The following is a 118,106-nucleotide window of genomic DNA, read 5'->3' on the forward strand; positions in this document are numbered from 1 at the left end:
ATGAACAAAAAAAAAAGGCTAATTACAGAAAATCTGTCATCATAAAATAAAAATCATAAAACACTTTTTTTCCTTTAAAATGTTTGGAAATGCTTAATATTGTTATGAAAAGGATAAAATCATTGAACTTTTACATTAAAAATTTTTTTTGAAACTTTTATCTATTGGCTTGATTCAGCAATTGCAAGAAATTTAATGACTTACTGAAAATAAATTTTCTAACAAAGGACTCAAAAATAAAAATAAAATTTTGATATAATTTTCATGGTTAAAAAACTTACAGGACACACACACACACACACACACACACACACACACACACACACACACACATATAGTCTTATTTATAGTATTCCGAATTTTATTGGGTTTAAATAATTGAACATTCGGTAATCATTCATATACCAATAAATTTTAAGCCAAAAAGAGATGACTTAAACTGTAAGCTACAAAATTATCATATTTCATAATTGAGCATTCATATATTGTTTTAACAAAATCAAGACATCAAGGAATAGATTGATAGAAACAAATAGTGTATTTCATTGTTAGTTATAATTGGTTCAAGACTATTCAGAGAAATTCAAACATTGTCGTTTGAAAATTTTCACACGGACAGCCTTTCGTCAGACGTATAGAATAAAAACACTTCAACAATGAACAGAATGGAGTTCATTTTCTTAATGTGGAAAAAACATGGGAAAATATTTTAGCTGCATCTTATCCTTCCCAATATCGCTCCAGACAAGGGGTGAAGCCACTTCATGTAAGGAGCTCACAAAAATGGAAGATGATTATCGCAAAGACAGGAGATACCTATGATTTTAGTCTTGAAAAGACCAAGGTTATAGGTAGGGAGAAAACAGTCAGCAGGAAGAGAGTTCCACAAGCCTGGAAATAGGAAGCTGTATTACAATGAGGTATAAAACAGCGAATTGATGACTACTAGACCAACGAGTAAAACGAGATGGAACAAAAGAAGCAGATCAGACAATTCTAAAGAAAAACATGCCATAATAGTATTTATAGAAAAGACTGAGACTAGCAACATTACATGTGTGAGAGAGAGGTTGCAGAGAAGAAGATAGGATGGAGCCAATCAAATTATATATGTTTCTGCACTTTATCAAGCACCCTCAAATGAGACAGAGATTCACCGGCCCAACTATGTCAACTGTACTCCATATATCGTCTCATAGTGAATTTGTAGAGATAAAGAATAGCCTCAGTTGTGAGAAAGTATTTAGAGCAATAAAGAGAACTTACTTTATGAGAATCAGAAAGAGCAATGGATTAAATGTATGAACTCCAAGAAAGATTTGATGAGAAAGAAAGACTAAGAAGTTTCAGAGTTGATTTTTCCTCACAAGAATCTCAGGGAGAGAGATTGAACGATACAAGCTGAGTCTTAACAGGCTTAAACAAAACAGACTATTTTACAATTTACAACCCAAGTCAACTTCTAGATTAGCTGCATATTTCAATTGATCCAGGGGAGATGGGTGAGAAGCAATATCAGAACAGACAGTGCTATCATCGGTATAGATGTTGATTTTTTTTTTACAATATTCTCTGGAAGATCATTCATTCATTCACTCATTTATTTCATTCATTCATACATTTCATTCATTCATACATTTCATTCATTCATATATTTCATTCATTCATTTAATTGGCAAAGAATAAACTCACAAGCGATTGCCATTTACAAAGGGAAAAAGTCAGTGAGAATTTAGGAGGCTATGTACAAAGAGAAACTATACAGGGAGAAAAACTGTGGAGGTCCAACCAGCATCTGTCCAAGGCCGCCTTGAAGCCTTGTAGTTGTGACCTCATCAGGTAGCTAATTCCATGAAGATGGCACTTGAACTGAGAACACCGCTTGGCATCGAAGCCCCCAGAATCGTTGAGGTAGACCTTTTTCGCATGGCCACAGAGCCCGTGATCCAGGGTAGCTGTGAAGAACAAATCCCAATCCAGGCCACACTGTCTATGAAAGATGATGCATGCAAGGATGAGGCCGCCTTAAAGCCTCCTGCGCTGGAGGGACAAAAAATTTAGAGCCCTTAAACTCATAGGGCAGACCTCTGAGGCCAGCCACCATTCTTGTCGCTAGGCACTAAACCTGTTTGAGATGCTGGACATCCTTCACATAATAGGAGGATGTGGCCTGAATACTTTCTTCCAGAATTAGGTGCACCAAGGAGGTGTAGAGGGGAAAGAAGATGGAGGGAGTGAGATATAGAGAAGAAACATAGTTGGGCCTAGAATAGAGCTCTGAGGAACACCAGCATTGATAGGAAAAGAGAATGAAGAGACACCATCCAGAGTCATTTGCAATCTTTGATCAAAAAGAAAAGACCTAATGATATCAAAAACCTCAACGTTTAGACCATAACCCTGAAGTTTACATAGAGGATCAGAATACCACACTATGTTAAATGCTTTCGAAATCAAGTGCAATGGCCCTACTTATCCAAAAGGTCTGTTCAATTACAACAGTTGAAAGTTGAACGGAAACCATGGAAGCCATATTGACCATCACTAAAGAATCACAGATTTTCCAGAAAATCGACAAGCTTGCCGTTAACCCACCTTTCAATACTTTGCTACTAACTGAGAGGGGACTAACAGGACGATACTTAATTGGGTCAAACCGATCACCAGTATTTTTATAGATAGGGACAACAGAAGGGAAACATGATTTTGATAAACAAAGATTGAATAATTTTTAATGGATAGAAGAAAGTTCAGGAGTACAATGTTTGAGAACGACAACAGGAAATGAATCATGACCAGAAATCTTAGACTAGTCAAGACCAGAAAGAACCCTAACAACCACCTTAAGAATGAAACTTATAGAATCAAAAGGTTTTTCAAAGAAAAATAAGGAAGCACAGCACCAAAATCATCAATAGAAGAATTGTCAGCAAAAAGACGAAGAAAGAAGTCAGCCTTATCCTTAGAAGATGAAATAACCCAAAAATCATTAAATAGAGGAAGAATAGCAGACTTTCCACAATAACAACACTCTCCAAAAATCACGAGAGGGAACCTTTATAGATGAGATAGAGTTAGGAATCCTTAGAGAGTAGCTAGATTTAGCCTAAGAAATTGCTCTCTTGCAGGCATTTCTAGCTCTTCTCTAGGATCGTGTTATATTATGAAATACAAGATGTCCATCAAGCTTATAATAACAACATAAACAAAGCACAAGGGGCGGTTCATCAAGAATTTGTTTATGTTGGACTTGAAGACAACCAAGTTGTAGTCAGCTGGGAAGCAGGCAAATGGAAGAGAGTTTCACAGGCGTGCAGTTCTAAGAAAGAAACTTTGTTCATGGAATCTACGTTTTGATTTAGGCACAGATAAAGAGTGAGGAAAATTATTAGTTGGAGGGGGGGGGGTCTAGACAGAATGATGAGCATTAAAATCACCAAAAACAAAGATGGAGCTTGATGGATGAAGTTGTAATGCATTATCAATACTGCTGGATATAGCATCAACAACTGAACTGTTATTATTAGAAGATGAACGATACAAAAAGAATAAATAGGAAGTAGAAAAAACAAAAAAACAATCTAAAACAGATAAAAGGGCACTCATGAGATTCAAGAGTGGGAACACATAAAAAAATCGTTGAGAAGAAAAAGAGCAAGGCGATGTAAATGTGTAGAAGATTCTAAGCAGACAATAGGCAAATAAACATCAGATCAGTTAAAGTTTCTTGTGGGTCATACTTTGCATATGTGACGTAGTGCTTTGGTCTATTGCAGGATTTCTTAACCTATGACTCTAAGCCATTTTTATCGGATTGCCAATTTATGAAATATAATAAAATATTCAAATATAAAAATATAAAATGACCTACATTTTATCTTTTGTTCAAACTTGTTGATGTCTGAGTCGTGAGTCCCATGTCCAACGGCTAGACTAATATATCTGCACTCGTCATCTGTCACTGTAAGTACAACTACAATTGAGTTGTTGATAAGTTGTTGTCAATTGAGGCTTCTAGATAAATTTAATTAAGTGTAGGTTGTTCCAAAATAAATGAAGGGAGATAAGCCGAAAATCAATAAAGGGAGATAAACTGAAAACAAATTATATTTTAAAACAATTTTTCTTTATTGTTATGTGTGTTCTCAACTAGCTACCCTGATCTGGTGTTGTCCGGGAGTATTTATACTTTTATTTTTGTCTTGCATGTATTGTCATGATGTTTCCCTTGTGTATGATTTCACTCAAAATGTTTGCAAACCCACTTGTATTCCAGATGATAGCAGACATTTGTCTTAATCTTTTTCTGACAACTTACTCTGAAAAGTGTATATTTTTTGTTTCGTCTTCTCTGGGATCTTTCATCTACTCAGTTGTTTCAATTAAGATCAAAGCAAACTTCACTAACACCTCTGATGTCCCTTTCATCACAGAGTACATCGATACTCGAGAACTGATTGGGATAGCCTGCAAGACCAATAACTAACTGAATATATCAAAGGCCTCTGATAAGTTTTGCCATTAGTGCTCAAAATATTACTTTGTCTCAATTGTTTTCTGGGTCAGGATCTATTCCATCTAAAACTTATCGTTGGTAAGTTTTTTACCTTAAAGAAGTATTTTTTTTAGCTCCTTACATCAAGTGGCTCCATGTTTTGTCTGGAGCGATTTCAATAAAATAATTGACTAGCTCTCTCCTGGAGGAAGCTCCTTGTTGTGATAAACTTGGAAAAATATTTTAATATGGCCAATATAAACAATTGAACCATGATACTTGACTTTTGCATTTTAAACTTTAAGTGTAGCCTTTATGTATAGATAATTTTATAAAATCAACAGTAGATTCTCTACAGTGCAATGTAGACTACAATGTATTGTGGACTAAGACACTATGAGGGGGGCATTGAAGCTTCTTCCTGGTAAAATTCCGGGGGGGGGGCTAACTAGAACAGGCAATCAATCAATTTGATTAAAAACTGGGCAATTTCACCGATTCCAATGATAATAAAAATATGGGAGGGTGGAACATTTATTAATCCTCATTCAATTCCAGACAACGTCGGATCTCACTGCTGTAATATATATATATATATATATATATATGATTGCAACGTCTTGTCAGACGAGTGCCACTCCCTCAGACACTTAAAGTCCATTAGCCCCAAAATGATTTCCATCACCACAGGACCATTTTAATAGACAAATGCCTGAGGGAGTATCTATACACAGATGATGTTACAGAGTCTTAGCTTTGTACGACAGCTAAGTTTCTCTCTCGGTTCAAAATGTTGAGATCCAGCAACAAGCAAGAGCAAGATAGCCAGCAACAAGTTAAACTGCAGATCAGCTTAATGCAGGTACTGGTCTCCCACTTTATGGTTTTTTAAATCAGAGATTTGCTTCTCCTAGAAAAGTTGCCTTCACCACGGCTTACAGGAGCCCTCTCCACCCCAACACACACATACACACAAACACACACGGTGCTAGTTGGCCGTTGACCCCGAAAAAGGGTTCATTTGCCCTTTGGAAGGTCTTGTTTTTAATTCTTCAAGGAGACTAGCCACCCTCCTCACCAAACAAGTTTGGTGGGGGAACCAGTTTAGTCACCAGTGACCCGACTGGGTTACATGGTACCAGTAGCATATGACATGACATGACCTGACATACATATATACTTATACACATACATATATATATATATACACACACACATAAATATATATATACACACACACTTACATACACACAAATATAGTCATTATTTCTAAACACAATCGACAATTCCTAAATTCCTGTGATTGCGAAATTTATTCACTTTAACTTTTGAATACTCGGTTCAATCTAACATTTTCCTTTTAACAAATATTCAACTTATCTATGTTGTTCCTTTGATTACTGGGCTCTGTCCCCTTTCATGTAACACAGTCATATATTCACGGTAGCATTTTACAATGCCGTGGCAATGTGCATTGTTTGGGGTAAAGTTACAGAAAGAGGAACACTCAAAAAAGCACAGATTTTCTCGTATAATTCCTATATGCCCACAATAGATTGCATTTATACTTGATATTCTGCAAAGTTATTGGTTATACCAATCATGCATCACACCTACATTGTTCAAAGACAGTTTTCATTTTCAAGGATTTTAATACAATTAGTTTAAGGAAATAATAAAAATTAAAAGAAAGGGAATAACATTCTCTTACATATATATATATATATATATTTGATGAACCGTCTACACTTGAGCTGTTTATTATACTACTAAAACTTTGTAAATCTTATTATGTTATTTGTCTCTTTGTATAACTGACGATGTCACAAAGTGATGATGTTACAAAGATGACCTTATTCACTTAAACAGAACCTTTATAACATCATCCATTTGTAAAGTATAAGATATTATCAAAAGTAAGGAAAAATTCTTTCTACAAATAATATATCAACTTTATTTATGTCTAAGAATAAAGAAATATTCAAAGGGTCTAGAAAAAGAAAGTATTGTTTTGTCCATATCTGTATGAACTTGTGTTTGAGTTCGTGAGACTGTGTCTAAACTAAAACTTTTGTCCATTGTAATAATCTTCTTTGTTAGAATAATTTGTGGAAAGAAACTGAAGCGAATTAGACTTTTATAGTGTAAACAACTTGCTGCAAGAATAAAATGGACGATATGGCTAGTCAGAATTAAATATCGATTAATTGCTATTTAAGTCTAATATGGAAAAGCTGACACGATAATGTTATATATTAGATGTTGATGTTGAAAAACAAAAGTGATATTGATCAAAGCAGAAGCAAAAACCATCACAATCACAACACCATGTATACTTAGAGAAACTTAAACAACTGGTTTTGAATAAATAATAAGTCACAGATTCACTATGAACTGTCATATTAATAAAACTATCAGACAACATCACACGTGTGTTTCTTGTGTCAATTTTAATAATTACACATGGAATTATAAGATCTTTATTTACTATTAATGTAACAGAGCCGCTAAGCATATTTAGCAACAGTGGCCATATGACATGTACGCAAATGACCTTGCCAGTGTGCAAGCTGACGTTACAGTGGAGGAAGAGAAAAAAAAGAAAAATGGAGAGAAAAAAGGACACAGGTAGGTAGCAAGCGATGGAAATGCACATGTGTGGCGACAACAAAGAACCACATGGCAGGACCGGCAGGACATGCCAGCGTGTAATCACATAGTGGCATGAGAGACTTTTAAAGCACGTGTTCAACATAGCAGAGTTTTATCAACTACATGGTGAACTAAGAGACTTTTTAAATAAGTTGCAATGCGTTGTTTGGAAAGTACCGTTAATAAACGCCTTTTATTTTAACCAGAAAAAAGTGAGTCAAATACTTTCCTTTTTTTGTTCCTTTGCAACTAACTGCATGTACAGTGTGGGTTTATGTTAACATGTAACGAGAATGTTACATTAATTGAATATATTTTGAAATTAAAAATGAAATAGTGTATAATAAAAAGAAAATTTTTTAAAATTTATTTATAAAGATAAATGAATTATAAAATTAAATTTACCAAAATGCGATTTGGTTTATTCATAAACAAGTCAGCCATTTTAATCTTCTGTTAATGGTAAAAAAAAACAATGAATTAGTTTGTGATCCATCGAATTTGCAAGCATTTACATAGCAGAATAGAAAGCCATTTAAACTAGATTAAATTCTTAGCAATGTAGCACTATCCCCAAACATAGTGTTGATGTAACACCACTGAACCTGACCGTTGTTTGTCTCAGGGTGTCGTAATGTAGAGTAGAATATCGCTTCTCTGATGATGAAAACTGATAGTGTTAAATCATCTTCGTTGGCCAGTTCCAAACTTCTCCAATATTTTTATTAAGATGAAAAGCCCAGAGACTGATTACAGTCAGCAGGATTGGCATCAACTAAGAAAAGGGAAGCATACGTCACATGGGTATAAAATTATGATAACAATCAAGACAAACACAATGGTATAGTTAACAACATGTGTATTAGCAAAAGTATGTTACAGAAGTAAACGTCATAATTCTGAGGCCATAACTGATATGAATATCAATTAGTATTTATTTCCTTTCCACTGCAAGAAGATGTGACAGAAGGTTGAAAAGTGAGAAAAGTAAACCAGTGCTCCTAAAGGAGGAGCAATCTAGCCTATTAAAATTTGCCTGGGCAGCCTCGTTGGCATTCACTGGTAGAGGTACCTCAGACAGCAAACAATGAACTTGCTCCATCCTGAAGATGAGAGACAAGGCCTGGGAGGGTAGATAAAAAGCCACTGAAATAATCCAGTTTTTGCTGTACTGATTGTTGAGGTCAGAATCTTGATTGGCAAGCAATTGTAAGCACATCCTGACAGTCAATGAATAGCACAAATCGCTACCCAATAATGTGTTTGATGTAATTATATTTTTAGACTCTTAGGGTAAGTCCATTATTCCTCAAATAGGTATATCAGCTTATTCCATAATAAAAATCAAATAAACTCGATTACTGCTTTAGTAGAAAAAAGAAATATATATATGAAAAGGCACTTTGCTGTACTGTAACAGAGCCATTAGTACTGTTAGCAGCAGCAGCAGTGTATGACAGTTAATATATGCAAATGACCACTCCAACTGCGTGATGCGACATCACAGCAGAGACAAAAGTGGTATTCGAGACGTATTCAGAGAAGCAAAGGTGTTCAAGACGTGTTCAGAGAAAGAGAGGTGTTCAAGGCATGTTCAGAGAAAGAGAGGTGTTCAAGACGTGTTCAGAGAAAGAGAGGTGTTCAAGACGTGTTTAGAGAAAGAGAGGTGTTCAAGACGTGTTCGGAGAAACAGAGGGGTTTGGAAAAGCATGTGTTTGAAACATGTGGTGATGTAACAGCAGAGAAAAGAAGTTGCACATGGCTGGAGAAGCAGGAATAAAGATCTTTTGTTTAAAAGTGAAACAGTGAGTTGAATTTCTTTCCTCTTCCTTTCTTTTGTTTCCTTGCGACCGAGTCTACATGTTAACATGTAATGTTACAGTACGTTGAATACATCAACTTTGTATTTTGGATCACTGTGTTTTTGTAGATGGGCGCTCCAAGTTAGCCTGGAATTCTTCATTAACACTATGTGAAACTTTGAGTGAGTTATTATGCGTCAGATAGTTTATTTGGCAAGTCAGGGATTTTATCTCATATCTCTGTCACTTTCTAAACTTATGTGAATTCCTTGGGAATGCAGAACAGAATCTCTTAGTGACAAAATGCAGTTGATTATATTGAGACGAGAATCCAGCAAGACAATTCAGCATTGCTTGTCCTCCTTGCTCTTCCTCTATTCCTCATTCTACCTGCTTCTCCTAGCAGATGGCATTACGCTTCCACCCCAAAGACTCATATATCTACTATTACTTATCTGTCCATTCCACCATCTGCCACGCACACGACTGGCCTTATCTCTTTTGTGACAAGGTTGGACATATCTTTAGGAATTTGTTTGTTTTCTTTACTCTGAAAATCAGAATTTCGTCTGTCATCATTTTCTGATTCACCTCTGTAACTTTTTTCTCCACAAAGATAGCAGTCATAAATAAGGATGCATTTTCTCTCGTGAATAAATGCCCCAGCTAGGTGATTTGGCTGCATACTGACTGACGACTTGCATATTAATAGGGACTAGTATTTAATGCAAAAATGAGAATAAATCTAACTTTATTCAACTATCAAATTGGCATAAAGAATTGATTCTAAGTTAACGGGTTATAACTTTTGCCTGTTTTTAATGGATAAAAAATCTATTTTTATATAATCACTAGCATTTCAGCCCGGCGTTGCCCGGGTGTTTAGATGTGTATGGTGAGCAAAAAAAAAAAAAAAAGTGGTAGTAGGAAGGCAGGCTCGAACCCGTACCGCGAAGGAGGAAAAGAACGGGAAAAAAACCTGATGTCTTTGCTGTTACGACCAACGCCAAACCGGAAGTGACTTATGTTTAAATTAAGGCTAGACAATCGAAAGGAGAGTATGACTTTCGAAAATATCGGCGAAAAAAGCGACCCCCTCCCTGTAGAAAAGTGTCCAGTTGAAGGTGAGATATTAATGTTTTTAGCTAATTTTTCAATATTTGTCGTCTGAAAGGATGAACTTCAAAACGATACTGATCTTGTGAAAATCCGTCGCCTCTGTCGAAAGTTTTAGGCATTCATGAAAACATACATACATGCATTTATATATTGGTAAATTAAATTATTCGACCCAAACCGATTTAAAAGCTTGCCCTATCTCTGAATACCCTTTATGTAAAATTTCAAATGTTTAAACCAGAAATTGTTTGAGTAATTTGTTAGAGACCCCAGAGGTCAAAAAACGGTTAATATTTTTAAATTTGACCCCTATTATGACCCCTTAACATTTATTATTTTGGGTTCAAATCAAGTTAAGTTAGATCCATGTCCAAGGAACCTATACCTAAAATTTCAAGTGTCCAAAATTGTCGGAGGAGTTTGGTAGAGTTCTTACAGGTCAAATCGTTGAACTTTGACCCCTTAATGGCCAAATTTCTGGCCGAAAACCGATCACCAAGATTTTCCCAAATCTCAGCACAATGTATGTTAAATTTCGAGTCTGTAGACTGAAAATTGACAGATTTATTGCATAGGGAAATGTACACACACACACACACATACAGACACATGCAGACACGTTCACTTTTATACATATACTAGCATTTCAACCCGGCGTTGCCCGGGTGTTTGGAGGTGTATGCTGAGAAAAAAAAAAAAAAGCGATCGATTTTTTTAAACTTTGACCCCTATTATGACACCTTAAAATTTATTGTTTTGGGTTCAAATCGACTTATTAAGTTAGATCCATGTCCAAGGAACCTATATCTAAAATTTCAAATGTTTTGACCAAAAATTGTCGGAGGAGTTTAATAGAGTTCTCAAAGGTCAAATCATTGACCTTTGACACCTTAACCGCAAACCAATCACATAGATTTCCAATCTCAGTCCCTGTATATCAAATTTCGAGTCTGTAGACTAAAAATTGACAGAGTTATTGCATAGGGAAATGTATACACACACACTCACACACACACAGATACACAGACACGTTCACTTTTATAGATATACTAGTATGGGTGCCCGGCGTTACCCGGGTGTTTGGAGGTGTATGCTGAGCAAAAAAAAGAAATTAAAAAAAAACAGTCAATTTTTTAAAATTTGATCCCTATTATGACCCCTTAAAATTTATTGTTTTGGGTTCAAATCAAGTTATTAAGTTAGATCCATGTCCAAGAAACCTTTATCTAAAATTTCAAGTGTTTAGACCCCAAATTGTTAGAGGAGTTTGGTAGTGTTCTAAAAGGTCAAATCTTTGACATTTGACCGCTTAATAGCGAAATGTCTGGCCGAAAATCGATATTATACATTTTCCCAAATCTCAGTCAACTGTATATCAAATTTCGAACCTATAGACTAAAAATTAACAGAGTTATTGCATAGGGAAATGTACATAGACACACAGACAGACAGACATACAGATACACAGACACGTTCACTTTTATAGATATACTAGCATTTCAGCCCAGTGTTGCCCGGGTATTTGGATGTGTATGTTGAGCAAAAAAAAAAAAGTAGTCAATTTTTTTAAATTTGACCCCTATTATGACAGCTTAAAATTTATTATTTTGGGCTCAACTCAAGTTATTAAGTTAGATCCATGTCCAAGGAACCTATATCTAAAATTTCAAGTGTTTTGACCCAAAATTGTTAGAGGAGTTTGGTAGAGTTTTCAAAGGTGAAATCGTTGACCTTTGACTGCTTAACAGCGAAATTTCTGGCCGAAAACTGATCACATAGATTTTTCCAAATCTCAGTACCCTGTATATCAAATTTCGAGAGAGACTGACAGACACACAGACACGTTCACGTTTATAGATATCCTAGCATGGGTACCAGCGTTGCTTGGGTCTTTGAAGGTGTATGCTGAGCTAAAAAAAAAAAAAAAGAAAAGTCAATTTTTTAAATTTGACCCCTAAATTGACCGCTTAAAATATCAAGTCTTTAGACCCAAAATTGTCGGAGAAGTTTGGTAGAGTTCTCAAAAGTCAAATCATTGAACTTTGACCCCTTAACAGCCAAATTTCTGGCCGAAAATCGACCACAAAGATTTTTCCAAATCTCAATACCCTGTATATCAAATTTCGAGTCTGTAGACTTAAAATTGACAAAGTTATTACATAAGCAAATGTACACAGTCACACAGACAGGCAGACAGACAGACACACACACACACAGAGACACAGACACGTTCAGTTTTATAGATATATTAGATGGGTGCCCGGCGTTGCCCAGTTGTTTGGAGGTGTATGCACAGCAAAAAAAACAAAAAAAAACGGTTAATTTTTTCAGCTTTGACCCCTATTATGACTCCTTAACATTTATTGTTTTGAGCTCAAATCGAGTTATTAAGTTAGATCCATGTCCAAGGTACCTATATCTATAATTTCCAGTGTTTAAACCGAAAATTGTCGGAGGAGTTTGGTAGAGTTCTCAAAAGTAAAATTGTTGAACTTTGACCCCTTAATAGCGAAATTTCTGGCCGAAAACGGATCACATAGATTTTCCCAAATCTCAGTACTCTGTATATCAAATTTCGAATCTGTAGACTAAAAATTAACAGAGTTATTGCGAAGAAAAATGTACACAGACACACAGACAGACAGACATACAGACACGTTCACTTTTATATATATACTAGTAGTTCCGGCCGGCTTCGCTCAGGTCCTATGTAATGTTCATAAGGTTATGTGCATATGTATATATTAAAACATGTGAATATGTAAAGTAATGCCTTTCTGTATAATAGTCTTCTTTAACTACCATAGAGAAAAGAGAGACAGACAGACAGACATTTTCACTTTTATAGTTATATAGATTGATAGATAGATAGATAGATTGGATGCAATATATAGTAATGATTTAAAAAGTATTAAAAAAAAAAAGACTCATGCGCCACCACCGAGAATCGAAACTAAAACGTTCAATTTACAATTTATTTTGCCTCTGCCACCAATAGCTGGGCCATGAAGATATATTTACTGCAAGGCCAAAAATTAAAACATGAACCAATAGCTACTACGTTATGCATTCGTAATCCCGGTGTTCGACCTTCACCTGGCAAATTTCATTTTTTTTTAATTTTCACACTTTTGCACCGATTTTTCTGGGCTAAAACCCAAATATAAAGTTTTGCATGGATTCAAATACCTTATATATGAAGTTTCATGTCTGTAGACCAAAAACTCTATGAGGAGTTTGGTAGGCAAAATTTGTTAAACAAATATATATACATATACATAAATATATATGGAAACAATTTTGCGTTTACTATAAACTTTTACGCAAATATTATGAAAGTATGAATCATGTAGAATATCTGCATGAATATAATTACACGTAATAGTTAACTTAATTTGATAATCTCATGAGAACACCGAAGCAACTAATAGGGAATTAATTAACATGAATGTTTAAAAGAATATGCAATTAGCTAGATCTTTTGTTAGTGAATGCAATTCCATGCTCCATATATAAGAAAGTTGTATTTTCCTTTTTAAATAAATAGAAAAGGGTCTTTAATATGAATATCAATACACACAAAAGAAAAACGAATTTTTAGGAATATATCTAGATAGATAGACTAGCATGGGTGTCTGGCGTTGCCTGTGTGTTTGGAGGTGTATGCTGAGCAAAAAAAAAACAAAAAAAACGGTCAATATTTTTAAATTTGACCCCTATTATGTCCCCTTAAAATTTATTGTTTTGGACTCAAATCAAGTTATTAAGTTAGATCCATGTCCAAGGAACCTATATCTAAAATATCAAGTCTTTAAACCCAAAAATTGTTGGAGGGGTTTGGTAGAGTTCTCAAAAGTCAAATCGTTGAACTTTGACCCCTTAACAGCCAAATTTCTGGCCGAAAACCGATCACAAAGATTTTTCCAAATCTCAATACCCTGTATATCAAATTTCGAGTCTGTAGACTTAAAATTGACAAAGTTATTGCGTAGGAAAATGTACACAGACACACAGACAGACACACAGAGACACAGACACGTTCACTTTTATAGATATATTAGCATGGGTGCCTGGCGTTGCCCAGTTGTTTGGAGGTGTATGCTGAGCAAAAAAAAAAAAAAAAAAAGGTTAATTTTTTCAGCTTTGACCCCTATTATGACTCCTTAACATTTATTGTTTTGGGCTCAACTCAAGTTATTAAGTTAGATCCATGTCCAAGGAACCTATATCTAAAATTTTAAGTGTTTAAACCGAAAATTGTCGGAGGAGTTTGGTAGAGTTCTCAAAAGTCAAATTGTTGAACTTTGACCCCTTAATAGCGAAATTTCTGGCCGAAAACGGATCACAGATTTTCCCAAATCTCAGTACTCTGTATATTAAATTTCGAGTCTGTAGACTGAAAATTAACAGAGTTATTGCGAAGGAAAAGGTACACAAACACACAGACACGTTCACTATTATAAATATATAAACTAGCATGGGTGCCCGGCGTTGCCCGGGTGTTTGGCGGTGTATGCTGAGCAAAAAAAAAAAGTCAATTTTTTTTAACTTTGACCCCTTTTATGACCCCTTAAAATTTATTGTTTTGAGCTCAAATCGAGTTATTAAGTTGGATTCATGTCCAAGGAACCTATATCTAAAATTTCAAGTGTTTAGACCTAAAATTGTCGGAGGAGTTTGGTAGAGTTCTCAAAGGTCAAATCGTTGAACTTTGACCCCTTAACAGCGAAATGTCTGGCCGAAAACCGATCACATAGATTTTTCCAAATCTCAGTACTCTGTATATCAAATTTCGTGTCTGTAGACTAAAAATTGACAGAGTTATTGCCAAGGAAATTGTACACAGACACACAGACACACAGACACACAGACAGACACGCAGACACACAGACACGCTCACTTTTATAGATAGATAGATAGATAGATAGATAGATAGATTTGAAATAGAAATACAAACCAATATACTTTTTTGCTCTTCCACACTTTTATATAGATTATTCTGATCTTTTAGGTCAGTAATAGTTTGCATGTTGCTGAAGCAATCATGCATAGACATGTTATTGTGCGGAACTGACAGTTGCTAATAGCGATTTGAAATAATGTTATCACAAGTTGATTGCTATCTAATTGGCAAGAGGAAGGTCTTAACAATAAACAAAATGATGTGTAGATTAAGCAAAAGATATTTTACGGTGAAAATGAATAATGGCCGAATAACATAATGGTTTCTTTGTATTCAATCAAGTTTAAAGAAATGAAACATGGGTTAATCGTTTTGTTGGGTTTAATGATATATCAACCCTTTTTGAGTGGTTTAATGCCGAAACACAATCCCTATTGTAAAACATATCTCTACCTCTTTCTTCTCCTGTTTCTCTTTCTCTCCCCTCTTTCTCCTTGTCTGTCTGTCTGCTTGTCAGTTTCTCTCTCTCTCTCTCTCTCTCTCTCTCTCTCTCTCTCTCTCTCTCTCTCTCTCTCTCTCTTTCTCTCTCTCTCTCTCTGTCACATACATACAAACTATCACTTAAGTTTTTGCTGGGGTTTGTTTTATGGCATATCAACCAATTCTGGATTATTTAATGCCGAAATTCAATCACTATTTTAAACCATATCTCTTCTTTCTTTCTTTCTTTCTTCCTCTCTCTCTCTCTCTCTCTCTCTCTCTCTCTCTCTTTGTTTCTGTTTTTTATTCTTCTCTCTTTGTCTCTGTCACTGTCCGTTTCTGTCTATCTGTGTCCGTCTGTCTATTTGTCTGTTTCTCTATCCCTCCATCTCTGCATATTTCTTGTAGTATATGTTTTACGGTAGGTATGACATTAATTTTCGACACCTATAACAAAAAATACAAGTAAAAACTAGTAAAATGAAATTAATTCATTGTAATTTTTACTTTATATTGAAGAAGAATCAGGGTAAAAATCGCAAAAAAAAAAACATTATTTATTTTACATTATTTTACATTCCATAAAACTGGAAAATTTGATTTGAACATTGCAAAATCACAAAATCTTAAAACATGACAAAAAATAACAATGAAAAACAGTAAAAAATATAGAAAAAAAAAACTTAGCACAAATAAACAATATACCTTGTTAAAGTTTTGTTTCAATCATTAGTCAAGTGAAAAGTCTTACTTTGGCTTGAATTATTATGAAAAAGACATCTATAGATGTGTATATCAAGAAAAAATATCACATTTAAGCAGACAACACCTAAAACAATTAACTTCCGGTTCCCATGGACGGCCCGAAGTGACAAAATTTCCTTGTTGATAACAATTTATTAATTTTCAATATCATAATTTGTAGTCCAATAAAACAAAAGTAATATTTAAGAATAAATTATTTATTTTAAATTCTTTTTTTATTCTAGGAAATGTTTATTTTTAATTCCTAAAACCAAGCATTATCAAAATTGTAACTAGATACTTAAGTTAACTTTAGCGGAAACTTATTTTCAATTCGACATTTTTGTATGAAATTATAAAATAAAGGTCACTTTTTTATTTAGTGTTAACAGATTGTAAAGAAATTTAATTAACTCTCAACTCATAATTGTTTCAGTTACTTTGTTTAGAAGTTATATTTTTGTTCTAACAATGAAGAAACAAGTAATATAGATTATGCGACGATTTTTAAGAAGATGAACAAATTGTTCTGCCATAGAAAAATTTTTTCACGTTTGATTTCTACATATAGTTTTAACTTGGTCATTGACGAAAAATGGCATTGATTTACAAAAATTTTTAATAATTAAGAGTAAGATTTTCTGTTTATTCATAATAAGTTTTAAGAGGCAATCTTCCGCAGTTTTTTTTTTTTTTTCACAAAATCTGAAAAATTCAATTATTAAAATATAAGAAATTATTTCGGAAATCTTTTGAAATTTCACAAGCAAAAATTTTAACATGTCACTAATAAATAATAAAAAATTCTTTTCGTAAAATTTAAATAATTTTAATATATTTTCCAACTTCTTTTTTGTAACAAATAAGAAAAATTGTATAAATCGACAACAATTATAACTCAAAATTTATATTTTATTTTATCATTCCAGGATATTTTAACATTTTATAATTATTATTACTAAATTAACGAGACCGAGTTTTCGGTAAGTACAAAAAAGAAGAAAACTTTGTCATTCTAAAAAGCATGTCTTACTAATACGTCTTATGGTTAAAAGGCATTAGCGTTGAAAAAAGGGGGGGAAAAACTCCTGCAAAAGTAAATGATATATTTTATTTTATTGGCTAAAGCGAGTAGTTGCACAAATTAAAATAGACATCGGATTTTAATCCAATTAAAATAAACTTTTCACTGGTCGACGGGACTGCACGTCGAAGAAGAAAAAAAAACACGACAAGCACGACAAAATAAGTGTTAACGAAAAAAGGACATTCTTTTTCGCGCAGAAATCGAAAAGAGTAGCCAATATTGAATAAATGCTATAAACTCCCTTTCACAAATAAGTAACTTTTTCTTTTTTAAGATTGATTGCAGTGCATGGACTGATCAAAAGAAGGTTTGTTTATTGCTACGGAAGTTAGGTACATCCAAACATAATAAATTTGTGGACTATATTTTACCAAGAAAAACCAACGAATTATCATTTGCCGAGGCAGTCAAACTATTAATGGGGTTATACTGTCCAAAAAGAAGCCTTTTTCATAAAAGATGGAAATGCATGAATCTTACACATAAGGAAAGTCAAGACTATACAACATTTGCGTCTATAGTTAATACATTAAAAAAATACATTTAAAAAATAAAGGACACCTGCCCGCCAGCAATTACCAATGAAGAGGCAAAAAGAATCCTTCACAAAATTATCAGGATAGACAAAATCCTAGAACCCCTTGTAGAAAATGTGGAGGACCTCATGGGTACAATGCATGTTAGTACCAAAGGAAAATAACATGTGACCTATGCAAGCGAGCAGGACACAAGGCCTCATATTGCAGAGCAAAAGTAGCAATAAAGAGCTATGTAAAAACAGCCAAAATGGACTCTTCACGAACAGAGAACATAACAAAATATGTTACGGTGAGAATCAGAAATAAAGAAATAAAACTGCAACTCGATTCAGGGTCAGATTTATCAATTATAAATTTTCACATGTGGAAGCGAATAGGAAAACCCATGATGACAAAGACAAATAAAGTCACAAGATCGGTAACTGGTGAAAAAATAAATTTTGAGAGTGAGCTAGTTATTAATGTGTCACTAAAAAGAACAACAAAAAAGCTAAAAGTTTTCGTTCTAAGGAACGCAACAAACTTATTTGGGACCGATTGGATTCAGGAATTTGAATTATGGGACTCACTAATGAGTGATTTCACAAAGATAAAAACCTAACGGCTGAAGCCGACAAACTAAAAAAAAAAATCTTTCTCTGAAAAGCTTGAATGCTGCACAAAAATAAAGGTGAGATTTAAATTGCTGGATGAAGCAAAACCAATATTCAAAAAGCCACGAAGCATACTGTTCGCTTTGAGGGAAAAAATTGAAAAAGAATTGGAAAGACTAGTTAACACTGGGATGTAAACCCCTATTAACTATAGTGAGTGGGCAGCCCCCACCATATACGTGAAAAAAAAATCTAAAGAGATTAGGGTATGCACTGATTTTTTGACCAGATTGACTGCAGCGCTCAAGGACCATCACTACCCGCTACCAAACCCAGACGATATATTCGCTAAGTTAAATGGTGGAAAATATTTTTCCAAAATAGACTTAAGCGAGGCGTACCTACAAATACAAGTAGAGGAAGATAGCTCAAAACTTTTGTGTATCTCAACGTGCAAAGAACTTTATGAATTCAATAGATTAGCATTTGGTATAAAAGTAGCACCTGCAATTTTCCAACAGGTAATTGATACTTTGCTAAGCGGTTTGGATTTCGCAATAGGCTATCTGGATAATATTCTTATATGTAGTCAAAATGTTGAACAATATAGAGATCATGTATTTCAAGTGATTGACAGAATAAAGGAATACACTTTCACATTGAAGGAAGCAAAATGCGAATTTTTTTTTGGAATAATAATAGATAAGAAAAAGAGGAAAGGTCGCGCTCCGAAATGGTCCGTCGACCACTCAGCTCGGAAGGCAAGTTGAAAAAGGGCTGGAAACAGCTTATCTCTTGCTTTTATAGTTGTTTCTGGTGGTCTTTTGCGCATGTGTGGATTTCCTTTGAAGGGAAAGTGACGTTGTCCATGTGTGCATCCGTGTACGAGTATGTGTGCGTACATGTGTGTACGTTAGCGTGTGTGTGTATGCACATGAATGTGAGTGTATATACTCGAACATGAATATATCTATGTGTGTGTACGTGCACGCATATGTTTGTGTGCACGTATGTGTATGACAAGAAAAATGGCTTGAGATGTGAACGCATGTTTTTGTGTGAGACTAGAAAGGGCTCGCACAATACTCCCCTTCCCAGGAAAAAAAAATGCAGTGTATATATATATATATATATATATATATATATATATATATATATATATATACACTGCATTTTTTTTTGTATATATATATATTTTTTTAAGCAATGTTTTGGGCAGTTGACTGTTCGTCCTGTTTTTTTTGCTGTTGGTGTGGTTGTTTAAAAAAACGTCAAAAATGGAGTGTGTTCATAAAAAAAAGTATTCACTTACGCATGGAAAAGGCGTCTACTCTTTTTTTTGGGGGGGTGACAATGAAGTGAATTGTTTATTTGGAAGGAAAATTTTTGTTCGTGTTGACGTCGTGTATCAAGTTGACAAGTGAGTCTGCGATAGTGTGTGTACATTGTCAGTACGGGCGTTTGTTGTGCATTCATTCATGTTGAACAATGAGTACGGTTGCCGGCTGTCAATGCAACTTCCAGTTGTGAGTTTATCAGTGTGCGTGGTGCATCTCAACTCATATTGTTGATTCAACTTCTTCCTATGTGTTGATAGGGATGTCCTGTAATTGTTTCTTTGTTGTTGCATATGCTGTGCAGGAGAGAATGTGCATAGGCCTATGTGATTTTGCTACTCGCGTTTGTTGCAGGGTAATGTCAAGAAACCGTGAAAATGTTTGTCGAGCTCAAATTTTTCTTTATATTCGGTATGAAGTCGACAGCTCCATGTTTATTTTTCTGCCGAGTCTGATGAGGGGTTTTGTCATTGTAGTTCGTTGAGTTCTTGTCGGTAGAAGTTAACTTGTTTTTCTTTGTTGAAATGTTTGTTTTTTTTTTTATCAAATAAAACGCGCGTCTCACTCAAAACAATTAATTTCAAAAAGGTAGGGTCATCATGCTTGTTTGTATTACGTCAGTCGGTCGCCAGTTTGTTGCGGGACTTGTGGGATAGAAGGGAAGTGCGTGTTCATCTCACGTTCAGGTCACCAATTTGTAACAGTGCAAAATAGGAAAAATTAATTGTTTTGAGGAAGAAATGAACAACGCGTCTATTGAATTAAACGAACTAGAATTTATTTCATGAAGAAACAAATGAAAGAAAAGGGTACAGCATGTGTTTAGTTTGGTGTGCGTCTCTTGCTGTTAACTGTTGAGAAGGAAAGTCCATTGTTGTAGAGAGAGAAAGAGAGAAAGTCAATCTAGTTTCGCGTGTGCCTCTCACTGTTAGCTGGTGAGAGGGAAAGTCTATTGTTGTAGAGAGAGAGAGATAAAGAGAAAAAGTCAGTCCAGGCCATGAAGATAGAAAACGTGTAAGGTGTACGTACTGTCTGTTGACTTTTGCCCCATGCAGTAGCAGGTGGCGTGAAGCACACGGGCACGCACGTCCCGAGAGGGGGGTCGTTGGTCCGTCGACCACTCAGCTTGGAAGGCGAGTTGAGAAAGGGCTGGAAACAGCTTGTCTCTTGCTTTTATAGTTGTTTCCGGTGGTCTTTTGCAAATGTGTGGATTTCCTTTGAAGGAGAAGTGTGTGCGTACATGTGTGCATATGTGTGCGTACATGTGTGTACATTAGCGTGTGTGTGGATGCACGTGAATGTGAGTGTATGTACTCGAACATGAATATATCTATGTGTGTGTACGTGCGCGCATATGTTTGTGTGCGCGTATGTGTATGACAAGAAAAATGGCTTGAGATGTGAACGTGTGGTTTTGTGTGAGACTAGAAAGGGCTCACACATCAGTCACTTTGGAAGATATAATTAGGAAGGCTGAAGAAGATAGTTTCTTCAAAGAAATGAAACAAAAAATTAAATGGGATGAATCAATGGCGGAAGCTTATTCTATGTGCAAGGGGGTACTGTTGTTACCGAGAAAGAGTAGAAATCCCAACTACACTACAATAGGAAATTCTAAAGGATTTTCATACGGGGCACCCTGGGGCTACGCAAATGAAAAGCCTCATGAGGTCCTACGTTTGCTGAAAGAATATGGACACTGATACAGAAGGCATGGTAAAGTCATGTAAGGGATGCGCATTGGCTGCAAAAGCGCCCCCAGTACAATTTAATCCGTGGCCTAAAATGGACCACCCATGCCAAATATAATAGATTTATTTGTTGTTCGCTTTAATTCTTTCAATTATTTCAGCAACAAAAAATAAAAAAGAAACTATCAACATCTTCACAATTGCTAGTGTCAAAATTGCTGAAAAACATCACTATTTAGTGAGCCAACTACTTACAAAGTGTCAATAAGAGACTCAGCTCTTCTGTGTCAGCTAAAACAAATATTAGCAATTTGGTGGGAACTTACACTATTAAAAACCCTTGAAACATGATAGTATCCAGAGAGCATTTTAGGCCCATAATACTTTGAATTTATTTAGAAAGCCAGAACGATATATTTTTTTTTTTACTTTAAATAGATATTTAAAGATATTAAGTAAGTTTTTGGCTCGAATGAACCCCTTTCATGTGATTTCTTTTTGTTTATCATTTTTATTTTCTTGGAAATTCCTAATCTTGTAAAATCTGTGTCTTATAGAGATCTGTCAATCTGAACTCATAAATTATGGTTAGTTTCAGAAAATTCATGATGTCCCAAATTTTCGAAATGCTGAAGTTGAAGACAAACAGTTGTATGGTTCGAGGAAAGCTTTATTGTCAATTCTTCAACTGTGAGATTTTCTTTGGGTGATGCCACAAGGAGCTCAACTGGATACCCTGATCATTATTACCTTTGTCCCCCTGCCCTTTTATCCCTTTCAATAGAATGACATAGGTTATCCCCTTTGGCCAGAAGAAGCCCTTCCGCCATTACACTGTATGTGAATCACAGCACGGGTATTTTTTGTTAGTTAATAAAACCTATATCAATGGTTTACCAGCCTCTTCTCCCTTTTCAGATATTCTTTTCAGTTCATCACAATTTTATTAACTAACAAAGAAAAACAAAACAAAAAATTGACAGACTACTGCACCCTGAAAGATTCGACATTGAACCTACAGTTTCAAACTTGGAGAAATTATATAAGCACTGGAAACTGACTTTCGAAAACTACTTAACGGTTATCAACAATGGCGAAATTGAAAATAATCGCCAGAACTTCTTTACCTTAATTAACATTTCAGCTGCTGTCTATAAGATAATGAATGATGGCATGGACTACAATGGTGCGATAGAGGTCCTCGATGCTGCTTATATTAAACCAGCAAACTTTGTGTACAACAGACACCAATTACTCATAAACAAACAGCAACCGGCTCAAACTACTAACACGTTCATGCAACAGTTGGAAGGTACTTGCAAAGTGGTGCAATTTTCAAGCTGTAACTTCTAAAGAAAACAAAAAACAGTACATTCGAGACACCTTTATCAGTGTCATCTCTTCCTTCTCAATTTGACAACAATTGTTCGAGAAACTCTTCCTCACACTACAAGAAACCGATATGATGGTCAGATCACTAGAACAAGCAAGAAAACATTTGGAGAGCCATGAAAACAACCACAACATAGCTGCTGCAATAATTCCTTTGGAAGACGCCCACTTATCCTCTATGAAGGAGAATGTCCAACCTAAAAGAGTTTGCTTCTTCTGTGGGAACTCAGGGCATCTGCAACTACTATGTCTGGTGCATAGTGCCGAGTGCAGGAAATGTAAAAAACAATGGGCATTGGGCTTAGGTATGTAAATCTTCCTCTTCTACTGCTGCTGTATTATACGACCTTGACTCACCCCCATCTAGTCTTGTCTGACTAGGAACAGAAGCAAAAGACATTAAGTTCACTAAATGTAAAATAAATGGACATATTGTGAATGCAATAGTAGATTCTGGTAGTGTAGGAATACTTATCAGCAAAAATACTGCAAAAAAATTGAAACTCTTCACGATTCCTAAAAACAAAACTATGCAGACCCTAACCAACACGCCAAAATTATTGGCAAAACCATTGTAGACATCCCGACCCATCCCGATGACAGTGGAAGTGATTAAGGATCTCTTTATCGACATAATTACCGGGAAAAACATCCTAAAAAAGGTTTGATGTTGAGAGAGGGTATAATAGAGCCCTTGTTGTCTCCTTGGCGACCTCAGGTTCTGGTGACCTCCAACAAAAATCACAAAAAAAAAAAGAAAAGAATGGTCGTTGACTACAGTGATACCATAAATAGATTTACGGAACTGGATGTTTATTGTGGGATATATGCGAAAGGAAAAAAAAAAAGACGTACTGGGCGTATCTGCATCGCTCTTTGGGAAAGAAGAAGGAAAGGATGGCTAGCTCATTTATATATACGAAGGGCATCTTGGGAAGGCAGGGCATGATGGGAGAAGCTATTTTTTTCCTGTCTCTTCTTTTTTTTCTAAATAGGAGGATATAAAAGCTGGGAAAAATTCCCTGGAAGGGACAAAAAGAAAAGAGTCGTGAACATCTTCTCTTAAAGTAGTTCGTGTTGCTGACGTTCAGATTGTGTGGTGTGACATTGGTGGCGGGAGGCCAGGTGTGATCGACTGGAAAAGAAGAGAGCAGAAACGTGCTGTTGTTGAGCGAGTGACCAACTCCTTCCCGAACCCCAGAACCGAATCCTGATTGTAACCTTTAGATTGTAATCTTTTAAAAAAGAATGGTCGTTGACTACAGTGATACCATAAATAGATTTACGGAACTGGATGCTTATCCTATGCCTAACATCAATAAAATGATTGATGACATAACGCGGTATAGTATCTTTATTACACTCGACCTGAATTCTACCTTAAGTCACATGATCGGAAATACACAGCTTTTGAAGTAAGTGATAAACTTTAACAATTCACTTGCCTCCCTTTTGGCATTACTAATCGAGTAAGTACATTCTAAAGATGTGTCAATGACATCATAGATAAGGAAAACCTAATGGATACTTTTGCGTACATAGACGTCACAATATGTGGAAGAAATCAAAAATCAAAAAGAGCATGACCACAATCTTCAAAGATTCTATGATGTAGCAAAAAGATATAACATTACTCTGAATGTAAGCAAGAACATTATTTCGGTTACTAAAATCACTCTACTTGGATACACTATACAAAACAACCAAATTGCCCCCGACTACCAAAGACTGAATCACTTCTCGAAATGCTACCACCTCTAAATCTCAAAAACGAGTAGTCAGAATGATTTTATACTATTGCAAGTTTATTCAAAACTTCTCTAACAAGATACTATTGCTCAATCATAACAAGGGATTTCTAATGCCTTCATCTGTTTTAAACTCTTTTCAGATTTTGCAAAATGACTTAACAAACGCTACTCTAATAACAGTTGACCCAGATAAAGAATTTGAAGTAGAGACGGATGCAAGTAATTACTGCATAGCTGCTACATTAAAGCAACAAGGTTGACCCACTGCATTCTTTTGATGGATGCTGAAGCCGAACAAAATCAAGCATCATGAAAAGAAAGCTGCTGCAATCGTTGAAGCTGTTTGAAAGTGGCACCACTTCTTATTTGGCAGACACTTCAAAGTCATTACAGATCAAAAGAGCATTAGTTTCATGTTCAACAATAGTAGAAAATCGAAAATTAAAAATATCAAAATATGTTGATGGTGCGTTGAACTGTCATAATTCACATTCAGTATTGTCTGCCATTCGGAAACAGAAAATGCAGCTGCTGAAACATTTTCTTGCATCTCAATTCTCACTCACACTTTGCAAGACCAACGTGATTTGCATATTTGATTTGTAACTGCTGTTACACGGCTCTGCCATTTTATCAAAATGAGGAATCTCCTGTTCTCTTTAGACCAGATAAAAAGCATAACCAACTCCTGCTCCTCCTGCCAGTGTGCATATGTATGTCTGGATTTGTTGAATGTTCATCATGTATGCATATGTGAGTATATACGAGAGTTCATCCTTACCATGAAAGGATTACATGACTGTTGAGACGTGAGTTAAAGCATGTCTCTCACATTAACAAGAAAGGATGTGTTGTCACGTCAATGGTTCGAAAAAAAAAAAGGAAGAAAAGGGAAAGAAAACGAAACAAGAAGTAGTGCAAACACCATTCGTTGGCTGAAACAGAAATCATGACAAGGGCAGGTAACCTGTGCATAATTAGGAGTATGCGCGTGTGTACAATCTGAGCGAACGCATATTAGATCAGAAGGCTATACTCTGTAGCTGGCTACACTCGATCTGAAGAAAACGGGGAAAGACTCCCCTCCCCATCCCCTCACTTCTGTCAGACCAAGGAAGGTGACAGTGATGATGATGATGATGATGATGATGATGATGATGATGATGATTCACACTGAACAGGAAGGGGCACACAAGGCAAGAAGTGTAGGTTTCCCACCTCACAAAGGCAAAAAGGACCGACTCCACCACCCTGGCAGTCTGGCACCGCTTGATAGCTGAGAGGGTTAAAAAAATAAATAAAATTCCGAAAATTTATGGAACAAACTGGAAATAGCCAAAGAAGTTTACTAATTGAAAATTGTGAAAAAAATGTAAGAAGGCAGATCATATAAGATTTGGGGTTACGGTTTAAAAATTCCTCAAAAATACATGATGTGGGAAAAACAAAAACTTCCTAAAAACAAAAAGAAATAAGGAAAATACAAGAAATACATGAAACTAAATGATTTGAAAATAATTTTTAAACCCATTCTTAACACCCATGCTTCACCAGGGAAATAATAAAAAAGTTGTTTCATTTTATGCCGGTATTAATTAGCTTGTAGGTGACAGATCGGCTATTTCCGTAAATTGCAATCTGAAAAATGACGGCGAATATGAGTTCCTCCTTTAAAAGTTTCAAAAATACACACGATTGTTTTTTTTTGTCTGGCGAATTATTTAAGCGGGACCTGCAAATAATTGACACCGGTTTAAAAAAAAATGTAAACTAGAGTTACCTTTCCTTGTCAGGTGGGTGTGTCATGTTTAGGTCAATTCTATTGGTCAATTCTAAACACGGAATTGCAACCCGGTGATTCGGTGAAGTTTACAGGAAACTTTCGAAAGATGCCTTCGTTGAAACGAGACTCACGATGACCTCGGACATTTGAATTATAGAGGACAAGCCTTCCCCGAGCAACGATCGGACCTGTTATAATGCCAACAGGATTATTATTTCGCCAGTTCTGCCTGGCTTCGTATTGCTCAAAGAATGTTTACTTTCCATCGAATGTCATTCGAAATGCCTTACGACATCAAGGTAATCTTTGTTATGTAATCAAATCATTGATGAAGTAAATAATTTCTTTGTAGTATTCAAACTACCAGTCTCAGCTTCGTTGTTATATTCACGATGTTTTGGTTGATGTAACCTCCGACCATCTTCAGGTGCGCATCTTTTTGAACTTGGGAACTTTCCGAGGTTATATTAGCCGAAACGTTAACAACCAATATGAAAAGAGTAGTTCGAATAGTTTTAAATTATTAATATCAATCTCCAACAATTCTGGAAACGAATGTTTTATTTTGTTATATCATTAGTTTGTGTATCCACAGAAAATCTTATAAAGATCCATGACATTTTATGTATCGATTTTCAATCCAACAAGCTCAATACGTGAGAACTAAAAGAGATGATGAATATCTGCAAAATAATAATAATAATAATAATAATAATAATAATAATAATAATAATAATAATAATGAATCGCTAAAAACCATAAAAATCGATTTTCTTAAATATAAAAAAAAAACTACTTTATCAGTTTACGTGATTTTTTTTTAATATAACATATTCGTTCCGTGAACCCCCCCCCCTCTCTAAAGCTGCTGTTTTCTATGATAGCACGTGGTCCATAATATTCTTTGACTTCTTAACTTTAAGGTACTGTAGCGTCGTAGCGAATGATTTCATTCAGTCGTTCTCAGAAATGGCCGAATCAGTTTACGACTTCACAATATAAAAAGGCAGACGACATTAACTGTACGAAGAGTTAGGTCAGGGTTTAAAATAATAATAATAATGATAATAATAATAATAATAATAATAATAATAATAATAATAATAATAATAAGCCCTTATTTTTATTTGCAACGTAATGTCAGCTTTGAACGGCCATGTTTTCTATTCCACCTACGATTGTCAAGATTCCCCAAATAAATAATTAAAAATAAAGGGTGACTTTGAAATCGTAAATTTGACCATTTTCAGAACTGTCAATACTTGGGACTGACTACGTAGAAATCTTCTGGATTCAAATTCATTACAAGTACCATAAAATTACGAAAAATGATCCAAGTAGACATGCTAGCTCTTGTACAAAAAATAAAAAAAGCTGTATTTACTCGGCCTTGTCCGGGTGGTTAGAGAAAAATAATTTTCAATGTACTTACTTAGGTTTAAAAATTTTTTTCATTAAAATCTGATTTAAAAAAATCTTATTTTTTTTATTATTTTAATAAGTATGCAATTAATAGTAATTATGTAATTCAGTTCGCACAATATTTTATGTTAAAGTATAATCTGTTATAAACCAAGTTGTAAGAGTTACTTCCCCTTACTTTTTAGATTTTACACAGTTCATTCCTTTCAAATAGTTTGAGTATTAATATTTACATGCTTCAACCTTCTTCAGGTGCGTATAGTATTCAATAAGGTTCTTGGAATTTGCAAGATCAATACTTAGTCTGGTCACGCCTCATTATTTCTTTTTGTAAAAAAAAAAAAATAAAGCGCTAGTGATTTCCTAAGTAGTCAGGGCCTAGAGCCAATGTGGTATTATAGTGAAAGTAACTAGTTTAAGAGAAAATTATAGAACAGCATAATTCCCCCATCCCGAAATTTATTGGGGTTGTACCTCATTTGTCATGCAAATTTTATAGTGAATATATATTTAGTACTTAGGAATAGATATCCAAGAAATTTTCAGTACTTATTTAGAATATCACGATTTTAGGGAGTAATCAATTTTGGTGGAATCCCTTATTAAGAAGGATTACTAGTTTTGAAGGGATTCTTTAGGGATTTCAATTTTGGATGAAGTATTTTTGGGATGAAACAGTTCCATAGAAATATTTTCAGTGAAAAAGTTTTTTTTAGATTATAATTAAATATGAGAAAATGAAAGAAATGTTATAGGATAAACACAAGCAAATAATGAATTCTGAAGCATACATTCACAAAAGAAATATTTTATATATGAGGTGCTTTCAATAAGTTTCCAGACTTTTTTGTACAGGCATTGAAGATTGTTGTAGATTCTTGAAAATTTAGTATGTTATTATTATACATCTTATGAGATGACTGGCCAATTTTTATGATTTCAGGTTCAAATGAACAGCTACAGCAGGAATTGGAATACACTCTACTAAAGCCTGATTATCACAGCTGGTGAATTTCAAAATTGCAGTCTGGCCATGAACACACTTAAGAAGAACGATATGCAATAAAACTCCATTTTAAACTTTGAAAAAAATGCCACAGAAACATAGGGAATGCTTCAGACTGCTTTTGGACCATCTTGCATGAATTGAGCATCAGTTTTTGAATGGCATAACAGATTCAAGGAAGGCAGGGAATCTGTGAGGTATGATGAGAAGTGTGGGAGGTGTAAGGAAGTCAGAACACCAAAGTTGATTGGTCAAATAAAGAATTTCATGTATAAGGACCGTTGTGTGTATATAGACAATAACTGCACAGTTTGATGTCAGTGTAGCAACTGTACGCACAAATAATTGCAGCAACTGAAGATGTGGAAGATTTGTGCAAAGTTTGTCCCAAGGATGCTCAGAGAAGATCAGAAAGATGTTGTCATGTCCAAGATGGACATCAAGACAGTTCCTCACCCTCCCTATAGTCCAGACTTTGCTTCCTGTGACTTTTGGTTATTCTCTAAGCTCAAAGAAAACCTTAGAAGCTGTCGTTATGAAACAATTTAAAAGATGAAAGCGGCTGTGATGAGGGTCATTGACACGCTCACACAAGAGGATTTCTATGGTGCCTTCCAGAAGTTGTTGGAATGGTACGACAAGTGCATTGCAGGGGACTAGAGTTTCATGCGTGCACTATCAATAAAAGTGCCCATACGGAAAAAGTCTGGAAACTTATTTAAGGCACTTCATATGTTTAAGACTGGAAGATTACAGCAATAGGAAAAGCATAGAATGTTTATGAATATTTTGTAAAACAAGGGGGATTCATTAGCTGAGATATCGAAGAAGTCAGTTAATAATTAAGGGTCGTGAGTTACACAGACCTGAAAATCATAATTTAAACTTCTCCACTCAATGATACAAATTATATTTTATTAAAAGTTATCATTAAGAGTCAATGTCCATTTGTTCTTATATTAGAAAGTAAGTTCAATGAGAAATGTTGGAACTATTTCAATGAATAAGTTGGTTTTAAGTGAGCAAATGACAAAGGGATTCAAGCAGTCTGTGTGTGTGTGTGTGTGTGTGTCACACTTTGTAAGTGTGAACTAAGACATGGCAGCAGGCTCAAGACTCAATGGAGGTGCGCCGAGGGATGCTAGCCCAGAGACTCTGGCTCAACTGGTTATTAAAGAAAAATCTGGCTTTTTATAGCATTCAGGGTGGGTTGAAGATGAAAATTGGGAGAAATGCATTTGATTGGTGTTGAATGTTTTTATTTGTATTTATTAATTTAGGCAAGTGTATGTGCAAACGGTGTGCACAGAAACAAGTTTAAGCATTTTAATTTTGGACACTAAACGGTAAACTCCAGTGCTACACTTACATCCTCAATTCTGAGTTTCATCAAACTCTTCTGAGAGTGATGAACGTTAACAAACTTAACCGAACAATTTGCATGATACAAATTGAACTGTTTTTTTTACTGTAATCGAACCCTGAACTAACCATAGCCTAACCCTTAACTAATTTTTAGTTTGATTCATATTGTGCAGAAGTTTTAAAAATTAATTTGATTTCTCTGTTCAGTCAGACCTGCTTATATCATGACTGCAAATTTCTGGATACCTATTCCTGAAAAGCACCAAATATTTAACTATTTCATATGCAAGTGTTTCATGCCAAATCAATGATATGTCCTCAACAGTATGTTCGAGTCTGCACTATTTCAGCTAGGTGGCCATTTTTGCGTTGATTGTTCAGTACTAGGAGGTCCATTCTCCCAGATCTTACCTTCTCTTTCAGAATGCGTTAGTTTATTGTTAATCACCTATCAGGGGATGCCGATAGGGATGCGCAGGCATATTTTGTAAGCCAGGGTGCTCTTCTTTTTAAGCACTGGCTTTTTAAATTCTCATCTTCTGACCAGGGTTGCGAGTCAGAGGTTTTAGCTGGAGTCGGAGTCAGATTTCTAAGAGTACAAGGAGTCGAAGTCAGAATTTTTTATCTGACTCCGACTCCTTAAGTCCAATAAATTTATCTTTTTACATGGTTTTCCTGTTTTCCAATTGCACAACTTAGTTTTTGTATAGTTTTGCTTGTATTTTTGGAAATATATCATATTTTGTACCGTACTGTAATGCAATGCAATCAAGATATGCAGTCCATCAGATCACTGTAAATCCTGTTTGGACAGCTGTTTTCGTTTTGGTTGTAACGTCACACAGGATCAATGAAAATTCTAACTTTTAGTAAGATCACTGTGGATTACATCGGATAACAATCGAATTGTAAATCCAAAAGTTATCCAGTTCTTGACACAAATGGAATTTGGCAATTGGATTAGTCCAGGATCGATCCGGAATTACAATCTTATCCAATAAAACAGGCATAAATCAATAAGAAGCAACCCATGCCACTATAGCCTTTTATAGCTTTTTATTTTTTTTATTTATTTATTTTTTTTACATAGGAGTCACCACTTGTCAAGGCCTGGAGACCACTCGAGGATAAGGGTTAATGAGTGTACAGAAGTCAATGGGACAATATCGTAGTAATTGTTAGTGGAAATTTGGTAAATTGGATTACTTAAAGGGAACGGCTCATCAAGAATTTGTTTACGTTGGACTTAAATATAACCAAATTGTAGTCAGCTGGAAACTAGGCAAATGGAAGACAGTTCCACAGGCATGCAGTTTTCAGAAAGAAGCTTTGTTCATGGAATCTACGTTCAGGTTTAGGCACAGAAAGAGTGGAGGAAATTATTGATAGAGGTTTCAGCTAGACGAGTGTTTTACGTAAAAGTTTGGTGAGAACTGACCATAGATTGGAGCTCAGATAATGATAAAGCAGAGATAAGCTCACAATGTCTCTTCTGTGGGGAAAAAGGAAAGTGCATCCCTCACTGGGCTACGAAGTCTATTTTGAACTTTGTCGAGGCAGGATAAGGTTTTTCTAGCAGCTCCTGCCTAGATATGGCAACAGTACTCCATCCTTGGATGTACCTGGCTCTTATATAGATAGAGAATTGCATCAATAGTGAAATATCTACTGGAGCGGTAGAAGAATCCCACCATTTTTCCAGCGACCTTGGCAATGGATATGATGTACGTATTCCATTTCAAATCAGGAGTAAAGGTCAGACCTAGAAGTTTGTCAAAACATGGAACTTCCCCAAGATGAGAACCATTCATTTCAGTTGCTGCCAGATGCGGATCAGAGCGTTGATGATGAAAAAATAGAAGCTTGATTTTAGATGCATTAAAATTAACCAGTCACGTCTTTCCCCATTGCACCATGTGCTCAAGATTAAAGGAGAGAGAATCAGAGAGAACTTGGTCATTTACTTTGATATGTTGCCATAGATGGTAATGTCATCAGCATAAATGTCTAGAAATGATCTTAGTATGTGATTTGGAAGATCATTAATGTAGATCAGGAAGAGAGTTGGCCCCAGGATGGACCCCTGAGGGACTTCAGCATTAATACCATGAGCTTCTGATTTCTACCCATCAACCACTATTATAAACCTATCAGAGAGAAATGATTTAATAATTGAGAAAACATTTCCAGCTATACCATAGCTGGAAATCTTGTGAAGTAGGCCTTTATGCTATACCTATCAAAGGCCTTTGATATGTCAAGAGCAATTGCCCTAGAAAGGAAGCCTCTGTCAAGAGATTCACTAATCCGATGAGATATAACCATTAGCACATCTGCTGTAGATCTGGCAGAATGGAAACCATATTGCATGTGATTAAGAAGGTTATTTTTGTTGAGATGGTTGACTACTTCTCTATTTAACACAGATTCCAGCAACTTACTCATGATGCTCAGAAGATTTATTGATCTGTACTGAGAGGGAGATGGCCGATCACTTGGATTCTTAAATACAGGGCATACTGATGAGGTTTTCTAGGGTGTTGGGAAGCAATTTTTCTCAAGACAACACTTAAACAGCTTTGTAAGTATGGGAGCATGTTTTCTGATACAGGAGGAAATACAGGGGAGGTGGAGGGGGTGACGGTCTTGGTTGCATAGGGTAGAATTAGTTGCAAAGTTCTTAGCAAAGAGTTTGGCTTTGTCTGATGCTGACGAGTTTACCTCAGATCCATTGAGGGTGGTTGGGCTTGAGCAACCACCCTCAATGGATCTGTTCAGGATCTTGTTTGCTATTTGCCAAAACTGGTGGTAACCAAGCCGCTGCTCAGCTACTTTGGATTTAACGGATTGAACATACAACTCTCTCACATTCTTTATTACTCTTTTACAGTGATTGCTGACAGTCCTGAAAGCAGCTTTAGTCTCGGTACAGTTCTGTTTTTCCTTTGATCCTCTTTCCATAAAGGCAATACTATCTTTTAAAAAATTTCTTCTCTGTATAATATGTGTCTTTACTCCTCTCCTCTGATGAGAAGCGTTTGGCTTCGAAATACCATGGCCTAAAGAGGTTTCCCTATCCCTAAATATTGTATTCCCTTTTTGAACTGATAGCATAATAAAATTTAATTGTAAATTTTTTATCCCTTTGTTATCTTAACTTATTCTATAAAGCTGGTTGAGTGTATATGTGAGCATATTTATAATACAAGTGAATGTTAAACGTAAAAAATAATATATATGAAAAGTAATTATAAAATGCTTGCTGAATAGGTGTGGGAGGCTGGTATACTGATCTGCAGAATAGATTTTCACATAGGGGTCAAGGAGTCGGGAGTCGAAGATATCAAAGGAGTTGGAGTGAGAGTAGTAATTCTAGGAGTCGGAGTCGGACTGTCACCATTCAACTCTGCAACCCTGCTCCTGATCTTGTGTCACCTCTTCCTGTGGTGAGTAGAAGGGAGGTAAATACTAGTTCTAGACAAGGTGAGTATTTACTTCCCTCCTCATCACAGGATGTGACACAAAGTCAGAAGGTGGGTGATTGAAAAGCCTGTGCACAAGAAGTCAACATCACCGATTAGCAATAAACTAACCCCTTCTCAAAGAAAGAAGGTAAAGCCTGGGTAGATAGAACTAGAACTGAATATAACCTTACCAACAGATGCAAGATCATTACCTACTCAAAAATGACCTGGACTGATTGTTAAGGATGTATCTTCGACTGGTATCGGCAAAACCTACTTATGGCCTGCCAGGTAGAGTGTATACACTATTTTCATTATTTATCTTGTTTTAGTACTTGTAAGAAAATTGAGTTTGTCCCAGAAATGGCTGAAGCAGTTTACGATTTAAAAAGCAACCAAAAATGATGTAAAAAAAGGGCAGATAACACTTCATATTGTAAAGACAAGTTTCTAAACTATATTAATTTTTCAATAACTTTAACTCTTGAAGGAAATCCGGTGATTCTATAGGAGGGGATACAGTATTTGTTTATGTAAACCTTGTTGTAAAATATGTTAGTCAAAAAAAAATAATACAACTTTATGAAATTCTTGTTATTGCAAAATATTAGTGTACACCAAAAGATGGAAAATGATTAGCTAGAATTTTAAGAAAAAAATAATATGAATGTATGTGTGTATATATATATATATATATATATATATATATATATATATATATATATATATATATATATATAATGTTATGAAGTAATGCTGGATGTCTTCTTTATCGTAAAATCCTCCACAAAACTGATTTACCTCCCTTAAATGGTTTCCAATGTTATCATTTAAGAATTACATATATTAGTTTAATTTCTTGAATAAAAATACTTGATAATTTTGCATAATTTTCACTATTATTTTTCAATAACAAGTATATCATAAAGTTTTCCTAATATTTTATTTTTAACTGCCATATTTCACAACTAGATTTACATACACTAAGGACCTCCAAAACACGCTGTCAAATTGGTAATGTCAACATTTTTATGCATGCATTAAAAAAATGTTTCTCCCTTTATCTCTCTCTCTCTCTCTCTCTCTCTCTCTCTCTCTATATATATATATATATATATATATATATATAAAACACAAAATATCTATCTATATATAGTCATAGACGACGAACGAAACACGTGTCAGTGGATAATTATATTTTAAAAATAATATATATATACCGCTCCTATTGGTTAAAGGGAAAATTATTCCCAACTCACATTTAGGTAAAAATGCACTTTCGTAAATAATTGAATTAATTCAAAACATATCGCAAAAACAAAAACAAATAATATCTATATATATATATATATATATATATATATATATATATAAGACGAAACGAACGTGTGCGTTTTTGTATGTCCAGCTTTTTTCACAGGGGTTCTTGGGGTGAGATGGTACTATATTCTAAAACTTTTTATATACTCCCTAGATTATAATATCTACAATTTGTGAAGGGATGTCATCTCTAGATTTATTTTGATCGACTTTTATAAAATGCACGCTCTTCCATCCTCTCGCGTGTTTGTGTTTTTCATATAAAAGCAAAAGCAACTTCCCGGCCTTTTGTGCCGGGACGTCCAGAAAGCAATTAGCTTTGATCAATGTAGGGGGGGGATCCCCCTCATATCAGACAATTGCTATTCATTTGGACACTCCCTTTTTGTGGGGAGCTGGTTTTCCCCAATATCGTGGGGAACAAATAAATGAAACGGTAGAAAGTTTAACTAGCCTTCAGCCAACGTTCATTTCTGTATTCACTTAGCAAGTCAACTTTTTGATTAACATCGCTAAATTTGAACGCTTTTCACTTCCTATGACTTTGTAGCGGAGCGGTAAAAGTTCACATTTTCTTTCACCTTGTTTTCCTCCCTACTAACATTTTTTTTTCTGTTACACCTCCAAACACTAGGGCAACACTGAGTACTCCCGCTAGCAATTTAATAAAGTTATATTTATAGGAAGTTGTTTCAAAATAAAATAATGAAATAGTATATTTAAAGATTAAATTATCAAACTATGAAAAAATACTGTTCTTTACCTTGAAGTAATAAGTAAATAAAATTTGTTTTGTTCAGGGGAGGGATTTATATATGCAAATAAAGATTTTCTGTGACGTTTTTAATATCTATGGATGGATCAAAAGTGTAAAATATGAATAATGGAAGTAACATCTTTTTGGTATTTTGTTAAATTTTCTAAGTAGTTATACCTTTCGGGTTTCTATATTTTTGGGGTTGAAAAACTGCTAAAGAAAAATGATAGGCACCGATGATAAATAAAAAATATATTTACTGTAATAAATTTTGAAACTTTTGTTAATTTTACAGTTGGTATTTATCATTTTTATATTATACTAGCGGGGGTACCCGGCAGTGCACGGGTGTTTTGAGGTGTGTGTGGTTTTGGGTAAATCCAAACGGGGTGGGGGGATAAATAAAAAAAATTTTGGTAGGTGAGTATGAGGATCGAACCCGAACCCTTGAGGCAAAGTTGGAAATTAAAGTGTGAAATAAAAAAAACGTGCGACGTTAACCATTGGGCCACCGTGACATACAACGGAGACACATTTGAATTTATTTATTTAACTATTAAAAACAGGTGTCCGCAATAAAAGTTAACTCTGCTGCTTCGATTTGACCTAATTAAGAAGGTTGAATAGAAGTCACGCAGTTAACTTTTGCTGCATTTGTTTACCCATTTTGACTGTTTTTTTTCCCAACAGATGTTGAGGAGGGGGAAACCAGCTCCCAATTGTCCAGATTGAATAGCAATTGTCTAATATACAACATTGATCAAAGCTGATTGCTTCTGGACGTTTCCCGGCGCGATGCCGAGAAGGTTGTTAACTTTGAATTAGTTTCGCTTTTTATACGAAAAAGCCTAATCAACACGCGAGAAGCCAAAATAGCAATAATTTTGTAAAAGTCGACGTAAATAAATCTATACGCTACACACGTTCTAAAATCCTAGATATTATTATCTATGACCTATATAAATATTTGTAAGCGATCGTAACCCCCCGGGAGCGTGTGCGAGAAAAGCCTTTGCGAGACATACATGAAATGGTCACACACATCTTGCCTTTTATATATATAGATTAAAATTAAAATCTATAAATATAAAAGCGAAAATGTGTGTGTATGTATGTATGTGTGTTCGCTTTTTGTGTATGTCTGTAAAAGGCTTTTTTCCGAGAAGCGATCGGTCAGCTCACAACTTCTTAAAACTTTTTATATCACGCCTAAATTATAATATCTATGAGTTAACAATGGAGGTCGCATGTCTATTCAATTTGCTCGACTTTGAAAAATATTCAACATTTTTCGCTCGCCGCATGTGGATTAGGCTTTTTTGTATAATAAAAGCAACACTAATTCTGGCGGTATTTTTCCGGTCGCGATCACCAGAAATGTCCGAAAGCAATCAAATTTGATCAATGTGGAGTTTTTCCTTATATCAGACAATTGTTATTCAATTTGGACAATCCCCTTTTTATGGGGAGCTGGTTTCCTCCAACATCTTGGGGAAACAAAAAAAACAATTAAAAGAGTGTTCCCGCAGTAAATAAAATACTACCCCGCAGTCAAAGTTGACCTCATTAAGTAATTAAAAACGGGCACCTGCCAATTCTAAATAGTTAAATAAATTCAAACGTGTTTCTGTTAGTGCTTCGTGGTGGCCCAGTGGTTAACGTTGCCCTTTTTTTTTTACACTTTAATTACCAACTTTGCCTCAATTATTCGGGTTAGATCCTTCATACTTACCTATTTTTAATTTATTTTAACCTCCACCCCCCTGACATAAACACCCGGGTGTTGAAGAATAATCAAAAGAACTGTAGTAGTCAATAACACACAACAACAACAATAATAATAATAATAATAGCAGCAACACTTACCAAGGGTCCAGCTTATGCACAAGACAGACACCAGATTGAGCTGGACTGAGGGCTTGTATTTATGTACAAGCATATCTAATCAGGTGATTCAGCCAATCACAATCCAAAGAATAGACTAGCCCATGTGTGCACAATGGAATCTCCCATTGTGCCATAAATAGTTCTCCTCTTTCATGAGAGGTAACTTTAGCCTTTGTCTGACTACGTCTTTATCGCTCAAAATTTGTTGGTTCGTATATTGTTATTCTGCACGTTATATTGTTAATATTTTGTTATCACCTTGTTAAATTTGTTATTGCTTATCTTCTTCTTCCCCCGGCACCACTTTTTCAATTACCGGATTCTTTTTTTTTTTTCTTTTTTTTTATTATTTTTTTTTTTTTGGACTGTTATCTTTCTCTCCTCTTGTTATACGCCGGCCATGGCAACTGCCAGCTGTGTGCCGACGGTTGAGGTGAAGGAAGATGAGGCATTAGGTGGATGGACAAAACCACCAAAAGTAAAAATCGACGTCGTTAAATTTGTCGAAGACGCAAAGAAATGTGTGGAATTTACGACTGAAACGGGTATAAAGTTGGAACAACCGCGGTTACAAGAATTTGCTAAGAGGACTATTTCTCTATTTGTAATAGACCGTAAAACAAAAAAACTAATTAGATCAACGAAAGATGTTGTCACCAAATTAATTTCATCAGCAGGTTTAAGAGCTGAGCGGATCACAAAATGCAAAGGATATAACACATGGGCAGCTCTTTTTAAGACGGAAGAAGAATGCATAGCAATGACAAAAAAAGAAATTATTACCACCGAGTACGTTCTGAGAATGGAATACCTAGGAAGGCGAAGAACTACAGTGTCCATTTTTGAAGTTCCTGGTGCTGTCCCCGGGGAATACCTAGCCGCTTTCTTACTTAAGTTTGGGGACATAACCGGAATAGAAGAAGACCATTATAATGGAGTATGGACTTTCGACATTCTGCTTAATGCAGAAGCATTTCTACGCATACCTTACTACCTGGAGGCTGGAGTAGAGAAGCTGCCAATCGTGGTCGCAGGCAGAAGACCAGCATGTTGGATATGTGGGGAAGTCGGCCATCTCACTTACACATGCCCCAAAAGGAAGCCAGCCGTAAAAGTTATTCCTACAAATGAACGGAAAATAGGTTATGTAGAACCTAAGGACAATTCCCAGACACCAGCAGAAGAGAAAAATGAAATAACACCTGAGGAATTTGAAAAGACTTTTAATTCAGAAAAACAATCCCCCAAAAAGAAGGACAATTGGACACTCATCCCTCTTTCAAAAAAATCCCCACCCAAGACTTATGCTAAGTCCCTCTCTAAAGAAGAGAAAATTGAAATTAGAACAAGTAAAGACCCAGGGGGCAATAAATACAAAACCCTACTGAAACTAAAAGAAACTCTTGATGAGAAAAGGAGAAAATCGGAGGAGAAAGAGTTCCCTGAATCCCTTTTCCCTGAAAAACCGACCTCAAAAGAAAAGCAAATCCCTCGCAAAGCCCCCCCTCTTACTAAAGCTCCTCTGCCCCATAGAGACACCAAAATGACATCTCTAGGTTCTCCCTCCAAAAAGACCCCCAAACCGTCACCATTCTGCTCGCCAAACAACACGCCCAAGAACACCCCTCCCCCTTCTCCAATGAAAACAGACATGCCCCCTCCTCCCCCCTCAGATAAGAAAAGACATAGAAGCCCCTCTGTAGAGGCTGAATCAAGAAAAAAAAAACAACAACCCTTCTTTAATGGGAAAGATGTGTGCAAAATAACGGCAGAAGTAGAGACCATAATGAAGTCCCATAGCAGGAAAGATTACAGAAACCTCCTCGCTTTCAAATCATACCAAAAAAAAGACATTACTAACCCTGAAAATTTTAAAACAAACCACATACTAACAGTTGTCAGGAAACGCGAGGAGGCCAAAGGACTATGGACTATGCTGGAGGAAGCAAACTCTGCTTTCAACCTTTATCCTCCAGCAGCCTATTTCAACGACACCGAATTAATTGAAATTAGAAAACGATGTGTTGGACGGGTCCCCATCAAACTCCATCCTTCACTTTATAGGGCAGTTAAACTAACCTTCCCCCTAGACATCGGCGGTCTGTCCCCTGACGGGTCTATCACCACTGAGATGACCACTGGATCATTGGGGACAGCTGTCGGTGTCTTGACACCGTCTATGTTTGATTAGGTTTCTCAACCCTAAGTAACTCAAGATGGCTTCCTTAAGATTAGCTAGTTTAAATGTCCGAGGGTTGAGGGACGCCTCTCGTAAACTTCGAGTTGCACGCGACCTTCAACGCCTTGGTGTGGATATTTGTTGTATACAGGAAACTCACTTCATTCCTAGTGATTATCAGGGTGTGCTCCTTAGAGACTTTCAGCTCTATTCAGCACATTATGATACCCATGCAAGGGGGGTTACTTGGCTAGTTAAGCGCACTCTTGATGCGTCGTGTGACCCTATTTATGCAGATCCAGAGGGAAGATTACTCGTTCTAGATGTTACCGTAAAGGATGTGGCATTTCGTTTTATTGGGGTTTATGCGCCCAATAACCATGCTGAGCTAGTTTCCTTTTTTCGGCGAATCGAGCCTTTCATGAATTCGTCTCGACGGTTAGTTTTAGCGGGAGACTGGAACGCGGTCCTGGATCCCGAATTAGATCGCGGGGTTAATACCAGAAGGGATACTAATCAGAACCGGGATGCTAAAGCGTTTCGAGACTTTGTCGACAAGTTTGATCTTGTCGATAAATTTCGGAACGAAAAACCCGGGGATTTAGCATGGACTTGGACAGGTAGACGCGGCTCCGATTCGGTGCAACTTTCGAGTTACATCGATCGGTTCTTAGTTAGGAGAGTCGACTTAGGGCTTTTAGACTGTCCAAGTTTTCATAGTATAGTTTATTCGGACCACAGGCTTGTCCGGGTTCGAGTAAACTTAGATAGTGTTAAACCTAGGATGGCTAGTTACTGGAAGTTCAACACGTCGTTGTTCGATGTGAAGGACTTCCGGGAACAGCTTCTACTAACAATACAGAGGGAATTGACGGGGGCTATCATCGGGAATAAGTGGTGGGGCAACCTTAAAAAAGTCATTAGGTCCTTCGCTGCTGATTTTAGTCGCCGGCTCAAACGTAGTTCTAGAGCAGCGAAAGCGGCGCTAGAAGATAGATTAGAAAGGGCGGTGGAGGAGGGGGATAGTGCTAGCTATACTGTAGTTAAGGCTGAACTGGACTCCTTGGATAACAGGGAGGACCAGGGAGTATTAGTCAGGGCTAGATTAAAAAGAGCGCCAAACGAGGCAACAAACATGGCCGCGTCATTGCGTGCGGAGGAGTTTCGACGTTCTGCAGATCGACACATCGCCAGTGTCACATTGCCGGACGGACGAACCGTAACTTCAAACGACGGAATCTTGGAGGGTTTTCGGACTCATTTTCAGGAACTTTTTACCAAGGAGCCCGGTCTGACTATTGAACAGTTTGACACCTATTTAGCCGACTTTTCTCGCCTGGAGGCGACCGAAGCAGCTAGGTGTGAAGGTAGCATAAAAGAGGAAGAAGTCATTGAGGCCTTGAAACAGGTCGGGCTAGACAGGACCCCTGGGATAGATGGTCTGCCCTACGAGGTGTATTTGAGGCTGTCGCCCATTTTTATCCCTTTGCTGACCGTACTTTTTAACTCCTGGTTTAGGAACGGGTGCATACCTCAGTACTTTACCAGGGGGATCATTAAATTGTTACGCAAAGATAAAAATGGAGGGGATGGGATAGGTAATTTCCGGCCCTTAACGATGTTAAACACAGAGTTAAAGATTTTGGCCAAGATCTTAGCAAATCGTCTGCAGATTGTCTTACACCGTCTAATAAGTCCCGAACAGACTTGTTCTGTTAAGGGTCGGACGATTCAAGACAATTTGCACACGATGCGCTTGATCGTAGAAAAAGTCGACACAGAAGCCGCGCTGATCAACTTAGATCAGTCCAAAGCATTCGACAGAGTAGACCATCGTTACCTAGAGGCTGTTCTTCGCTCGGCTGGGTTTGGTCCCCAGTTTCGCTCTTGGATTTGCCTCTTGTATGCCAACCCTGGTGCTATGGTAGAAGTGAATGGGGTGAGGTCGAAACCCTTCATGTTAACAAGATCGATCCGTCAAGGTTGTCCGTTATCCCCAATGTTATATGTGCTGGCGCTTGAGCCATATTTGCGCCAGCTTCGGGTGAATCCGGTCCTTCGCGGGATTACTTTGCCAGGTGGCTCTACCCCGGTAAAGTATACCGCCTATGCTGACGACGTGACTGTGCTTGTAACGAGCAGTGCCGAGATTAGAGTCGTTGACATAGAAACAAGTCGGTATGCCAAGGTCACAGGGGCCATAATTAACTACGTTAAGTCTATTGGCTTACGTATCGGTGCCTGGAGGGGTATGCCCCTTCAGGGACCCTTTGGTTGGACTGATGGGCCATGCAAGCTACTCGGCGTCTGGTTTGGCCCCGGTCTCCAGCTGGAGAAAAATTGGTCGGAGGTATTGGAAGCGGTCAAGGTCGCATCTCATTTGTGGGCCTTGAGAAATCTGTCTTTGAAGGGTCGGGCGGAGGTATGCAATTCTCATATCTACCCCCTGATCCTTTACCGTCTATCAGTACTTCCACTCCCGGAAACCACACTAGTTGATCTGGTGCGTGCTCTTTTTGCATTCTTATGGCGCGGAAAGCAAGCCATGGTTACTCGGGAGGTCTGTTACCTGCATCCGTCTGAAGGCGGTCTGGGTATGCCTAGTGTGCTAATACGTAGACACACTCTTAGGCTGATATACCTGGATCGAATGTGTACACCAAGTGAGGGAAACGGTGTCTTCTGGATAGAAGACACTAAGAAAGCCTTTCCGGCTTTGGAGAGTGTGCATTCGGCTAGAGGAGAGGCACACAAGTTGTTCCGAAACGAGTGCCCTTTCTATCGCGAGTGTCGGCAGGCCTTGAGATTTCTTCTACGGGTCCAAGAAAGCCTCTCTGACACCCAGCTGTTGTCTCGCAAGGCGCTATATCGGGCCTTAGTGAGGGGATCCGTTCGAGACGAAAAGATTGAGGAGTTCGGTTTTACGAAGGAGGAGCGCCGCTTAATATGGCCTTGGGCGCCTGGGTCGAGCTGCTTCGATAATTACGAGGCATCACTCACCTGGCTGGTAATACGAAATGCCCTCTGGGTCGGCAAAAGACTTTACGCAGCGGGTTTTACGGAGACACCCAATTGTGTCCGATGCGGAGAATGGGAGGAAGACCTTGATCATGCTTTCTTCCACTGCGCCATTGTTCGACCGTTGTGTGAGTTAGTTGAAGGCTTCACGGTTCGCATGCTGAGCGAGCGGTTTTTTGTGCTGGAGTCGGTTTCCCCGTGCTGCAACTGGGCACCGACCATGAAGAAAGAAGAACGCTATGTTTTTCTGTGTTTACTAGCAGTTATGAGAGGCGTGATTTGGACGACGCGACAGAAGGAGGTTTACGGAGGTGAGACCTTCACTGCTCCCCAGCTTGTCCTCATTTTCAAATATCGATTGAAAATGCGAATTAAGCTGGAGAAGGTGAAACTCACTTCTGTGAATTTCAACGACAGGTGGGTGAAAGTTTCGCGACTGTGTAAAGTGAATGGAGCTAATCTTGAATTTCTTTTTTGAGTGGCTTAGGTTTTTTTAAGGATTTTGGGTGACTTGATCAAACATAGACATGCATCGGACCTCCTAGAGTAGGCTAGTTAGGCATTTTTGTTCGAATTTTAACTTAGCTAGAGTATGCATGCTATCATCGCCCCAATCCCCTTTTTTTGGTTTTCCCTGTCCCAGCGTCCCCCCCTTTTTTTTTTTTTTTTTTTTTTTTTTTTTTTTTTTTTTTTCCCCACTTTTGGTTCGATAACCCCCAATCCCGGCCCCTTAGGTGATGGATAAACTGTTTTGCCAGAGATGTGGGCCATTTTTGTTGTGTTCGAATAAAGTCAGTTTTCGTGGGACCCACATCTTTTCGACTGGCAAAACTTTTTATCCGCCACAATTAGTAGTGAGGGGGTTCTTTTTACTAACCACCTTTTACCATTGTATATTTTTCATCCAATTTTGTAAATAAGATTTTTATCCCCAACCCCCCCCACATCATGTATATATATTTGTAACTTTCGGGTTTTAAGTAGGATGTCCACAGAGTGATTCTGGTATTTTGGTGAAAGAGTCTAGTTAAGTTAACGTTATGTTAGTTAGGTCAACATTAACCCCCACCCCCCTTTTTCGGCCTTGTGCCACATTTTTATTTGTGTAATTTTATTTTATCAAATAAAATAAATATTAACTTTAGTCTTTGTCTGACTACGTCTTTATCGCTCAAAATTTGTTGGTTCGTATATTGTTATTCTGCACGTTATATTGTTACTATTTTGTTATCACCTTGTTAAATTTGTTATTGCTTATCTTCTTCTTCCCCCGGCACCACTTTTTCAATTACCGGATTCTTTTTTTTTTTTTTTATTTTTTTAAATTTTTTTTTCTGGACTGTTATCTTTCTCTCCTCTTGTTATACGCCGGCCATGGCAGCTGCCAGCTGTGTGCCGACGGTTGAGGTGAAGGAAGATGAGGCATTAGGTGGATGGACAAAACCACCAAAAGTAAAAATCGACGTCGTTAAATTTGTCGAAGACGCAAAGAAATGTGTGGAATTTACGACAGAAACTGGGATAAAGTTGGAACAACCGCGGTTACAAGAATTTGCTAAGAGGACTATTTCTCTATTTGTAATAGACCGTAAAACAAAAAAACTAATTAGATCAACGAAAGATGTTGTCACCAAATTAATTTCATCAGCAGGTTTAAGAGCTGAGCGGATTACAAAATGCAAAGGATATAACACATGGGCAGCTCTTTTTAAGACGGAAGAAGAATGCATAGCAATGACAAAAAAAGAAATTATTACCAACGAGTACGTTCTGAGAATGGAATACCTAGGAAGGCGAAGAACTACAGTGTCCATTTTTGAAGTTCCTGGTGCTGTCCCCGGAGAATACCTAGCCGCTTTCTTACTTAAGTTTGGGGACATAACCGGAATAGAAGAAGACCATTATAACGGAGTATGGACTTTCGACATTCTGCTTAATGCAGAAGCATTTCTACGCATACCTTACTACCTGGAGGCTGGAGTAGAGAAGCTGCCAATCGTGGTCGCAGGTAGAAGACCAGCATGTTGGATATGTGGGGAAGTCGGCCATCTCACTTACACATGCCCCAAAAGGAAGCCAGCCGTAAAAGTTATTCCTACAAATGAACGGAAAATAGGTTATGTAGAACCTAAGGACAATTCCCAGACACCAGCAGAAGAGAAAAATGAAATAACACCTGAGGAGTTTGAAAAGACTTTTAATTCAGAAAAACAATCCCCCAAAAAGAAGGACAATTGGACACTCATCCCTCTTTCAAAAAAATCCCCACCCAAGACTTATGCTAAGTCCCTCTCTAAAGAAGAGAAAATTGAAATTAGAACAAGTAAAGACCCAGGGGGCAATAAATACAAAACCCTACTGAAACTAAAAGAAACTCTTGATGAGAAAAGGAGAAAATCGGAGGAGAAAGAGTTCCCTGAATCCCTTTTCCCTGAAAAACCGACCTCAAAAGAAAAGCAAATCCCTCGCAAAGCCCCCCCTCTTACTAAAGCTCCTCTGCCCCATAGAGACACCAAAATGACATCTCTAGGTTCTCCCTCCAAAAAGACCCCCAAACCGTCACCATTCTGCTCGCCAAACAACACGCCCAAGAACACCCCTCCCCCTTCTCCAATGAAAACAGACATGCCCCCTCCTCCCCCCTCAGATAAGAAAAGACATAGAAGCCCCTCTGTAGAGGCTGAATCAAGAAAAAAAAAACAACAACCCTTCTTTAATGGGAAAGATGTGTGCAAAATAACGGCAGAAGTAGAGACCATAATGAAGTCCCATAGCAGGAAAGATTACAGAAACCTCCTCGCTTTCAAATCATACAAAAAAAAAGACATTACTAACCCTGAAAATTTTAAAACAAACCACATACTAACAGTTGTCAGGAAACGCGAGGAGGCCAAAGGACTATGGACTATGCTGGAGGAAGCAAACTCTGCTTTCAACCTTTATCCTCCAGCAGCCTATTTCAACGACACCGAATTAATTGAAATTAGAAAACGATGTGTTGGACGGGTCCCCATCAAACTCCATCCTTCACTTTATAGGGCAGTTAAACTAACCTTCCCCCTAGACATCGGCGGTCTGTCCCCTGACGGGTCTATCACCACTGAGATGACCACTGGATCATTGGGGACAGCTGTCGGTGTCTTGACACCGTCTATGTTTGATTAGGTTTCTCAACCCTAAGTAACTCAAGATGGCTTCCTTAAGATTAGCTAGTTTAAATGTCCGAGGGTTGAGGGACGCCTCTCGTAAACTTCGAGTTGCACGCGACCTTCAACGCCTTGGTGTGGATATTTGTTGTATACAGGAAACTCACTTCATTCCTAGTGATTATCAGGGTGTGCTCCTTAGAGACTTTCAGCTCTATTCAGCACATTATGATACCCATGCAAGGGGGGTTACTTGGCTAGTTAAGCGCACTCTTGATGCGTCGTGTGACCCTATTTATGCAGATCCAGAGGGAAGATTACTCGTTCTAGATGTTACCGTAAAGGATGTGGCATTTCGTTTTATTGGGGTTTATGCGCCCAATAACCATGCTGAGCTAGTTTCCTTTTTTCGGCGAATCGAGCCTTTCATGAATTCGTCTCGACGGTTAGTTTTAGCGGGAGACTGGAACGCGGTCCTGGATCCCGAATTAGATCGCGGGGTTAATACCAGAAGGGATACTAATCAGAACCGGGATGCTAAAGCGTTTCGAGACTTTGTCGACAAGTTTGATCTTGTCGATAAATTTCGGAACGAAAAACCCGGGGATTTAGCATGGACTTGGACAGGTAGACGCGGCTCCGATTCGGTGCAACTTTCGAGTTACATCGATCGGTTCTTAGTTAGGAGAGTCGACTTAGGGCTTTTAGACTGTCCAAGTTTTCATAGTATAGTTTATTCGGACCACAGGCTTGTCCGGGTTCGAGTAAACTTAGATAGTGTTAAACCTAGGATGGCTAGTTACTGGAAGTTCAACACGTCGTTGTTCGATGTGAAGGACTTCCGGGAACAGCTTCTACTAACAATACAGAGGGAATTGACGGGGGCTATCATCGGGAATAAGTGGTGGGGCAACCTTAAAAAAGTCATTAGGTCCTTCGCTGCTGATTTTAGTCGCCGGCTCAAACGTAGTTCTAGAGCAGCGAAAGCGGCGCTAGAAGATAGATTAGAAAGGGCGGTGGAGGAGGGGGATAGTGCTAGCTATACTGTAGTTAAGGCTGAACTGGACTCCTTGGATAACAGGGAGGACCAGGGAGTATTAGTTAGGGCTAGATTAAAAAGAGCGCCAAACGAGGCAACAAACATGGCCGCGTCATTGCGTGCGGAGGAGTTTCGACGTTCTGCAGATCGACACATCGCCAGTGTCACATTGCCGGACGGACGAACCGTAACTTCAAACGACGGAATCTTGGAGGGTTTTCGGACTCATTTTCAGGAACTTTTTACCAAGGAGCCCGGTCTGACTATTGAACAGTTTGACACCTATTTAGCCGACTTTTCTCGCCTGGAGGCGACCGAAGCAGCTAGGTGTGAAGGTAGCATAAAAGAGGAAGAAGTCATTGAGGCCTTGAAACAGGTCGGGCTAGACAGGACCCCTGGGATAGATGGTCTGCCCTACGAGGTGTATTTGAGGCTGTCGCCCATTTTTATCCCTTTGCTGACCGTACTTTTTAACTCCTGGTTTAGGAACGGGTGCATACCTCAGTACTTTACCAGGGGGATCATTAAATTGTTACGCAAAGATAAAAATGGAGGGGATGGGATAGGTAATTTCCGGCCCTTAACGATGTTAAACACAGAGTTAAAGATTTTGGCCAAGATCTTAGCAAATCGTCTGCAGATTGTCTTACACCGTCTAATAAGTCCCGAACAGACTTGTTCTGTTAAGGGTCGGACGATTCAAGACAATTTGCACACGATGCGCTTGATCGTAGAAAAAGTCGACACAGAAGCCGCGCTGATCAACTTAGATCAGTCCAAAGCATTCGACAGAGTAGACCATCGTTACCTAGAGGCTGTTCTTCGCTCGGCTGGGTTTGGTCCCCAGTTTCGCTCTTGGATTTGCCTCTTGTATGCCAACCCTGGTGCTATGGTAGAAGTGAATGGGGTGAGGTCGAAACCCTTCATGTTAACAAGATCGATCCGTCAAGGTTGTCCGTTATCCCCAATGTTATATGTGCTGGCGCTTGAGCCATATTTGCGCCAGCTTCGGGTGAATCCGGTCCTTCGCGGGATTACTTTGCCAGGTGGCTCTACCCCGGTAAAGTATACCGCCTATGCTGACGACGTGACTGTGCTTGTAACGAGCAGTGCCGAGATTAGAGTCGTTGACATAGAAACAAGTCGGTATGCCAAGGTCACAGGGGCCATAATTAACTACGTTAAGTCTATTGGCTTACGTATCGGTGCCTGGAGGGGTATGCCCCTTCAGGGACCCTTTGGTTGGACTGATGGGCCATGCAAGCTACTCGGCGTCTGGTTTGGCCCCGGTCTCCAGCTGGAGAAAAATTGGTCGGAGGTATTGGAAGCGGTCAAGGTCGCATCTCATTTGTGGGCCTTGAGAAATCTGTCTTTGAAGGGTCGGGCGGAGGTATGCAATTCTCATATCTACCCCCTGATCCTTTACCGTCTATCAGTACTTCCACTCCCGGAAACCACACTAGTTGATCTGGTGCGTGCTCTTTTTGCATTCTTATGGCGCGGAAAGCAAGCCATGGTTACTCGGGAGGTCTGTTACCTGCATCCGTCTGAAGGCGGTCTGGGTATGCCTAGTGTGCTAATACGTAGACACACTCTTAGGCTGATATACCTGGATCGAATGTGTACACCAAGTGAGGGAAACGGTGTCTTCTGGATAGAAGACACTAAGAAAGCCTTTCCGGCTTTGGAGAGTGTGCATTCGGCTAGAGGAGAGGCACACAAGTTGTTCCGAAACGAGTGCCCTTTCTATCGCGAGTGTCGGCAGGCCTTGAGATTTCTTCTTCGGGTCCAAGAAAGCCTCTCTGACACCCAGCTGTTGTCTCGCAAGGCGCTATATCGGGCCTTAGTGAGGGGATCCGTTCGAGACGAAAAGATTGAGGAGTTCGGTTTTACGAAGGAGGAGCGCCGCTTAATATGGCCTTGGGCGCCTGGGTCGAGCTGCTTCGATAATTACGAGGCATCACTCACCTGGCTGGTAATACGAAATGCCCTCTGGGTCGGCAAAAGACTTTACGCAGCGGGTTTTACGGAGACACCCAATTGTGTCCGATGCGGAGAATGGGAGGAAGACCTTGATCATGCTTTCTTCCACTGCGCCATTGTTCGACCGTTGTGTGAGTTAGTTGAAGGCTTCACGGTTCGCATGCTGAGCGAGCGGTTTTTTGTGCTGGAGTCGGTTTCCCCGTGCTGCAACTGGGCGCCGACCATGAAGAAAGAAGAACGCTATGTTTTTCTGTGTTTATTAGCAGTTATGAGAGGCGCGATTTGGACGACGCGACAGAAGGAGGTTTATGGAGGTGAGACCTTCACTGCTCCCCAGCTTGTCCTCATTTTCAAATATCGATTGAAAATGCGAATTAAGCTGGAGAAGGTGAAACTCACTCCTGTGAATTTCAACGACAGGTGGGTGAAAGTTTCGCGATTGTGTAAAGTGAATGGAGCTAATCTTGAATTTCTTTTTTGAGTGGCTTAGGTTTTTTTAAGGATTTTGGGTGACTTGATCAAACATGGACATGCATCGGACCTCCTAGAGTAAGCTAGTTAGGCATTTTTGTTCGATTTTTAACTTAGCTAGAGTATGCATGCTATCATCGCCCCAATCCCCCTTTTTGGTTTTCCCTGTCCCAGCGTCCCCCCCTTTTTTTTTTTTTTTTTTTTTTTTCCTCCCCACTTTTGGTTCGATAACCCCCAATCCCGGCCCCTTAGGTGATGGATAAACTGTTTTGCCAGAGATGTGGGCCATTTTTGTTGTGTTTGAATAAAGTCAGTTTTCGTGGGACCCACATCTTTTCGACTGGCAAAACTTTTTATCCGCCACAATCAGTAGTGAGGGGGTTCTTTTTACTAACCACCTTTTTAGCATTGTATATTTTTCATCCAATTTTGTAAATAAGATTTTTATCCCCAACCCCCCCACATCATGTATTTATATTTGTAACTTTCGGGTTTTAAGTAGGATGTCCACAGAGTGATTCTGGTATTTTGGTGAAAGAGTCTAGTTAAGTTAACGTTATGTTAGTTAGGTCAACATTAACCCCCATCCCCTTTTTCGGCCTTGTGCCACATTTTTATTTGTGTAATTTTATTTTATACAATAAAATAAATATTAACTTTAGTCTTTGTCAAGTTATCCACAACTTGAACGCTGACCGAAAGTCCACTATACAATCCAATAGGTGTTTTGATTTACCGAAAACCACACACACCTCCACACACTCGGGCAACGCCGAGTACCCCCCGTTAGTATTATATAAAAGCCACTTTGTGCATGCGTGAGTTCCTTCCTCATAGGTTCTGAAACGGCTGAGCCTATCTTTTGCAAATTTTACGCAAAGCTAATTTATATGTCTGGCAGTGTTCTTAGATATGCTTTGTACAGAAATTCATCCGATAAGTATCAAAAATCGAAAAAAATCCAATCTTAAAAATTCTTTCTTCTCTTAAAGATGAATAGAATTTTTACGGGGGAATATTTTATATTACACCAGTGTAACGTAAAATATTCCCCTCGTAAAAATTCTTCTTTTTTTTTATCTATAATGGAAGAAAGACTATTTTTAAGGTCGTCAAGCCCAAATATCTGCTGATGTGATATCGTAAACAAATACAGACAGAATTTGATGAACGACATTATCATTATTATTTTTTCTTTTTTTTTTTCTTTTTTTTTTTTTTTGCATATTAGTCCACCACGCAAATTATTCCTCATAATATATAATATACAATAGAGGGTTGATTCTATAATAATACATAGATAATCTGCATAAATTAAAATATCATGTTTAAGCTTATTGCATGACCAGGCAATGCCGGGTGTCCAGCTAGTATTAAAATAATTAGAAAGCATATTCTTAAACTTTTATGTTTATAAATATTTCAGAATAATGGAATTTAAATCATTTTAATCTTTTAAAAATTATTTTTTATATTTTTTTCTCTGCAATTCTGTAGATTATATTATATATTAATGAGAAGTATTTATTTATTTTTTTCAAAATATAATATCAAATTTATTTCCATTTTCATTCATGGTAAGTTAAAAAATTATAGGCTAATTAAACATAAAAAAATAATTATGATGTGTTTATTTAGACACTTTGGCGTATATAATATTAAAATTTTAATGGATTATAATATATTTGTTCAGATTTCATAAAATAAAATGGGGGGGGGGGTATCACATACCAAAACAAATATTTCTCATATATTTTACAAAAACTGCATTTTAAATATAAATTAATCCAAAAAAGTTAATAAGTATCGAAGTTTTTTTTTTTAACAAGGAGTCACTACTTATCAAGGCCAGAGGCCACTCGAGGATAAAAGTTAATAAGTGTACAGTGGTCAATGGGACACTATTGTAATAATTCTTAATAGTGGAAATTTGGTAAATTAAATCAAAGTGGAATTTTCCTAGATTTATTAAACTTGTGCATGTCTGCATTTAAAATTACCATTACATAGGAATGTTATTTTAAGACATTGATAATGCAAACACAAATTTTAATCTTGTATTTTTATATGCTGAAAAAAATTTAACATACACAAGTATTGTGTTCTTTCCTATAGAAGCACCAAATTTTCTTTTGGACTTATTTAAAAATTAATTTAATTTTGAATTTTGCCTAGAGTCAAAATCTGCAGGAATTTTTTTTCTTTTTCCAAGAAAGAACTATTAAAAATTCTGAGAGACGGAAATATAAGCGCTCAACCTTTAGAATAACCTTGTTGATTTTACAAATCATCTTGATTAGATAATAATTAAAATTGAGTTATCTCGGAGGAGTTATCTTTCTTGACATGAATTCATTATCGTTTTTGTTTTGTTTTTTAAATTTTATTGCTAATCATTGAACTAAACTCTCAACCATGGTTTCACTTAAAAAAAAAAAAAGAATTACTATACTTAGCATTTTGGCTAGAAGTAAAGTGTAGTATATTTCATCTTTTCTGTCCTCAATAAATGAAGGATAAACCTTTTTAGACTAAGGCAATGTTTATTTTTATCTGAATCCAAATTGGCTTTTTTTAAGACTTGGATTTTTCCACATTAAAAACTGATCTTGTATTTAATTCTACCTTTGTGGTGAGGCAAGTGTAACAAAGTGGTGCGCTCTTATGGTAAGATAGCACGTATGGGCACGTGTGAGAAAATCATCATCAGCAGCAGCCATAAGATAGCTGATTAGCAAAAATATTAGCAGCAGCAGCAGTCTTACCACTGGTGCAGCTTTGATAAGTAGATCCCGCAGACGAGCCTCGTTATGACAGTTAGAAAATTTAGATTAACAACCGGTGAAACTACCGAAAAGTAACCCTTTTAAATAAAGATGGATATAAACAATATTTTTTAAATTAATTTCTTAATTTTACTTAAAAACAAAATGTAAACATATATAAACAAAATATTTTAGAAAATAATTTATTAAATTTAAATAAAAAATTGATTGTAAACATAAAGAAATTTTTTTTGTAAATAATTATTGAAAAATATTGCAAAGTGTTTACATAGCTGGTTCTTTTTTTTTTTTTTTTTTTTTTTACAGTGATCACCACTTATCAAGGCCCGGAAGCCACTCAGGGATAAGGGTTATTGCAAGTACATTACGTTAGTGTGGAGATTTAATGAAGTGTTTACTTAAGCGGGCGGTTCATTAGGAATTTGTTAACGTTGGACTTGAAGACATCCAAGTTGTAGTCCGGTGGGAAGCAGGCAGACGGAACAGAGTTCCACAGGCGTGCAGTTCTAAGAAAGAAGCTTTGTTCATGGAATCCGCGTTTTGATTTAGGCACAGATATAGAGTGGGGGAAATTTTTCACAGTGGATTCAGCTAGACGGGTGTTTTTCGTGAAAGATTGGCGAGGGGGGACCAGAGATTGGAGTTCAGACGAGCACCTGCCATGGAAATAACGATAAAACAAAGATAGGCTCACAACGTCTCTTCTGTGGGAGAGAGGTTGCAAGGTAGAGAAAAGGGCATCCCTCACTAAGCCACAAAGTCTATTTTGTACTCTGTCAAGGCAGGATAGGCTGTTTTTAGGAGCTCCTGCCCAGATATGGCAACAGTATTCCATCCTTGGGATAATAGGGGCGCCTCAAATCCCCCTTCCAAAAAAGACAAGAAACGAAAAAAAGATTTTATGTTTTTACTATTTTAAAGCACTTTTCTTTTTCTTTTTCTTTTTTTTTTTTAAAGTTTGAAACACAAGTAGTGGCTAGTTGTTAACTTAGGGCGTATGGCAGAAATTCTTCATGCTTTAAATGTATGGTAATGTTTTTATTGGGGTCGAAAAACTTTTTTCAGCCGCCATATTACTTCCTATTTACTTGCCTCCCTACAAGGGCAGAGTTAGACACAAGATCGGTTTTTAATGTAGAGAAGCATTGATTACTAAAAAACGAAATGGTGAAATATAAAAGCAAGTTAAGCTAAAAGTAAAAATAAAAAAAACAATTCAAAGAATTAAAGACAAAATTCAAAGAAATTTCGAAAATTTATTTCTATAAACATCACGAACAAGTGAAACATAACGAACAAGTGAAAATAAATAAATAAATAAATAAATAATTGCAACCAAAGGCAAGATAAGTCAACATAAAAAGGGTCAATAATTGTAGAAGCACCCGTGTCACATTTCACGTGACCTAACTATTCGGATTTTTCAGAACGAGGCTTGTCTGGGGGACCTACTTATCTTATCTGCACCTGCAAATTAAGCAAGTGTGTGCACGCTAACACCATGAGAAGAAGAAGGAGAGAAAAAAAAAAGGACAGTACATAGTCAAGAAAGAGAAGCAAGCTGCGCACCGGGGAAGATGGACATGTGAAGTCGAGGGCTTGAGGTGGCAGGGACAGACTTTTAAAAAGCACATTATATGACACAGCGCTGTAAAATGTGTGTGTGAAAACACTTTTGAAAGATAATGAAATGCATTATTTTGGACGAACCATGAATAAATGCATTTAATTTTGCATTTTAAAAAAAATGTACAGTTGGATTTTTATTTTTTCCTGTTTTTATTTGCTTGTTCCTTTGCGATGGTACCTGACAACGTGTGGGTCCGAGTAGTTGAAATGTAACAACACAGTTTGAGCCTAACAGCCACGTTACACAAGTAAATAGGAACTCTGATAAAAAAAGAGCATCTAAAAAAATATTAATAAAAACACTCTTTTTTATTTAAGAGGTTAATATAGTTTGCTTGAAGTATTGTCCAGTATGTATATACACTGCTGATTAAAAATTTAAGACCACTTAAAAATCTTTTAAAAAAAACTTTTTTTTAAGGATAGATTTTAAACTCTTCTGACTTAAGGTTACCAATACTACAATCTAAAAGGTTATGGAAACAAAAAGCTACATTCCAAAGATTTATTTTTAAAATTTACATTTTTATTAAATTAGGCTTTTTACACATGATCAAAATTATAAGACCAGAGACAAAAATTCTTTTAAATTGTATAAAAAGTGTATGAAAGCATTCAACAATCAAACTTAATAATGAGTTCTACCTCCACTGCTTTTGATGACTTCAAAAATTCTTTGGGGCATGCTAGAAATAAGGGTTTCTATTAAGGTGCCGGGGGTCCTGCTCCAGTTTCTGAAGATGGCTTCACAAAGTTCATTTTTTGTTCATTTTTTCTTTAGAAAGTTGCAAATAACAGTTTTACTGCGATTTACCTTAGCTGCTATCGCTCGCTGTGACAAACCTTGCTTATGGAATCCTAGAATTTGAGAGCACTCAACTTTGGTTAGTTTTCTTGCTTTAGGCATGGTAACACCTTTACACAGTGATTGCTAATCTCTAACTGAAGTAAAAACATTAGAATTACCATAAATCTAACAATTTATACCCTTGGTCTTATAATTTTGATCATGTGTAAAAAGCCTTATTTAATAAAAATGCAAATTTTTAAATAAAATTTTTGAATGTACCTTTTTGTTTCCATAACCTTTTAGATTGTAGTATTAGTAACCTTAAGTCGGAAGAGCTTAAAATCTATCCTTAAAAAAAAGGGTTTATTGTTAAAGATTTTTAAGTGGTCTTAAATTTTTGACCAGCAGTGTAAATGTAATTTAAAGAAGGCGGCAATACACTGCAGGGGTCTAATGGATAGAGACAAACTTAAGTAAATTCAGGCAAGGGTTGATCCTTGAACCTTTATTATTCCTTTGATAAATGACCTCCTTAAAATTGTCTAAGAGATGGGTATATTTGCTGATAACACAATGCTCTATAACAGACACATATCAAGGAAATGAGTGAAACATTAGAGGAAGACCTACTGTCTAGTGGAATGGGAACATAAATGGATTGTTCCGTCTGCCTGCTTCCCACCTGACTACAACTTGGATGTCTTCAAGTCCAACCTTAACAAATTCCTAATGAACCGCCCTCTTAAGTAAACACTTCATTAAATCTCCACACTAACGTACTGTACTTGCAATAACCCTTATCCATGAGTGGCTTCCGGGCCTTGATAAGTGGTGACCACCGTGTAAAAAAAAAAAAAAAAAAAACATTTGATGCTGCCAAACTCCTCAGCTTATCATTCACAGGGAACATGAATTGGAACATATACACTGAGGACATTGCTAAGGCTGCTGCAAAGAAAGCGGGCTCTCTCTACTGTGTTACAGAGTTACTTATGCCTGAGAGTATCTTATATCTCTACAAGACCACCACCCACCCATGTATGGAGTATTGTTGCCACATTTGAGCTGGTGCATCTGTTACTAGTCTTGCTTTCCTAGACAAGGTTAAAAAAAGAATAGCCAAACAACCAACCCTTGTCCCATTGACGAAATGTTACATCTCTGTGCCTATTTTACAAATATTTTAATGGAAAGTGCTTTGACAAACTAGAAGCCCTTGTAACCCCTTGACATAAATACCCTCGACAAACCCAACAAGCAGCAAAATCCCACCCCTACACAGTAGAGATCCCTAGATACCAGAAAGCCTTTTACTCTAATTGTTTCTTCTCTTGAACTACTAGACTTTGGAATTCCCTCCCAGATCTCTATTTCCTTGACTGTACTGATATGCAGAAGTTCGAGTGACATCTTGCTGCTCAACTCCCTACATAGTGTCCCTGCAAATTATGTCCCAAATAGTAAACCCCTACATCCAAGTGACACTGTTCCTTGTTTGCAGTGAAATAGCAATAAAATATTTTTTTTTAAATGAGTTTTGCAGATTCACCTTTTTATTAATATAATGTATACATTTTTATTCCTTTTTTATATTCTTAATTGAATAAATAAATGTAAAATAAAATTAAATCATACATATACGTAATAAAGAAGATTTAATACTGACCCTGCAATATTACATGAAAAGCATAACAATGGGTTTTTAAACAAAATTTAAACAAAAAAAAATTTTGACAATTGATTTCAAATCAATTTAATTTTCTGCTGAATAGCTCTTGTTTACAACTGCCTTCACTATGCACATTTAAGTTAAATTTGAACACACACCTGATGAAGGCAATTTTTTTTAAATATCATATCATACGGAACCTCCATACAAGTAAGAATATAATGTAATATGAGTATAAAAAAAGAAAGAAAACATATATATATATATATATATATATATATATATATATATATAAAAAGGAACAAACCGTATTATGTGTTCATCAACGTTTTGTCTTTATTTCGAGACTTCCTCTGGATGAATGAGATTAAAAAACAAAAAATACCAGTACAAGATATTTTACTAATCTGCAATAAAGCGATTAACACAGTTTATATATACTAGCAGGGAGACCCGAATTTGCTCAGGATTGAATGATGATCAATGACTATTTCACACTCTTATATTTCTGTTGTCATCAAAATCCGTGAAATCGCCTGGGAGAAAGTTTCACATGTCTCCATGCAGTAACTTAGTCCAAAATATATGTTATTCTACATTGCACTCTAGAGAACCTACTCTTTCTTTTATAAAATTATTTTATATAAACTTTTTTCTAGTTAATTAAAAAAAAAAACATTGGGAAATTTATATGCCGGGTTTGAACCTATAGATCAAATCATGCACAAAAAAAAAAAAAAAAAAAGGAAAATTTTCAAGGCTTATAAAATTCTTTGCAATTAATGAAAAAAAAATTTAGAAATATACGTGCGGTGTTTGAACCTACAGACCACATCATGCAAAAAAAAGAGAAAAGCATGCTATCAACTTACCCACAGTAGAATTTTCATGGCCTGTTGTTCTATCATTGTTGCTAAGTGAAGACATGGAAAAGATGGCTTTACCGATGATAAATTAAAATAACAGTTTGGATTATCTGTAATTATCAGGGATATTCTGAGACAAAACTTAATTAAGATCACTCCCAGACTTATACACTAAAGTTCTGTAAATTTTAAAGAAAATCTGTTTAGCCGTTTCTGAGTCTATAAGGAACGAACTCACACACACAGACAAAGTTGCATTGATATAATTGTAGAGATATATATTAATAAAAAGGTGAATCTCGGATTTTCAAGTGATTGTGTCAAACCAATTCAGAGTGAAGGTGCTTGAAGTTGACTAGGTGAGACTACCTGTATATATTAAATTTATACAATGACTCTACAATTCACACTTGATCTATGAGTATGCTATTAACTTTCTTTGCGATATAGTAATGGGAATCTGTTGATCCGATAAGGTGTAGCCATGATTTACAATGGGCAAAATACAACTAAAAATTTGATTGGCATCTTTTTTTTTTGCTTTTGTTTTTTCTTACACTTAAAGCCCTTTTCATTACTGTATGTCCACATCATTTTGAACCTCCTTTTTTTATTTGTTTATTTTAGTTCAACAGTACAACCAGCAATTGTCCAGATGTTTATCCTCCAATGTTGCATTGGGACCATTGGCTGCTTATAATGCATTGTGTGAATCTGGAGAGTTGAAGGTTGATGACCACCAACTGAGCATTGTTGCAACCCTAGAAAAGCTACATCATAGAGTGTATAATTATAAACCAGATGTATCTGCATCATGGTTTGAAAAGGTAAACTCTCAATGGACAATACTCTGATGTTATATATACTTCTATAATATATATACATATATACACACAGACACACCTTATTAATACTTTTTTAACCAAAATTTTTAATATAAAGTCAAAATTCCGGTAATGTTCATATACCAATAAAATCAAAGTCCAAATTAATTGACTCAATTATTTAAGTTTCATGATAATCATTTTTCATAATCAAGCATGCATATAATATTTTCACAAAGATCAAGACAACAAAATATAAAATAAGAGTATCATATTGTGTATTTTCATATGCATTACAATTGTCTGTCAACAGTATTATCGTGTTGACACACCGATTCTCGTCAGATCATTGGAGTTAAGCAACGTTGAGCCTGGTTAGTACCAGATGAGTGACCATTTGGGAATTCTAGGCACTGTATGTGCTCTCCGCTTATCTCGCCATTTGTTTCCAGTCGTTTTGTACGTACATTTCACTTGCCACTGGTATTTAACAATGTTGACTCAGGAGAGGTGTGGTTGGAGATTGTGCACCTCCTGCCATAAAAATTTTGAGTGCAGGCACCCCTTCATGGGTATCCATAGTCTGTCAAAAACTGAAGGAGCCCTTTTTTTTTTTCTTTTTTTTTTTTTTTACAATTGTTTCATAACCATTTGGACAATTTTTAATATTATATCATTTTAAAATATTCCAAAATAGCTACTCTTCAGATGGCAAAATACACTATTTATACAAATATGAATATACTTATAATCTTTATTCTAAGAGATTAACCAGTTGTACCTCCCTCCCCAACACTTTTATATTTACTTTTAATTTTATTTTTCGATAGTCTTTGAATTTAGTAAGCGTCCCAATTTCGTATTTCTACAAATTACCTATTTTAATATTAATTTAATCTTTTATATGATTTTTATTTTAATAATTTTTTCTTCTCTAATTTATTTATTTAATTGATTTATTTCCCAAATACTAATCTACACCTTCAAATTCTAGTTTAAATTTAGATGTTCCACAATTACTTCCTCAATCTACGATAGTTTCATATAAACTTTCTTTACATATTATGATCTACTAATTAATTTTTACTTAACATGTTATTTCTTAAGGAAATGTAATTAAATGTGCTACTTAGCAAACATTAATTAGTGACCTTCAATTAGTAGATTTATGAAGAGTTTAGCTGTATACATCAAAGTGCATACATAACCAGCATGAGCTACTAGAGTGTTACATTCTAAGGATGATAACTCTATTTTGTCAGTTTTTATCAATTTGCCAATCTATTGAAATTCCATGCATTCATATTTTAATATTTAGACTTTAGTAGTTATTAATCACCTTTGCTAATTTTAAACTTATATTTCTAAGATTATCTTCTTTATTAACCATTATTTATTACAATCTCAGTTCAATTTTTCACTTAGTTTTCTTCAATTTTATATTTTGATTCAAATTTATTTCATCCATCCTAATCTGTTTGTCTCCATATTTTGCAGTTACTTAATGTTAGATTCTTTTCATTCTTGCATTATTGAAATTACTTTGGTGTTATTTTATTACTTGTAATGATTATTAAAATTAAAATCACTTCTATTTCTCCTATTTAAGTTATAATTATTTTAGTTTCTATATGTTAACTTGATGATTTAATAATTTATTTATTGCACCATTTTAAAATCTTAGTATTTAATTTAACATTCTCTTTTCACACATTACATTTCACTCTCAATATATTCTGTAAATTTTTCCTTTTTTAAATTTATTTTAATCAGGTTTTAGACATGAAAGCAGGAATGTATTTCTATGAAGACAGCTTTGTATAACATCTAACTTTTTGTTTAAAATTTCCTCTTTAGAATTCACCATGTGGTATGCTTCAAGTAAACGTAGGTTACATCTTTTTGATTTACTCGGTTTATATTTTCTAGCTTCATTTACTATTGATTTAATTTAATTTAATTTAAAATATTTTTTCTTCTTACGTAGTTCCCTAACCCAATCATTTAATGCAGTTGTGTTCCTCTTCTTATTTTTAATAATTATTTTTGTTCTGTCCTTATTTCTACCATTATCCTCATCCTGATTTGGTTCATTTTCTGGTCTAATTTTAACATTAAGTAACTACAAGATATGGAGACAAAGAGATTAGGATAGATTGAAATAAATTTAATCAAAATATAAAGTTGAAGAAAACTAAGTGAGAAATTGAACTGAGATTGTTATAAGGAAGATAATATTAGAAATATAAGTTTAAAATGAAATAAAAGTGATTAATAAATACTAAATGCAATATATTGTCTTCATGGCCTTCGAACCAAGATCAAAGTGTAGTATCTGTTCCGACAGATACTGCGAGCAAAGACCATATGTGGGGGCGACCTCACATATAAGACCTTGGTCAATGTAGGGGCAACCCTTCATACCAATTGTCACTATCCAGCTCCCCTACTCCCCAGGGAGTTGGTCCCCATTTCCCCTTCACTCCTCACATTAAAACATCACTTGTGCCTAATTTGCTCGATGGGGGAGCAAATAAATACCTGGCCTTTTGGCCAAGATCAAAGTGTAGTATCTGTTCCGGCAGATACTGCACTTAAGATAATTTGTACCAGTCAATGGAGGGGAAACCCTCTATACTGGGACAATTATTATTTTTGGTAACCAGAGTGACCCCTTTTAGGGGAGCTGGTTTTTACCTCACATTAAAAACGGCCTTGTGCCTAATTTGCTCAGTGGGGGAGCAAATAAACACCATCTGTTCTTCAGATACTGCACTTCCATTTCTTGTTCTCTTTCAGTGGAGGAGCAGTCCTTCACGACTGAGACAATTTTTTTTATTTTTGTACCTTTTCTCCACGTTAAAAAACGGCCCTGGTGTCTAACTCTGTCCCATGGGGAGGCATTGTAAATGCATGGAATTTCGATAAATTGATAAAAACTGACAAAATAGTTATCTTCTTCAGACTGTAAAGATATTATGAATGATAATGGAGAGGAAGATAAAAAAATTAAAATAAAATACTTGGATAAATACTTTACATAATGGATGCACCATCTTTATATACTGTTTTATGTATATGCGATATCAGTTTTAAGGTTAAGTAATCTGCATATTGGTTTTAAAAGGACATTTTATTATCTATTGTTATTGTCTTTTTTTAATTTAATAATTGTTTAAATTTTAATATAATAAATAATTCTATTTCACAATATTGTTTTATTTGCGTTCAAACGTTTTTTATTTACAGTTACATTTAAAAGATAAATAAACATGTATCGAAATTACCAAAATGTTTATCTGCATCCATAAATGAGAAAGATTTTTTTTTTAGGCTTACAAATTTATAAATACTATTCAGGGTTAATATCATCAGAAAATGAAGAGAGAAAAACTAAAAAAGAAACAAGTCTCCTGCATCTCAGTACAGACCAATTAGTCTCTGTGATCCTCACTCAATCAATCGAATCTTTCTGCTTTTATTTTTAAGCAGATGTAATTTAAAAAAAAAAAAAAAAAAAAAAAAAGGTACTTGTACGGTTTAATTAAGGCATTAAAAAAAATGAAAATATCGAAAAAAAAAAAAAAAGGTTATATTGTACGTATCTGTTTTGGACTGAAGATCTCAAAAAAAAATTTCACTTAATTTGATCGAGTAGTTTTCTTTTTCTTTTTTTTTTTTTTTTCTTTTTTTACAGCGAAAAAACACGTTTTTATGATAGCGTGTTGAAGTCAGCTATCTTGGAATTTTTTGAACACGCCACAGGGAGATAACTCCATTTAAAGCGCCAACACTCCCTCCCCCTCTTTAATACTAGCTGTTCTTGCTAAAAATCGAACCTTTTGCTCAGTATCATAACAAATATTTTTTTCGCTGTAAAAAGAAACTACTTGATGAAATTAAGTGAAATTTTTTTTCGGAAAACTTTGTTCCATCACGGATACGTACAATATAACCTTTTTTTTTTTTTTTTTTTTTTCGATATTTTCATTTTTTAATGTCCTGATTAAACTGTACAAGTACCCCCAAAAAAAAGACAACAGTGCACTATAAGTAAAATCAATATAGTAAGACATGAACACTGTTGTAATTTCCCGCCGAGTCTGACGGGTACTTCAGCCGCCCATGTTTCCTCTTAATAAACTATAGAACATGTTTATTTTTCCTTTTCAGTTTCACCATTTTTATGGTGAATTAGAAGAATTCCCGGTTTTTGTCCAGAATTCTCCCTTTATTAAAACACAAAATTATAAAAATCTGTGTAATGTATATATCCATGACTGAACGAAAATGTCATATTCCAAAAAAATACATCAATTAATCAAGTAGCTTTCTTTTTAACTAAGAAAATCAAATTTCATGTGTAACCAAAATAGGGTTGTCTTTCATTGCTATATTGAAGAAACAAGGGCAGATAACTTAAAATCAGACTTGCTAGATTAGCCTTGTATTGCCAACAGTTTCTCATTAATCATTTAAAAACGATTTTCTTTATAAAAATAAAACTACTAAATTGCGATCTTTTTGTTTCATTACAGTTATCTACATCATAAAGATTTTTCTGTATTTTTATTTTATTTTTTTAGTAGAGGGAGAAGTTTGGACAACCAGCAAAATCCCCAAGTAGAACAGTTTTGCAATATTGTTATGTCCTTTACAAATATTAAATTCAAAACATAATGCTACTAAATCTTATGTTTAGAATACTTATTCTAATTTTGATCATAACCCATTACATTTTGATTCTAAAAGTGATCGAAATTTAAGGCTGACGTTTAAGGGACCTTAAGAAGAAATTGAAATTCAGGGAATCTTGTTAAATTGGTAATTGACTATGCTGGTAACATCAGCCATGAATGATTAAACCAATGAAATAAATCCTCAAGATTGCTTTGTGTCTTCAGTCAGAACATGTAATGAAATTGAAATAAACCCTAGCAAAGCTGCAATCTCCTTTTTATTAACTGACAAAAATTTTTTTTTTCTTATTGCAGACATTTCAATTTTCTAAGAAGGAAAAAGCTCCTCGAGGCCTTTACTTGTATGGAGATGTAGGTAAGTTGTAATTATTTAATTGAATTTCACATAAAATAAACTTGTAAGTTTGACTAGTCATTACCATTCCAAAAATTGAACATTGATCCGATTATATTTAGATGCATCCAACACATCTCTATATGTCCATAGGTCTGTCACATTTTTAGTTAAAGTAGCATTTCTGTTAGTCTGTCACACTTTGGTTTTTAAACTGTTGATGTTTAATGGATGTAATGGCTGGGAGGATATCTCATGACAGAACAGATACTACACTACCTCCTTCATGAAAAAAGTACAAAGCAGTGCTTGAGGGTATGATATCATTATAACAGAACAGATACTACCACCCCACCCCCATATAAAAGGAGGAGATAATACCTGGGAGGATCTCATAACAGAACTGATAGCACACTACCTCATACATTCACTGAATTGAGCATTTAAAAATATCATCTCTTTGTTTTAAAACTGTAATATAACCAAAGTGGATATTAGACGACAATGAATTAGAATATATCTGAAGGAAGTTGTTTCTAAACAATCGTTTCTATCTTATTCTTCAGGAAAAATATATTTAGAGACTGAGTAAGATTTATAAATGTTATTTTTTTCTTCCATCATTATGCATCAATTATTGATCTGTACACATACATATATTGGTGAGATTCAGCATAATCTAGATACTCTACAAACATAAAAACCTATTCAAATGAAAAATCATCAAAATGTTTTTTCTTTCACATGTTGGGTTTTAACCATGCATTTAAATTTACTGCAAACTTCATAGATGCATTCAAGCAGTTCTATTTGTGGGTAAGTTTGAAATGGCATTCTCCTTGCCCAATATTGCAGATTTAAAGGACACTTAGGAGAATGCTCAGAGGCTGCAGTCTAGTGCCAAACTGGTGCAAGTGCAAAATAAAAATAAAACAATATGAAAATAATCTTTAACGATGCAGTGATGCTAATAGCTTTTTAATTTAGTGGATCCTGGCTGCACAAATTTGATTATAATGAGTATCTAAAAAATGTATGCTTGCAATTCACCCCACTCCCTTAAATAAAATGAAGAAAGAAAATGTGTTGTGTATTTGTATGCATGCTGTTGAATTTTTTTTTTTTTTTCAGTCAGAAAAAAAAACTCATAACACAAATTTCATTTTGTATAAAAATGTAGAAAATATTTCTTTTATTTTTTTATTGCCTCATGTGCAGGCACCAAGCTAGAGATGGAGTGTGGGCAGGAGTGTAGATGGATGGAACCACGAGCTCGTCTAATGTTGCTTTGCTGGGTGACTGTTTGCTTTCTGCATAGAATGGCCAATATTAAGCCTTATTCAAAAAAATCTAACGAGCAAAAAGAATGGATTAATAATTTGTCTACCTTTTGAAATTATAAGACGGTCTTCTGGAAGTTAAAGGTTTAATCCTTAGTACAGTCGATAATAACTAAGGACAAAGTAAAATTAGCACCTCTACCCAATCATGGCAGACAGAATGAGCAATCTGCTATTGCAGATTAAATGAATGGTTATGTTTGAAATTCTATACAGGCCTTTAAATTTAAAAAAATGTGCACGTGTGAAGAGGTTACATCAAACAAATCATGAATAGAGCAACCAAAATGAGAATAGTAGTCCAATTAATAGAAATTATCAATCTTTATCTAAAAAAAATTCTGAAACAAAATATATATCTATTTGTCTACTTATTTAATTTCTCTTTTGTTTTTCAGGATGTGGGAAGACAATGTTAATGGACCTTTTCTATAAGAACTGTCAAGTTGAAAAGAAATTACGGGTACATTTCCACGAATTCATGTTAAGCGTCCATAAAAGTGAGTTTTAAATTCAGTGATTTCTATGAAAAATTCACAAATCTAATATGAAACTTTGAAGAGCTAACTTTTCTTTTATTGTATTTTACTCTAAATCATTTGTTTGATTCATATATATATATATATATATATATATATATATATATATATATATATATATATTTGTTTACTGTTTTTTTGGGAAAGAATTCCAACAAAGTGCTCGATTACAAAGAAAAAACTTTTTTCGATATAAGATCTTAATATTTATTTAAAATTGTACAGAAAGTCAGAAAAACATTGGTACCGTCGGTTTCAAGCCTAACATAAGGGAGGCCAGTTAATGGTAAATGAAACAATATGGCTGACGAGAGCCTAACATTATTTACGATTTACCATTAACTGGTCTCCCTTATGTTAGGCTTGAAACCGACGGTACCAATGTTTTTCTGACTTTCTGTACAATTTTAAATAAATAAATATATATATATATATAAAAATTCCAGGTTAATATTTTCCAGAAGTAAAGCAACCGATGAAGTTTTAACAATACCGTAAGAGTCCATAATGAAAATTATTCAGAAATTTACAAACACAAAAAAATATCATGTCATTCAGAATAAAAACAATAACTACCTTTAATATATATGAAGAAAATGGAAACAAGGGAGGGGGGTAAAGTTTGTATTGAAATAGAAAAAACAAAACAAGGAAAAACTTTTGACTAAACTTTTGTATAAGCAATATCATTGGAAGAGGTCTCTAGTTACTTGTAACTAGCTGACTGAAACATGCTTATGAATGTGTAATGAGATTAATGCTTAAGTAAAACAAATAAAAATATACATATATATATATATGTATATATATATATGTCCATGTTTTCTAAGTGATATTGTTTGAACATCTTCTAAATATATAAACAAAAATATGTGACCAACAAAAGTCTATCTTTGCTAGTATATACAATGTCACTGTTGATGTTTGATGAGTGTAATGCCTGGGAGGATATCTCATAACAGCTGAGCAGATACTACACTACCTCCTTCCTAACAAAAGGACAAGGCAGTGCCTGGAGGTATAATATCATGATAACAGAACAGATACTACCATATCCTCCCCATAAAAAGGAGGAGGTAATACCTGGGAGGATCTCATAACAGAACTGATAGCCCACTACCTCGCATGTTCACTTAATTGAGCATTTAAAAATAGTCCAACTAATAGAATAGTTTAATTTGGATTCAGACATATACCAAATCTCGATTAGTACTAGATAAAAAGGAAACTGAGATATCATCTCTTTGTTTTAAAACTGTAATGTAACCAAAGTGGATATCAGACGTGAGTGTATAAGAATATTTTTGTAGGAAGTTTTTTTTAAGCAATCGTTTCTGTCTTATTCAGGAAAAATATATTTAGAGACTGAATAATTTTTTTTTTTACTTCCATCATTATGCATCAATTATTCATCTGCAGGCATACATATATTGGTGAGATTCAGCAACCTAGATACTTTACAAGCATATATATCTAGATACTTTAAAAGCGATTCAGATAAAAAAATCATTGAAATGTTTTTCTCTTACATGTTAAATTTTAATCACACATTTAATTTTACTGAAGCTACACTAATAAATTATCCAAATTACTTTGCCAAGTAGCAAAATTTGTTAGAATTTTCAAATGTCAATGCACCATTAAACAACAAATAGATTTCTACGACATCACAGCATATTTACCAAAGATAATGCTTTAAAATAATAGCATAAATTGAAATACATCTAATTTAAAATTTCTATTCCTCTACAGTTTTTACTTTTCCTTTTCTGCTGTTCATTTATTGAATAAATTTAGTTTGTTTTTATGCTGATTTCATTTCTGGTTTTCACTTCAATAAATAAGTAAAAATGAATTCCTTAAGACTGCCTCCCTTTTTTACCACACTGCTGATGTTTGTCACTTTTCATCTATACACAATTTTTTTTTTACACATTTTTCTTTTCTTTATCTTTTTTCTCTTTCCTCCATCTTTCTCCTCCCCCTTTCAAATCTTTTTTTTTTTAAATAAATTTTCTTTCATTTTAGATGAAGTCTTTATAATAAAAACAAAATATAAAATCACAAGTTGATTTTATTTTATTATTTGGCTTATATTCTTTTCATACTTATTTTTCCATATGTAAAACAAACTTTTTAGCACTTCATCCTCAACAATCAGTCTGACAGGATGGGTTGCTATGGCAAGAGTTGCCTTGCTCTATCTGGCTGTGGTATTGTTCTATGCAGTCTTAGGAGGGTCCCCCCCCCAGGCTTTATCTTTTCGCTTTGAGAAGGGGTTAGTTTGTTGCTAATTGTCTGTGACACCACTGCTAGAGGATACTAACAGAGCTGCTCAAGCATTTTTTGTGGGGCCAGAATGCACCGCCTTTTGTGTGCTAGCCTTTTTTTAGTCCCACTTTAGACACAGTCTCTCTCTTTCCTATGGTGGGAGGGAGCAAAATAAATACTACTTATGTGTGTATATTTGTTTTATCTTATCCAAAGAGAATCTATATTATATTTCTTTCAATCCATCTATTTACCTGTCCGTTCAATTTCTTTTTTTCTTGGAAACTACTGGTTCAATCTGGTAGAAATTTTGTATTGACCTTTGTCATGATAAGATGCAGCAAAATAAGTGATATGTATTAATAAGTTCAATTCACAGTTAAGAAGTAGTATTTAATGCAAAAAATGAGCATAAAGTTAACCATATTCAATCATCAATTTGGCATAAAGCACTCATTTTAAGGCAGCAGACTATAACTTTTTAACAGACTAAAAAAAAACTAGTGTTTAAGTATTTACCTAACTCTTATATTTTCTCTTTATAGAAATCCATGAAGTGAAAAAAGACATCCCCAAATTATACAACCTTACCCATTCGTCAGCATTTGATCCAATTCCACCAGTTGCAGAACAAATTAGTTCCGAAACTTGGCTTTTGTGTTTTGATGAATTCCAGGTAAGTTGGACAGTTATGTTTATTTTATCTCTTTATATATTTTTTTATGTATTATTTATGCAATTGATAAAGTTGCAAGAGCAGATATGGTTACAATTTAAATATTGTCTTAATAAGAAATTGAAATTCAGAAATCTTGCTTAAATTAGTGTCTCATAACTATGGATGAAATTTAATGCAAATCTGAAATATTTGAATTTTCAAATAGGAGGTTATGCAAATATTATGGCCTGTAAAAATCCTTTAAAATACCCGCAAATTTGTGAAATATTTATTAATTGAAGGCTAATACCAATTGTAAAAATTTCACAAAAATCATCAATATTTGAATTTTCGTGAAGAACTTCCACCTCTTCTTTGTCCCTTTTGCATAAAACTAAATTAAACAAAATATAACCCACATTATCCATCCTCACATATAGTAGCCGTGTTTTCAAATTTATAATGACCTGATAATTAGTTTAGGTGTAAATCCTATACATGCAAATATATAAACATAGACACATGTGGAGCCACGTTTTTGTCTGCTTGACAACGATCACTGACCCCAACAGTGTGTGCTGTGGTTTCCTTCTTCTTCGTCTTCTCTTTTGGCTGTGTTGTCATCTCTCACATTGGTAGTTGCCGAGGGGATACACACCGGTTCACAAGTATAAAAAAAATTAAAATAACACAAAAGAAAACACAGAAAACACAGTTGGGTTCTGGGTGTGTGTGTGAGACCATATCGTAGAAAACAACTTTTTGGATGAGACCCTGTTTGTCAGGTGATGTCAGCTGATCTTGATCTGCTCTGGGCTACGACCTGCCTTCTACTATGTCCAACTCACAACTCTTCAACCTCGTAAAACCGAGACTGTTCATAAACTGTCTCTAACTGTTGGAAAACTGACTGCCACCCCTAATAGTGCCCATAAACTGACTTTAAATATATTGACCTCTATTGTCCAGTCCATGTTACTGCCACACCTGGATTAACAATATTATTTTAGCTGCTTTTTGGGTACCTTGGTGAACAACTTTCTATATCTTTGTTCTGCTGATAAATTAATTTCTTCTTTTTAAAGGGTGTTTTTTTTTTTTTATATAGGCAAAGAACTTTAAATAAATCACAGAAAAATATTTTAAGTATATATGGTTCATTCCAAGGATTAATTCTTGGCATTTATAATCTATATATATAAAAGCGAAAATGTGTGTTTGTATGTATGTTTGTGTGTTTGTATGTCTCGCAAAAACTTTCCACACGGGTCACAGATTTTCGCCAGATCGGTATCATTTTAAACTTCCAATCTTCGCCCGACAAATATTGAAAAATTGGCCAAAACGTTAATTTTTTCACCCTAAAATCATCACTTTTCTACAGGGTGGGTCAGCAAAAACACTCCTCTCATGACGAATTCGTTTCTACGTATGCGTCATATGACGTCGTAACCTGATTTACTTTAAATATTTGAAAAAGCGACACAATTTTGCCAACGTCATCTTAGCTCAGTTGCTTAGAGCGCGGCCTCATTATCTAAACATTTTGGGTTCGAACCGTGGTGTGAAATTTTTTTTTTTTTTTGATTTTTTAAATTTTAATATTGAAGCAGGGTTATTTAAACCATTTTTCACATAACGTTCGTTTTTCTGTTTCACGTTTGCCTTACGTTAGTTGTTTTTTACTTCGCTTATTCTTAGGTTTTCATTAACACCCACCACCCCCGCCCAAACACACACACCCAAAAACACCCGGGCAACGCCAGGTACCCCCCAAAGCCATTTTTCACGTGTTTTTTTTTATTTTAGGGGTTTTATTTTTCAGATTTTTTAAAGAAGTTTTAACGTTCGTTTTTCTGTTTTCTTTTTTTGTTTTTCCGATTTTTACATTTAACATCGTTCGTTTGCCTTACGTTAGTTTTTTTTTTAAATATTTACTTCGCTTATTCTTATGTTTTGATTAACACCCCCCACCCCCGCCCGAGCACACATACCTCAAAACACCCGGGCAACGCCGGGTACCCCCCGCTAGTTTAAATATAATTTCTGGCATATAGCCCCCATGGTTTGTGCTTGTGCATATATGGCATAATCTAGAGGACCAATTTTCACAAACTCTATGCATTAAATGAGGCTGTATCTCAGCAAAAATGCATCAAATGTTATCTTTCAAGTGGTCTATTGTGTCTAGTTTATCAGCATATCTCCAAAGGAAATAATCCAATGTAGTTAAATCACATGAATGAGGTGACCAGCTGACAGGTTCATTTCATGAAATTATTCATTCATCAAATGTAAATAAAATAAATTTGCACAATTTGCCAGTGCTACTAGTGCCAGTCTCTTCATGATAAAATTAAAAAAAAAAAAATTACTTCAGTGCCATCAGCTAAAATCGAAACCAAAACATTTAGTGCTCCAGCCGCGTTCCCTACCATTTGAGCTATCAACAGATAGATAAGAAAGATTTTAAATTAAACCACTTCAAGCTAAGAATGAATTTCCGCATTTACAGAACGAATAGTTTTTGTCGATTGAAATGAAAAATGTTCATTTCAATTTGCCGACATATTTCTGTACGCGTTGTTCATTCATCCAAAGAATGATTCTACTCATTATAAACCATCCTTGGTGTATGATTACTATTTTCTGGTAATTTCAGTGTTATTTGCCCAGTAGTTTAAGAGTTTATCAGTTAAATGTTTACAGACAGACAGATACACACACACACACACACACACACACACACACACACACACACACACATTTACTGTTTTATTTATATTGACTATGTTTTTGGTTCTTATCCAGAATTTCACTATATTAAAAAACAAAAATAAAGAAAAATCTGCATGGTGTATGTACGTGTGACAAAACAAAAATATCAAATTCAAAAAAATTACGTAAATTGATCAAGTGGTTTTATAAAGAAAATCAATTTTAAGCGATTAATGGGAATTTGTAGGCACTACAACATAAATCTCGCAAGGGTAAATTCTTGAGTTATCTCCCTTAATTTTTTTTTTATTTAAATTGTTTTCAAAATGGCAGATAAAACAGTTGTTCTTCTGTTACTCATAAGATTTTATTTTCTTATTTAAAAATAAAACTATCTGTCCAATTTACATAATTTTGGGAATATATTTTCGTTTTGTCACATCATATAGATTTTTTTTTTTTCTTACATGCTCAGTCTTTTTTTTTTTTTTTTTTTTTTTTGAAATTTCAGGTTACAGATATTGCAGATGCAATGATTCTAAAAGGATTATTTACAGAACTGTTCAATAATGGTATTGTTGTCATTGCAACTTCAAACCGCCATCCAGATGGTATGTCCCTCTTGTTTATCAAACTTTCATGACTTTTCAAAGCAAGTCTCTTCATTTATCACTTCACTCCAGACTTATTCTTAAATTGACTTTGAATATCCTTAGAGGTTAAATAATTGAAATTTCTGGCTCAAATCATTACAAATTCTTTAGCTTATTAAAAACTGACAAAAGTTACAGCACAATGGATGCTTTATGCCAAATGGATGGTTGAATATGATGAAATTTGTGCTCATCTTTGTATTAGATACTAATCCTTATTAATCCTGAACTGTGCATCAAATGGATACCATAATGCTAAGTCAATTGCACCTTATAGCAAAGATCCATACAAAATTTCAGCCAGATCAATCGAGTAGTTTCCCAGAAAATGTGGAATGGATAGACAAAGAGAAATAGATAATTTTCATATTATATTTATATTTGAATTGGTAATTATATGGAAAAATAAACATGTGTAATTTCCCATAAAAAATTGGAAATGCAAATAAAAAGTCAAAAAGTCTTTTTAACATTGAATGGAAAAGAAAAATTGAAATTTGAAGAAATCATGACACGATACCATCGTTCATAATAAACATTTAAGAGTGCAAAACGTTTGTTAGAAGATGGCTTTTATTTTATGTATTTTTTAATTAGGTCACCATTTTTTCAGGCCTAAAAGCCACTCAAGGTTAATAATTAATGAGGTGGATGAATTGTTGGTTGAATGATAAAGAATATTATGAGAGGATTGAAAATGATGAATGCAAAAAAACAAAATTTGATTGCTCATGAGGATGGTTTATGACAAGTATTTGTTGACATTGGATTTGAAGATGACCATATAATCTGCAGGGAAACAATCCTGTGTTGGAATGCGTTTAAAAAAATGAGAAATTCTTGGAAATAAACTCTGTTCATGGAAATTCCATATTATATTAGACACACAGAAGAAGTAGAGAAAGTTCTTTGCAGTTGTGGGAATAAGATGAGTTCTTGCTGTGAATGTCTTACAGTGAGGAACCAGGGATTGAAACTCAGCTGATCCTTTTCCATTGAAATGATAAAGAAATCTAGCTAAAACTCTCATTTGTACATTGAATGCTTTAGATGGTGAAAAGAAACGGCAAATGAAACAAGAAGTGACAGGAAGAGGGGAATAGAGAAAGTAGTAGTAGAAGGATAAGAGGAGAGTAAGAGGATGACATGAATAAAAAAAAAAGGAAAAATTGAAATCAATATGAGGAGGATATAGTAGTTAACTATACATTGTGTGAACGAGTTATGTTTGAAGATTATGACAATGCAGTTATTACCATATTTGGTTCAACATCCGTTTTTACATGCTGGCGTGTGTTGAACAGCAAGAATTTTTTTGCACAATTATTCTACAAGTGCTACCCTCCTTTCAAGAAAAAACAGAAATAAATGATGATGCATATTCTCATGACGGAAAGAAAATATTATACACTAATATGTCGATATTGTTGTCACGATTGTTTTGACTTAACATTTTTTATTTTATCTCTTTTCAGATCTTTACAAACAAGGCTTACAAAGAGCCAATTTTGTCCCATTTATTGGAATACTAAAAGTAAGTTAAATATTTTGGCAACATATGACTTGGAACAGGAAGACATTCAATGAAAATGACATTCATTTGTTAAACACCATTTTATTACAATCTTAAAATTACTGTATTAATGTTGTATATCGATGTATTGACTGTTGTATAGAGGAGTTATCACACAGAGATACATTACAGTTTGTATTTACATGAAGGTATCATATTTTCTTAGAAAAAAAATATATGATTCATACCTTTTCTTTCTCCGGAATGTTCTGTTTTCGCTGCTGAGCTCTGTGATACACATGCAATGACCAACACCATAACCGATTGAGACACCTGTTTTTTATTATTTTGTGAAACCACAGAACAACACTTTATATTTCTAAAATATAAATTTATTTCAGCTATCTCAGTGGTCTTCAGAAGGAGTCTGCATTATGTGTCTACATTGCTTGTTCTTTCTAGCCTCGCTTCCTGGACTTGAATACGTCTGTTCACTTTCATGACCAAACTCAAACTCTCAATCTAATCTTCTTGACCTCTTGACGTGTCAGTTCCATTACGCCATCATCAAAAGCACACATCTAATGTATGCAACGGTTGAAGGTCATTTTGTTTGTTTAACTTAGCTAATTTATGTAAACATTTTCAGCTAAACAATAAATAACTCTCAATCTAAACTATTTTAACACTATCTCTGGATAGATAGATAAATAGATAGGTAGACAGATAGATAACCAATTTAACTTTGAACTATACTATGTTATTATCTAACATTATGGATAAAATTGATCGGTGCTTATTCAGATTGGCGCTTATATCGATAAACAAAAATGAAGAAAAACTTTTATATTGTACCTACTTGTGACAGATTGAAGATTTTATATTCAAAAAGTTGATCAAAGAATTTTGATTTTTTTAGAAAAAATAAATTCCCTGCTTTTACTGATAAGTGACAGACGAGATCATATTTTACTAGAGAACATAATAAAGAGAAGTAATCAGTGATTGTTTTGATAGTTTCAATGTGCATTAGGGTTGTTTGCCCTTGTCCATCAATTCATTAGACGCTTTTTTTTTTCACCTTCATCGAAACAGTAAAATTTGATTTTTTTTTTTTTTTTTTTTAATAAAAAAAAACAAACTTAATCAAATTATGTGATTTTTAGAATTTTTCATCTTTGTCTTCTGACTGGTATGTACATCATACAATCATTTCTGTATTTTCTTTAATTTTAAATGTCAACATAAGTGCCAATCTGAATAAACACTAATCAACCTTATAAATAGTTTAAAAAAAAAAAAAAAAAGAAGATGAATCCAGGAAAAATGTTTACTCTAAATATGTAATAAAATAATATGTATATTTTTATTTGTTTATTTATCTATTTAGAGCAAAAATTAGTATGAATTAACAATTAAAAGTTTTCATAAGGGGCAATTATGATACAAATTAATAAACAGCCTAGCTGTACAATCGCAAAAGAGGTTTAGAATTTTATGTGTGCATATTTATTGAAAACATTCTGAAAGATTTGATAGTCAACATGGAGTCCAAGAATAAACTTTTCACCTATAAGTTTTTAGGGTCGTTAATCATATCCAAGTATTTCTTGCTGGTACTACCAGATCAGGCTGTCTGAAGATATTAGCTTCCTAACCTAAAATGCACCAAACATTAATGTTATTGTTCGTTTTCCTTTTCCTTTGAAAAATTCAATCATGTTCTGCAAAACCAAAAACAAAATTAACAATTTTTCTCTAAAAAACAAATAAATATTTGAAGATATAAAGAACTTGAACCATAAAAACTTTTTTCCCCAAAATTACTGGATTCGGTATAAAAAAACAAAAAGGATTGATATGCAATAAGATAAAAAAAAAACCCAAGAAACAAGTTTTTCTTCTTAGTATCAAAACGCTGTCGCATTTGCTTTCATGTATTGATTTTCTGACAGGTCTTTTAGACATTTCTTGGCAGTAAATAACATCTGCTTTTCCAAAAATTTTCTTAAGCCATGGTGGACAACCTATCCAGTGACAGCTTCACGATAAAAAATACCCTTGATAGCAAAGCATCAAGTATTCAGCTATGGACAAGATTTGAATTACACTACAAACTCATGTAGTGAGTTCAATCTCGGCTGCAGCTGCATGTTACATTTTTATGAACAAGAATCAGGATTCTCTCCATTCTGCTTGTTTCCCTGACTGTACCAACATGCAGACATTTAAATGTCATGTGAACAAACATCTTGTGCACAACTCCCAATTGTACCTGTAGGTATGCCCCTAACTTACAGTATCGCCATATGTATCTACGGTAATGTTCCTTGTTTGGGATGAATGAAACAAAAAATAAAAGTCAATCATGAGACTACCTGACAACAGAAGATTGGGCCAAAATCTTATCTGGGCCTTACTTTTCTATATTGTATGAAGTATTTCTAAAGTTATTCTGTGGAAATTTTGACAATTCAAAAGCTATTTATCTAATCGAACTCAAATTTTGTATGATAATTATTGTTATCAAAGCACAGCATCATCATCAAATTTATAAAAATCAGAAATTGAAATTCTGCAAAAATTTTAACTATGACTGAACTTTAATGTTAAGGTGCAGGACTTCATTGGCTATTATATGGACCAAATAGTAAGTCTCTACTGTGTCTTTGACTGACATATCTTAAAATTAGACCATGACTGTTATTTTAATCAAGTTTGGTGATGATTAGTCAAGTAATGTAGACGCTAGGCTGCACACAAACAAACATAATTATAAACTTGATCAAAAATAATCTTTGAAAGAAAATTTGTATGATTTGTATGACAAAACAAAAATATCATATTCTGAAAATCACTTAAATTGATCAAATAGTTTTATTATTAAACTAGAAAATCGAATTTTATGAGTAACCAGGAATGATTCTCACATCATCATGTTGAAAATAATCCCAAGAAACAAAGGGAGACAATAATTAAAACTTGCAACATTTTTGTTGTAATACTTACAAATTCCCATTAATTGCTTAAAAAATATTTTCTTTATAAAAATAAAGCTATTCGATTTATTCATGTGATTTTTGGAATATGATCTTTTTGTTTTGTCACAAGTATGTACATCATACAATTTTTTTTTTTTTTTTTTTTTTGATATATTGGATATTCTGTACAAGAACCATGAAGAGTTTTTAACTCTTCATACAAAAAAAAAAATCCCAATATAATATTTTAAGAAAAATGGTTTAATCTTTGTATAAGGCTTTGTGTTGAATTGAATCTTTATGGAGGAATTGTGTGGTTGCCTACTTCATTTTTGATTTTGAAACAAACAAATCTGCTTTTCCTTTCTTTGGATTTTTCTTTCACTTATTCTGTTTTGCTCTTGTTTTCATTTCTTTCAGAATTACTGCAATGTCTTGTGCCTCAATTCTGGCACCGACTACAGAATGAAAACCATAATAGCAGAAGGAAAAACTTACTTCATGTAAGCAAATAAATTTTTTCATGTTGATTGTCAATCTCATAATTAAGTCTGAAATTTACTATCTGCCATCACTAGGTAGTGTCTGCTTGGCACAGATCACAACAAACTATCCAAGACTATTCTATTGAGTTGCAGGTTGGTAGCTGGAACTCAACTTGCAAGGCCACTAAGGCCAAATTTTTATATACAGCACCTGATGGTCACTCATAATTAGGTCTGTGACAACAGCATATTCTTTTCATTGTTTTGACTCTCGAATATATATCCGACACAATTAATCAACCGAGAACTACATAAAAACATAAGATATCAATGGATATATACCTGAGAATCAAAACAAAGAAAAGAATATGTTGTTGTCATAGCCCTATTCATTTTGCACCCAATTTGGTGGTCCTGGATATGACCTTAAACTATATCCGATGGTGAGGGCCCCAGCTTGCGGGCCTTAGGGAGTGTGGAGCCACCCTTTAATTGCCATTGCTCCCAGGTCCACTCTGACCCAGAGTGATAGTACCTGTTAGGGTCCCAACTATGGGTTAAATAGAATACGACTTAAAAAACAAATATATTATATTAAAAAAATCGTTCTTCAAAATCACCAGATTCGGCATTAAATACCCTGGAAAAGGTTGATATGCCGTAAAACAAAACAACCAACCAACCCAATTTGGTGATTTTACAAAAACCGATATTGATGCAATGCTAGTGATATAGTCATAAGAAAATTTTTTTTTTTTCTTTTTTACATTATATTTTTAATTTGAGTGAACACACACACACACACACACACACACAAATCTAGAATCCCTACTAGACAATATCCTCGAGTGTCTAAGGTCTTTCTGTAGAGGAGTTTGTCAGGACAACTTGGCATGAGGATACTTTTCCCTAGAAGTAAACCCTGACTAAATATTTAAAATCACATAGTATTCACAGTCCAAATAAGATCTCCTTTGTATATCTAACCCACAGTGGCTTATATGAGGGATAGTGCATTTTCCTCAAGTCATATTGCCTGTAGTAACATCACTAAATTGGATATTCCACCAGACTAGATGTATTCTTGTCCTGCAATCTAATAAGTCTAAGAGACCACAAGAAAGATATATTATAACATAGTTAAATCGCCAATTGGGGAGAGGAAAATTAAAATTCTTAACTTCTTTGCTAACTCAACATTTGAGACGTAAAGATTTAATTAAATATTCAACTATCTATGTATCTCATATAGAGATCAAGGGGTTAGCTCCAGGAAGGAGGGGAGGGGCTTGATTTTTGAGAATTTGCAAATGGAAGTAAAATGAAATGAAAACAAATAAAGGTGTTATGTGCAACATGAAAAGAAACTGAAAGATACCCATCATTCAAGTAATTATAAAAGCAACCCGACTCGTGAAAAAGAATTTCAAAAACTACTTGCCAAATGTACCCAGTAAGCTAAGTGCAAGAAAGATACAAACAATTGCACTTAGAGGAATTTAAAATTAAAAAGATCTCTTTCCTGAAATGTATGATAGCAGGTGAATGTCTGCTAATCCCAAGCTAAAACAAAATGAGAAAATTTAAAAAGACATATGTATGTACAATGACTTGCAGAATCTAAATTCAGACCATTTTGACACCTCGTCTCTTTCTGCGGTTGCATAATTGTTCTGGGGTAGTTGACACCCCTATTTTCATGATAATATGGACCCGTCTGGGCCTATGTAAGCCAGATATTTCTGCTCTCGAGTGAAGAGTACACTCGCAGTTTAACTGTTTATAGTAAACACCAGGACTCTTTCACCTTAATATTGTGACCCCTAACCAGGACCACAATAATAACGATGTAAGGATTTTAAAAAAATAAACCCACAAGGATCACCTTTGGATAAGCAGCCAACTTCTGGTCAACAAACTCGTATTTCTACCTTCTTTGGCAAATTAAATGTTGATTCCACAAAAGTGTTTTCAACAACAAAAAAAAAACAACCTCACCTTGGGAAAAGTGTATTTTTCAAAATGCTGTGAGTAGAAAAAAATACGTTTTCTATTGCTAAAAAAAAAAATTTATGTCAATTCATTTCAGAATGACATTTTTATGACCCAGAATGTTTGTTAAAAGTGAACGTTTTTTTGTTTTAATCACATAGGGGAAAAAAAGAAACTATTTTTTTTCTGGCAGGCTGACCCAATTTTTTGCTTGTGCAAATATTGTAATTTTTCCTCTTGGCAAAAAGCCGTATTCAGTTCAGAGTATATATATTTGAAAAAAAAAAAAAAAAACTTTTTACTGTGACCAAAAATATCTTGATCGATAGCTGCATGATTTTGTTTTCTCAGTAAAACAAAGAGAAAAGGGAAAAATATATATATCGGATTGAAACCTCTTTTATTCTATTACACGAATTCAATACAACAACACAAATATGCAACAGGATTTCTGCTTTCACTTCGTTCATTATTCGAAATTCTTCTGGATGCAAAATGCTTCATTTTTTTTTTTTTTTTTTGAGAGAGTTAAAATAAATTCTCAAGTGTTTTGTTCTCTGTGGAAAATTGAACATTTCTTTCTGTTAAAACCACATGCATGCGATTTTTTTCTTTTTCTCTTCATGGATATTAATTTGGCATATCTTCTCTGTAAACTTGAAGGTTTTCTAGCCTTGATAAGTGGTGACCCCCATGTAAAAAAAAGAAAAAAAAAGCCAAACATGTTCCTTGGGAAAAATCCCAAAACAAACCTGAGTTACCCAAGACAAGGACGTGGAGAACTCCACTGACAGAAGGATTGTCCATACCAGCCTCAGAAATGTAATCGATGCAGACACAACAGACAGACACAAAGAGCAAAAGGATCCCATAGGAACTATGTAAAATCAAAAACTCAAGTGGAGGACGAAAATGTATAGAAGTACGTGATGGTAAAAATGGAGGACAAGAATGTTAGATTTCAACTAGTGGTTTGGATTTGTCCATCATAAACCACCATACATGGTGCAAAATCGGAAAACCAAAGATGTTAAGAACCAAGAAAGTGGCTTGTTCAATAACTGGAAGAAGAATTTGAAGGTTAGGTTACCACTAACGTAATGTTGAAGGGAAAAACACTGAATCTCAAGATGTTTGTATTAAAAAATACTAATAACCTTTTTAGGACAGACTGGATCCAAAAATTTGAACTCTGGGACTCGCCCATTAGCGATTTTTGTCAAAAGATGACCAACCTTACTGCCGAAGCTGAAAAACTAAAGAAAGAGTTGAAGGAGTCATTCCCTAATGTTTTTTTTCAGACAAACTAGGCCGCTATACAAAAATAGAGGTCAAGTTCAAGTTACAAGAAAATGGCACCTTAGTCTTCAAAAAGAAACGCAGCGTATCATTTGCCTCTATACAAAAGATTGACGTAGAACTAGACAGACTCGTCAAAGCAGGAATTTTGACCCCAATTGTCTACAGTGAGTGGGCTGCTCCCACTGTGTATGTAAAGAAAAAAATCAAACGATATCAGTCTGTGCAGACTTCTTGACCGGGTTGAATGCCACACTTAAGGATCATCATTACCCACTGCCTAGTTCCAAGAAAGTTTTTACAAAACTAAATGGATGGAAAATATTCTCAAAAATAGATCTGTGTGAAGCATGCCTCCAGATTCCTGTTGAAGAAAGTTCAAAACTTTTGTGCATTATCTCTCACAAGGGACTATTTAAATTCAATAGGTTAGCTTTCCGGATCAAAGTAGCACCAGCTATCTTTCAACAGAGAATCAACACGATGTTGAGCGGGCTTGATCTTTTCATTGGACACCTGGACGATGTTCTAATGAAAAGTGAATCTATAGAGCAACATACAAATCATGTTTTTCAGGTATTCGAAAAGATAAACGAGTACGGCTTCACACTTAAAGACACAAATGTGAATTTTTCCTCGACCAAATAAAATACCTCGGACAGATAATAGATAGGAATGGTAGATGGCTCGATCCAAAAAGGCCCATAGCAATAAAAAGTATGCCTGAGCCACACGACATAACAAAGTTTTTTAAATAATTACTATCAAGCCTTCATTTCTGATATGCACACGTTGCGTGCACCTTTTAAAGGAAGGACAAGGTTTGGAACTGGACCACGAAATGTAAGATGGCAGTCGAAAAGTTAAGAGATGCTCACATCAGAGCTATTCCTGACCCATTAAAACCCAGAATTAGACATTATCGTCGCAAGTGATGTGAGCGCATATGGGATCGGCGCATGTATCCTGCATAAAATACCCGACGGTTCAACAAAACTGATAGCATACGTGTCGAGAACCCTAGTACCTGCAGAAAGGAATTATTCCCAGATAGAGAAAGAATCCTTAAGCATCATCTTCGTAGTAACAAGATTTCACAGATTTCTCCATGGACGACATTTCAAACTTCAAATGGATCACAAGCCACTGATCTCTATCTTTGGCTCGAAGAAAAGGTTGCCTACACATACAGCAAACAGGCTCCAAAGATGGAGAACAATCGTATTAAATTTCGACTTTGATATGGAGTTCCTTCCGTCAAAGAAATTATCCAGATTAATACCAAGGAATGGTGAGCCACTTGAAGACTTGGTGATCGCATCACTACGATCAGAGAGAGATTATAGTTTGATTCTATGCAACACTGTGAAAGAACTCCCCGTTACCCTGGAGGATATAAGGAAAGAAGCTGAAAGCGACAATTTTATAAGAGAAACTGAGGAAAAACTGCAGACTGATGAACAAGTAGCAGAGGTTTTCTCAACATGCGACCAGGTATTATTATATAGGGAGAGAGTAGTTGTTCCAGCGACTCTCCAAAAGAAAAGCTTAAAGGATTTTCACACAGGACACCCTGGTACCATTAGAATATGTTCATACGTGTACTGGAAAAACATGAACATGGTCAAGAATATTGAAGAAAAGGTGAAAGTATGTAGAGGATGTGCACTAGCTGCTAAAGCGCCACCAATTCAATGTAGCCCATGGCGCAAAATTGACTACCCATGGTCACGGATACACGTGGACTACACAGGACCACTTGATGGACAGTAGACAGTTTCTCTAAGTTCCCTGAAGTCTTTAGGTGTAAAAGCCCAACTACTAACTTCACTATAAAAACTCTTCATGAATTATTTGCACAGTTCGAAGTGGTCGACTGTTTAGTGTCAGATAATGGCACTCAGTTTACATCCGAGGACTTGAAAGAGTTCATGGAGGACTTCCAAGTGAACCACATCACAACTTCGACTTACCACCAGGCCAAAATTCCTGTTGTGTTCCCAGGGACTCAAAAGAGGTAAAAAAATGACCCAAAATGGTCAAAAATGACACGTTTTGCCCCATAACTTTTGATCCATCCGTTAGATTTTTCTGAAACTTGGCCAAAATTGGAGCCCATTGTTCTTAATATAAATCCAGTATGGATGACCTTGGCAAAATTCTGGTTCATGTTCCTGGGGACTTTTAGTGCGAAAAACACCCCTTTTTTGTGGCTCTTTTTTCATATTTCTCAACAAAAACTTAATATGTCTGACTATACAGTGGTTTTCATTGGTGGTCAACTCAAATATACATGTGTTAAGGCTTGAAACTGCACCATTATCCATTTACACTGAGATTCAGCATCCCCAGAGGCTCAAAAGAGGACAAAAATGGCCAAAAATGACACTTTTTTACCCTATAGCATTTGATCCATCCATTATATTTTCCTGAAACTTGGCCAAAATGTGGAGCCCATTGTTCTTAATATAAATTCAGTATGGGTGACCCTGGCAAAATTCTGGTTCTGAGGGCTAAAACACATGATTTTTTTTTTTTTTTAGATTTTTTTCATATTATTCAAAAAATAGTGGTTTTCCATGGTGCTGAATTCAAATATACATGTCTTAAGGCATGAAATTGCTCCGTTTGTCCATTTTCACTGGGATTTGGCATTCCCAGGAGCTCAAAAGGGGTCACAAATGCCTCAAAATTGCAAAAAATGACAGTTTTGCCCTATCCGTTAGATTTTTCTGAAACTTATCGAAAATGTGAAGGCAACGTTGGCCCTTCACACTTCTCACATTCATCATTTCTTCACTATTTTTTGTGGCGTCATCTCACATGCAGCACCAGAGGGGGACCACACAATGTGCGACTTGTTTCTCATAGTTTAGTTTTGCTTTAGCCATTATTCACACATAAAAAATTATTTTATAATAAATGTTGAAGTTATGTTCATTTAAAGAGTGCATAAATTTTATTGGGACATCCTGCATTTAAGGTATATTTGAAAGAAGTCTTTTACAATTTGGGTCAAATCGTGGTGTACTATTTGACATGGTTGAGAGAAAATTTTGAAGAACTCTCAATCTACACAGAAAAAGGTCACTTAATATAGTTCTCTGACAAAAATTGGCATCACTTCAGAAATCCGACAGTTTTTGAGAATGATGAAGAGATGCCCATTAATAAATTTATAAAATTATGTTTATATATTTGTATGGATAGGATTCACCCTTGTACTAATTAACCGATTATTATGAATTTTGGAATATATCTGCTAAGCGTTAAGTGTCTAAATGTAATAAATGTAAAGTGTCTAAATAAATATTTAGTTTTATGCGAAAAACGTAAACAGGGTAGAAGCTCTTTTTGAAAACTTAAATATCTTTGATTTTTGTAAAATTTTAACATTAACATAAAATTTTTAACATTAACATAAAATTTGCGTTTCTGTTGGGTATTTTAAAGGCTTTTTAGCAGGCATAAAATGAGCATAGCCTCCAATTTGAAAATTCAAATATTTTAGATTTGCATTAAATTTGATCCCTAGTCATTAGACATTAATTAAGCAAAATTCTCTTAATTTCAATCTATAGTCAAAACATCTTAAGATTTAAATTTTAAGTATTTTCTAGAATCAAAATCATATAATAGGTTTTTATCAAAATTTGAATAAAAATTCTAAACATGAGGTTTAGTATCATTATATCTTGATTTTAATCTTTGTAAAAAATTGGTGCAAAACTGTTCTGTTTTGAAAATTAATTTTGTAATAGGTATTCTAATAATAAATAGACTCTCTCGTCTAATCCTGACATGTTATGTTCAGACAACTAAATTGTCCGAAATCCACACAAGTGAAGACTTTGTGTAAAACGATCTCAGTTTTTGGAACCACGGATAAACTCAGTCAGTGCAAATGATTGCGACAATACAGAACAGAAATAGACCTCAGTTTGTCTTCTAAATGCATGTCTTAATCAAAACTGGAGGTGCATTTCTCCCAGTGCTTTTAAACACATCTTCCTGGAAATGTTTATGTCCTAGCGCAATACATACATTGCCTAGTATTCCTAAATGGTCACCCAATTGCTACTAGCCAGACCTATCTTTGTTTAATATATATATATATATATACTAGCAAAAGTACCCGTTGTTGACTGGGTTCAAAAACAGCCTACAGAAAATGGACTCTGATTTATGAAAGTATTAGAGGTTATGAAAAGGAAGGGTTGTAAATTTGGGTTGAATTTGGGGGTATCAAAACCAAAGCAAAATATGATGAAAGTGAAAATAAAATAGATAAACCCCATAATTTATTATACCATACCTATTCACACTGAAACACTTATCACAATATTCTGTGGATCTTTTTTTTTTTTTTTTTTTTTACAAAGGCATCACCACATTATCAAGGCCCAGAGGCCACTCAAGGATAAGGGTTAAAGAGTGTACAGTAGAAATTGGACAATATAGTAATCATTGGTAATGAAAATTTGTTAAATTTGATAACTTATATGGAACGGCTCATCAAGAACTTATTTACTTTAGACTTGAACACAACCATGCAAAACCCTTGTTAAACTGTGTGACATATTTCCATTCTACGGAGGTCAGGTGCAAACGAACACCCCATAATTTTATTATACCATATTTCTTTAAACTGAAACATAATTATCAAAGTATACTTACACAGGTAGATATGAAAAGTCTTTATTAAAGTTTGTGCCTATTTCCATTCTATGGAGGCCAGGCGCGAACGCAAACCCCACAATTTTATTATATCATCCCTATTTAAGTTAAAACATACTATCAAAGTATTATTATGTACATCTATATCAAAAACACTTGTAAACGTTTTTTTTTTAATTTTTAAATTTTTTATTTCCATACTTTGTGGACCAGGCGTGAACGCAGACCCCACAATTTTAATGAACCACCATTCTACCCATTCCTGTGTCTTGATACATCTTCTATCATTATATGTAATCAGTTTTTTAAAATAGTCAACCATATAGGAGCCTATTCATGACCAAACACACACACAGCTTTATATTATAGATATATATATTAAAACAATTCATAATTTTGAATTAAAAATCAGTTTTAAAAGGAAAACAAACAAAATCCATTAGATTGTACGATCGTTTCAGAAACGATGTTCATTTTATTTAAATTGACAATAAATATTGGCAATAATTTGACAAAAGTTTTGTCCGTTAAAAACAAAGTCTCCTCATCAGCAAAAATAGGGGGGAGCAATTAAAGACACCAAAATAAAACTAGCATTTTAGTCATGAGTAAGGCAGATATTCTTTTTTTATCTCCATTATAAAATCTGTTTCAATTTGAGTAAGTCTATCTTTTGGCATGCTGTTATATTTTGACATCTACTTAGAATAATTACTTATCGTTTATATTACTTTAAAACGCTGTTCTATATGACTCCAGGTCTAATTCCCTCAAAAAAATTATATATATATATATATATATATATATATATATATATACACACATTTGGAATAAATTTGACAAAATGGAGAGACTAAATGGAAAAAATTAATAAGCACATAGCTACAATTAAGTCAAATTCATATGTAGCCAATATTTCATCTTTATTTATCAAAAGTCTCTATCAGAGTAAGAGAAAAAAAATTTATTAGAGATTATATGAAATAAAAGTAATAGATATTATAAAGTAGAAAGAGGAAGGTTAAAAACAGAAATGAAAAGCAAATGAGATAGAGAAATAGCAAAAATAGAGAAGAGATATGATTGAACAAAGGAAAAGGGTTGATAGGAAAAATGATATTTAAAAAATTTACAAATAAGAGGCAATTAGGTGATAGTCTAAAGTTTGTCAAGGCCAGTTTGCAGAGAGAAAGTTAAATATAATATGGCTATCCTCTCCTTAAACGTTTATTTGTATTGAAGAGGTGGGTGTACATGAAGTTAGTAGTTTGCATTTTTTTTTAATGTGGAATGACTCTAGTTGCATTTGAGGTTTGTGTAAAAAAAAAAAAAAAAGGCAAGAATGTAGAAATAGAAAAGGATAAATGTGTAGAAATGAAGACAAAAAAATCTCATTCTATCATTTAAAAATAGCTTTATTGGTTATCTTCATGAGTAAGAATAAGAAAACGGGCTGTATAGAAAACGGGTTAGTCATTGAAAGTGTTCCTATATGGAGATGTAGATTAAAGATTAGACAGGGCTGTAGAAAGAGAGAAGAGTTTAATAGATATGTGTTGAAGTTGGTAGTCGAAGTGTGCATCCATGTATGGACGGGGGGGGGGGCGCAAAAGATTAGAGAGTCCTGTGGTAAAAAGAGAATATGTGTTTGTATTGCATGTAGAGATAACCATGTTGGCTTGTTTATATTCATGCTAACTTGGCGTCAAAGGGCTCGGGCGAAGCTGTGCTCCAACAGAGGGGTGTGCTGTCAGCAAGAGCTGAGAAAAAGAGTGTTGTTGCCGGTTTAACGTTTTATAAACTCTGTTACGTGACTGAGAGCTAGATTGGACATGCTAGGAAGGAAGTGTATTTCAAAAAAATGTTTATAATTATTTATTCTTTGTTCATTTTTATGTTAATTAATTTCAGATAAACTATATGTGATGTGATAGAACCCTATATGTTGTTTGATGATTCTGATTAAAACAATATGGCCAACTCAGTAAGATGGCCATTTTTGTTATGGATTGATTTAAACGAAATTCAAAGTGTCGTTGGAATATGTTTGTCTGAATCTTAATTGCTTTTTTTATTTTTCTAGAACGAGTCAATGTGATAGCGACAAAGAAGTTGATGATGTGTTTCAATCTTTATCAGAGTCTCAAAAAGCACGTAAGTTTGTCTTTTTTGTTTATTGTTTTGTAAAGATAAAATTTGCCTTTGAAATTTGGTTATGAAACTAATGATGTCCATAATTTACATTCAATCAACACTTGAAAGTAACAGGAAACTATGTTTATCTATTAAGATGATATATGTACATACCAATGTGATAAAAAGATTGACTTTAATGGATTCTAATTAGCAGCAGGAGATGAAGAAGTCTGTCACTCTATGGCATGATCCCTAGCTTTCGTAGAGGCGATTTTGAATGATGATGATAGCGTTTTTAGGTGTAGCCAAGAACAACACTGATATTTAATATTAATTGGGGTACTTGTACAGTTTAATCAAGACATTAAAAAAATGAAAATATCGAAAAAAAGATTATATTGTACGTATTCGTTATGGAACAATGTTTTCTGAAAAAAAATTTCATTTAATTTCATCAAGTAGCTTTTATTTTACAGTGAAAAAACAATTTGTTATGATACCGAGCAAAAGGTTTGATTTTTAGGAAAAAAAGCTAGTAATAAAGATGGGGAGGGAGTGTTGGCGCTTTAACTGGAGTTATCTCCCCATGGTGTGTTCAACAAATTTCAGAATGGCTGACTTCAACGCGCTCTCATAAAAACGTGTTTTTCTGCTGTAAAACAAAAACTACTCGATCAAATTAAATGAAATTTTTTTTTTGGAGATCTTCAGTCCAAAACGGATACGTACAATATAACTTTTTTTTCGATATTTTCATTTTTTAATGTCTTGATTAAACTCTACAAGTACCTAAATTGGGTATAAAAGTTATGCTTTAGTGAAGGAAGAAATTGAAAGATATATATATATATATATATATATATATATATATACTAGCATTTCAGCCCAGAATTGCCCGGGTGTTTGGAGGTGTATGTTGAGCAAAAAAAAAAAAAAAAGCGGTCAATTTTTTTAACTTTGACATCTTAAAATTTATTATTTTGGGCTCAAATCAAGCTATAAAGCTATAATGAATTTGAAGCAAAAAAAAAAAATTAACTTAAATTTCAATTCTATTTAAATTTATGCTGAATAGCTCTCACTAACAACAATCTCCATATGTGTGTTTGAATTTAAGTTGTACACACATCTGATGAAGGGAAATGTTCCCAAAACATTAATAAATATACATGAGTTTGATATCACATGACACACTTCTGATGATCGGTGAAAACAGAAACTAGTAAAAGTGTTAAAACAATTTTATTATTCAATTTTTCTACTAGTATATATGACAAACAAATATATCCTACACTGCCTCCCCCCCCTTAATGGAGAATGGTATCATGATAAACAAACATATACTATACTACAAAAAGGAGGAGGTAATGCCTTGGATAATGGTATGACAATAGAGCAGATACTAAACCACCCCTCCTCCACTCCTAAATTGAGCATTAAAAATTAAACTTAGTCTAGTTTCAGCTTTAGACAGATATTTTTTCCTCGGCACTAAAGCCAAAGAATCTAGGTCATTATTGAAATCGTTTCTTCCCTATTAGCTGTAGTATGTTGCTAGTCCTGTCTAGTTCTAGGAGGTCCACCTTTCCAAGCTTTGCCTTCTCCCTTTAAGAAGGTGTTAGTTTATTGCCTGAGGTGCCCTCAACCAGGGAATGCAGACTGGTAACTCAAGCATTTTTGCAAGCCAAAGTGCTCTTCCTCTATAGTGCTGGCTCTTCAATTCCACTTTCCAGCTCTTGTGTCACATTTTTTTTACCATGGGAGAGAGAGAGATAACTACTTTCAGACAGATACCAAATCTCCATTAGCAATAAATTTAGTCTGTCAAACCAAAGTTTGAAATATCATTTTCATTGTTTACAAATAATGAAATTTTTTTTTTCCTTTTCTTTTAGCGGTGACAGATCGAGAACTTATAATACTAGGACGAAAACTACGACTGCCCAAAACTTGCGGTCGATTGTTGGATACAACTTTTGTAGATATGTGCACAAAGGTAAGTTGGACCGTGTCAAAATTCTTTGTTGTGAGTTATGTAAGGATGCACTTGTGTGCACTCGCCTGCCGGCTTTGGGGAGTGTGGAGCCACCCTTTAATTGCCATTTCTCCCAGATCCACTTTCACCTGGAGTGGTAGTACCTGTTAGGGTCCCAACTATGGGTTAAATAGAAACTGACTTGAAAAAAATATATATTCTATTAAAAATTTTTATTCCGAAAAACTGGATTTGGCATCAAATAACCTGAAAAGGATTGATATGCCGTAAAACAACCAACCAACAACTAAGACATAAATGATGTAAATTATCAGAGTCTGCATTTTCTTTTTGCTTGGATTTTTGTTTTATTTTATTTTTATATTTGTGGACCAGTGCTCTCCCCATCAACAGTCACCAGTATGAACAATATGATAACATGGCCAGAACTAGAAAGATCGAGAACAAAGCCACGGCACACACAACGTTTGGGGTTGGCGATTTGTCAGTGGCACCACATGGTGTTACATTACTTCTACCAGTGGCTCCCCTCTGGACTTTATTATACTTTGTCTGGAGTTGATGTCATCCTCATTAATAATAACTCCTAGTGATATTGCATGCTTCTGACTTCTTTCATCATGAAATGTCCATTTTGTGTCAATCACTTTGAAACCTCTAACCTTAGACCTCGCTTCTAAATTCAGCACTGCATATGCATACAAACTTTTATCATATGGCTGTTAGCCTTGTCTTGAGTTGAGAGCCATCAATTATCCAACTGCGAATATTAAATGTAGTTTTCCCAAACAAAAACTGACAGCATCAATCCAATCAGAGGATTTGAATTGTAAAAAATTCTAGATAAAAAAAATGGTAGTATTAATCCAGTCAGGATCAGCAGAGCATCATTCCTTTATGTCAAGATGAAAAGTTATGATTGAAGGATTCAAAATGATTCAATATATTTTATAAAATGATTTTGGTATCTTGTTGGTTCGTTCTTATCACTTCTGGCTATAAATTTTTGTGATCATACACTATCATTGTGCTAAAAATATTGCAACACCTTGGAAGTATTAAATTCCTCGCAAACCCCACAAACTTGTATGAATTTTTTATTTTTATTTTCTTTACAGGCTCTTGGTGCCATTGATTATTTAGAAATCTGTCGGCATTTTGATGTAATACTTTTACGGCATGTTCCAAAGATGTCTTTGAATAACAGAACTGAAGCAAGACGTTTTATTACTTTAATCGATACTATATATGACAACCGAGTGAGTTCGATTTTTTTTATTTTTTATTTTCTTGTTTCTTAATCAATTTTGTATATATTTCAAAACAAGTGGCAGCGATATGTGGTTACCGATGTCGACTGTGAACTTTTGTCAGAGTTATTGTATCACCTTTACTAATACTCTTACAAAAGGAATCAGTTCTACTGGTGCTATCAGATCAGGCTGTCTGAAGATACTGGCTTCCTGACCTAAAATGCACCAAACATTAATGTTTTTTTTTCCTTTCCCATACTGCTCATATAACACAGCAGTGGTGTAGAGAGAAAACTGTTCATCTTGAATCAGCAAAGAAAAATAACCCCACTTATCACTTAATCTTAACGCTCTTGATTATTCTTTGTGGTCAACCCTGGAGAGTGAAGCCTGAAGGAGGAAGTGTCATGGGAATGTGAAATTCATAAGCAGTTCCCAGTTAGGTGAGATGAAAATCATGTTCTGCAAAGTCACAAACAACACTTTTTCTTTACAAAACAACCAAACCAAACATGATAAATAAATAGTTGAAGATAAAAATTTTTACAAAAATGACCAAATTCACCATTAAATAACTCCCGAAAAGGTTTATGTGGTAAAACCAAACAAAACGATCAGACCAAACACCATGAATAAATATTAGAAAATATAAAAAACTTGAAGTATAAAACTTTTTCCAAAATTACTGGATTCGGCATTAAATAACCTGAAAAGGATTACTATGCTGTAAGACAAAATGATCAAAGTATCTGTTCTCCTTTCAGCTATGGGTTAAATAGTAGAGTGGACTAGAGTAGGAATTGTGTAGGTGGAGATATTAGAAAAATCCATGGAGGAGAGAGCAATAAAGTAAGGTTATAATTTTTTTTCTTTTTAATCTAAAATCTATGACAAAATCTAATCAAATCAAACAACAAATGCGAAGGTGTTGGATTTGTTTTATAAAAAACGCATAAAGTATTTATTTATAATATTCATATTTCAAAGTATTTGAGATTTAGATAGGAAGAACCACATACAAACCAGATCAAACAGCAGATGTCAAGACCTTGGGTTTGTCTTGTTAAAATCATCATTCTTTCAATGTACATCAATCAACTAAAATTCATTGTGTATCTATTTATTATAGCATCATTATTGCCGAGAAGTTTCTCTTTTGAGAGGGGCACTGGGAGCATAGCAAGAGAGTTCACAGGGTGATAGATAAAACAAATGGAGGATTACTGGACTAAACTTGTTAACTTAATTAACTATTAGTGTTGGGACGATTAATCAGAATCAGGAATAAAAAAAATCAAAACTTTGGGGGTATTAGAATCGATATCTGAATCGGAAAAATGTGCGTTTATTTTCCAATACTTAAAACGATTCTTTTTATTGTTTTTATTTCTTTATTTTCATTTAAGCTAAATTTTCCGCGGCACGTATTACTGATGAAATATTGATTTTAAACTACTAATAAAACTAAAATTTATAGGTCATATCCATAAGTGCATTTTTTACGTTCGCAAAGCAGAAACAGTTATAGCATATATTTCATAGGCTTTATTGTAATTTTATCCTCCCTCCCCCCAACAACTTTATGTTTAAAAATTTTTAAAGAATTGGAATTAGTAATTTAGAACAAAATCAGTAATTGTATCAGAATCAGGAAACCTATTGGAATTGTCTCATCTATATATTAATACGATAGCGTGTGTGTTCTTTTGTGTGTCACGCTTACATCTGGGTCGTTTAATTGTTATGTTCTTCTATTTCTTGTCATGAATAATTTTACCAATTCATAAGTTTTGTTTTCAGTTTCGACTATAGCTGATGGCATTTAAATGATCTATTTTTTTATAAATAATTTTATCAAAAATTCTTCATAAGTTTGGGTTTCTGTTTTTATTATGACTGAAGGATCTCAAGTATATCTATATATTTCATAAGTTTAAGATTTGGTTTTGATTCAAACTACTGCACCCAAGTGATGTGGATGTATTTTTTTATTTTTGAAATCACAACTTTATAACCTATAAAAATCGATAGAACATTAACTCTATAATAATATAGACGAAATCTGTAAGAATTAAAATATCATATTTAAGCGTACTTTACGACCGGGCTTTACCAGGTGTTTGTGCTATCTTAAATAAATACTTTTGCAGTTTTAACAAAAAAATATACAATAATATCAGAGCGTCTCCATTTACACTGAACATCTACAGAATGCCAACATCAATATATTACGTATGAATGAGTCCCCTGTGGAATTTTCACAAGTCCTGCTAATAAATAAGTAATTAAGTAGTGGAGCAGTAAGTCTAATGGCCTGCCACTTCTAATTTTTTTTTTTTAATCTATGCCATAAAAAACAAGCAAATTGTTTGAAGAGTTGCCGATCTTTAATTGTGAAAAGAACAGTAAAAAAAATTTACTTTTGTAGTTTTTATTTACTTGCCTTTCCATGAAGGTAGAGTTAGACATAAGGTTAGTTTTTAATGTGAGGAGGAAAATCCACCTTCCCAAATAGTAGGCACTCCGTATTGGAACAAAAATTTAAATTGCCTTGGTATAGAAACAATTCTCCTCCACTGACCGAGAACAAAATAAGACTAAGTGAAGCATCAGAACAGATACTACACTTTGTTCCTAAGCCAAAAAGTCAAGATTTACTTTTGTAGTCGTCTTAAATATTTAAGATCATCACAATGTGATTTTTATTCATTTGCTGACCTTAAAAGTGCATCTGGTGGTGGGCCTGATAATGCAGGTAAGGTTTTCAGAACACAGAAACCAGCATCACTGATAAGCTGGGCAGTCATTTCTGAGAGAGAGAGAGAGAGAGAGAGAGAGAGAACTTTCCACTTGCTTTTCTCCCTCAAGATTAACAAAGAACATTACATTGAGGATATTCTTGAAGGAGCACTGATCCCATGGTGTAATTCAGTGTACAGTGATGAAGTTTGGACTCTCCAACAAGATAGTGCGACAAGCCATACTGCTCATGTAACACAGCAGTGGTGTAGAGAGAAAACTGTTCATCCTAAATCAGCAAAGAAGAATAACCCCCATCCACCATGGAGAGGCATACGCCATCTACAACTTTTGTAGATGCTTTTGTAGCGAGGAGTTCTTTTTACAGGGTGGGGGTGCTGGCCCCACGCCCAACCTTCCCAGAAGGTACATACAGCACCTAGCCTTCCCAAACGGTCACCCATCTGGTACTGGCCAGGCTCAACATTGCTTAACTTTGGTGATTTGGCGAGAACCAGTGTGTCAACGTGATTGTGCCATACTCAAGAATAACCCCACTTATCAGTTAATCTTAACACCCTTGATTATTCTTTGTGGTCAACCCTGGAGAGTGAAGCCTGCTCTACTCTTTGTCAAAATATTGAAGGTTTTAAGATAAAATTGAACAAATGCTGGATAAAAATACTGTTAGATATTGTGTATGTGGCTATAGATGATTTCCTCAAAAAAACTTTGTATTGAAAGCTACAGAGAAACGTTTTGAATAATACTTATGCTGTATTCAGTATTTGCTGATGTTTTTCTGTAATTAATTTTATTTTGTAACAGTATCACCACTTAGTAAAGCCAAAAGCAACTCAATTATATATAAAAAAAAAAAAGACTGTCACCCTAGGTGGGTTGAACTGGCTTCCTCTGAAGGAGGAAATGTCATGTAGATGTGAAATTCACAAGCAGTCCCCAGTTAGGTGAGATGACCATGTTCTTGCTGGGAGATATTGAGGTCCTCCTACATACAACACCTAGCATATTCTCAAATGGTCACCCATCCAGTACTGACCAGTCTCCACATTGCTTAACTTCAGTGAACTAACGAGAATCGCTATGTCAACATGATTATACTGTATTTAGGATAATAATAATTATTGAAATGTAATGATTGTCATTTGAAGGATACAAAATATTATGGAAGTATTAAAAATACAATGAAAAGAATTTTAATCTACAGGGAAGCAGTCTTACACCAATGTATTCCACATACAAAGAGCTTTGCAAAGGATCGCTGTCTGTGCAAATTCTGCTTGATGTTAAGTACATAGAGGGATTTAAAAAAATTTTTCCATTGTGGTAGAAAATAAATTTAGCAATAAAAACCCTATTTCAAACTTAAGCATGACAAACTGGCAGGCAGAGCCTCTTGTAATCTGTCAGGATGTGTCTAACAAACAAGCAAAGTAAAACGATCTGTAAAGGTTATCCTTTTTGTTTGCAGGTGAAATTAGTTATGTCCGCTGAATCCCAACCTGCAACCCTCTTTTCTGCCGGGGATGCAAATTTAAAAGATATGCATGACCACAACATATTAATGGATGATTTGGGAATCAGTTCTGTAAGTATTTTATTTATTTATCTTAGTAATTAATATAATACAGATCATGTTATTTTTGACATATAACGGGTCGTTTATGTAAGCAACCAGAAGGTGCCGAAACACTTAGCAAATGAAATCGCAGCAGCCGAAAATTGACAAATGGTATCTTTAGTTTGGTAATGTGTAAACATGGCGGCCTAAAAAGCAGATGACCACTGAATTCTTAGAATACATATAACAATTTTTTGTAAATGATGTTTATGATGATGATTTTATGCAAACTGAAGAAATAACAATATTTCAACTTGTCATAAAAATATCTGACAATTTAAAAATTATCCAACATATTGCAAAGTATCGGTTACTAGCTAATTCTTAGAGGTGCAGCATCTGTAATTTACCATGCGTGTTGAACCTGTTATTCATAGTCAATTGATGGTTGAAGATAGAAATGTTCAAAAGATGGATTTTGTCATTTAGTATGAAAAAAATCCTTTCTTTTTTGAGTGAAGCAAATTTTCCTTATGAACAATTATCTTCATATTTTATGTGTAGTAAGGATTTCTTTCAGTTTCAGTTTTTATATAAAACTCAGACTTAGCGGCCATTTTCTTTTTAAGCAGCTGTATCTACACATTATCATTTTGTTTATTGAATTTTTTCATTAAATTGTTAAGTGAAAATATAAAATACTTAAAAATCCTCTGTTCCTTTCCTGTGTTAAGAATGGCTTTCTAAATGACAGTATTTCACACAGTCCATAAACTTTTTGCTGAAATTATGATGACTGTTTTTGATTATATCAGGTTGACAAGAAAGTTCTTGCAGTTTTTAACTTTTAAATTCAGATGAACATATCTTGGCTCAAACAAAAATTTAGTGATCGAAATCTGACGACACTACCATTTATGGTAGCACATCTAAGACAGTAAACGACCAAGTTCTCTCCAATTCTCTCTCCTCTGATCTTGAGCACGTAGTACAATGGGGAAAGGAGTGGCTGGTTACTTTTTATGCATCTAAAACCAAGCTTCTCTCTTTATATCATCAACATTCTAATCCACATTTGGCATCAATTGAAATGAATGGCTCTCGTCTTCAGGAGGCCTCAAGTTTTGACAAGCTTCTGGGCTTGACCATTACTCCTGATCTTAAATGGAACACGTACATCAAATCTGTTGCCAAGGCCGCTGGTAAAATGGTGGGATCTATCTATCGATCAGGTAGATATCTCACTGCTGATGCTATTCTCTATCTATATAAGAGCCAGGTACGTCCAAGGATGGAATACTGTTGCCACATCTGGGCAGGAGCTGCTAGAAAGGACTTGTCCTGCCTTGATAGAGTTCAAAATAGACTTCGTAGCCTCGTAGGAGATGTCCTTTTCTCCTCCTTGCAACCTCTATCTCACAGAAGAGATGTTGCGAGTTTGTCTCTGATGTATCGTTATTTTCATGGAAAGTGTTCGACTGAGCTTCAATCTATGGTCCGCCCTCGCCAAACTTTCACAAGAACACTCGTCTCGCTGTAAACACTATCAATAATTCCCCCCACTCTTTATCTGTGCCTAAACCTAAACGTAGATTCCATGAACAAAGCTTCTTTCTTAGAACTGCACGCCTGTGAAATTGTCTTCCGTTTTCCTGCTTTCCGGCTAACTACAATATGGTTGTGTTCAAGTCTAAAGTAAATAAGTTCTTGATGAGCCGTTCCATATAAGTTATCAAATTTACCAAATTTTTATTACTAATGATTACTATATTGTCCAATTTCTACTGTACACTCTTTAACCCTTATCCTTGAGTGGCCTCTGGGCCTTGATAATGTGGTGATGCCTATGAAAAAAAAAAAAAGAAAAAAAAAAGCACCATCAGAATCAAGTGTATTTATACTAGTAATGTAAAAGTTTTTCATTCTGGTGATGAAGTCGTTGAAAGTGTTTTTGATATCACTTAGGTTTTTGAAGCATTTCTGACGCAGAAAGTTGTCAAGATGCTTTCTTTTTTTTTTTTTTTTTTTACATAGGCGTCACCACTTATCAAGGCCGATCGGCCACTCAAGGATAAGGGTTAAAGAGTGTAGAGTAGTCAAAAGGACAATATAGTAACCAATAGTAATGGAAGTTCAGTAAATTTGTTAACTTAAGTGGAACGGCTCATCAGAAACTTGAAAAAGTAGTGGTTAGGAGGTTAGAGCGGATGAAACAGAGTTTCGTAACCCAATTCATTTAACTTCTGCAGGGTTAGTTTAGCAACGTGCAGTCAGGCATTGTTGTAATCGTGAATTGGGCCTTTTCTGTTGATTTATGCTGGATGCTGTTGTCGAAGTTTCTGATGCATTTCATCCATTTGTTGACAATACTTCTCTGCCGTTATGGTTTCGCCTGCATTCAAAAAACTATAATGGATGAGACCAGTCACAGACCACCAAACAATCAGCATAACCTTCTTCTGGTGCAGTTCTGGCTTCAAGAAGTAACGTGGAGCTTTGTCAGCATCTAACCACTGAGCTGAGCCTTGCCGGTTGTCGTAAAATTTGTGAGGCACCCATTTATCAAGCTTTTTTGTCTTTCCAATCTTTCTCAAGCAAGTAGTTTGAAATTATTGTATATGTTATGTCTAATTCAGAAGCAAGTTTTCAAACAGTTGTACATGGATTGGTTTTGACTCAACTAAATTAATTGCTGTCAACATCCGATGACCGACCACTACGCTCATAATCTCCACAACTCTCATCGCCGCCATGAAATTTCTTAAACCATCATTGTGCTATGCATTCAGTAAGGGTTCATGGGCCAAACACTTTGTTGATATCATAATCTGTTTCAGCAGCTTTTTGGCCTAGTTTGAATTGAAATAAGAAAATTGTGCAAATTTGCTTTTTTCCATCTTGTATTCAATGTTCTGAAAGAAAGGCATAACTGTTTTAAAATTATTGTAATTTAAATGATTAGATAGAGTAAAAAATGCTCTTTAAAATAATATATAAAGGTATTATATCGAAAACTTATTTGAAATCAAAGTTAAAAATTCCACAAGAACTTTCTTCTCAACCTAATAATTGTTCTTTTTTTTTATTTGCTTACATTTAAAAGATTGGCCATTGATTTTCATTAAAAGACAAATTGTTTTGTTTGATCCTTTCTGGCAATAACCTGTTCAGAATATGCTGGCGATAATGTGGTCTATATTCTGCATAAACATTTTTATTTTTCTTAGTTCTTAATTTTATCAGAATATACAGTGTAACCCACATATAAGAGAGATTTTCAGAGGCGGGGGCATTAGAGTCTGTGTTAATGTTCAGGGTAACATGGATATAAGTAGATCTTAGAGAGTTGTAGGGGCTGGATAAGAAGTCTCTTATATCTGAGTTACACTGTAATTTGAAAATAAATACAATTAATGTAGTTTTCTTTTTAAAGAGTTGCATGAGGCAATATGCATGTTGGTGTGTTTCAAGGTTGCAGAGTTGATCAGAGAAAATTCATTGGTTGTACCTTTTAAAGTTTCAAAAATCAAAGTTGAACATTTCGGTTCCTGATTTCAAAGCCATGTTGTATGAGCTCTACTCTGGTACTTTTCATCTTCATGCAAGTTTTTAGAGATTTAAAATCACATGATGTTGTATGTATCTGCAAACTACAAAATACCAAATTCCAGGGAAAAGCTGAATTCTTTTCTGAAGACTTTTTTGCAAGAAAGAAAATCTATTATATGAAAAGTAGTTGCCCGTGTGCAAATGCATGTTTGTCAGTCAAGTTAAAAAGTTAAAAAAGTTTTTTTTTAAATCTACAAAACAAATTATAAATTTGGTACATTCTGCTTTGGATGAATAATATATCAAATTTAAAAGAAACTATTCTTTGTGAATCAATTGGGCCAGGTTTCATTGGGGGGGGGCATTTATTTTTAATATTATTATGTACTAATTTGGAAAGAAAATGTCGACTTATCCCTCAAAGAATCTATTATATAAAGGAAAGTTGTCTTTGTATGTCTAGCTAGAGAGGAATATGTTCAGTGGAGGATAAAGAAAGGTTAGGGGAAAAGAAAGATAGATAGAGAGATGTATATTATATTGATAGCAGACAGTAACTGGATTCTAACTCTCTGTATGTACTTTTAAAATATTTATTTACCTTCACACTTTGTTAAAATCACTTTATATCTATTTTACTGATGTACAATGTACCAACGTTAATTCAGTGGATTGTTTAATCTATATAGTTAAAAAACTCAAATGACCTTGTAACGGGTGTTATAACCCAACATCTGGTTTACGACTTCCGGTTACGCATGCGTACATGAACAAATAATCAACGCGACAATAAAACATATTGTTTTACTGTGTACGTTTTCAGAGTCCCAATTGTTTTTTTTTTCGCGTTTAAATTATCCAAATAAACAATTGTTAATACTTTCTGCATTTTTTTACATTGTTTATTTCCATATTACGTTTAAGTTATTTTAACGCAATTTTCTTTCAAATAAATCTACTTTAACCCGTTGACAACGGCGATTTGCCCACCGCCTTACTTTTTTTAGAAATTTATTCTCTATTTTTTAATACACCTTTCTTAAAAAAACATTCATACTTTTTCTTCTACACTACGAACATAAATAAATAACTCCAAAAATGGTTTGTTGAATTTGCGTCACAAATAAATAATCAACGCAACAATAAAACATATTGTTTTACTGTGTACATTTTCAGCAATCCAATTGTTTGTTTTTTTTGGGGTTTTTTGCGTTTAAATTAAAAGATATATAAAGATTTGAATTTAACTTTAAGTATTATGGTATCTGTTCAATGCATATTTACCTATAAGTATGGCGAACCACTTATAATTCAGTGGCTGTAAGTTTTTTTCTCTTTTTCAAAAATAAACAATTATAAACAGAATAACTCATAGAAATCTATCTATATTCTTTTTTCATTTTAATATACTTTCATAGAAATGTTTCTGTTATGTCACAAAAAACTATTTTCTTTACATCATAAGTGTCACGCTCATACATTAATTCCATAGCTAATATAACATACTGACCCAACGGGTCACGGGTAGTCTAGTATTTTATTAAAATTCATTCTTTTGTTTCTTCTTTTCATTTTCAGATGAGTGACTTAGCAAAAAGCAGTATTTTTACTGGAGAAGAAGAACTCTTTGCATTCAGCCGGACAGTTTCACGTTTAACAGAAATGATGGCTGAAGAATATTGGAATTTTCAGCCACAAAAACAGTCAGTTGTACAATAACACAGAATTTAGATGAAAAGATAGAATTTTTAAAGAAAAATACAATAATTTTTATTTATTTTTAATTTTTTAAAAATATTTTTGCTTTTGCAGAAATTCATGAACGTGAATTAGAATCCATTTTATTTCTGTTAAAAATGGAATGAAATAAAGTTGAATTTTATTTTACTTTTTAATCGCTGTCCAAATGTTAGCATATTGCTAACAAAAAAACAATATGGAAGACTTTTTAATATCTCTCATCACTTTGAATATTTATTGGCAAGAAAGATTTCAAAAAGTAAATATACCACTCTATTAGAAAAATTAAGACCAATGTGTTTTTTGTAAAAATTACTTAAACAAGTAAAATATAGTGTTAGAATATTTTAGGAACAGACTGGATGAAATATTTTGCAAACGAATGAATTTACAAGGAAATATTTTGAGTCTATGTGATAAAATTTATAAAAGAATTTGATCTGTATATTTTTGTTATATATTCTGTCAGATTACATGTATTTGTGTGTATATGTTTGAGAAAAATATAAAATCAAATTTATACAGTTCAGATTAATTTGAATAGGAATCATTTTATAAAGCAAAGATGATGCTTAATATTTAAAAATCAATTTTGTTTTAAATTTCAATGCAGTTATCAATTCATAAAGTATTAGATCAAGGTAATATGATTTAATAATTTCATAACAAAATAACCTTTACACTTGTTTCTGGAGGAGTTAACAGCATTCACAGGCAATCCAGGATGATAACAATCTCTCATTGACCATCTGCCATTTCTTTAACAGTCTAGATTGCCTGTGACTGTTTTCGACCTCCCCAGAAATGTATGCGAATGTTGTTTTGTTTTGAAATTGTCATTAAATCATAAAACAATATAACCTTCATTCAATATTTTACAAACACACACACAACTATATATATATATATAACTTTATATATATATATATATATATATATATATATATATATATATATAATATATGAAGTTTGTTTATTATACAAAAATCATTGCTTACATATGTGCATACATGTTTCAGTATAACCAATAATGTTTGTATAATAAACAAACTATATACCAGCTCTATCCTGTATTGAGCACTCTTTAATAATCACACAAATTTCATTGGATTTACATTCAGGAAACCAATCGATACAACCATTATTTATATATATATATATATATATATATATATATATATATATATATATATATATATATATATAAATATATATATATATATATGCATTTTATTTTTTATTACCGTATCTTTCTGTTAAGTTACATTATTGTTTCAGCTACCCGGCCGTTTTTTTCCTCAGACTTTTACAGAAACCTGTAAAAGTCTGAGGAAGCTACAGACGGCCAAAAAAACGGCCAGGTAGCTGAAACAATAATGTAACTTAACAGAAAGATACGGTAATAAAAAATAAAATGCATATTTGCTCTACAACAGTATTGAGCACTTTCTTCAGTTTTTATTAATTACCATTTCTATTAAATATATATATATATATATTATTTTTTCATTAAAAGTTAGAATAGGATTAAAATGTCAAAAGTTTTTCTGAAGACAGATCAATTTTTTAAATTTGTAACCAATTTTTACTGAAATGTCTGCTGTAAACCCTTCTGTGTATAAACCTTTCTTTTGTTTGTCGATATTGGAATTACTGTAAATAGAACAAATGTCTCAGAAACATATGCATCATCTCTTACATTACAGATAAAGGCAGTGGAAAAATATTGTTTTAAAATTATTTTTCATATCCATTTTTTTTTTCATCCGGTTTTGACGTTTAGAATGTAACTCCCTAACTCTATGCTGGGTAACACCAGAAAGCATCTTCACACAGTTTTGTCCATAAAGAAAAGAAAAATATGATCTGTTGATATTGTTCCTTTGTTAACAAATTATTGAATCAGTGGTTTTAACTGAGAAAATTATGGAATGTATTTTTAACTGCCATTAACTTCATTAAGTATTCATCCTCAAGCCAATAAAATGTAATTATTTCAATAAGTTTTCTTTTTTGTTTTACAAAAGGTAATAAATTTAGCCGTTTTTTTTTTTCATAAAGGAAATGTATGCTAATGAGGCTAATGTTGATAGTTTCTTCAGATGATAATTTTGTTGGCAAAAATAAAATAAAATTTGTTTTTCACTTGACAAACAAATTTCGTTTCTGTTCTCAATGAAAATAGACATCTTTTTTTGTTTCCTTTTTTATTGAGAAACTAATAAATCTTTGTTGCTATCAGCTAATAGCTATAAAGATTTACAAAAAAATAAAAAAAATTCCAGGACTATGAAAAAGTGAAATTTTCTGATGTTTATTTTTTCGAATTCATGGAATCTCATCTTATGGAATACCATAATACAAGGTTTTGGTGATTTAACAAAAAGAAAATGAATAAATATTTGTTCATAATATTTAAAAACAATTTTGCCAAACTTGTATTTATTTTGTGACTCATAATATCACAATTTCAAATGTTTAAGCCCAATTAATACTAACTAGTAGACTAAACACACATTTTTTAATTACATTAGACAATATATACTTTTTAGATAAAGTGCTGTGGTCATTTGCATTGCCAACTTATTTCAAACGTTGTTATATTCACAATGTTTCAACTGCTGCACTCCAGTTTTTTTTGTTTCTTTTATTCCAGGCACTAAATTGCCTTAAATACCCTTGAGCAAGGTGTTCATCTATACCTTACAATCCCAAACTCTACCTTTCCCAGCCCTATTAACTACTCAATCCATCTTCCAACCAATAAACTGTATCCAGAGGTGCTGACCCAATTTGGGAGTGTGGAGGTCTTGTTTAATTACCACTACTTCTATATCCACTGTGACCTGAAGTCGTAGAACTTATCAAAACCCCCCTCTCCTATCTTGTCCTTCATGTGCAGAATAAATAAAAAGTGTCATTTATATACAATTTGTTTGCAAACCAATCTACAAAGCAATCATATACAAAAGCTAATATACACAGTTTCTGTATAAAATGATCTAATGACAGTTGACATGCCATGAAACCCAACTTTTTGTCATAGTAAGGAAATTTTGGAGATGAAATGAAAATTGTCTACTCCAGCAGATTGAAGAAAAGTTTTAATTTTAACTTATTGAAAGGTTATGGAAGGGACCTGAAGAAAGCTGGAGTTTATAGCAGCTGAAATGTTGTGAATAATGAGGTTAACTGTGTGAAATGTTGTGAATAATGAGTAACACCTGTTATTTATCTGTCTTGTCTCTTGAGGATGGAAGAGGGGGATGAAGAACAGAAATTTATTGTAATGACTGTTGAAAGACCCTGCCCTTCCTCCATACTCCACATTAAAATGACCTGGTGTCAATCCTCACCTATATGTAAAAAAAACTAAGTAAAGCGTCTTTCTAAAACCAAAGGCATATAGAATCTGTACTTAATCTTATCTTTATAATATTGCTAGTTGTCCCAACCTGATGTTGCATGAGAATCATTTTACTTTCATTTTCTTTTTTTTTATTTTTCACCAGGCTGTCTGTTTTATCAAATTATTACTTTTGTTAAGTAGGGTTTTAAAAGCTAAATTCATTATCATATAATTAATTAATTAATTAATTAATTGAATCCAATTATTATAAAACTACAGTTCATTTTGGGAAGATAATGTTTTAATCGAATAAATTTAATGAGTTTTATATAATAGTGCTCAATAATAAATTGAGCAAGATATACTTTTATTTATCTTCAAATAAACATATTAATGTTGTTACATGATCATGACAATGTTTTGGTCAATAACTAACTTAGTCATCGTCAAGACTGACGGACTGCATGATGATGATGACAACATTAATATGTTTATTTGAAGATAAATTTACGTCAACAATTTATTACATACTTATAAGACTACTTGGTATTGCCTGAGAACATTAATATCAAAGAAAAGTTTTAAAAAGTCTTACAACTCCCCCCCCTCTCTCTCTCTCTCTCTCTCTCTCTCTCTCTCTCAACTGATTTAATAGAAAAGAAAAAAAACTGACTTGCTGTTTGACCTCATTTCAGTGGTGTTTTTGATAACAAAAACATCAATAAGAGAGAAGAAAGTATTTAACGCCCCCCCCCCCCAATTGCATTAATTTTGTACCTTGCGACTTAGGAAATGAATATGACTGTATTCCTTTTTTAAAAACTGTAACTGTTTCTGACTTTTAGCCAGATAGTTGGAAATATGATTTTCTCTCATATAATAGATTTTATATATCATGGCAGTAATCTGAAATCCCTCCCAAAGTACAATGATCTCCTTTGCATCTTTCAAGTTAGATTTGTTATTGTTTTATTAATCTCTTAAAGCTTTGTAGAAAGACCCATCTAACTAATCAGTCTGGTGACTAGAGTACAATCCCTGGTCAACTCATACCAAAGATTAAAAAAATGGAGGCCCTGTCGGTGGGGCATTAGAATACGCCGACTGTCCCCCTGCAGAGGGTAAAAGGCCCTCAATGGGGGTCCTGGATATGACCTTAAACTATATCCAGTGGTGAGGCCCCAGCTTGTGGGCTTTAGGGAGTGTGGAGCCACCCTTTAATTACCATTGCTCCCAGGTCCACTCTGACCCGGAGTGGTAGTACCTGTTAGGGTCCCAACTATGGGTTAAATAGAAACCAACGTGAAAACAACAAATATATTCTATTAAAAACATTTTTCTTCAAAATCTTTGGATTCGGCATTAAATAACTCGGAAAGGGTTGATATGCCGTAAAACAAAAACAACCAACCAACCAATCAAAAAATGGAATTGATGCTCACTTCTTTAAACACTAAAGTAAGGATCATATATAAATGGAGTAATCCTGGCACAAGGATGATGTCCTTACTTTACCCCTTGGTGTACTAGTTAATGAAAAGGAAGCGTTCGGGTTGCTCTTAACCATGGTTGACCACTTAATTTTTTTTTATTTTAGAAAGATCCATCTTAAAATATAAATTCGAAAGCATTAATTCCTACCTCTTTTTTCTTTTCTTTTTTTAGTACCAAGAATAAAATACTAAGCTACTGTGAATATTTTATGCTTAGAAATTAAACAAAAATTCTGTTGATATAAGAAAACACTTTTAAAGCCAAATTCGGTGCAAGAGATATTTTTTTCTTTCAATAAATAAGGAAAAATATAACTCAAGTATTTTTTAAGACATCTTCAACGAATTATAAACATGTTTTTTACTCATTGTCAATCTGTAATGCCGTATGCTGATAACAGCTGAGCTCTCTTGTTGTTAAACAGAGACAGTTCTAAATGTCTTATTTTATGTGTAGAGATCATGCTGGCATGTGTTTGTAATTGTATCAGATTCAGTATTTCTACATTTAAATGCTCTGTAGAATCGAAAACATTTTAAAAGCCAAATTCAGAGATGGGGGGGAGTAATAAATTGTTTTTATTGATTAAAATTTGAAAGAGTTAGAAAAAATATTGCTATGTTTTTAAAACAAACAAAAAATGGATTCTTCTTTTTAATGTTAAGAATTGTGCGTGTGTACATGTTAATGGATTCTAATAAGCTTGACCATTTAAACAGCAAACAACTCATCACACATGCACACATTATTTAAATCCCGGTGATTCCAATTAACTTGGGAATATCATAGGTTTGCTTTAAAAAAAAAAGTCTGAGAGAAAATAAATCTGTTGAGTTAAAAGTGAATGCCAATTTGTTGACTAATTCTGCACTTGAATGTTTCTATTTGCCTCCCGGTGAGGGCAGAGTTAAATATAGGATTGGCTTTTTAATGTGAGGAAAATCCAGCTCCTTAAAATGGGGCACTCTGGATTGGGACAAAAATTAAAATTGCCTTGATCTAAAATTGATTGAAAACAGAAAAGAACAGCAAAAGGTTATGATAGCACTTCAATGTTTTTAACCCTCTAGAGCCTGAACATATTAATACTTATTAATACATATTAATAAAAATTCTGAAATTTGAAATTATAAATTTTATTGGATCAAGAATCATAAATCTGAAGAAAAAAAGTGAATTCATTAAAAAACTTGAAAGTTATGAAATGTGCCATATTTATCCCCTTCGGCTCTAATCTTCCTGATTAGGATTGTGCCATATATGGCATGGGCGGCCCTAGAGGGTTAAGATGAATGAAAACAATATTGTCACTTAAAGCAATCAAATCTGCCGACTTCACAAAATAACTCTGTGATTCTTCAAGACTTAGATGTTTACATTTAATATAATTTGTTTTGAATATTCTTTGTGGTGAAATTATGCAAGATTCATATTTTTTAAAACTTTGTTTTTTAAAACTTAACCAGATTTACTAACTTTTGAGATTCATGCAAAATATTTAAATCTGGAATTTTGAAAGTGGGACTAAACAAAACGATTCACTTCTTCAACAAGTTAGTTGAGAGACATAAATGCACACAAGACTTTCAGAAGGCAGGTGAACATTTCTTGACCAGCTAGCATATATATATATGTGTGTGTGTGTGTGTGTGTGTGTGTGTGTGTGTGTGTGTTTTTATTACCATTTTTTTTTATCTGCTTAGTTACATATGTTGGCAGAGTCTGCCAAGTCTGAAGAAACTATTAGATTGTTAATTCGATTCTGGTAGTGGAAACATGTAATCAAGCAGAGCAAAAAACGTTAATAAGACATATTTTGTTCTACAGTAGTATTGAGCACTTTTTACAGGTTTTTACCATTTACTCATTAAATATATATTGAACAATGTAAGGTGTTTACATTTTTTAATCAGTTATAAACTGCCTGCATGTGGAACACTGTTCCACTGGCCTGTTTCGCAGCCAATTACAATATGGTAGCCTTCAAGTCCAATGTAAACAAGTTAAATAATCCAAATTCTTTGAGTGGCCTTCAAACTTTAATAAGTGGTGACTTATTTGTAAAATAAATTAAAGGTTATCAAAAAAACATTGTTCATGTTTCAAACAGTATTCATTGTGTGTGTGTGTGTGTGTGTGTGTGTGTGTGGCGATGCATAAATGTTCAGATTTGTGTCTGATAGTAAAAATCACCAGATGCCTCCTTTCAGTATTTGTTTAAGGCAGACATCCAGAAAGAAACTCTGATATAACACCTGTGATGACTATTGGTTCCAATGACGTAGACATATTTTTGTGTTAAATGGCAGCTGTTGATTGGTTCAGTGCAAAGGCTTTCTTCACTTAAAAAAGCTTCATGCGCCGTGATTGCTTGAAAACTTTAATTAGTAAAGCAATGGTAATGTTCGAACACAACTTTGCAATTCTCACATATGAATGTGTAACTGTGCTGAAGATAAGACATTATCGAATGAAAAAATTAATGGCACGGTCTATACTAAATAATTGATTTTTAGTGACTTGTTAAGACAATGGGCTATAAAAAAATTCGTAGAATAGGAAAGTTTAGAGAGTTCCAAGAATGTTTTGATGAAAGAAGTTGTGTATAAAGAAAAGTTAAGTAGACATGTTCATTTCAGTTAGCGTGGAATAGATATAAAGATGTGTGTAAGTATATTAGTATGCTTGTTTTGTTAGTGAGCAAGTGTATGTAATAACTTTTCTGCCAGATCCGGTTCCTTGGCCCTTTTGGCTAAAAGCAAAGTGTTGTATTGTTGTTTTTTTTTTGTTTGTTTGTTTGTTTTTTTTTATTTATTTTTGTTTTGTTTTCTTTTTTTCCTCTTCATTTAGATAGCTGGTTTTTCTGTTCAAAACAAACTGAAAAATAGTGGACAGTCTATTAGAAAGGGTTGGGAGCGTCTTACTATCCAAAATTTTTTATTCTTTGTTTTTTTTTCGCCACTCTACGATTCTCTCCAATAAAATGATTGTATATAGACATACTTATTTTATGAACTTTTTAATCATTTGTGAAATTTGAATTAGGACGGTCCCTATAGTAAACATATTATGATGATCAATGATTCTAGTAATTCTTTTCCACTGAACAGCTTTTCGGATGATTACAATATGGTAGCTTTCAAGTCCAATATAAACAAGTTCTTGTTGATCTGTCCCCTTAATCTACATTACTAACGATTATTACACTATCACAACCCTTATCCTCGAGTGGTGTTCGGGCCTTGATAAGTGGTGACACCCTTATTAAAAAAAGGAAAATAGGATAGACATTTGTTATTGTTTGTGACCAACGATGACAAATGACACCCATTTTCCCCACACTTTTGAATTGCTTTGTGTCTAATTTGTTTAAAATGTAAACTTTTTAATATTTTCTGCAAATAGATATTGCAGAGTGTAGTATCTGTTCTGATACTACACTTCATCTGTCTTTCCTCGATTACTGAGACAATTTTTATTTTTGTTCCAATTCAAAGTGCCTCTAACTCTGCTCTTGTGAGGAGGCAGGTAAATAAGAACAGTGTATATTTGCTTATCCTGTTGTTTAGCAATTCACGAAAATCTATCGTTGTATTCATCAATACGACTTTGAACACCGGTGTTGAAAAAGTCCCTTTAAATCAATGTATGTGCAAACAAATGCAAAAGGTGACTTTGCAAAAGAGCAAATTTCAAAATAAGATTCAATATAAAATTTGAATATTTCATATTAAACCTGATGAATTTGACAGAATAGAAATATCATTAATGGTTTGATTTTTTTTTTTCTTACAACAGAGCTACTACTTATCAAGTCCTAAAGGCCACTTGACGATAAGGGTTAATGAATATCAGGCGAGTAAGACAACACTGCTGTTCATTAATGGTGCACATTAGTGGGATTTGAATATTTAAGAGGACTGTTCAATAAGAACTTGCTGGCATTGGACTCAAAAACGACCATGCTATATTAAGTTGGAAAGCAGCCCCATGATATTGTGTTCCATAGCTGGGCAGTTCTAGGAAAGAAACTTTCTTCATAAATTTTTTGTTTAGTTTTAGATACAGATAGAGAGTAAGCATGTCTGCTTTGTTGATAAGGGAGTATGCAGAAGGGGACCATGTTTGACGGAAGTGCTGTTTGTGTATTTTATTAAAGAGCATTTAGCCAGTTTTCTGCCTAGAGTGTATATCTCTGATATTATTTTATAACATTAATATAACATCTGACTATTTTCCCCATCACTGTCTGATTTGTTTCTTGAGCGTTCTTTGTGTTCTCTTCACAACTGACACCTTGTGAATATGAAAATGAATTCATCCAAAAAGAACTGTTTGCAATTTTTTTTTAAGTGAGAAATGAAAGCTGAATCATGTGAAGATTGAAATAAAACTCTTCAGATTCTCAGTAAAACTGAGGGTTTGCAGCTTTGACTCAACAATAATTGCAAACATCATGTATTTTCTAATGGCTTACAAATAATTCAGAAATTGTAAATAAAGTTTTAATTAATTGTTTAAAATGTAATGAATGTATTTGATCGAATTTAATACACACCAACATTTCAGCAGAATTTCTGGAAGAGATGGAGACAAATTATAGCTTACTTGGGTCATCCATAATTAAAAAAAGTTTGATTTTCATAAATAAATACTTGCCAGGTTCTTTTAGAGAAACTGCTACCTTGTTTCACAATGTTCTTTGAATTCTGTAGAATTTTTGTTTTTGCAAATGTTTTTGTGCAAATTTTTTTTTTTTTTTTTTAAAGATAATGTAAAGATTGTGTAAAAAAAATATGCATTTGTTAATTGCATATCTGGCCAAAGAAACTGAAACTCCATATTTTGTAAAAGAATTTGCTGGAAACTAAAAAAAAAAAAAATAATTAAAATCTTTGAAACGTTTATTTTGACTTTGTATTTTTTTTCATGCACAACATTGAATGTTTTAATAGTCATCAAAGCCATAATTATTTTCTTAGTTCAAAATGTCTCAATTATTCCAGCCCATACAGGTGAAGAACTACCTCCAACTGGGATGATTAATCAGTATCGGCAAAAACATTTTTTTTTTTGTTTAAAACTTAATTTTCCATTGCTGGTACTAATGATAACTATTTATTGATTTTAAACTACTAATAAATCTAAAATCTCTCTCACACATGTACAAGTGTATTTTTACGTTTCTGAAAATATATACACGTTACATGGGATTTTAGGGTAATCTTTAAAAAAAAAGTCTATAGCTAAATATTTAGAGATTTTAAAAAGAATCAGTTATTGTATCAAATTCAGGGAAAATACTGAAATCGTCACATCAGTATTCCTAACTAGCAGCAAAACCCCACCTTTAACTTTAGAGGTATCGAGATGCTAGATTTAATACTTATTAGCTTCTTGCTTGGGACCGCTTGTCTTCGGAATTCTCTTCCTGCTCCTGTGTACCCAACTACCAACATGCAGAAAATTAAATATGGCATGAACAACCATCTCACTACCCAATTTTCTACTCAGGTTGCTCCCTATAAGTCTGGCCTCTATCACAGTATTCCTTTACAATTCAGTGGCAATATGTCTTGTTTGGGATAATTATTATTACTATTAATAAAGAAAATATTTTCTTGACACATGAGCATTAAACAGTTTCCAATGATGAAGGTTTATATTTATATCATGCAGGTTGTACCTACCCGGCGTTGCTTGGAATTCTAATAAAGTCTTTAATTTTGATTTGTTTACACATTTTTAAAGTTTAGGTAAACAACTCATATTATTGAATTTAAATACTGAGTTATCTTTTTTTGTGATTTTTATTTGAAGGTAATTTAAAATGTTTTATATTAGAAACTGTCTGAGCCGGATTAAGCAATTAAAAAAAAAAAATGTAGCACAGTAAATAATATTGTTAATAATATGGTACAACAATCACATAAAAATTGGCTAGTTAAAAGTGAAGTTTGATTTGTTAGCTTAAATGCTATTTGGGTCTGACTTTGAAAATGGAACAAGATAAATTTATGTTAGATGTTTCAGCACTTGTCCAGAATTCTCTCTCCCCCTTTACTTGATTAATTTACCTGATTTTTGGTGCCTGATATTTTCTTTCTGTCAACGGTTCATACATCATACCGATTTTTATTTTTTCATATTAATATGATCCCACGAAAAGGGATGTATATTATTAAAGTAGTTGAGCAGTTTTGCTACAGGTTGAGGAATAAATATGGTAAATGGCTGTACTGAATGAGTGTCGTTTGCAGTTGGTGTTCCCAGTGTGAGGCTTGTGTCCCTTTTGATATCTCTCCCCAGGTGGCTCCACCAGTTGGTACTTTTGGCTCAACCAGCAAATCACAATCTTGTAAGGAAGAAAGACCCAGATGTACTAATATACATTACATCAGATTTGGAGTGAACTCTGGACAAGCACTGATGTTTCACATAATTTTAGTGTATTGCATCTTATATATTTTCATCATAGTCGATCGATCATCTAGTGGATGAAAATTTAAAGACATGAAAGCTTCTTTCTCATTGAACGAACAAGTTTTTTAAATTCTGATTAACAGAACAAACGTGGAAATGATTTTCTCATTAAAAGGCTGTTCTTTCATTCGGATTCTTATAAGTCTTCATCTTGTGGAGAAAAAAGGGAGACAACCTCAATTTATTTTGATTATTCGTGTTTTCATACCTGATTCAACTTGATCCCAGTTTTTTCTAACCTTTTTTGATGACCTCACTCTTTATGTTTCACACTTTTCTCTCATCCTGTTTTTCTGTTCATATGTTTTTGTTGTATCTAACTTTGCCAGACAATCTTTTGTCCCATCTAAGAACATACCAGCTGAACTACCAAAAATCAGTATAACGAAGGCCTACATTGCCAAGATTATTTCGGGTAAAAATGTGTTAACAGACCATGCTATATTTTAGATAGGATTTTTATATTCAATTTTTATGGTATCTTTTATTGATTAAATTGTTAGATGAAGGTACAGAATAGTTTAACAAAAAAAGAAACTCCCCATATTAAGAATGGCTTTTTAAATAATGTTATTATTTCAGCACGGTCTGTAAACTGCACAAGTGATTAAAAATGTTACCGATAAGCATATGGTGGTGATTAATTAGCGACACACGCTTTAAAGAGACCTGGTAGATATTGCATCACATATACAAAACTTTCTGGTGAAAAATGTAGATGTTGACTTTAGAGTTGAGATCCGATTAAAGATGATAATGCTGTCTGGTGTGAGATGAAATCACAAAAAGTGATCCCACTTTTAACTTCAATAACCACATAACGTAATAACTTCAATGATAATGTGATAATTACAGTCCTAAATTTTTTAAATGAGGATTGATTATCTGCATTATTTGTCCACAAAAACATGTGGCATTGTGGATAGAGTACTTAGTGAAATTCAGTTTTCAAAGTTACATCCCTGGAGATTGACGGTTCGACCTAAAAATACAGTTGCAAATTACTCAGGACTTCTACCAAGTCATGGCTGCTGAAATGAGAGCATACTAACTAGTGTTGGAACGATTACCGGAATCGGAAATCAGAAAAATCGGAGCTTTTTTTGGGTATTGGAATCGGGAAAATTTGAGCTTATTTTCTGATGCTGTTGTGGTGGCACACATTCATTTGCATATGTGGATAGTAATTACACATAAATAGGAAGACTCAGTTAGTCTGAGTGTGTGTTCACCAGAAGCCACCAAAGGCTGCCGAGAGCAGATATGTTTCTCCAGCAAAGACTCTCTTATTTGACACCACTATGTAAATATCCTGTAAATATACCTTTTCCTAATACACTTCTTATTTGATCTACCTTTGTTTGTTGAGTCGTCATTTGTATTGCTTTCTACGTTACTTGTTTCAACTTGCAAACTTAACAGTGACGACGAAGATGAATGTCAAATATAACAGTTTGACGAAGAAATGGAAAGAACTCACTAAAAAAAAAAAAGTACAACGCAACGGTTGAGCTTTCTAAGGAATACAAGTTTTGACGAACGAAATAGTCGTAAAAACGGATTTTACGCTAAAGAGAAGTTTGACTCAAGCGGAAAAAATGAATAATTCAGCGAACATTGGAAAACTGTAAAATATTTTCCTCGCGAAGTACAACACTAAAAGAAAGAAACAGTTGTTTCCCAAATTCCAAGAACAAAAACTACATTCAGGTTAAAAAAAAAAAAGTAACCTCGATTAATAGTATTTTATTTACTAAAATACTAGTCGGAAAAAAAAGAGACAAACCAAAACCTTTAATTGCAGTCTCAAAGAAAAAAAAAAAGTGACGATTTACGCCGTTTCCCGTGGAATCGATCTTAAAAAAAAAAAAAATAACAAACTGTAAAAGTGAATTTTTGTAAAACGACAAACAGATTCGTATTACTAAATTATAAGGAAGTAACATACGAAGAAAAAAAAGTTCACCAGTGGATTTCCTAAATTGCTGTAAATACCAACTAAAGACTTTTTGGTAAACCAAATTTTTCTCTTCGGTATTTAACAAAAAAAAAAAACAAAAAAAAAAATACCACAGTTAAACTAAAATCAAGGAAAGATTTTTTTTTAAACTAAAGTTGTCACTGGATAATGGATATAAGACAGTAAAACGTCACGCAAAAAAAAAAAAAAAAGTTTAAATGTAGTCCATACATTTTATTTTTTTCAATTGTGACTCGAGTTGAAAAACTTTCTTTTTTTTTTCTATGGAAAGAGTTGTACTTAAGTTCGGCTGTTATTTATTAGGAAATGCCTAAAACGGAAAAGTAAATCGTATTTTGTGGTTTCAGCAAAAAGCCTCAGTTCTTATGTTGTGGTTGGATGAGCTTGACTCGCTAGCGAAGTGAGAAAATATTATTCAAGCAGCGATATTACTATCGAAAACAGGAACTATGAACTTTTTTTTTTGTAACACAAGCCATTTTATATGGTATGGATATTGTGTTGCATGTGAAATTGTACAATTTTTCTGCATTACTGCTACTGAAGGATACAAAAAAAAAAAAAAATGGAAGATTTATCTAGAATGTTAATGCAATTTTTGCAGACGCAACAAAAGGCGCAATCCGAGCTAGATGCACATAGAGAGGAGAAATTATTGAAATGGCAAATGGAACAAGAAGAAAGGCAGAAGAAATTACAATTTGAACAAGAAGAAAGGCAGAAGAAATTACAATTTGAATATGGAGAAAGGCAAAATGAACGTTTTGCTAAAACACTAGAACTATTAAAGACTAATCAAGAAAATGTCGACAGTATTAATTTCTCGCATACAACTATATTTAATAGCATGGACACATTTAATTATGTGCCGGAGGAAGAAAAGACTTTTGAAGCATACTATACAAGATACGAGGATGTCTTTCAACTGGACTGCAAAAGTTGGCAAATAGCCAGAAAGTGAGCCTTTTACTCAGGAAGTTGGGTGTAAGAGAACACAGCAAGTTTGTAGATTATATACTACCTAAAAAAAACTACGGAATTAGATTTCATGGAAGCTGTAAAATTACTAAAAGAATTATTTAATCCGAATATATCTCTTTTTCATAAGAGATGGTTGTGTATGAATCTAAGGAAGATGGACAACCAAGATTATTTGACATACACATCAGTTGTCAATAAAAACTGTGATAATTTTAAGCTAGTGGAACTAACAGTAGAAGATTTCAAATGCCTAATCTTCGCACAAGGGTTAGTCTCCACGAAAAATGCAGAAATACGCAGACGAGTGTTGTCTAAGCTGGAATCTGAGCAAGATTTAACACTTCAGAAATTAGCAGAGGATTGTGAAAGGGCCATTACACTAAAAAAGGATTAAAAGAAGATAGAAGAATCCGGAGTGGCATATGTAAGAAAGGTTGGAAGACCATACACACCAACCAAGAACTATACAAATAAAAGCAGTCAAAACGGAACGAGATATTCCAAATATAATAATTATAATTATAGTAAAGAATATAACAAGTCTCTTCCTAGATATAACTGTAAGAGATGCACAGAAAGACATTGGGAATCGGATTGCCCTTATAAGAAGAAAAAATGCTACATTTGCAAGAAAGTCGGACACAAAAGCAATTGTTGCAGATATAAAGATTTCACCAGAAAGAGAGTACAGCAAACAAAATCAAATGAAAAATTAGACAAAAATCGGCGAAAATACATAAAAGCAGAAATATTTAAAACGCCGATAAAATTACAACTGGATTCAGGATCCGATATTTCTATAATAAACTTGAATACATGGAAAAAGTTGGGTAAACCAACCATGATGAAAACAAGTAAATCAGCTCGGACAGTAACTGGTGGTGAGATAAAATTTGAAGGAGAAGTTATCCTTTCGATAAAATTAAAAGGGATTACGAAGAAATTAAAAATGTTCGTATTGAAAAATAGCAAAAACCTGTTTGGAATAGATTTAATTGAGAAATTGTGACTCTGGGATAAGCCAATTAATACATTCTGTAAAAAAATAGAATGTACAACTCCAACAACAGAGAATATAAAAGAGGACTTAAAAAAATTATTCTCTGATGTATTTATGACTAAATTAGGTCGTAGCAATAAATTTAAGGCCTCGTTTGAACTTAAAGAAAACACCAGTCCAATTTTTAGAAAAAAGCGAAACGTTCCGTTCACTGGGTTGGAAAAGATTAATAAAGAATTAGACAGATTGGAACAGACAGGAATATTATCAAAAATAGAACATAGCGACTAGGCAGCCCCCACCGTATATGTAAAGAAGAAGAATGATGAAATCAGAGTGTGCGCAGACTTTTCGACAGGTCTAAACTCCATATTACAAGATTACCATTACCCTCTACCAAGCCCAGAGGAAATATTCACAAAGTTGAATGGTGGTAATATCTTCTCCAAGATAGACTTGAGCGACGCGTATTTACAAATACCGGTCGAGGAGAATTGCTCAAAAATACTATGCATCAACATGCATAAGGGATTGTACAAATACAACCGGTTGCCCTTTGGCATCAAAGTAGCGCCTGCCATTTTTCAACAAGCGATGGACACCATGCTAAGTGGTATTGAGTCCGCATGTGCATACCTGGACGACATTGTTATCCGGAGCAAATCCCTAGAACATAAGGAGCATTTAAAACAAGTACTCACTTGAATACAAGAATTCGTGTTTAAAGTAAAAGAAAATAAATGCGACTTTTGTATGAGCAAAATTAAGTATCTTGGACATATAATAAATAAATATGGACGACGTCCAGACCCAGAAAGATCTGCGGCAATAAAAAACATGCCAGCACCTAATAACGTAACAACCTTTCAGAGTTTCTTAGGACTCGCAAATTATTACCAATCTTTTATTGAAGGGATGCATAATTTGCGAGCTCCCTTAAATGAGCTGCTAAAAAAGTACACACCTTGGAACTGGACGCAAGAATGTCAAACCGCTTTTGACAAAATAAAGAGCGCACTACCATCTGAATTATTTCTAACTCACTATGACACAAAATTAAATATAGTCGTCAATAGTGACGCTAGTTCCTACGGCATAGAAGCATGCATTCAACATATCATGCCTAATGGATCTAGAAAGCCGATAGCTTACACTTCGAGAATGCTGCTTCCAGCAGAGAAGGCGTATTCACAGATTGAAAAAGAAGCGTTGAGTATAATCTTTGCAGTGACTAAATTCCACCGATATTTATATGGTAGACAATTCATACTTGAAACCGACCATAAACCATTAGTCACAATCTACGGATCAAAAAAAGGATTGCCTGTATACACCGCAAATAGATTGCTGCGCTGGGGTACGATCCTACTGAATCACGATTTCCAGCTACAACATCTAGCATCGAAAAAGATTTGCCATGCGGATGGACTTTCAAGACTGATACCACAGAAACATAATTTGGAAGAATCAGTGATTGCAGCAATTCGAACAAACGTCGAAGTGAAAAATATGGTAGCAAACATCATTAAAGAACTACCGGTAACATTGTCGGACATTAAAAGAGAAGCTGATAAAGATGAATATATAAATTATATAAAAGAAAAAATTATAAATGACAAAAAGGTTCAGGAAATTTTTTCCATATGTAACGATATGTTATTATATAGCGAGAGAGTAGTAATACCTAAAACGTTGCAGAAGAGGATTTTGAGAGACTTCCACACAGGACATCCGGGGATAAATCGGATGAAGTCTCTAATGAGAAGCTACGTATACTGGCATAACATGGACGTCGACATAGCTACAACAATAAATAGATGTGAAGGATGCCAGTTAGCGGCAAAATCCCCACCTATAGTACACAAACCTTGGCCGAAAACCGACCATCCATGGTCGAGAATTCACATGGACTTCGCTGGTCCAGTAGGAGAAAATTACTACTTAATTGTAGTAGATAATTATACAAAATGGCCTGAGGTAATGCGTTGCAGGAATCCAACAATGAACAACTCAATAGGATTCCTACACGAGTTATTTGCACGATTTGGTGTACCAGACACACTGGTCACTAACAATGGAACTCAATTCACATCCACAGACTTTAAGGAATTTTGTGACGTTCCAAGTAAAGCATATCACTACTCCGCTGTATCATCCAGGATCGAACGGCCTCGTGGAGAGGTTCGTGGACACGTTAAAACGAGCGTTGAAAAAATCCATTGGGATACCAACGGAAAAAGCTTTGCAACAATTTTTGCAAATATATAGGGTAATACCGCACCCTAATACCCCGTCAAACATATCACCAGCTGATTTAATGTTTGCCAGAAAGGTGAAATCAGCGTTTGATAAACTATTGCCAAGACAGGCAATTGTCCGAAACACTACACACATGATAAGAAAGAAATATAACTCGGGAGATTGAGTATATTTCAAGTGCTATAGGAATAACACTTCTTACTGGGAATGTGGAGTAGTGGATAAACGCATTGGTGATTGTACATACATGATTAAAGGTCCACAAAATATACATAAAAGGCACCTGAACCAAATTAAAAAACGCCACATTCAAGGTGGTGATTATACAACAGCAGTCGAAGAGGAGGAAACCATGGACATCATATAGGAATCCTTTAATTTGGAACCGCCTCAATATACACCTGAACCCCGAAGATCAGGTAGAAAAAGAAAGTTTAATGAACCATTAATGTTAAATCCCAAGAAAAAAAGATATTGAAATATGTGCGACTTCAAATCTTGGGAAGAGGGTGTTGTGGTTGCACACATTCATTTGCATATGTGGATAGTAATTATACATAAATAGGAAGACTCAGTTAGTCTGAGTGTGTGTTCACCAGAAGCCACCGAAGGCTGCCGAGAGCAGATATGTTTCTCCAGCAAAGACTCTCTTATTTGACACCATTATGTAAATATCCTGTAAATATACCTTTTCCTAATACACTTCTTATTTGATCTACTTTTGTTTGTTGAGTCGTCATTTGTATTGCTTTCTACGTTACTTGTTTCAACTTGCAAACTTAACAGATGCCAAAATCGATTCCTTTAATTATCTATTTTATTTTATTCACTTTTTATAAAACGTCTTCCATTGCTTGTAGTAATAATAAAATAATAAACATTTATTGATTTAAACTTCCAGTAAAACCAAAATCTCTAGATCACACCCTCACAAGTTTGAGAAAATGCGTGCACATTTAAGATGTGTTTTTACAGTAACCAGGACAAAATAACTTTATAGTAAAATATTTAGAGATTTATAAAAAAAATTGGAATCGGTAACTGTATCGGAATCAGGGATTTTGTACAGAATCGGGGAAAAATATTGGAATCGTCCCATCACTAATGCTAACCTGTAGATTATATAAAGGGTTCTATTTGAAATTCCATACAGATTCTCGACTTTGACAAGATATACCTGAATAAAATTGGATGTTACATTGCCCGAAATGTTGTGCAAATAACACTTAAGAACAGAAGAATCCAAATAATATGTTTATTGTCTTGGAGTTTTGAATAACAATCACTGAACAACCATAAATTCTAATGAATCAAGAAGGAAAGAAAATCTAATTGGTGAAACAATGTTGGATTTTACAGCATCTCAACCGCCAAAATCGTACACATCTTTTTTGTTTGGACATTGTCTCATATAT

The 118,106-nt window shown here is 34.5% G+C and overlaps 1 protein-coding gene across 2 annotated transcripts; it reads left to right on the top strand.

Annotated features, from left to right (window-relative positions):
• The first annotated feature begins 26,357 nt into the window (after positions 1 to 26,357).
• LOC145292133 (AFG1-like ATPase) lies at positions 26,358 to 99,275 on the top strand. 2 transcript variants are annotated; one of them, XM_080138241.1, is made up of 13 exons: positions 26,358 to 26,667; positions 57,793 to 57,992; positions 62,984 to 63,044; positions 64,762 to 64,863; positions 67,719 to 67,849; positions 71,061 to 71,160; positions 72,678 to 72,736; positions 76,117 to 76,199; positions 86,233 to 86,303; positions 88,181 to 88,281; positions 89,400 to 89,540; positions 93,766 to 93,882; positions 98,983 to 99,275. In XM_080138241.1, exons 1-13 carry the CDS (start codon positions 26,565 to 26,567, stop codon positions 99,121 to 99,123), a joined length of 1,410 nt encoding a protein of 469 aa, XP_079994367.1. In that variant the 5' UTR covers positions 26,358 to 26,564; the 3' UTR covers positions 99,124 to 99,275. The 2 variants fall into 2 exon arrangements, with proteins under 2 accessions (XP_079994367.1, XP_079994368.1); XM_080138242.1 differs by lacking the exon at positions 57,793 to 57,992 and having other exon boundaries at positions 26,447 to 26,667.
• The last annotated feature ends 18,831 nt before the right edge of the window (positions 99,276 to 118,106 follow it).

This window comes from Euprymna scolopes, chromosome 13 (assembly GCF_053919585.1).
Source record: "Euprymna scolopes isolate OS-2025 chromosome 13, ASM5391958v1, whole genome shotgun sequence".
Lineage (NCBI taxonomy): Eukaryota > Metazoa > Mollusca > Cephalopoda > Sepiida > Sepiolidae > Euprymna > Euprymna scolopes.

Excerpts from the sequence above, each read along its gene's own strand:
- LOC145292133 (XM_080138241.1), top strand. The coding sequence starts at position 26,565 with ATGCCAACAGGATTATTATTTCGCCAGTTCTGCCTGGCTTCGTATTGC. Across the intron at positions 57,993-62,983 it reads CTGCATCATGGTTTGAAAAG|ACATTTCAATTTTCTAAGAA; the intron begins GTAAACTCTCAA and ends TTCTTATTGCAG. Across the intron at positions 86,304-88,180 it reads ATCAGAGTCTCAAAAAGCAC|CGGTGACAGATCGAGAACTT; the intron begins GTAAGTTTGTCT and ends CTTTTCTTTTAG.